At 43.7% G+C, this 131863-nt stretch overlaps 2 protein-coding genes across 4 annotated transcripts in view; both read left to right on the plus strand.

Moving 5' to 3' along the window:
- The first annotated feature begins 281 nt into the window (after positions 1 to 281).
- On the plus strand, positions 282 to 78376 carry LRP12 (LDL receptor related protein 12). 2 transcript variants are annotated; one of them, XM_084747939.1, is made up of 7 exons: positions 282 to 675; positions 39821 to 39877; positions 63731 to 63866; positions 68191 to 68393; positions 70103 to 71207; positions 72625 to 72757; positions 76111 to 78376. In XM_084747939.1, the coding sequence occupies exons 1-7, from the start codon at positions 597 to 599 to the stop codon at positions 76972 to 76974; spliced, it is 2577 nt and encodes an 858-aa protein (XP_084604065.1). In that variant the 5' UTR covers positions 282 to 596; the 3' UTR covers positions 76975 to 78376. The 2 variants fall into 2 exon arrangements, with proteins under 2 accessions (XP_084604065.1, XP_084604066.1); XM_084747940.1 differs by lacking the exon at positions 39821 to 39877.
- Positions 78377 to 90077: 11701 nt separating this feature from the next.
- Positions 90078 to 131863, plus strand: part of DPYS (dihydropyrimidinase) — an 81033-nt gene continuing 39247 nt past the window's right edge. For both annotated transcript variants that reach the window (XM_084749171.1, XM_084749172.1), the window contains exons 1-7: positions 90078 to 90464; positions 102677 to 102835; positions 107672 to 107851; positions 109459 to 109648; positions 122357 to 122513; positions 123493 to 123634; positions 126071 to 126213. In XM_084749171.1, coding sequence (XP_084605297.1) covers positions 90198 to 90464; positions 102677 to 102835; positions 107672 to 107851; positions 109459 to 109648; positions 122357 to 122513; positions 123493 to 123634; positions 126071 to 126213 — 1238 coding nt within the window. In that variant the 5' untranslated portion in view covers positions 90078 to 90197. The remainder of the gene's footprint in view (positions 90465 to 102676; positions 102836 to 107671; positions 107852 to 109458; positions 109649 to 122356; positions 122514 to 123492; positions 123635 to 126070; positions 126214 to 131863) is intronic.

Below are 131863 nucleotides of genomic sequence, written 5' to 3' on the forward strand. Positions count from 1 at the left end.
GTCGCGATGATCTCCCGGGTGGGCCCCAACACCAAGGCCCAGGACTGCGGAGGACCCCCCCCCTACTCTCACCCCTACCTCCACCCCCCTAGCTCCCCTGCTCCGGGAACCCCGCGGCCGGCGTTCGTACGCTCGCACATCGATTGGCACTGCCTCGCCACTCGGGCTCCAGGCGCGGCGAAACCCGCGCGAGCCCGGCCGAGTCCAGCGGAGCGCGGGGCGGGAACCTAGGCAGGCGGGCCAGGGGATTGCCGAGTGCACGGATGGGCGCGGGTGCCGGCTCGCGCTCCGTCTGGCGGGTGGCGGCGCCGGCTAGTTGTGCGGCGCGAGGCCCCGGCCCCGCATTCGCCAGCCCTGTCGCCTCCCGCTAGTGTGCGCGCCGCGAGTCCCTGCCCCCGGGAAGGCCGGACGGCTTGGGGCTGGCGCGGCAGAGGCCCGGCCGGCGGGAGGGAGCGCGCGCGGGCGGCCCCGCCCCTCCCCCTCCGCCGCCACCGCCGCCGCGGAGCGCGCAGGGAGCTACCAGGGGCTCGGCGGCAGCGGCGTCTAGCCCCAGCTCCTCCTCCTCCATCTCCGCGCTCCCTCCATCTGCCGTGGGTATGGCCCGTCGCTGGAGCACAAAAGAGTCTCCGCGGCGGGGGTCGGCGTGGCTCTTGCTTTTCCTCGCTGGCGTGTACGGTAAGTGTCCGCCTCCCCGCGCCCCGCTGACCGAACAAAGCTGGGGCGACCTCGGGGGGCCATCAGGCCTCCAGGACCGGCTTTGCTTGGGCGACCCGGGAGACCCCGGCTACCGGCGGGACAAAGACCCACGCGGGCTGTGCGGGGAGGGCTGTCTGCTCGCTGGGATGCTGGGGTCCGCTAGCTGCCCCTGACCCCGCGGGGCGAGGGAGGCGGGCCGGTCCCGACCAGGGGTCCCTGCCGGAGCTACGGCGTGCGGACCGACTACCCTGCCGGCCGGCGCGAGGGCCCCGGCTGCTCGCCCCTCTAGCGCTCGCTGCCGGGTGCATAGTCCTCTCGCACAAAGATGTGACCGTGAGACAACGTAGGGGAGGTCGCCTCCGGGACGGTCCTGCCATCGCCACCCCAGATCCTTCCCGAGGCAGGAAGTTCTCTTCTGGGTGAAATTGCCCTCGCGTCCATCTCTCTTGGTCCTCGTTCCCTGCTAAGGCACCGCGCTTGCTTGCTTGCTTCCCACCCCTCCACCTCGGTGCCCCGGGCTCCGTGGGTCCCAGGCGTGTAGGATCTTGTTCCCCAGTAGCAGCACGCAAGAGAAGGCCAGAAAATAGTTTCCAGCCCCACCTCTGCCTTTCCCTACTGGGGCGTATATGTCTGCCCTGACTCCCAGTTCACTTGTCATTTCATCCCCGCCCTCCGCTAATACAGTGATAACACTGATGCCTTATTCCGGTCTGTGCTCTGCTTAGGAATACTTATTTAAGGTTAGCAGAAGGCTGATGATGTGTCAGGGACTGTCCTTTGTATGAATTAGAGCCAAGGGGAGTTAGGAGGAATGTTCATCACTTAAGATCTGAGCTTGGGCTCTTCTTGACTTCACCGTTCTTAGTTAACTCGTTGAACGGGTATTCATATTTCCATTTTGGAGTATTGATTTGATTTCTCCTGGGGAGGGGAGAAGCAAACCCCCTCCTTTTTTTTTTTTTTTTTTTTTTTTTTTTTTGGTAAATTTTACTTATAAAAAGTCCAAGTCATTTGCCACAAATACTGATTCGATAGTATAATGGTGCCGGTTTCTGTTAACATACAGTTCCCCAGCATATGGTAGCATCTCTTTTTGAAAGCACTTATCAGTGGAATTGACCATGGTGGTAATTTTCAAAGCCTGATAATTCATATTACATGAAAAATATCATGGACTTAAATTGGCATTTCCTGACAGCCAAGAAATAGTAATCTTTTCAGTATAATTCAGGATGTCTTGCCCCTTTAGCTGACTGGTGTATTGTTTTCTGTTTTGGTCTGAGGAGGAGGATGGGTCCATCCACATTTGATGTAGTAACTGCCTACGGTGTGTATGTGTCGGACCTGAAAACCCAGTGCATGGCTTTAGATTGTTCCATCCCTGTTTGGCTGATGACTTGTGGGTTTGGGTCTACACCAGAGATCAATAAGCTATTATGTCGTCTCTTCTAGCCTGGGGGTGAGCAGAGCTCTGCTCTAGGTTTGGTATAATGGCCCAGGAGAAAGGAAGGTGAGAGATAGCTTAATCTAGGGTGATTAGGAGCATCCAGTTGTGTGTGTTCTGCACTGTAATTGGACTTGAGTTTACATGATGTCTGGTCAGACCTAGATAAATAAGTGGAGCCTTAAGTAAAGCCCGTGCCACCAGGGGTCGAACTAAAAATCTTTTGCCTTTAGAAGTAGAGAGGCTGCAAAGCAGTATTGGTCTTGGTGCATTCTTTTCAACTGATACACAGAGTGGCCTTCTGGTAGATTCCTTATTTACAAAGGTTTGTCTCTTGGATGTTTGTCTTCAGTGAGGAATTGAAGTCAAAGGCCAAAACTCCTTTTTCCAACATTGTGGGATCATATTTATTAAGCTGTCAGGAGATTATCCCAAAGGAGGATGTCACCAGGTGCTTGACTTTCAAATGATAAGAAAATAAGAGGCAGTGAGATGGACAAAACATTCAACTCTATGGCAGAGCTAAAAGGAACTGTTCACCTGAAGGTAGGGACATTCTCTGTATAGTGTGTGTGTGTGTGTGTGTGTGTGTGTGTGTGTGTGTGTGTGTGTGTATTTCTCATCCAGATTTTGGTTTATATTAATGGAAAACAAACAAACAAACAACTATGGCAAGAGTTAAACTATGTACCTGCACACTCTCATAGGAGTAGTGCAATTCGGATGCGCTATGTTAAGGTGTGATGTACAGTCGATGTACTCTGAGAGAATTGTGTGAATATTTTAAAAGTATATTTTGGGAGATGTCTTAGTAAAGTGCTTGAAGTCCTGAATTCCATCCCCAGAACTCAAATGAAAAGCTGGGCAGGGTGGCATGCTTGGGAAGGCAGAGGCAGCCAGACTCCTTGGGTCCAGAAAGATGGACGGCACCTGAGGGAGGACACCTAAGGTTGTCCTCTGACCTCTGACCTCCGCATACACCTGCATGTGTGCATGCACATGTGCAGGCACACCACAAGTGTGGCTTCAAAAATAAAGGACAGTTGAGATAGCTCAGTAGGTGAAGGTGTTTTCTACAGAGCCTGGTGACTTGAGGTCTGTCCTTGGAACCCAGATAAGGTGGAAGAAGAGAAGCTGTCCTCCGGCCTTCACACACTGTCCTCCCCCGCACACAGGACCCTCGCACACATACGTATACACGGAAGGGAGTGGATAAATAAAATCAGAAATGTCCGTTAAGGCAAGTGAATATTCTGAATAACATGACATGGGCGATAAGAAAAAGTTTTGAGCCAGTATTTAGGGGGTTCCAACACTTGTTTGTTTGTTTGTTTGGTGGGTTGGTTTTTTTGCAGTTATTCTTGGCTGTTAATCAAAATATGAACCTTTGAAACATTTCATATAGATTTAAAAATTGTCATTGTTTGTACGCTTTACATAGCCTCCTATTTTGGGGGTGAACTGGGACATGTGACCATTCCAGCTGCAGGTCATCTTTCCAGATGCCAGAGTCTCATTTGAACTTTACATTGTGTAAAAGGAGACAACGAATTTAGATTCTCCAGCAGCGTACAGCTCGTGTTTTCTGAGGCAGCTGTGCTGGGACCAGTAACCCACCGTTGAGTTGTCCTTCTGTCTGAATGGCTTGAATTTGCTGGAGAGCAGGAGAAAGCAAAGGTTGGCATCTGCTTTCTTTGGAAGCTCGAAGGACTAAGACCTTTAGTCCTGGGACCCTGAAGCTTAGCTGCATTTTACCCTAGACTTATTGTCAGGGAGATTGTCCTGCGCTGGCTCTCATACCAAGGCGCCTGCCCTGGCACAGTGTGGAAGTTCCCAATATCTGTCTCTTCGGGTCATTAGAACTTAGTCTTTGCTTCTTTCCCAGACCAGTTTGGCAGCAGTAACAGCACCACTGCTCTGTCCTTTCCTGTCTGCCTCCTAGGTTGAGGTTTGCTAACTGTCACCCAAACTGACCCTTAAAATAAATTGCACATTGCTTTCTAGATATATCTAGAAAAGAGAAATAAAGTTCAAAGGCTGCTGCCCTTAGCTTTGTGATACACTCGGATATATTGCCTGTCATTCATTCTCCCTTTTCCCTGCCTTTCCTTCCTTCGTTTGCTGATGGTGGAGTCTTCAGCTTTGGACCCAGTGTTTCATTTGATGAACAGTGCCCTAGACAAAGCCACAGAATGTAATTTAGAACATTTGCCTATGATCCTACAGTTGCCTTGAAGACTTGCAGGTTACTCCTGCTAAAGCATTCAGTAGCAGGAAAAACTCATCCTGACACATACTGGCTGACCTGTGACATCATTGCTCATCCTGACGCATACTGGCTGACCTGTGACGTCATTGCACATCGAACTGTCAGCTGATTGTGGCCAAGAGTTTCATTGTGCACCTCCCGTTGTAGATGTTGTGACCAGGATACTCTTCTTCTTCTTGCTCTTTATTTTATAGTTACCAGATGAATCTTTTTTCTCATGAATTGTATGGAGCACTCAGCAACACTAAACAATTTTCCAGCTTAAGAATAGACTAGAAGTTCCAATTTTAGAAAAGTGGTAGAAATAACTGGAACAGAAGGGAAAAACTTTAAGCTGGTACCAATTACTTCTGAGAAAGTCAAGCTTGATTACATAAAATATGTTGAATAAAACTGAATTAATTGCTTAATATGAACCCTTCTTTGAGTTCAGAATCTAAATTATATCTATATCCTAGGGAGTCTGTGGAGCTAGAGAGCATATTCCTCACAATTCGAGGTGGTTGTGTTGAGTGACAACTTTTAGAAGGGCAGCTGTCTACATTGCAGGAGGGATGTGTCGTAAATGATTTAGAGGGTTCCTAGAAAGTATAGTCTCCACTGCAGAGAACCTAAGTGAGCTGCAGTGAGAAGGAAATGTTTAAAATTAAACCTTTTAAAGCCAGGGTCTTGCTCTGTAGCCCAGATTGGCCTCAAACTCATAGCAATCCTCCTGCTCCAGACTCCCCAGGGCTGAGAGTATGAATGTGAGATGTTGGGCCTGGGCCAAGACTCTTTTTGGAGAACCAAAAAAAAAAAAAAAAAAAAAAAAAAAAACTGAAAAAAGTAAGGGAATTTCTGTGTCTGATCTCAGGCATTTTGTTGTTACTTAATTGGTGCCTTAAAAAAAACTATCACCAATATTAACTAAAGAATGAAAGTTAAACAGGAGATGGATACAGATTAGGTTTATGCACATGTAAGCAAATAGATAACGCTTTGACTTTGAAATTGTAAAATGAGCATTAATCTGTTCTTGCTGGTTTAAGAATTGAAATAGAATTGATCTCTAATTTCTAAGGTTCTTTCTCCTTTGTCCTCTCCTCAGTCCTACTTCCTCCATCCTTTTTTGAGGTGGTGGATGTACACTACTTGCTACTATCATATACTTACACATATATATGTATGTATGTGTATATATAGTATAATATATATAGTTTTATATAATTTCTATGTTAAATTAGCTTAGTGAGTGAGGTCTTATCCTCTAACCTTTAGAAGAGAGAAGGAAACTGACACTTACGATATTAAGCTTCCAGTATTTACTGTTACGGGTTCTGTTCTTAGACATTATTCATTGGCAGTTTCCGCCGGTTCCACCTAGCAGTCGACTAGGACATTGTTTTTTAATAAAAGAAAAAAATTGAAGTTCTGCGAATTGCCTTGAGATTGAGTCACTAGGAAGCAGTCAGAGTTACAGCCCAAGCCTACGTTCCCCTCCGTGCATCTCGCAAATGTCTGGTACTGTGAGGTGCTACCTGGGAGACGTGGTCTCTGGCCTCTTGGTGCTTAGACTCTACTCAGTGAATTTATGCAAGCACCGTGGCAGAAATTAACAAGCAGAGAGATAATAAATAATGGAGCGGTTACGGCTGGGGTGTCGGTCACGGGGGACATCTACAAGACCTAAGTGATAGGTAACATGAGAGTTACAGCCAGAGAACCTCGTATGTGGGAGCGATAAATGGCAGGCGTAGAGGCAGCAGAGCCTGGCGTGGAAGAGCTGGAGTGCTGCAGCGATGTTGACACATGTGCTGGAGTAAGAGCATGGTGGGCTACAAGGAGGCGGAGCAGGGTGAGTGGAGGGGCCAGGAACCTTGAAGACCGTGGTGAAGCGTGAGTTTTATTTTACGAGCTAACTATTGGAGAGGTGTAAATGACACGATATGCTTTTTCTCTTGACGTGATCAATGTTGCTGCACAGTGCGGAACATTTGAAGTAGGCAGGGTAGTCAGGGAGCTTCCGCTCTAAGTCTGGTGAGCGGCACTAGTGGTGGGGGCAGGCTGGTGGAGCTGAGGTAGATGGGTATTGTCCTGTGGACAGATAAACAAGGGTACTTCCTCTTTCTTCCCTGGGGGAGGGAGGAGAGGAGGGAAGTACCAGTGTGTTGTACTTGGAGGTGGGGCTTGGGGTGGGAAGATGTAATTGCATCTGATGGTTACTATCTAGTCTCTTCAAGTCATGTGACATGAACGCTGAGGGTGATTTCTGGTCCTTCCGTTCAGTCTAGCAGTTTGGGCCCTTGGGGGAATTCCTGTTATTCCATCTAGAAAAGAGAACAGTGAGGACACCCGTGTGAGAAGTGATGCTGTCCGTGCTGCGTTGTAGGTGGACGCTGTGATGGTCCACGGAGACAGCAGATGACAAGAACGTCCAGGAAGATGGTTTGTGGGAGAAGCTCAAGGTGTCATGGGAAACTCAGCTCCCAGCCTCGCCCTCATGAAGTCTTAGGAGTTGAACAGGCAAGGATCCCAGGGTAGGGAAGCTAGATTTCAAGCACATTTTTGCCCAAATTCAGTGCTTTGAAGTAAGTGATCAATAAAATGCCTTATGTCATTGGAGTAGTCAGGAATATCTATTAGTAGGTTGGTGAATTTCAGAAGAAATTTGGAAGAATAAAGCGACCTGTCACCTTTTTCCCGGATCCTGTGTCTTATTTGTAGAAAATACAGTTTTAGCAGCTTCCAGGACATCAGCATAGAAGGATCTGACAGAACAATTCTTTACTTCTTTTCTTAAATATTTGATAACTCAGTGCCCTGCCCAGGATCAGTATGATGAACTTGTTTTAAACTGATGCTCTCGCTGTTGAAAGAGCCCAGCTTCATGCCTCCCTGAATTCACTTAAATGTTTCAGTTTTTCGAGAAATAAAAATGGTATCAGCCCTTCGGTGTTAGAGTGAAGCGACCACAGTAGAATGCTCAGCGGCTGGGCCTTAACCCTTCAGATACAAGGAAGAAAAAAACGCAAAACAAATGCATATACCTAGTGCGTTCTGAAGTGTGACATTCAATTTTTTGTTGTTGTTGTTGCTGTTCTCATAACCGAAACCTAGTAGAATACAAAACAACTTTACCAAAAAAAAAAAAAAAATAGCCATGATTGTTACAGTGTGAAGTGGCCCCCTTAGGAAAGACGACCTGGGACTAGTGATTTTGCTCTGGTGCTTCTTGTACTGCTCTGCTTTCTATGTGCAGAAGCCGATTGCTTTATTAATAACATTAGTAATTTTCACATTGCTATAGCAGCTTCTAACTAATCCAGGATTGATTCAGCCATGCCGTGCATACAAGTCGGGAATAAATGCGGGTTTATTTATGTAACTTTCTTGCATAAAGTCTAGCAGTAGGGCCAGGGAGCGGTTCAGCTGGTAAACACATTTGCCCTCTAACCTGACCACCTGACTTCCATCTCCAAGACCCACCTGATGGAAGAGAAGACTCAGTTCCCACAAGTTACCTTCTGACTTCTACGCATCCATACGTGCTACATATAAGGAGTGAAAGGGGGTTGGCGGGGACCCAGCAGCGTCTCACATCCCTGCTCTTCCTTCACTGTGTCCCTGCTGTGTGGCGTGTTTCTCTCCTCTCCTGGCCTTTGCATACGCTGTCTCTGCTGCTGGCTTGTCTTCTTGCCTCCTTCACTGTCTGCACGAGGCAGGCTACCTCTTGCTTGTCTTTAGCAACTGCCACCTTTAGAGAGTCTTGAGTTCTCAAAAGCTCATAAACATCTCAAATAGATAAGCCTACGATCTGAAACATACATGTGTACACACACTCACACCGTACACACATGTACACACACATTCTCATACCTTCACACACTCCCCAGTGGCCATGCTAAAAAAAAAAAAAATCAACAAAACCCAATGTTAATATATAGCCCAGTGTGCCTAAAGCATTACTGTTCATGCATAAAATCAGTAGCAAAAATTATTAATGAGATGCTCTGAATTATGTTTTCATGCAAAGTCTTTGAATACAATGTAAGCTTTGTACTTCGGCCTGATTTCAGTTCAGCTAACCATGCTTGAAACACTTCACTTGCCACTTTTGAAAAGTCAGTGTCTATTAAAATCAAATATGATGTACCCTGTGGCCCAGCAGCATTACTCTTAGGTACGAAACTCAACACAGTCCCTAATGTGTGCGAAAGGCACCTACACGTTGGTGGCATCTTTATTTGTTGCAGTCTCAGACCGGAAACATCCCTCACTTACCTCACCAGTGGACAGGCCAGTAACGTGCTGGAGAGGGCTGTGGAGTGCGTTGCAGCAAGTTCTCAGCGTTCAGGTCTCACGGGGCGTCAGGCGTTTGGGAATCCAAAGAATATTTTTAAATTGGAGCTACATATTTTCTTAAACCACTGTAGAAGTTAAAATGTTGTTAATACTAATCTATTTAAATGGCAGTAAGAAATATATTACCTGTTATTACCATACATACATTGATAAATCTAAATATGTTAAATGACACATATTTTCTATAGCAACAATAAAAAAGTCCTATGAGAAGAGTGGAATTGTTTTATGCTTGTGCAGATTATTGCAGAGCTGTAATTGTGTGTGAAACATGCTTGGTATAATAGCAGACAGCACTTGTTAAATAAAAGACTCCATTTGTCCATAACTGACGGAAGTTATATTCGTGGTATTCCTAGTGTTGGAGTATTTCCACATTCGTAAGAGTGTCATAACAGGTTGATAATAATATCATTTTATGCTGAAATACATTTATTAATATTTATTAAACTTTGTACTTGTAAGATCAGTCTATAGCCACTCTCTGTTTTCTTCCTTCCTTCGTTCCTCCTCGCTCTTGTAAACCTGCCCTGCCCCCTCTCCTGCCTGAGTCTCATAGCTGATCATCCATCCTTTTTGTTGTTGGTTTTAGTGGATGGAGCAGTATGGAAGTTTTCAGCATCTGAGTTGTGGTTGTTTTGCCTTAAAGATTGGGAATGTGAGTTGTGTTTCTGAGCAGTGTAGGCCCTGTGGTAAGAGCAGAAATGGGTGGTTTTGCCTTAGTAAGAACGTCTGGAGAGCACATTGTTCCCGCTGTGATTAAACTTTGTTTCACTGAACAGGATAATGGAGATGGTGCTGTAGAAGTAGTAGCCTTCTGTTCTGACCAGATCCGAGTGGCCTCGGGGGAACTGCAGCTCTCCTGAAAGGCAGGGGCAGGGCAGCGGGAACTTCCAAAACAAGGTGACTTGAGCCCAAGCCGGGGTTGAAAGTCTCCTAACTCAGCTCCATATACAATGCACCTGTGTTGTGCACTTACCCATAGCAATTTAAAGTACACACCAGCCCATTTTCTTCCTAGTGCTGCTATTGAACTTCCTCTGAGTACCAGCTAAACGTTGGCTGTGGTTACAGGGCACATAAAAACATAATACAATTGCCTAATTGACTTAACCCCAGATCACTATTACGGTAAGGGACTGAGTGCCTTTTCTTAATTATATTGACACACACTGTACATATTTATGGTAGTAGCATCATAATCATATATATATATAGGAATGATCGAATTAGAATATATATATATATATTCAATATGTCATGATCTCATTAGAGTAGTTAGCATTCCATCTCAATTTTTTTTTTGCTAGGAAACTTTAAACTCTTCTAATTTGTTATAAATATATATAATAAATTGTAAACTGTAGCTGGCTTGGTGTGCTTATGTGTGGATATGCCAGAGAGATTTAGAATTTGAATACAGGATATGTCCCTGGTTTTACCTTGTTATTTATTTTTCATCTTTAATCTAGCCAAGTGTGGGGCACACACCTGTAACACTAGCATGTAAGGGGCAGGAAGACCCAGGAGTCCAGGAGTTCAAGGCCAACCCAACATCCTGTCAAAAACCACACATGCGCAGATACACACACACACACACACACACACACACACACACACACTTCTGTTTTGAGTAGGAAGTTAGCTTTGATAAAAATACACTACACTTCTAAATGTTTATTAGCACTTAGGGATGTAGTATGCCTTTGGAGGGGTAACTCCTTGGATTTTGTTTGTTTGATTTTTTTTCCCAATTTCTTTAGATGTCAAATTTGTTAATTTGTATTTTCCTAGAATATAGTATTCCACCTATGTTTTCATTTTGCTTCAAAGCTAAAACTGATTTTCCTCTTCAGTCCTTTTGTACATTTGTGGTTATCACTCTTGTCATTCTTAACGCCCATCTGTGTCTTTGCTTTGTCATTGTGTCTTTGAACAGACTTACCATGCAGGCGTCTCCGTAGTGTGATTGTCCTCTTCAGCTCTTGGTAGGCTTGATGGTACACTGCTTTCCTTGTGCTCCGGCTTCTGAGATGATGACTCTTTAATCTTATCTTCAAAATTATGGCACACATTGACCTTGTGTTCTCTGTTTTATGGTTTTGTGAATGTTAGCATATGTGCAGATTTGTGCAGTTGGTACCCTAATGCTGGACAGAGCAGTCACATCACTTTGGACTTGCTCCTGCTATGCCGGGAAGGTTGCCCCTGCTGCCTACATGTACTGACTCTTGATAAGCCGTGATGTGTTAATCATCTTAGTTATGTGCTTTGGAGAATGTCATATAATTGATATTGTGCATAACCATTTGAGACTATTCCTTTAATTAGTATAACTTTGAGAGTCGTTGTATTATCATCACAGTTTTCAAAAGTTTGTTCCTTTTTATTGGTAAGCCACTGTGTGGATGTACCTCAGCTTTAATCAGTTTGCTCGCTTTCCAGTTTCCACTGTCGTACTGTTAAACGTTCATGGATAAGCTTTGTGTACACGTGAGCTTTAACTTTTTCTAGAGTGGGCGCTCCTGTGTCTTAAGGTTCCTTAGGGGGAAGCACCCCACTGTCTTCCACTGCAATGAACAGTTTGCATTCTGGGCAGTGAGTGTGCCTGCTGCATTTGCTGTGGGGCCTCCCCAAGTCTTGGTAGTCTCCACATCTGTTTTTGTTAAAGTGTTCGTAGCTGTAACTCGTGGCTTCATTTGGCATTTTTGAGTGCCTACTGCTGTTGAGCATCTTCTCACGTGTGTTTTTCACCATCTTGGATGATGGTCAGGTTCATTATTCATTTTCAATGGTTTTGTGTTTTATTGTTGAAAACTTAGGGGTCTTAGGTGTGCTTTCCTCTTGTGTCTATTGCATGTCTTCTACAAAGTGTCATGAACATCTCATCAAGTTGAGCCTATAAATATTTTGCTCAACTACAGATTGGGAAGGGTTTTCTCTTTTTTCTAAACCTTATTGTTGCACATTGTAACCTAAGATCCATTTTGAATTATCACTTTATAATAATAAAGTTTGTAAAGAAGTTTTGTTTTTGCAGATGGTCTCAGCACCGTTTGTTGGAAATATTACCCTTTCCAATTTGAGCCGCTCTTCTGTGAGAGGGTAAGGGACCGCGTTGCTGGGTCGGTTCTAGGGCTGCTCTTCCGTGAGAGGGTAAGGGACCACGTTGCTGGGTCGGTTCAGACGCTGCTCTTCCGTGAGAGGGTAAGGACCACATTTCTGGGTCAGCTCTAGGGCTGCTCTTCCGTGAGAGGGTAAGGACCACATTTCTGGGTCAGCTCTAGGGCTGCTCTTCAGTGAGAGGGTAAGGGACCGCGTTGCTGGGTCGGTTCTAGGGCTGCTCTTCAGTGAGAGGGTAAGGGACCACGTTGCTGGGTCAGTTCTAGGGCTGCTCTTCAGAGAGAGGGTAAGGGACCACGTTGCTGGGTCAGCTCTAGGGCTGCTCTTCCATGAGAGGGTAAGAGACTGCGTTGCTGGGTCGGTTCTGGGGCTGCTCTTCTGTGAGAGGGTAGGGGACCATGTTGCTGGTTCAGCTCTAGGGCTGCTCTTCTGTGACAGGTAAGGGACCGCGTTGCTGGGTCGGTTCCGGGGCTGCTCTTCCGTGAGAGGGTAAGAGACCACTTTGCTGGGTCGGTTCTAGGGCTGCTCTTCCCTGAGAGGGTAAGGGACCGCGTTGCTGGGTCGGTTCTAGGGCTGCTCTTCCGTGAGAGGGTAGGGGACCGTGTTGCTGGGTCGGTTTTAGGCTCCCCATTTGCTTTCGCTGCCCTGTGTGAATTGCCTCACCTTTCATCGTAAGTGGGATGGTCTAATACTTGACCGTCTCCATCAGAATTTCCTGATTGTTCTGATTCCTATTTCCCTACACCAGATGCTATCAAATTAGCTCCTCTTTGTCTGGAAAATATCTGGATGAGATTTTTGTTTTGTTTTGTTTTATCATCCAGTGTTAAACTTCTAGACTGCTCTGGAAAAAAATTGTCATCTTAACTGTCATAATTTCTACTCCATGAATATGGACTCTTTCCATTTATTTAAGTTATTAATTTCTTTGATTGGTATTAGATTTTAGTATGGGTATAGTGTTTGATAGATGTTTTACTGTTTCATTTGAGAAGAGCTATTGAAAATCATAATGCTAGTCTGGAAGATGGCTCAGCAAGTATGAACACTTGCAACAAAGCATGAGGACCTGAGTTCAAATCCCCAGCACTCATGTAAAAAGTTAGGAATGACTATGCATGAGCCTGTAAGCAAAGCACTATTGGGAAGCAGACAGGAGGATTGCTCGGGGTTGCAGGCCACCAGCCTGATCCTAGGTTCAGTGAAAGACCCTGTCTCAAGGGAATAAGACACTAATAGAGAGGGACACTCAGTATCTTCCTCTGCATCCAAGCATGCTCTCTGCACACACTCACGTGCTTACCCCCTCCCACTTACACACATGGACAGACACATGCAGAAATAAGTTAAGATTATGATAATATTTCTAAATTTGACCTATAAATATTAATTCTTTTCATATATGAAATGTTCATTGTAAGTAAGCTCACTAGTTTCAGGAGTATTTATGTATATTTTTCTGGAATTTCTTTTTTATTTTAATTTTATTTGTGAATAAACACAGTGTTATATTTATCTTTCCAGACTAGCTGGAACAGGTTCTCGTGTCCTTGAATTTATGACTCACCTTTCTAGTGAGTTTCCAAACTAAAAAGTCAATTCTCCAGGTGTTCATCTTTTTCAAGGTTGTTTTTGAGATAATCACAAATAGGAGGCTTAGGATTTGAACCTAGATAATTGAGCTGCAGAATCTGTGTCCCCTCCCATTTTATGTAATTTTTTAACGTAACAATTTGAAAAAGTAAATGAAGCTTCTTAAAATATGTGCATACACATTTATAAAAGAAGTGTAAATGGGGTTAGGCTGTAAGAGAGGCAGTGCCTTCCCCCGCCATGTACCTTAGGCTGTCAAGCCCAGGCTAGGTATGGGCTATTTCTTTGCAGGTTGTTGGTCAGTGGAGCCCCATCCACATCCCCAGAACAAGAGAGGCAATTATTGCTTTTGGTGATCTTCTAGAATTAAGTAAGAGTAAGACCCTACTGCCAAAGACACCACATACTTGCGTCATAGAACATGGAGAAATCAAGCTGGTGCCAACCTGGAAACCTCGTGCTGATGCTGGAAGGTTCTTTGTACACCACTGGCGAGGAAAAGTCCCCAGCAGCCTCACCAGCTGTGACCCCTGACAGCTACAACAACAAAACGTGTGGCAAGATGTCCCCACTGGGGCAGTGCTAGGACCCGTTGTCTCACACACTGTCTGCTGCTTTGCACTGTACCTGGAGAGCACCCTCAACTCAGTACCTCTTTGTAAACAAGCTCATTTAATTCTTCTTGCATTTATCCTTCTTAATTTATTACGAGAACTTATCTGCTTGTGGGCCTACTGATAGATGAGCCAGGGATGCTAGATTATTAATGTTTTCTGAATTTATTCCAGCTTGCTCTTAATTGAAATTTCTAAGTGGCAAGATGCTTGGTTATTGGATTTGTATACTACCTTCCCCTCAGGGTGGGTTGTAAGGCTATTAACTGACTTACACAAATACTTTCTACATCAAATCTTAATTTTCTTTTTTCTTTAGAAGATAGACAAATTACAACATAGAAGAACAGTAATTGGATAGTTAATAAAGTTAGAAAGATTAACTTCAGAAGCATTTAAAAACACCACCAACCAATTTAGCAAATAAGTAAAAATCAAACTGTTCCATCAAATGTTCAGAATCATTAATAAAGACGAAACAAGACTGGTTAAGGCTCAATGAAATGAGCATTCATGCTTAGCCAACATGCTAATCTTTGGTTCCTGTGTTTTGAATATTATTTGATATAACTTGGACATATCATTTCTCCATAAACTATTTTCTTGATGCTGATCATTAGATTATTTATAATTTTGCTCACATTCACAATTAATGCTATAATTTATGAGCTTCTTGTTAACTTTTCTTTGCTTATTTGTATTTCTGAAAATCATAAAAATACAGTTACTGGGTCAAATGCTGGAATACTTCTAAAGTTATCAATAAAAATACTACCCAATTTGTATTAAATGCATCTCTTTTACTAATTATTACTTTAAACACTTTATATATAATTTATTCGATCTTTTTCCCAAACTCAAAATAGACCATATTTTAGCTCTATAAGAGCCACTGAGAAATTTTTTATGCAATTGAAACCAAGATTTATTTTCTAGAAGAATTTGAGTACATTAAGCCTTTGCTCATAGACGTTAAGATTATATGTCTTTTAATGCCTTCCCAGTGAACTATTACAATAATAGCACCAGAGCAATGAGCACAGCCTGAGCCATAATTATGGTCACTAAATACCATTTGTCACAGAAAGGATTCAGGGGTCATGGGATGGGCGATTGGTTCCAGTGTGGTATAGCAAGCACAGCAGACAACTGTGGGTTATTCCGCATCACAGAGCAGGGAAGCTGCCAGAGACTAGTGGTTCATATCAAAAGGACACAGGCATCCATTGATATAATGGGTCTGTTGGCTGAAGGTGAAAAAAATAAAAAAAACTTCAGCATCAAACCAGCAATGAAGACAGGTGACTGAAATGCACAGGATGTATAAACATTTACTCTTCTGTCCGTTTACAATAGTATTGTAACACTATTGTAACAAACAAATGCACTGATACCAGTAAAGACAAATGGCTAGCTCACTGTGCACTGTTTTGTTTTGTTTTGTTTTTTGAGATGGGATTTCTCTGTGTATCCCTGGCTGTCCTGGACTCACTGTGTAGACCAGGCTGCCCTCGAACTCACAGGGATCCACCTGCCTCTGCCTCCTGAGTGCTGGGATTAAAGGCGTGCACCACCACCGCCCAGCTCACTGTTCACTCTGAAAATAAGCAGCTGTGAGTAAAGAATTAAACATTTCTGTGGTTTCTTTCTATGAAACAGTGTATCAGGGTAAGCAGATACCTTAGAGGGAAAGTTTTTTGGTTTTGTTTGTTTCCTTTAAAGTTATTTATTTATTATTAATTTTTTGAAAATTTGGTCAGAACAAGCAACAGGTCCTTTCTATGCTTTCTACATTTTAATTTTGCTTTCATTCGTTTGTGTTATTGGAGCATAAGCGCTGCTTTGCTGCCTGTTGTCTGTGGCTTTCATGTTGCAGTGACAGAGCTGAACACTCCCAGCAGACTTTATCACAAAGCCTAAAATATTGAAGATCTCTTTTTACAGTGTTTGCTGATCCCGGAACCAGGTAGACAAATTTAAATGAGCTCAAAAGGAAATGATGCCTCAGAATGTGGCCGTGGGGCAGCTGGTCTCCTTTTTGTAACAAGTCATTCATCTTGTGGACATGAGAGGGACGAGTCCAGGTTCAGAGTGACTGAAACAGTAAGCAGACTGAGACTCTGCAGAGGGCTTGGCATGGACGCAGTGAGAAGATACATATGAGCTCATCAGGCAAATCAGATTACAGCCTAGTCACGGTAAATGATACCGAGAACTCTCTAAGACCTTTGTTAATAGCATTGTGGCTAAGTAGGGCTTTGAGACACACAGGGAAGGATGCTTAGCATTTACGTTTATAGCTTACAGAAGCCAATGGAGAGGGTAGCAGCAGAACAGTAGTCAGGTACAAAACTCTTGAGCCAGCAAGGCTTACACTCTTCCCTAGACGTGGCTGGCTTTCGGGTAGCTTGCATTTTTGAAAATGCCTTCATCCCTCAGATGTCAGTGTGAGCACAGTAGGTGTCTCTTGCTCCACGGTCCACATGTCTTTTGCAGAGAGGCGGTCTAGGACGAATCCACACAACTGGTTTTGGTGGCTCAAGAGCCTATTTCAGTAAATAAGAGATGAGTATTGTCAGTTTAACTGCTGCACTTGAGCCTCTCGGACCTTAGATGGGCCTGTATCAGTTATTCCCAAGATTGCTGTGAAATGAAAGACACACAATGGGAAAGTGTTGAGCAAATGATGAAACGATTAGCTACAATAAGACACATTTATATCTTGAAGATATCGTGAGAGAATTAAGTGCATGATTTTTGTAATAAGATAGATCCAAGCTTGGATATTATGTTCTCTGGCTGTGTTACTGTGAACAAGTTGCTATTATCGTTAACATTTAATTTCTTTGTTTGTAGATACTGAAGAAAATACCTGTTTCAGATCCTTGCCACAGTAATTAAGTAAATAGAAATCAGTGAAAGATGTTTGTGGGGCTGAGATGGTGGCTCAGTTGATAAAGTATCTATCTCGTACCTGAGTTTGATCCTCAGAACCCATGTATCAAAAAAGTCAAGTGTGGCAGTATACACACTTATGATCCAAACTCCAGGGAAGTACATACACACACACACACATACACACCTGTACAGATACACATACATAAGATATTTTCTCTTTCAGAGAAGCACGCATGCATAGCAGAGGTAGGTATATTTACGCAGAATCATTTTTAAAGTTGCACAACAGAGGATGAGTCCACGTGTGCTATGTCTATAGGATTTTATTGTGTATGTGTGCTCACATGCTTGTGCGGGAGTGCAGGCAGATCCAGTGCCACAGCACTCCGACGGCCATCAGAGGGTGGCTTGCGGGAGTTGGCACTCTTCTGCCACCCTGTGGAATCCTGGGACCATATACAGGTTGTTGTCAGTCCCGCCACAAGCACCCTATCCAGTGGGCCATCTTGCCATAGATGATAGGTGTTTTAGTTTATGGAGTAGGTTAAGTTGTGAGATAAGCTTCTTTAGAGGTAAGTGCGAAGCCAGCTGTTCACTGAGGGAAAGGGAACTGGTCGTAAGTATTAAGATTATAATAAGCTAAGAGCCCAGGAGTCAGGCAATTAAAAACGGTGGCAGCATGCTTTTTCCTTGGTGTCTCCTCCTCCTTCCATCCCAGCAGGCTGTTAACAGTAGCAGAGAGAGAGAGAGAGAGAGAGAGAGAGAGAGAGAGAGAGAGAGAGAGAGAGAGGGGGAGAGAGCGCTTCTCAGTAGCTTTAAAAGCCCTTTATCAAGTAGTTTACATTCCAAGGGAAGGCCACTGCTAAGCAGCTAAGTAGTCTAATCAGGAGGACAGCTCATCTGAATTTTCTTTCTTTCTTTTTGTGGCTTTCAAAATACATCCACCCATGAGGAATACCTCTCTTCTTTCCTTTCTAGGCCTTTCTATTCCTTTTCTTATCTTTTGTTTTCCCTCTTAATAATTATAACACAAAACCAAATTTTTCACTACATGAGGGTATTGTATGCCTCGTTTCAAAACAGTTAAATCAGTAAGCATTTAGAAATCTTACTGTCGGAAACTGGGTACTTTGGGTGGGTGACAGCAGGGCCAGCAGAAAAATGCCTAAGGTACTCAGACTTTGGTTGAATTGAATTAGCTGAATTAATTACACAAATTATGGTGGCTGCATTTTTTCCCCCAGAGATAGTTTGGGCTATGGTATATGTTCAGAAGTCAGTAGTAATTTGATCTACTGTAGAAACAGAAAGACCCTCCCCATCCTAAACATAGACATATGTTTACTCAGCTGGGTGAAAGGGTTTAACAGATGGACTGATGGTAGTCCAGTAGGCTGCTACAGGCAGAGGGCACATCATATTGAAAACACCAGAGTTTCAGAAACTGAATCTAGAACGTGCATGCATACAGTAGAAACAGCAACAGGGAATCTCATGATAAAGGGTAAAAGCTAGGGATGAGCCCAAGATGGGCCTTTAAGCTGTTATGCATAAAGAAGTTGAAACGTTTTTTAAAGATTAACACGAGCTGTGCCTTTTAAAATGTCTCGTCTCAGTGCAGAGAATGAGAGGATAGAGCAGTGCCAAGGATCAGAGAGCTGCGCGATCAAAAGCCGGAAGCCAGCTTACGGGCTAATTCACTTATCCCCACACTTAGCAAGTATTCGTCTATGCTCTAATATGAGCCACGCACTATTCTGTGTTTTTATTCCTGTGAAGCTTATATTCCGTGCAGAAAGATGGGGAAATGTATTAGGGGCACGAAGTGAAGAGATATCAGGACATTAGGAAGAAGGGAGTGAAGAATCAAGAGAACGTAGCATATACTGCGTGAGGAGAAGGGAGAGACGGTAAAGGAATGGTGAGTGACTTGGGTTTCTGTTGGGACAAGTGGGAAATAGTAGTGTCAGTCACCGAGAGGTGTAAGAGGAAGGCTCCAGGCTGTGGAGATAAAGCTAAGGCGGCACAGTGGTACAGTAATAAAGTAAGCTAATAACAGGATGGTGCTGGCACCACTCTAAACACAGAGACTCAGTGAAGCAAAATAGACAACTGAGAATCAGGCACAGTAACAACAGTCATCTGGTTCTTGACAGAAGCATACATGGAGATTCCATTTCACCACAGTCAGGGTGGCTGTCATGGGGCTCCAGCGAGGAGTTGTGGCAGGGGTGCCAGGGAAAAGGACTCCTTAGACACTTGGTGAGGATGTGAGTTCGTCCAGTCACCAGGGACATCGGTGTGGAAGTTACTTGTAAAATTTAAAGCAAACTCCCAACATGATACAGTTCCACTACTCTGCGTGTACCCAGAAGGATCTAAGGCAGTGTCCTTAGATCCCTGTTTAGCGTTGCACTGTCCACAGTAGGATGTTGCAGCATCAGCTTAGATGTCCAAGCTATAAAGAACAAAATTATGTTCTTCACAGGAAGATGGAATTAGAAGTCATCATGTTAAATGAGAGCCAGTTTCAGACAAGTATTGCTTATGTTCTCCAAGGCAAGGAATTTGAGGGGACAGAGAAGTGCAAAGGGACGACAGGGGTGTGGGAGGGGGAGGTGGGAAAGGAAGGAATAATAAAGGGTAGTGGGCAGATGCGACCTGGTGTATTAATGTATGTGTGCAAATGTCTTGATGAAGCCCATTACTTTGATCAGTTAGTAAGTGTTCACAACAAACAAACAAAAGCCTTATAAATAATCACCACAGCCCCTCATGGGGCAGCTGTGAAGAACTCTGAGCTTTTCTGAGTGTCAGTTTCTCTGCATTTATAGAGCCGAGGACAGTATCTACTTCACAAGAATGCTGTAAGAATTACAGCAGCGAGCACAAGCACCAGTTGCACTGGTTTGTGCAATATAAGCACTCAGTGAGTGCTGGGAGTCAAGTAAAATTTGCATCTCAGGAAAGGACTATATTAATATGAAAACGGACAAACTCTTAACATGGAAAGTTTGAACCTTTAAACATAGAATTCTATGGCAGAATAGGAACAGCTTTAAGACTGGAATGATTTGCTTTGACTTGCGGGTCAGATGGCAGTAGCTGTATTTATGGCAGGGGGAGTGAGAGCGCACTAATGTTCACATCATAGTAGACCAGGAATTAGAAACAGCCAGGCTGGAGACAAGGGTGGCTATACCCTTCAAAATCTCGCCCTTAGTTATCTGCCCTACTTCTACCAGCCAGGCCCCATCTGCAAATGAATCTAAAACCTTTAAGTACTGTCAGAAGATGGGACCAAGTGTTTAAACAGGAGCCTCAGAGAGAATATTTGAGATTCTGACCTAGCATCCTGTCTGAGGGTCCCAAAGGCTTATGGCTATCTCCTAATAAACAGTATATTTAGTGCAGCATCAAATTCCCCATAATCTCAAGAGTTTCAACACTGTTTAAAAACCTGAAATATCTTTGAGACTGGAAGCAAACTTTTAGCCGTGAAACCCTGTAAAATCAAAAGAAAGTTATATACAATACAGTATAATGTAATGTGCAATATAATATACAATGCAACATACAATGGCATGGAGGCAAACTGCCCATTCCAAGAGGAGAAAGTGGGGGCATAGCAAGAAAAAACTAGACCAAAGCAAGTTGGAAACCCATTAGGACAAATGTTAAATCCTACAGCCCATGTCCATCATCAAGGATGCATAAGGGCATCATCTGAGCATCAGTGGGCCCTGCTACCTGTAGCAGACATGGCTTCTTTCTTAGGTTGACCTCAGCCAGTAGAAGAGTTCTTACTACTGTAATCTCCGTCCTGAGGTCTTCATTGCAACTTAACGTTCACCCCCAAAGCTTCCCACATAGCTTCCTAGGGATCTTCTAAGAGATTTGGACCCTACTACATACCTGTCTAGTCATTCTCTAGAACCTTGGTGTAAACATCAGTGCAAAGCTGGCCTCGTGTGAACAAGGCCAAGCTCTGCCACCAGCCTCAGACATGGCAAGACCTGCTGTTTACCTTCAGTCTTTAGTCTCCGAATGTCCAGGCAGTTGATCTTGCTTGGGTGAACTTCACTCTGTGGCCCTTTCCCAGGAAGATGTTCTCACAGCTCTCTTTTCAGATATTCTCCGTCAGGTGACTGTGTGTGTCACACCTGGAGCCGTTGATGGGAAGGTTCTTGATCAGGGAACCTTTCCATTTGTCTCAGTGCAAAGCTGAGGCCCTGTGATGGCTTTATCTTTTTGTCAACCATTACTTTCTCCAAACTTGCTTTGTCAACAACTTTAAAAGTTATTTACACTCCTTTCCTGCCTGTTTTAGAGTTTTATTGCTGTGAAGAGACATCATGACCACAGCAACTTTTTTTTTAATTTTCTTTTATTTTAATTTTTATTTTATTAATTTATTCATATTATGTCTCAATGGTTATCCCATCCCTTGTATCCTCCCATTCCTCCCTCCCTCCTATTTCCCCCCTACTCCCCTCCTCTATGACTGTGACTGAGGGGGACCTCCTCCCCCTGTACATGCCAATAGGGTATCAAGTGTCTTCTGGGTAGCCTGCTATCCTTCCTTTGAGTGCCACCAGGCCTTTCCATTCAGGGGACATGGTCAAATATGGGGCACCAGAGTTCATGTGAAAGTCAGACCCCACTCTCCACTCAACTGTGGAGAATGTCCTGTCCATTGGCTAGATCTGGGTAGGGGTTCGAAGTTTTCTGCACATATTGTCCTTGGCTGGTGCCATAGTTTGAGCAGGACCCCTGGGCCCAGATCCGCCCATCAGTGTTCTTCTTGTAGGTTTCACAGCAACTCTGGTAAAGGAAAAGCATTTAATTGGGGCTGGCTTATAGTTTCAGAGGTTTAGTCCGTTATCTTCATGGTGGGTAGTATGGCAGTGTGCAGGCAGACATGGTGCTGGAGAAGGAGCTGAGAGTTCTACATCTTGATCCGCAAGCAGGAAAAGGAGACTGTGTGCCACACTGGGTGTAGCTTGAACATAGGAGACCTCAAAGCTGCCCCCACAGTGACGCACTTCCTCCACCTCTCTATGGAGGCATTGACACAGGTGTCTGTGGGGGCCATCCCTATTCAAACCACCACACTGCCCAAACAGCACATTTCCTGCTCTGTTTCTTGGTGTGTGATTCCCACTAAAACTGGCGAAAAGCATCAAGCAATGACTACTCCAAAGCTTGAATGTTACCCTGCCTTGAAATTTCCTCTGCTGTATAGATTAGTCCATTAACTTCAGTTTGAAGATCTGCTTCACACAGTGACAAACATCTACAAAATGTAGCCAGATTCTTTGCCAGAATGTAGCACAAATCGGCTCTCGTTCCTTTTTTTTTTTATTCCTTCCTGTTTCCTTCCTGTTATGAAACCCCATGAGCACAGTATTTGCCGGTTTTGTGCTTGGTACCTTTTTCCTGTGTTGATTGCTTCTCATCACTGACAAATAACCTAATACAAGTGACCTAATGGGGAAAATACCTGTTTTGACTGTGGCTTCACAAGGCTTGAGTCCGTCACAATAGAGAAGGCTTGACAGAGTGTCTCCGTTTGTGGCAGCAGGAGTGTGAGGCAGGGGCTGTTCATACCATCAGGAAGCAGCTAAGTGGGACCTATATGACATATGTTCCGAGGCTCACTCCCAGTGACCTCCCACAGCCAAGTCCCACCTCCCAAAGTCTCAACATCATTAAAATGACACCTTAAGCTGGGGACCAAGTGCTCACAATGTGGGGGATGTTTTACGTTCAAACCATAGCAACAGATATATCAAAAAAATTTCTAGAAAAGGAAAGACCAGTAGAGCATACGTAAAGACCCCTGACTATTTGGCAAGAATATTAATTACTAAGAGTTTTGGTTAAGAAAGTTGGTCAAAGCCTTGAAGAAAACAATAAAGGGCTGGTGTGGTTGACAGGAAACAGGAAGCAGGAGATAGGGTTGAGTGTGGCGTCATTAAGAGGTTAGACAGCAGCATTGAACATCCAGAAAGAGAGCGTGAGCTGCTGGGGTACTCTTCCCCAGCTGCAGAAACCGGATTAAAACTGCATAGTTTTGAGGACTAGGGGATGGTTTTGAGGTGTTGTATGCATATGTTACTGGTATTCTAGTCTGTTTAACCCTGTGTGGACTTCCTTGTTAGGGGTAAGGAGGTACTAGAAGCAAACCTAGGCTTTTGAGCATGCCAGGAAAAAAAATAAATATACAAATGTTATCAATTATTTTAATAATTGTGTAGTTTCTTTTACTTCAAAGTAGTGATTTTTAAAAATAATTCTGTTTTTTAACGGTAGGTGTTCTGCACCCTAATATATTATAAATAATATATCTTTACTATAAAGCCAGTATTTTTTCTGGTTGCTTTCATCAGTTTGGTATAAATGCAAAATGTTATTAGTGATGTCAGAAAACATGGAAAGGCTGTAGCCAACTGCTACTCTAACTATTGCTGACTCTCATGTTTGAGAAGGTTTTTTTTTTTTAAGTGACGCATTTCTATACAGGAGGGTATCACTGGATATCTTAAAGAAAAACTTAGAACTGTATAGCTACAGAACTTTATCTTTAGAAAGGTAGCATATATTCAACAAACCAATTAGGAAAGTAATACATGTTTTAACAAGCCAAACATAGACACGGATTATGAAAAACACCCAAACATGTCTACTCCTACCTTGATAGTAGGTATGAAGGGATGGTTAAACTGTAAAACCACATCTCTTCGTGTTTAATTATAATGGGGTGGCAGGTGAACAACACACAGGAACCACATGTTAAAACACTGATGGAAACTAGGAAGGGTCCATGTCAGAATAGCAAGACATTGGAGTTTGGCACCTAAACATTTGCTTTTAGAGCAGGTCAGCCACACATGCTTGACGGGTATATATACAGAAATACAGGTAGACAAACATAAGTTCTTTAGCAAAGGAAAATTGCTTATCTTAAGAAAAAATATTTTTAGCCAGGCCTGGTGTTACATGCCTGTAATCCCAGTACTCAGGGGGGCAGAGGCAGGAAGATCTCTGTGAGCTTGAGGCCAGCCTGGTCTATAAAGCAAGTCCAGGACAGCCAAGGCTACACAAAGAAACCCTGTCTCAGAAAAAGAGTAAAACAAAAAAACCAACTATTTTTAATGCTGCACTTAAGTATACTAGAGGTTCACCTGGCCCTACCACTTACTATCTGAAAGATCTTGCATGAGTTGCTTGCCCTGGGCTGTTTTCCTCATCTGTAATATGGGTGTAATAATAATCTTACAAGTTCAGGAGGCAGATCTAATAGTATATCGTAAGTTCAGTGCAGTGCATAATGCTTAAATGTTGATGGTCAGTGGCTGCTGAGCTTCAGGGCTGTGCAGTGGGAGCTGGCTGCAGAGGGCAACCAGAGAGCCTTTGATGGTCGTGGACATGTTTTGTCCTGGTTGTAGCGCTGGCTGTAGCTCTGTGTATGCCTGTCAGAACATGGTGATAGTCTTCTTGAAACCCATGACATTAAAAAAATAATAATAAATTATATGTTAACACAACTGATTACTAAAACATGACTTACCTTTTTCTCTGCACTTCAGTTTCATTAGTGATTGGTAAGTAGTTTGTAAGGTTCCTTCCCAGAGGCATGGGTGCGGGTGAGCATACTCTGGAAGCAGGAGAGCTGGCCCTGCCTCCTGCAATGGCAGCATTGGGTGTCCTAGCTGCAACTAGTGCTGGAGAGCTCACACAAAGGTGGTTGGTCACAAGACCTAGCAAGGATGCAAACACACCATCCGTCACGTCACGTCACGTCACATTTGACTAGTGGGAGGTCAAGTGCTGTAGCCATTTCGAAAGCAGTTTGGCTGTTCCTCAGAACAGTAAAGACTGGGTTACCACCTACCCACCAGTTGTGCTCTCTGTGTGTACGCTGGAGAGTTGTGGACACGCCCTCACAAAAGCTAGAGCCCACCCCATCTTTCAGTTGATGAACAGGTAAGCAAAGTGTGGATGTCCAGTAATAGAATATGCAGAGACATAAAAGGGAACAAAGCCGAGAGTGAACATGGTTTGACTAGACTAGGCAACCCACAGTCAGGAAGCAGGGGACATGTTGTTAGGGACTCGGTGTAGACAGGAAATGCGCGCTCTCTTTGGGGAATGATGTGAATGATGAAAATATTCAGACCTTAGAAAGTGTTTGGCTGCATAACTTATTGAATATACAAAAAATCCCACAAAACACTGACTATACACTTTTTATGATATATGAAATGTGTTCTAATAAAGCTGTGTAATAAAGTAATGTAAATGTATGATTTATGAGATTTTCTTGGAATTCCGGCTCCCCTAAAACCTTAATGTCAGCAAATCATAGGAGTGACAGGTACGAGTTGTTGAACTTGGATCATCTTAAATTCCTTTCTTTGTTTATTACAAGTTCTTATAGCAGTGGTTCAAGCTAATTTTAGAAAGAAGTTCTTTCCATCTGCATGAACACTCAGCAAGATGCTTAGCAGCAGAAGTTATATTATGAAGCCGTTGTGTTCTCTCTGGGGTGTGATTCATTCTGTGGATACTGGGAGCTGGTGTTGCTTAGTCTTTGTACTTGGTTTAGTTTATTGTCATCATAAAGATCTCCTTTATTTTTAGTTGTATGTGTGCACGAGCGTGCGCACACTCACGCACATGCATATTGGTGCAGGTGTCCATGGTGACTTAGAGGCAGTTGTGAGCCACCAGCATGGGAACTGAACTCAAGTCCTCTGAGAACAGCGTCTGGCATTTATTGCTGAGCTCTCTCTCCAGCCTCCACATCCTTCTTCTAAAGAGATTCAAACAAAATCTTACTAAGATAGTACATAGGATACATAAAATATCTTTTCCTTAAAAGTAATGTGTAAGTAATCATTACTATTATTTTAGGTAGCAGATAGGTTCTGGGCAGGCCATCAAAAGCTGTTGTAGATGACTTAAATTAGAAGGTTGCAGAAATAAGATAATTGTAGAGTACTAGTAAATAGATGAAATGAGAAAAATCTAATCCTAACCCTTTTTTTCGGGGGGATGGGATGCAACATTTTAAAAAAGATACTTGGAAGCCTTTCCCCATAGTATTGCACTGAATTCTTTACACATTTTCAAAGACTTCATAAACAGGTCAAGTTGTACCTGCAGAAAGTGTGTGTGTGTGTGTGTGTGTGTGTGTGTGTGTGTGTGTGTGTGTGTGTGTGTGTGTGTGTGTTTGAACCACCACATGAAAATCCCACTGACTATACTCACCAACAGATGTTATTGCCCTGCAGCTGTGAATGCTGGAAGTTCAAGGTTTGCACGGTTTCAGATGGGCGTTTCTGCTGAAGCCTCCCTTCCTGTGTCCTCCAGGCCTCTTCTCTGTGCACATGTAAAGAGCGAACTCTCTGCTACTTCTTCCTCTTAGAAGGATACCCAGATTAGGGCTCACACCATGGAACGTCCTTTAGCAGAAAGCCAGGGTTAGCATGGTTCTGAAATGCTGTGGCCACGCTTCAGATATCTTAGTCCTGCCCTGTGTAAAAGACCACAGACAGAAAGAGCGTCTGACCATCAAACTGGTCTAGCAGACTGCATAAAAGTTCAGGTGTAAAGGACTCATTGGTAGTGCAAAGATAAGTATGTATTTGCCTTTTCTTTCTCTTTGTTTTGTTTTTAAAACTTGCCTTCCTCGCAAATAAAAGGTAATGAAGGGGTCAGAATTGAGGATTCTAGGACCAGGTTTGAGCACTTCTTTCTTGAGTTTGGGTGTCTTCTCACAGAGTTTAATACAATTATCTATGGAGCTTTATACATAAAAGTCACAAGGACTCACACCCATCTATCTACCTGAAAATACCTATAATACATGTTGGTGTATAAGCATACAGATAGTTTCCCTTCTAGGCTGACCATTTCCTCCAAGAGCCAAGGACTCCTAAAACATTCTAGACTATTGCTGTTGCCCTTAGTGTCCCCCAGAGGTGGAAGGTAAGTCCCTACTGCTGAAGACACCATGCACTTCCGACACACAGACCAGGCACCCTGAGCTGGAACTGACCTGGAAGTTTCCTTTGCTGAGAACTAGCTTTTATGGGACCAGAAGGTGCCATGTATACTCCCAACAGAGGGAAACAACCAACAGTCCTACCCTGGTACCATGCCCGTGAACCACAAGGATGACGGTCATGGCATGGTAACCTGCGGGTGCAGTAGTGGCACACACACACATGCCCTGGTGGTAGATTGGACTTAGGCACTCTCCACGAGAGGAAGTCATACCTGGTACTAGAAACCTAGCCAACTAACCAGGCTTGACAAAGTCATGGATCTTGGAAGAGAACCAACATTCACCACTTTATTAAGCCAGCATAATCCCTAACTAGAGTCTGATCATTTGTCCTTGTATCCACAACTAAGTTGTTTGAAGATCGCCATAGGACCCTTTGGCGAACAACTCAATTAGATGTAACCCATTCCTGGTACTGGAAGCGTCATTTGGTGACAAGAGATGACCAGCTGGGACTCTGTCTCCCTATTATTTTGCAATTTCCTTTAATCACCTTCATATATGTATGCATTTTAGGAAGTCTCTACTGTACTAGGTTTCTATACTATCCCTCCAATGCCCCTTAATTCTAGCTATCTCCCGCTATAAGCCCTCCCTCACCCTTCCCTTCCCTCCCCCTCCCCACTTGATTCTCCTTGTCCAGTCCCCCACCCATCCATCCATAACTATTCTATTTCCCTTTTCTAGGGAGATCTGTCTGTTCCCCTACTCCCTTACTCTATACCTAATCTCTCTTGGTCTATGGATTCTAGCTTGGCTACCGTTGACTTAACAACTAATATCCACGTAAAAACAAATGCATACCGTTATTTGTCTTTCTAAGTATGGGATACCTCATTCAGGATGATCATTTTCTAGTTCTATCCATTTACCTGAGAATTTCTTGATTTCATTTTTTTAAATGTCTGAGTAATGTTCTATTGTGTAAATGTACCACACTTTATTCATTCTTATGTTGAGAGACAATCAAGTTTATATTTCTGGCTATTATGAATACAGCAGCAGTGAACATAGTTGAGCAAGTGTCTCTGTAGTAGGATGAAGCATCCTGTATGCCCAAGAGAAGTGTTTTAGTTAGAATTTCCATTGCTGTGAAGAGACACCATGCCCATAGCAGCTCTCATAAAACAAAACATTTCATTGGGGCTGCTTTACAGTTTTAGAGGTTTAGTCCATTATCATCACAATGGGAAGCATGCCATCCTAAAGGCAGACCTGGTGCTAGAAAAGCCCAGAGTTCTACACCTTAATCAAAAGGTAGACGGGATTTGTACTTCACACTGGGCTTAACTTGAGCATTTAAGACCTCAAAGCCCCACCTCCACAGTGACACACTTCCTCCAATAAGATCATACCTCTAATAGTGCCACTCCCCATGGACCAAGCACTGAAACACATGAGCCTATGAGGGCCAACCCTATTCACGCCACCACAAGTGGTACAGCTTGATCTTTAGGTAGGTCAAGTCCCGTTGTCCTGAGGAACCATGACACTGATTTCATTAGTGGCCATACAAGTTTGCAGTCCCACCAGCAATGTATGAGTGTTCTCACCAACATAATCTGTCACTTGTTTCATTGATCTTAGCCATTCTAATTGGTGTAAGATTAAAAACCCCAAGGTAGTTTTGATTTGCATTTCCCTGATGGCTAAGCATGTGAAACATTTCCTTAAGTGCTTCTCAGCCATTTGAGTTTCCTCTTGAGAACTCTCTGTTTAGGTCTGTACCTCACTTCTCAATTGTTATTTCTTTTTTTAATATCTAGGTTTTTTTTTTTAGTTCTTTTTATATTTTAGATGTTAGCCCTTTATCAGAAGTGTAGTTTGTAAAAATTTTTCCGATCCTGTAGGCTGCCACTATGTCCAAATGATATTGTCCTTTGTCATTTAGAAGACTTCCAGTTTCATGAGGTCCCATTTATCAGTTGTTGATCATTATTAATGCCTGTGCTATTAGTGTTCTGTTCAGAAAGTTATCTCCTGTGCCAGTGAGTTCAAGGCTCCTCCCAGCGTTCTCTTCTGTTAGGTTCAGTGTATCTTGTTTTCTGTTGAAGTCTTTGGTCCGTACGGTCTTGAGTTTTATGCAGAGTGCTAAGTATGGATCTACGTGCGTTCTTCTACATGCAGCCAATCTGTTTGACCAGCACCAGTTCTTGAAGTTTTTTTTTTTCTTTTCTTTTTTTAAGTGAAAAAATTAGGTGTCCAAAGGTGTGTGGAGTTATGTCTGGGTTTTCAATTCAATTCCATTGATCAACGTGTCTGTTTTTGTGGCAATACCAGGCTGTTTTAAATTACTATAGTTCCATAGTAAAATTTGTGACCTAAGATGGTGAGGCCTCCAATGGGTCTGTTCTTATTCAGGATTATTCTAGCTATCCTATTGGTTTGTTTGGTTGTTTGTTTGTGTGTGTGTGTGTCCATATGAAACTGAAGTCTTTTCAAAATTTATGAGGAATTGTGTTGCAATTTTGATGGGAATTGCATTGAATCTGTCCATTGCTTTTGGTAAAATGGTCATTTTTACTATGTTAATCCTACCGATCCGTGAGCATGGGAGACCTTTCCATCTTCTGATATCCTCTTTATTTTCTTTCCTCAGAGACTCGAAGTTCTTGTTATTCAGGTCTTTCACTTGCTTGGTTAGAGTTACACCAAAATATTTTATATTCTTTTGGGCTGTTGTAAAGAGTGTTGTTTCCCTGATTTTTTTCTCAGTCTGTCATTTGTATATACGAATGCTTTGAGTTTTGTGAGTGAATTGTGTATCCAGCAACATTGCTGAAAGTGCTGTCAGCTGTGGGAGTTTCCCAGTGGAATTTTTAGGGTCACTTATGTATAATATCATATCATCTGCAAATAAAGGTTTTGACTTCTTTCCAATTTGTATCCCCTTGATCTTCTTCACTTGTATTATTGTTCTAGCAAAGACTTTAAAATACTATCTTGAATAGGTATGGAGAATGGACAACCTTGTCTTTTTGTGATTTTAGTAAAATTGCTTTGAGTTTTTCCCCATTTAAGTTGATGTCGGCTATAGGCTTGCTGTAAATTGCCTTTAATATGTTGAAGTATGTCCATTATATTCCTAGGCTTTCTAGGACTTTTATCGTGAAGGGGTGTTGGAATTTTGTCAAAGGCTTTTTCTGCATCTACTGAGATGGTCATGTGGTTTTTGTCTTTCAGTTAGTTTACATGGTGGATTACATTTATCAGATTATGTAAGTTGAACCATCCCTGCAACTTTGGGAAGAAGCCTACTTGATCATTATAGATGATCTTTTTAATGTGTTCTTGGATTCAGTTTGAAATATTTTATTGGGAATTTTTGCATCTATGTTCATAAGGGAAATTGGTCTGTAACTTTCTTTGGTCTTTATGTGATTTGGGTATCAGGGTAACTGTGGCCTTGTGAAAACTGAATTGATAATTGTTTCTTCCATTTATGGACTAATTTAAGGAGTATTGACATTAACTTTTCTTTGAATGTCTGGTAGAATTCTGTGCAAAAACCATCTGAGTGAGCTTTTTTTTTTTCCGTTGGGAGACTTTTACTGACTGCTTCTATTTCACTAGAAATTATATGTCTGTTTCAATTGTGTATCTGATCTTGATTTAACTTTGATAACTGGTATATTATCTATTTCTTTTAGACTTTCCTATTTGGTGGAGTATATGTCTTTAAAGTATGTCCTTAGTATTCTCTGGATTTCCTTGATGTCTGTTACACACACACACACACACACACACACACACACACACACACACACCATTGTTGCTAGTTTTGCTCTTCTGTCACCATCTTTTAATTAACTTGAGTACAGGTTTACTTATTTTTTTCCCTCAAAGAACCAAGTTTTTGTTTTACTGAAACTTTGTATTTCAATCTTATCGATTTTAGCCCTGAGTTTCATTTCTTTCATCTACTTCTTTTGGATGAGTGTAACAGCATGGTCTGGTGCTCTGTAATTGATTGCTAATTATTTTACCGCCTGAGGTCGGCTTGCTGTCTTTTTCAAGACGCGGACTCCAAAATGGCATTTGTAATCCTTGCCTCCAAGCGATCCCTGATTGGCTGAATAAATGCCTACACAGCTGGGCAGGGCAGAGTGAAGTAGGTGTGGCCAAAGTTCCAGGTCTTGGAGGACCGACGCTCATGGGAGAGCAGAGACAGGTAGAGGAGAAAAACGGAAGCAGAGTCGCCATAGGATAGATAAAGAACCCCATGGAGGGGAACAGCAAGGAGAGAAGAGGCCCAGGTGGAAAGCATGGCCAAGTATTGATGGGCACAGTGGGCAGGAATAACTAATAACTGGTCAGTAGGAATGACCACAGCAAGTGGCATGGGATGTGGGGCTGAGAGGTAACAAGGCAGGTGAGGGGTAATATCTGCCCAACCCCAGGTGAAACAAGGCTTATTTAAATACAATAGGTGCCTGTGCCTTTTATTGATATGGTCGTGGGTTAATAACAGCTGCTGTGATCATTATAGACTATTAATAATAAACATCATTAGCCATACTTTTATTCCTACCACAGTTGAGGTTTTTCCTTCTCTCTCTTTCTGTTTTGGAGCTTTCAGCTGTGCTGTTATTTTACTACTGTGAGAACTACAATGTTCTTACATAGGCACTTCTCTTAGAAACGCTTTTGTTGGGTCTCATAAGTTTGGATATGTTGTGTACTCAATTGCATTCGATTGTAGGAAGCCCTTGATTTCCTTCTTAATTTCTTGACCCATTTTTCACTCCGTAGTGAGGAGCTCAGTTTCTGTAAGTTAGTAAGCTTTCCGTTGTTGGTGTCCAGCTTCAGCCCGTGGTGGCCAGGTAGGAGTCAGGAGTTAATTCCGTTTTCTTGTGTCTGTGGAGACTAGCTTTTTGTCAGGTGTGGTCAGTTTTGGAGAAAGTTCCATGAGGTGCCGAGAAGATGGCATATTTGCGTTTGGGTGAAATGTGTAAATGTCTTTTAGGTCTATTTGGTTAGTGACATCAGTTAGTTCCAGTATTTCTCTTCAGTGTTTGTCTGGATGGCCGGTCCATTGGTGAGTATTAGTGTTTGGTGCCTGATGTTAGGAGTTCCCGTGTTCTCCTGGTGGACGGTGTCTTTTGATGAGTGTGTAACAACACCCTTCCTACCTTCTGGTCAGTAATGGGATGAAGTCTATTTTGTCAGATATAAAATGGCTGCACCAGCTTGCTGCTAAGCTCCATTTGCGTGGGACATCCTTTTTCCATCCTTTTACCCTGAAGTGATGTCAGTCCCTGATTTTAATATTTTAAAATTCACCTCTAAAGGACAAAGTGCTTTCATTCTTGATGACTATAAATGATCTTAGTTTAATAAAACCCCCTCAATTTTATTAAAGAATCCAGCTAGGTCCAGATTTACATTCATTGAAGCTTTCTTCAGTTTATAAGTTCAGTCACAGCCCTTTGAATGTTATTTTTGTAAACCACAGAATATTTTTAAAAGAAACTACAATTTTCGTTCTGGAGTTTGCCAAGTGTATCTCAGTAATGTAATTAAAGTTGTTCCCTGTCCTCTGCCTTTCCTGTAAATTGGTAATCAGTTTGAGAACCAAGTCTACATAGCCACTAGCCACAGGAGCTATTTTAAATTAAACTGGAATTAATTGCAATTAAATCAAATTAATTGATTTGTTAAGGTACAGTGCCCTTATTTCAAATGACTGATGATAGCCACGTGTGCCAAATGATTGCCAAAGTTAGATAATGTCTCTGTGGTGTGTGTTCATCTTTCTAGAAAGTTCTGTGTCACAATTCTATTAAGTAAAGGCTTGCTCAAATTCACTTTCCTTTTTGGGGTGTGTTCAACTATTGGGAGGCGGGCAGTGGCTCCTTGCCTCACCTCTTTTTCTCACTTTCATGGCTAACGCCCAAGTCTGATACGTCATCAGAGGATGCAGAATGCTGACCAGAGGAACTCACCTCTCACCAGCCGGATCCCCAGAGTTCATCTACTGGGTAAAGGACTAGAGGAGTTTACAATGGGAAACGTGGCAGTTTGTAGCTTGCCCTCTGCCAGCCTCCCAGTTACCGCTTTTCTCTTCTTAATCATGCCCTGGTGTGCTTTAGAAGAATCAACACCTCACCCTCAGCCTGTGACCTTCATTCCTTCCCTTCTGTTGTGAAAAACTGGCCAAGTGACTTCAACAGCCCTGCCTTCTCCCTTCCTGTGGGTGTGGCATCTGAGCGGTTGAGGCTGCTTTGGCAGGCTGATTAAGACAGCCCTGTGGCCAGCAGGGTTAGAACAAGGTGCTAGGTCTCCCAGTCAGATCCAGTCTGCAGCCCAGCCTGCCTCTTTAATATCGACTTTATTGAGATAAAATTTGCATGCAATGAAATGAACTCATTTTGCAGATACATGTGATGACGTTTGCCTACATAATGCACATGTAACGGTCCCCAGAGTGCAGGAAAGCCTCACCACTTCACGCTGCTCGTTGCTGTTGGAGTCCCTTGCCCTCAGTACCACTCACTGTGGCCTGTTTTCTGTCATTCTTGTGAACTGTTTCTGTAATTGGGTTTTTAATGGCTGAGATCCCACTTCCAGCAGCCCCAACAGGCGAGGCTGGGCCACCCATGCCAGTACCTCATCTGAAGAAAAGAGTATCGGTGAATCGTCGAAGGAAATGCAATTGATGGATTGGTCCAGTGACCCCAAGACATCTTTGGGGGTACTGACATGAGCTTTAGTTTCAAGTAAAGAAAGAATTAGAGCAAGGACAAGAAGGCCCAGGCCACATCTTGGCTGAACATGGCTAGCAGTCTAGTCTGAATGACCTTCAGCTCTCTGTTGTATGTGGTACCCTAAGGAGAGCAGGCTGGTTCCCTGAGGTAAGAGAAGGCTTAGGACAAAGGAGTCCCCGGTGCCTTTAGCCTGTAGGGGCTGATAACAGGTCAGGCTGACAGACACTCCTGTTCACACTAAGCAGACAACACCCAACAAAGGCAGAGCCCTTGGACAAAGGAGAGGACACCTTGCTGGGTGCTGTTTCCTTAAAAAAAATAAAATGTTCCTTCTAGAACTTTACATAATGAAGTTTTTGGCTTTTTTGGATTTGCTTACTTGTTTGATGTTTTCATTCACCCTTATATAACTGTGTCATGAAAAGAAACTTCTAAAATGGTTGTACAAGTGTAAGCTCCCACCAGCAATTTTTTATTTGTAAATGTTAAACCAGACACAATGGCACACACCTATAATCCCAGCACTCAGGGAGGCAGAGGCAGACGGATCCCTGTGAGTTCAAGGCCAGCCTGGTGTACAAAGCGAGTCTAGGACAATCAAGGCTACACAGAAAAACTCTCTCTTGAAAACAAAACAAAATCAAAAGAATATTTTATTATAATTATATACAGTAGTGAACTTATCTGTTTGATGTGTGGGGGTGTGCATGCGCACACACACATACCATGAACACATATCACGTACGTAGAGTTCAGAAGACAGCTTGCAGTAGCTCTGTCTTTCCATCATGTGGGGTGAGGTCATGGGGGTTAGTGGCACGGTGCCTGCCTTGCTCACCTAACACTGGGCCATTGGGAAGTTCCAATGGAAGTTTCGTGAGGGGACTGTGAGTGGTGACTTCAGCCAAGTGGATAACCCTATGCCACTGTGGATGTTGTGATTGCTGGTGAAACGCGTTTCACCGGGGAGCCTTTCCACAGTTCAACTAGGTGAGTGGCGAGCGCTTAACTTCTGCCCTGTGGCAGCTTGGTGTGTCCCTTGGGAAGACTCGGACCCTGATGTACATTTTGGAGGTCACTTTTTTTTTTTGCAAGGTTTCACTCTTACCATGCTCTAACCCAGTTTCTGTTCCCCACTCTGCTGGGGTGTTTGTGGTCCAGCGAGCTTTAGGCAGAAAGCCTATGCAGTGATAATGCTCACCTTATTTGTCCCTCTTGTCTGGGCGGCCTCCTCCTTACATCTCAGACCAAGTCCTTGAGTTTAATTCACCTTTACCCCAGCTTTTTAAATTGTCCAGCATGGACTTACTCCAGTTCCTGTCAGGACCAGTAGGAGGAGTCCTCTATGGGAGCTTCGTTCTTTTTCTTTTTCCCTTGGTTTTTCAAGACAGGGTTTCTCTGTGTAGCAGATCTGGCTGTCCTAGACTCACTTTGTAGACCAGGCTGGCCCCAAACTGCCTCTGCCTCCCTGAGTAAAGGTCACAGCCACCAAGCCCGGCTGTGAGTTTCTTATTTTCATTGATTTTCTGTGTGTGTATGTTCTCACTTCACACTCTGATCCTTCACCAGTTATTTGTTTACTGTTTTCTGTTTTTCAAGTGAATGCACAATTACATCACGTAGAGCTACAGCTGGGCGTGTCTTTGCGGTTCTCAGTGTCTGTGGTTTCCCGACTCAGTTGGCTGAGACGGTTAACTGATGGGGCCACCATCCCCCAGTCTTACCTTTGGTAGAAAGTTCCCCCCTTCGGTAGGACACTTGCCTTGTTTGCTTTTATTTCATAAACTGTTGGGTAATTTTCTCCAGAGAGTGGCAGGCCTTTGGGAGGCAGGACTTTGAGGGCCTCTTACTTACATGTCAAGGGCTCTTTATTTGAGCAGATGAGACTGAATATCACTATCTGTGTCCTGCTCTGCTCTAGTGCCCAGCGCTGCAAAACAGCAGAACCAGCCGTGTGGCATTACTGCCCACAACTTCTCCCCCCAAACCTACCCTCCCACTGGGGTGTGGGGAAGGAGAGGGAAGGGGGATGGGAGAGAGAGAGAGAGGGAGGGAGGGAGGGAGGGAGAGAGAGAGAGAGAGAGAGAGAGAGAGAGAGAGAGAGAGAGAGAGAGAGAGAGAGAGGAGACAAGGAGAAAGTGTCTGATAACTGCTGTACATACAGTGGAAAATAAATTGTAGGATGCCAAGTATGCTACTGTTACTAGCTGTCAGTCATGAAGGCTGGGTTTTTGTTTTTGTTTTTTGTTTTTGTTTTTCCCATACAGACTAGGTTTTACTCTGAGGTCTAAGCACCATTTCTTTTATAAACAGGAAATTCATCCAAGTCTGAGTCTTTTGTTTTTAAGTAAGAAATACAGAGTTCTTTGTGCCGTGGGAATTGGTATAGAGCCTGGATTCTTTTATAAAGTAAACAGCAGTACAAGCCAATGACTGGTGTTCAGACTTATACTCATCCAGTTACTTGCTCTGAAAATAAAATTACTAAACCATAGAAGCTTTGGTTCCTTCATATGACTTGAAAAATGACTGTTAGAAGTGTAAAGGATTCGCTGAATGGATGCTTGCAAGGCATCTAGGACTTAGCTGGCACATACCTGCCAAACCTTCAATGTGGTTACCAGTCAAGACCTTTAGCACTGAATGAAAAGAGAACAGAAAGAAAAAAGCCACCAGATGGGAACACCATAAATATAAGCATTATTTATGATACCACTACTGTATACAAGTGAGGAGCCCAGTCTTTAGAGAAGTCTTTAGACTCCCAAGAGCAGTGTCTAAATGCAGCAGAGCTTGGGTCAGATCCCAGGGAGGGAGTCGGAACTCATGTGTTGTTAGCTGTGGCCCAGCCTCACACAGCTTCTCTCCTGGTTGATTGTCAGAATTGCAGAAGAGTGAACCCTGGGACTGTTAACCCCTCTTAGTGTTTAGTTAGTGAGGTGAGGACCATTAACCCTTCTTTGTATTTATTTAGTAAAATGAGCACCATTAACCTCTTGTAGTATTTGATTAGTGATACGGGAAATACTGGAATAAAATATGTCAAAAGAAATAATTTCCTGATTTAGGTGCCAGTGAAACTTCATTGAAAACCTTTTAGGTGCTACCCAGTCCATTGTCAGGCTTTTTAACTAGCCAGCTGCTAATGTGAACTGACAGAAGTAATGTTAGTACACTTTCCCCCACTACCTGCTGCCAGGAAGGGTAGCATCGAGTGAGATCCCTGTAGGACTACATGTTGTTACAGGAAAGAAGGTAGAGGCTGTCCATTCGTAGTTTGTGGTATGAACTTCTCCAAGCTGGAAGGGAAAAAGCTGTTTTCTTTGGGTTGTTCCTAAAACACAGAAGTAATTAGTAATACTGTGTAGGTGATGTGCTTGTTAAAATGTTTGTGAAGGCAGTACACCTGAATTAAGTTATCCAGTCTGAATGGTGTGTGCTCAGAAACATCCGAGGTAATAAGAACAAAATATTCCATTTTAACAGAGATTATCTTTTTTTTTTTTAACTTCCAAAAAGGACTATGTTCGACTAAGAATAAGTATATGGAAAACCAGCAGTGTCATCAGTTTCTAAAAGCTTTTCTAACACTGTAGTATTTTCCACCACTGAGCAGTGTCACATTTCTATTTGCCTAGAATGATAAGGCATGAGCAGTGTTTGTTCACTCGCTTTTCTGTTTTATATATATATACACACTATGAATAACATTTTTAAAGAAACCTGGGCCGATAAATAACATTCAGTCCTTGTGTAAGTGTACAGAATACATTTGTCTAACCCCTGTTCCTGGAGTTCATAGTTTTACATACCCCTAGACTTAGAGTTTATATAGATGTACACATGCATCTATGTAACATGCATATATATGTATGAATGCTATAAGCTATATATACGTGAATTTTTAGCCAAAATTAGATATTCTAATGTTGTTCTGAGACTTTTTTCAAAATTTGCTATACCTACCTATTTCAGTTTATTAAACATTTTCGTATAGGGCTCTACCAGTTTATATATTTGTTTGTTAACAAAGATTTAGACAATTTTTCCATTGTAAGAATTCCATTAAGCCTATGATGTATTTTCTCTGTTTTAGGGAGGAATTGAGGTCCAAAAAGGTTAGGCAGCTTCTCCTCACCTGCACAGCAGGGGGCAGAGCTGGTGTTAGAAGCGTGGACACCTAGCCCAGGATCTTTTCTTCCTTCAGCCTGTGCTTATTACTGCTCTGGAAAAAGATTTAACATGACATATGTCCAACATTAAAGCCCACAGTTGTATGTCAGGATGTCACAAGTGTGGCTATAGTATGTAGATGCGCATTGTATAGGAAGCCTAAGCCCGAACCTCGCATTGCTGCTCCAGCTGTCACATGCTTTCGCTTACTCTGTGCTTGGGGTGCAAACGGTTGGACAGTAGACACTGCCCTTTGGCCAACTGTGGTAGTTGCTTTATTGAATGTGTTTCTTATTTTGTTTCTTCTGTCTTTAAAATAAGTAAACTGTGTGTAGTAAAGAAGTAGACAGTAACTTCCTAGCGTTTCCAGTTCTCCATATGTAGGCCTTACATAGCGGGGAAAAGAAATGGTGCTTATGTGGTATTAACACACAGTGCGGAAAATAAGCACATGCGGGGTTGCTTGTCCCGCACACCTGCGTTTCTAAGTGAGGGGAATAGAGCAGTTCTTTTCCTTTGAGCAATATAACTGTAGTTGTCTGAGTGTGTTTTTTCTTTAGAATTGTTTGGTTCTGCACTTTCCCCAGTTGGAGGAAAATGAATGGCTGCTCAGTATCATGTGCCATGCCGTGGTTTCATCTTAAGAACCATGGCACTTCCCAGTTAGCCATCTTTCAATGCTTTGAGCATCTACTCTTCTGTTCTAGGATCTGCTAAGAAAAAGAAAAAAGGGCTGGCGAGATGGCTTGGTGGTTAAGAGCACTGTCTGCTCTTCCAGAGGTCCTGAGTTCAATTCCCAGCAACCACATGGTGGCTCAAAATCATCTATAATGTGATCTGATGCCCTCTTCTGGCCTGCGGGTGTATATGTAGGCAGAGCACTGCATACATAATAATAAATAAATGTTTAAAAAAAATGATTGCCAAAGAAGCACAGACTATTCTAACTCCTCCCCGTGAGGTGGGGATGCTGGGCAATGATCCCTAATCGTAGAAATGTCATGCAGCGCGAAAAGAGAAAGGTTGTTAGTTACAACATTGCAAGGTTCTCCATAGTCAGCCCCAGCAACTCTGCCAGCACTAGCTCACCCTGCTCCACCCCTACCGTACAGATAATCCGTCCTTGCCCTTCCTCACTGTTGCAGTGTCAGGTCTAGACAGAAGGTGGAGAAAGACAAAACTTTAGAAGTAACACGCAGTTTGTATCAGAAAGAACTGGGCATGGAGCGTAGTGCTAGAGGGTTCGCCCTGCCTCTTCAAGACCCTGCATTCGCTTCTGCACAAGCAATGCAATCGGGGAGGGTGATATTTGATGGGAAATAATTTCTAACAAAACAAAAATATGTTTTACGAAAAGAATATCTGAAGGGATCCCATTTGCATTAATTTGGAGGAGCAGAAACATTGGCTTCTCGGAAGTCACACTTTTATTAGGTGGCGGTGGCACTTGGTGGTTCCTTGCATGAGTCTATGGAAGGGGATGTAGAAATCAGTGGCTTCCAGAGTGAGAGAATCGCTCCTTCTCTGAAAACTATTAAAAGCGAGAGAAAAGGTGGAAAGATGCACAGAGCAATGAAAGACCTCTGCTGAGGAAGCGTGGGTGGAGCTCCCACAGTCTGAGGGACCGACTCTGAGTGGACGCCTGACGGCCGTGCTAGCTGGCCGCTCTTTCTGCTGTTAATCAGTCTTCTGTGTTTGTGAGATCTTTATATTGTACTGTGTTGTAATTTCCAAAATGTTTTGTCTTAGTCTTTTTGGGGGGATATTTAAAAAAAATAGTTTCTGATAATTGAAGGTCATTCTATATAGTCTTCTTTTAAGGAGAATGTGAAATTTTTATATGAGTTTTACCTTGGAAATTAGTTTATTCATTATGTTTAATTTTAGGAAATGGTGCTCTTGCAGAACTTTCAGAAAATGTGCATATTTCAGGAGTGTCAACTGGTAAGTCATCTTTTGTAATGTTTAAATTTCATGCATGACTTATATGGTAAATATTGAAAACCACCTGCTATCTTATGAAGTGATATTGGCTATAAAAATTATTGCTGCTTTTCATAGCATGTAATAAGGAAGGAAGGAACTGAAACATGGAGAAATTCTCATAAGATAAAGTGATATTGCATGCCAGAGGGTTTGATTATACTTTTCTAAACAGACCACATAATTATTTTCATGTGGAAGTTAAGCCGAGAGAAAAATCAGCTCAATAGAACTAGTATTTTCTCTCCATGTAAACTTGCATAAAAATGAAATTAATTTTGAATGTTATCTCTAGAATTTACAGTCTTAGAAATGAGGTGGTTAGTAGATGTTTTAGATTAGAGAGATACTCCACAAAAAGCTATTTACTCGAGAGCAGTTTGTTCCCAGCAGCAGTCCATCAGCGCTGTGCAACTCAGAAGTTAGGGAGAGAACCCGCCTCTGCATCCACCCCAGCCACCTGAGTTACCAAAGGCCACGGCCACACAGCGGGTGTGTGTGAGTGACTTCCAGGTTGGCACGGTATCTGCTCTGTTAACTGCATATTATTTTTTATTTAAATAATTTATTCAGATTACTAATCAGTTGTTATGCCATCACTTGTGTTGTCCCTCCCTCCCTCACGCTTTCACTCTATTCCCCTTCCCTAGGTCTAAGACCAAGGGGGACCTCCTCCCCCACTATATGGTCATAGGCTATCAAGTCTCATCTTGGTAGCCTGCTTATTCTTTCTTTGAGTGCCACCAGGGCTCCCCACTAAGGGGAGGTGGTCAAATATGGAGCACCCAAGTTCATGTCAGAGTTAGTCTCCACTCTCCACATAATTGTGGAGAATGTCTTGTCCATTGGGTAGATCAGAGTAGGGGTTCGATGTTTACTACTTGTATTGTCCTTGGTTAGTGCAATAGTTTGAGCATATTAAATGTTAAAAATAATTTATTGAAATAGTTTCTGATTACTATTAATTGTTAATAAGTCTCCATTTTACTGTTTTATTGATAAGATTTAGGTAGTTAAAAGTTGCACAGCACATTCCTGGCATACTCAGGCAGTCAAGTTTATTCCTTCACAAGTCTCTGATGGAGTTGAAGACCAAGTAGCTTAGTTTTACAATGAAGCTTAGTTGTTTAGGGGGTTAAGATATTTTTAGGTCTAGATAGGTGTTTTAAGTTGATAATGACAATATGAGATGGAGATTGATTTACATTCAGAAATTTAGATGCACCAAGATAGGAAAGATGTCTCCTTCAAGGCTGTCAAATACAAATAGCCAAAACACTAAGAATGTAACATTTATATAATTCCTGATTGTGTTGTGGTTCTTCTTCCTATAGGTAATCTATTGTATATATGTGTAATAATATAAATGTATATGTAAAAAAATAATAAAAAAGAAAGAAAAAATACGACTAAAAATGTTGCACAGCAATAGTTATTAGTCTACTGAGTTTGTCTTATAAATTTTTCAATTTTTTTATTTGTTTTTTTCTCCCACAAAGCAACTTTAGAAGTTAGCTGTTTATTTTGTGTCTCTGACTTTGCATTCAAGAATCACCTGCTCTGGGTCAGTCTGTATGCTCATTACAGTCTGTACACTCACAGACATGCCTGATCTAAAAAAAAAAGCCTCATTTGTTCATTTATTTCACTTTTTCATAGGCTTTTTCAATTCAATTTTTATGCCTCAACTACAAACAAAGATTTAAAATTTGTTATCTTATCTTCCACAAGTATGGAAGCCAGGTGGTCACTTGAGTGGCAAGTGCTTTCACCCACTGAGCTGTCTCACTGGCTTGTGGAAGCTGAGTTGTAAAGATGATTGTGTGTGTGTGTGTGTGTGTGTGTGTGTGTGTGTGTGTGTGTGTGTGCGCGCGCGCGCTCCTCATCTTTAATGACTAATGAGAATTATGATTACATTCCCAACTCACAAAAGCAAATAGTATTGTTTACAAATACTTTAATTTCTATAACCAAAGGCTTGTTGTATAATTCATAAGTTTTAAAAACTAATATCTTAAAAATTAATTAATTAATTAATTAATTAATAAAATAAAACTTACTATCTCAGGACTCCTTTCAAATGTTGCTACTTTCAGCCTGCCATAGCAGTGTAAGCTAAGCAGGTGGTTTAAATAACAGCGGTCTCCTCAGAGTTCTAGAAGGTAGTCTGGAAGTCCAAAGTTAGATGCTAGCAGGGTTGATTCCTGCTATGGCTGTGGGCTCACTGACTCTTCTCTTGAGAATGCTTAGAGGAAAAGGCAAACTCTTCCTTTCATAAGGACACTATGTAGTGTTGTAGTGGCCTCTCAGCTAATCTGTTCAGATGGAAGTCATGAACATGCAAACTAAACCTCCTTTGGCACCAGTAACTCCAAGCCTTGGTTATCGGCCCCTCAGCTCTTAGTGTTAGAAGTCCTTGGTAGTGTGTGTGTGTAACAGACTTCCCGTGGAGATGAAAACACACACAGTCTACTCACCCCAGGTAGGGAGCCCACGACACACTAAGGGAGTACAGATACCACCAAAGCCCAACGTGGTGAGCCCTTGAGTGTTTGGGGTGACTTAGAAGGATATGGGTGAAGGGTCACTTACAGGAGCAGCAATGACTCAAAGGCAGCTGCATCATCAGTGCCCACCCTAGCATGGGTGACAGCTCCTCCCAGAGCTGGGAGCCTGGAGCACACTGCACAGCCTGCAGGCAACTCAACAGGTTGGAGTGTGTCCTTTCCAGATGGTTCAGTTGGTCTCAACCTCTTCCAGGCAGCTGGGCTGGTTTCTGTCTCTTTGAGGCAACTGGTCTGTTCTCTGTGTCCTTGCAGATTGACTCATCTGAGGTGTTTTGTTTTGTTTTGTTTTAATTTGTCTAAGGCTTGTCTGAGAGTGGCCCTCAGCCATTTTTATTTTTTCCTCTTGGGAGGGAAGAGCCTAGTAAATCTGGTCAGTTGTAGGAACTTTCTGAAGCTACTTTGTGTTGTCCACCTTCTTTCTTAAAGAACTAATCTACAGGGTGGAATGTTACAGTTAGGGAGGAAACTGCTAGACAACAAATAGTTCCCGTAGTAACTGTACTGGTTGCTTCCTGGAGTTCCTCATAACTGCGTCTGGCCACTGCTCTACGGTCTTCCTCTCTCTTCTGCTCCTGGTAGTTTCCTGTGCTCTTAGGCTGCTGCTTCTGCTTGTGCCAGAGGCTGGCAGTCACTGGAGTTGTTTCTTCGTAAAAACCACCTCACCCTGCTCTCCCTTGATAAAGATCACAGATAACAAAACTTTGAATGAGTCTGTGTTGGGGTGAAGGCTGCAGCACAAGAGGCTCCAGTGCACAGGTCAGAGGCTCTCTGGGGAGAGTGAGATGGTGCTGCTCACAATACAGACGTGCACAACTGCTGTGGGTGGGGGTGGTGCTCCGAGTACACCTGCGAGGAGGTCAGAGTGTGTGTAGGGACACTGAAGCAGCTCTGGGGGTGGGGGTCATCCAAGGGTCCACGCTGGAGCTGGCACAGCCAAGTCTCCGTAAGCAAAGCAGCGGCCTTGACAATGGCAGGGATCCCTGAGGCCTTAAGCAGTCTCCTCGGGCATTAGTGCTTGCTCTGCCTTCACCTACCTTTCTGTGAACTGTGGGGAGGTCATCAAAAGAGCGTAAAGAATTGTGGAGGAAGCACCAGGGCTCAGTTGAAAATGGCAGGACTGCTGACGCTTGCCATCCTGGGAAACCTTTGGGAGCAAAGGCAGCATCACCCGTGAGCTCCTGGACGCAGGAACCATGGAGACAGCTGTGCTTGTTCTCATGAGGACTTGGCCATGTCTAGCGTGGCGCAGTCACCCAGTTTGAACTTTTTCAAAGCTTAACCCCTAGTGGGAGTTGGTTCCCTATGGTCTGTCTCATTACTGCTGGGTTGGAAGCTGCCCCATTTAACCTCAGTTACCTCCTAGTGGGTAATGTTCTTACCACCGAGTCCACGGGGTGGAGAGAGGGAACCAGCTCCTGCGTGTGCCCTTGCTCTGAGCTCCATATGTGCTCCTTAGCTCAGGTTCCCCTCCCCATACATAAAATGAATTAATGTGGAAAAATATTTTAAAATGATTTTGTTCTCAAATACTGGGAGCAGGTCTTCAGCATGAGTTTTAAGGGGGAAATGAACAAAAGATTTGAGGAATTGGAGTCTTGTTTTGATAGCAGTTCTGGAGTTTAAACCCAGGCCTTGAGCATGCCAGGCATGTGATCGTTTTACTAGTAAACTGCAGCTCTAGCTCTGTTGGTGGTGGTGGTGGTGGTGATGGTGGTCATGGTGGAGGAGGAGGAGGAGGAGGAGGAGGAGGAGGAGGAGGATGGGGCACCCAAGGCAGGATTTCAAAGCAGCTGAGGCTAGGTTACTAAACCTCCTGCCACCTCCTCTAAAAGGCCGAGATTGCATGATTATTAATGTGTGTTGCTTTTGAGACAGATCTTACTGTGTAGCCCAAGCTGTCCTAAAACTCCAGTCCTGAGGCATTAGTGGAGCTGTCATTGGAATTACTGATGCACAGATCCATGTCCAATAAGAGTTTATATATTTGATCACTGCCAGTATTTATTGTATTAGAAATTAAAGATGAAAAATTGCCTTAAAATTTGTAAATTCAATTTAAAATAATGAGAATGAGTTTATTGCAAGCTTGTATCTATAGCATAGTTTTATTAAAATATATTTTTCAAGACAAAAGTATCAACAGTATCATTTTTTATAATATTGTAAAACCTTTAGTGATGGATTTAAAGTAGTTGGTTTCTCATCATCTGCTTCTGAATTCACTTTTTTGCAACATAATGCTTTGACACAGGAAGATAATGTAATTAATATGTAGCTAAGAAAGTATAACGTTTTAACAATATTTTCCAGACAATTGTGAATGCCCATTGTTACAAAATCCAGTAAGTGGAATCTGAATTTCTCTGTGAGCTTCATGTGCTGTGACACTGCAGGATAGTTGGCTTTGGCATCTGGGTGCATTTTCATTACTGAGTATGATTTTATAGTATGCCAGTTACTTAGTACTGTTTCCTAAATTGTGCAGATTAATACAGAGTATGAAAAGCTACAGAAATGTGGGCAAACCAAGCATCAAGTTGTAAATTTACCATCCACTCATGAGGATTAAATTATACTTGTGACTTTTGTCTGTTTGCCTGAGACTAGGCTGCTGGGCCCCTTTCCAATGTTGCCTTTGCTCGTAGTAAATTCCTGTTAGAACATCTGCAGAGGCTACCAAGATGAGACTTGATAGCCTATGGCCATATAGTGGGGGAGGAGGTCCTCCTCAGTCATAGACCTAGGGGAGGGGAATAGAGTGAAAGCAGGAGGAAGGGAGGAATGGGAGGAATCAAGTGATAGGATAACAGTTGAGTTGTAATCTGAATAAATTAATAAAATCAAAATAAAAAATTAAAAAAAGAGCATCTGCAGAAAGTAACACTTAAAGGGAGTAAATGTGTTCTCTGTACTAGCCTTTCCCTACTCAGGAATTCAGACAAGTTTAGATGTACTTACTGTTTGCTCTGTCTGCCATGTCAGAGCACCACAGACTAAACAGTGTAATGTGTTTCCTGAGCCTGGAGGCCACCACCCCAAAGTCAGGATTCGGCATGGGAATTTCTTGTGTGCTCTCCCTGTGGCTCGTAGATGCCGGCTACTGTGTCCTGCCCTGGATCTGGTCTGTCTTCTGAAGTTACATCACAGTATCCTACCCATGTGACCCCATTTTAACATAGTTACCTCGTCAGAGTCTCCTGACATCCAGTGACACTCTGAAGTACTGGTGTTAGGCCTTTCATCAGTGAATTTTGAGGACAGCACACAGTTCATCCCTTAACAATGTATATTTTAATTATTTGGAATTATAAATCAATAAAATATTCCAGTTCAGAAGACAGCAAAACCTTATTAATGTGGAATATTTTTCTGAAGCTTAGTCTTAGAAAAATCATTATTCTATGAAGAGCAGCATATAAGACCTATCCCAGTTGCATTTTAAGGAGAATAAAGGGACATTGGCCAGTGAGGAACTACGCATGCAGTGTTATCCCTTGCGTGAAGTCTTTCAGATTCGGAGTGTTTGGAGACTGGAGTATTTATGTAGACTTTCTAGATTGGACATCTCTAATCCAAAAATATGAAATCCAAAGTGTTCCAGATCTATTATAGCAACAAAAAAATAAACCTTTCAGATTTTGGAGCATTCTGGGTTTTCGATTTGGAGGGTAGCAAAGTGCAGGCTGATTTAAGGTTTCTGAAATCCTTGCATCCAGTAGAATTGGTTGGTGCTGCTCACAAAGATGTTTGCTCAGTGAGCTGCCTCGCCTGAGCACACTCTAATGTGAGCGTATCTTCCCTTGGAGAAGCAAAGCTCAGGAGGCTGTGGGGCTGAGCTCCACCTGAACCTTCTTGCCCCCTTGGTATTGCAGTCTCAGCTCCAGCCGTCTGTGCTGCGGGAAGTCTACTGGAAATGTCTAATGAGGTCCTAATTTATCCAGTTAGTACAGTCACTTTCAAAATGAAAGTCTGCTCTAAAACAACAAGGACCATCTGAATGCATATTCACCTTGCCTGTAATGAGTTTGTTTTATTCTGCATATATTAAAGTACTGACATTGACCTTGTGCCCAGCAATAGTGGGAGTATGGGCCTTAGTTACTCTATTTATAAAATACCCTGATAAAAGGACATTAAGAGAGTGTTTATGTAGCTCACAGGTCAAGGTCTATCATGGAAGGGAGGTCTAGGCAGCAGGAGCTTGAGACTGTGTCGGAGGAGGAATGCCGACTCAGCCTGCTTTCCATGCCCCTCCTACAACTAAGATGTCTCTTCTCGTATCAGTTAGTGTAACCTAGGTTACCCCTATGGGCATGCCCAGAGTCCCATCTCCAGGGATTATAAGCTTCGTCAAATTACAGTTAACCAAGCCCTCGCTGTAGGTGATGGATCTCACGGAACCTACTTAATAGAAGTGAGCATGTGCAGATATGCCTTACCATAGTGCACCCTGTGGTAAGTCACAGCCTTTTAGGCTAGCTAAGAAATTTACAAAAGACCCAGCTGTGACGCTGAATGGGTAGTCAATGACTTGACCTTCATGGTTAGTTTTGTTCACTCTGCCACTCCAAGGGATTTGTTAATTTATGATTGGTGATACACTTTTGGTCCCTGTGCTTGCAATGTATGCTTTTAATAGTCTATTTATTTCTGTCATTTTATTCCTTAAAAAATTTTCCAAGAGATGTGTTTGTCCTTTTGCTTATTTTATGACTACAGATTGGCATAAGAAGTATTAAATTATAAAGTCTGGTGATAATGAATATGAAAAACCAAACATCTTATTTTTTATATTTTCCCTTTTAATTTAGAACTTTTGTGAGCTATGCTTTAAATTTTCAGCTTCTATATAAACAGAAAGGAGAAAAGGCAAGTGTTTTGTGAATCTAATAATATAATCATTATAAAATTATACCAAACACTACCGAGTGTTGTATATGAACAGAAAGGCTATCTCAATGTTGTTTTTAATATAAAATCTACATTTTATCTCTTGTTCATTTAAAAAATTTGACTTAAATATGATAGCCAAAATATAGCTTCTTTATTCCATGGAATGGAACATGTTTTAGGTCAGACTGATTAATAACAAGCCCTTTGTACTTGTTGAACAAATGTATTTGATTTTTAAAGATATGTTTAATTTAAACTAAGTTTTACTCTTAATTATGATATTGACTTGAGTCAAACAACCAATATTTGATTATTCTTTTCTTACTTTTGATTGCTTCTAAATTAGATTGGTTTTCAAAAATTCTGTTTAGTCATTAATTACACAGTTTCATTAAACTTTTTAACAAATGAAAAAGTAAAAAGATGAAGAAAATAGCCTCCTAGTATATTGTACAGACTAAACACATTAGTGATTAACTCAGAGTCACCAACAGTGCATCAGATGTGCTGCATTAAGAAGAGAAGTAAGCCAGGCATGGTGTCACACGCCTGTGATCCCAGTGTTCAAGGGAGACTGAGGCAGGCAGATGGTTGTGAGTTCGAGGCCAGCCTAGTCTACAAAATGAGTCCAGGACAGCCAAGGCTACAGAGAGAAATCTTCTCTAAAACAAACAAACAAAAAGCCAAAAAAAGAGGAAAGAAAGAAGAGCACTTCCCCCTGGGATACCCTGGGATAACCAAGAACAAGTCAGATTTGGATTTTCTGCCCCATCCTCTCTGTCCTCTGTCTGCTGTGTGAGTCTCCATCCGTGCCGGCTTGGAGGCTGTCTTGTGAAGCTGCCCCTAACAAAGGGCCTTCTCTGTGTTTATTGGACAGCACAGCAAGCTGGGGAAGGAGCCCATGTGTCCCATGGGGAAGGAATGAGGACTGCTTTACACAGGGCCTTGGTGGGGTGTTCAAGAGATTAGGCCTCTTACTTCAGCCGACCCAGATAGCAGAGTCACTGTTTGTCAACCTCTGCATCCGACCTGTCTGGGGGGCAGGCACCCATAAGGTCACTGTCAACCTCCGCATTTGCTGCTTTCGGCAAATGACCCACATGAGTTACTCTGGGCCTGGGTATGGAAGAACACATGGTTTAAGACTGCAGCTGTTCTTTAGCTGTGAAAACTGATTCCATGGGAGCCCACGGCAAGCAGGGTTGATGGTTACATCGTCCTCTGAAAAGCAAGTTAAACAAACAGGTCGAATGCACAAGAGTGACCTCAAGATGTATTGCTAACTCCGGCTGTGAGGTCCAGCAAAAGTTTCAGTCTATTGGAATAATAGTAAGGGATAGTTTCATCATCGTGCACTGTCACAGTAGATATAATATTTTATTTTGTTTCGTTTGTGCCTTTTCTTTACATGCCTTAAAATTATATTTTCACTTGAATTATGACTATTCTTATCTCTTGCCCTTTCCATTTAAATTTTTATGTTTCATATTTAAATTCATGTGTGTGTTTATTACTCTAATGCTTGCATAAAATTCCCATCATGTGGGATTTATAATTAGTGTTTCGGAGCACATCACCAGCTGTGTCCAGTGATTTCCCCCTAGGGGGGATTATGTTGCAAAATATTAATTTTAGGTACATATTAGTATATATGTAACATTTTTTATTTCTAAGACTGTATTCATAGTATAAAATTGTAGTATAATAATTGCACCAAAAGGGATTGCACCAATTGACACAGGTATTTGCAGCATATATGAGCATTTACATTAGGTATGATCATCATTTCTTGTTTAATATTTTTCCTTGTGGTATTTCTATCAAATCCTAACCTTCTAGTTTCCCTACTCTTATTTTTTAAAAAAGAAAAGAAACAAGAAATTAATTGCTTCTCCTTTTGACTCATGCATGGCCTAGACATATATATTATAAGCAAAATAATAAGATTGACTTCTCTTTATAATTAGAAAAAAATACTATGCCGCTTTTAAAAAAATTCTCATTGTTAGAACAGACTTGAGGGCTAATCCTTTCTCAGCTGCAAGGTTCTGTTTGTTTTAAGGTCTACTTTAATGTTATGTCTGGCAGCTCTGTGTTCCTACCTTTCAGTATGAACAGTTGAATGCTCCAGGTGAGGTTAGTTTATGAAATCTTTTATCAGGTAGAGTGAACATAAGAAAGCTGAGAAAAAGAATATTGGCTTCAAAGTTCTTGTTAATATTAATTAACTTAGCAAAATGTGGACTTAAATCTTTTCTTTTCTTTTTGTGATTTTTGGAAACAGGATTTCTGTGTATCCTTGGCTGTCTGGCACTTGTTTTGTAGACCAGGCTGGCCTTGAACTCACAGCGATCCGCCTGCCTCGCCTCCCGGGCGCTAGAATTAAGGGCCTGTGCCACCACGCCCAGCCAAATTATTATCATTATTATTATTTTAATTGTCAGAACTGGTTCTGTGAAAATCATCCTCCTTTGTTGCATTTATGTGTTTGCATTTGTAGCTTCCTGTTCTGACATCTAGAGATCCAACACACTGCTGCTCCCCAGACCCTCTTACAGCTGATGCTAGTTACTTTGCTCACACATGAGTTAATAATTTGTGAGGTACACAGCAGTGTGGTGAGATGACTTGTCATTAACCATTGCTCTAATTTTAAATATCATAGTGTAGTATTTTACAGTTTCACTGAAGAACATTTAGTCTGATGAAATAGTAATTCTAGAATTCTTAAGGGCTTGTAAGGAATCTGAAAGAAAATAAAACTTAAATGGCAGTTATTTGATAGTGCTATGTAGTTAATTTTAATATAGAAAGTGGCATGAATGAACAGTGGCCATTTGTACCTTTTCTGTGGGATTTTTAATAATATTTTACAGTTTTTCAATCAAGTACCTTAATCTTTTGCTGAAGCAACCAAAAAGAATGTCACTGTTTTATTTGACCAGTGCTTTTCTCCATGATCCAAAGGAAGAAAGATGTGAGAAATTACTATGTTCTAGTTGATAATGAATCCACAGAGATTTTTAAGATTAGAGAACATAAAATAGAACTTAATGTGAACCTAAGAAACTCCTTCAGCAAAGCAAGTGAGTAGGGACGCAAGGCAATACGGTTTTGAGGAAAGCGACACACATTGGTGCAGGGCTCTGCGTTGCCTACTGCACATGCTCCAGAGGGGCTGTAGTGGGCACGCCTGTGAGCTTCAGCAAGGAAAGGGAGGTCTCGTGATTTGTAAGCTTATAACGTGTTTTCATGTCACAGCATCATTTGAACAGTGACTAAACTCAGCACTGGAACAGGTGGGGTGAGTACCTCGACTGCAGTCTAAGCCTGTTGTACTGTGACCGTATGTGATGCTTCGATGATGGAAGTGAAGTCCGGCCAGATGAGCAGGCCCACTGCACTGAAGGGGCAAGACCCCTTGAGTATGTAAAGCATGTTCACATATGTAATATTTTCTCTGACACTTTGAGAATATTTTTTCAAAGTGTGATTGCATATTATCTGTAGTTTTGCTAAATCTCCTGTTTACTGTACAAAGCCAGTCACTTAGTAGGTCCTTTAGTTTGGACATTTCCAAAAGGTCCGCACATTAAAGGTGGAGGCCCCCAAACAACTCTCTTAGGAGGTGGTGGAGCATTGAGGGGGTGAAGGCAGTGAGAGGTCCTAGGAGCAGCAGCACAGCTTGCCCCCCCCCCCCCGTGATAGTTTTAGGACCCTGACGGTCCTTTCTTCTCTCTGGCCCATTGTGAGGCATCACAGGCTCGTACTGTGCTGAGTTATCTCACCAAAGACCAAGAGTAGTGAGGCCAGTCATGTGACCAACCTTCTGACACCATGAGCCAAAAGAACCTGTCTCTCCTTAGAAGCAGATTATCTGGTACTCTTACGCTAGCGGGCAGTGAGCAGCAGGTGGGTGAGCTGCGTCTTCATTTCAGCTTGCTAATATCGCCCAATATTAATAAGGGAGATTTTTTACATTCAGTTGCACAAATAGAAATATGGTATCCAGAACAAAGTGCATGATAGTTTTATCACTCCTCACTCAGCACAAAAAGGATATAATGACTCAGATATGAATTATATCATAGCTGATAGAGATGCTTTGGAAAGTCATGAACTCTAAGACCAGTTTGTTTGCCAAGTACCGCTTCCTGCCTCGTCTCTTTATGCTTCCTGCAAGAGTCACCATAAGCTTCAGAATTAATAGTTTTCCCCATTCAGGAAATAGAAATAATCACTTGCTCAGCATTTAAATCTCTAGTGCATAAATTTTAAAACATTGGTACTATTACAATAGTTTTTATGCCCTCACAGTGGGGGTAGGGGGAATGCCCTCATGGCTTTAAAAAATGTGTAAAAGGTTCACTCTTCCCTATTTATCTTATCTTGTGCTTTGCCAGCAATTTCGGAACTACTCCTAGAACTCAGAAACCTCCTAGGAAATGGCTAGTCTCTTATAGTGTAATTATATTCAGCTTCATTGCCTTCCTCATATCATATTTTACTACATTCCTAGAGTTCCTCTTCAGTATTTTGGGCCTCTTCTGACTTTATTGGGTGTTTTATTTTACCACCATGTAACATTTTCTTATTATTGTTATGAACATTAATGATGCTCAAGAAACCATGGACTCACCTGCTGTGAATAGAGCTAATGTCCAAGCAAAATAATTTGGTTCTTAAGGAATGCCTCTTAGAGTAATGAGAGTAATTTTGTTGACATATCCATCCTCACATATCTGTGCTAATGCAGGAGAATATTCATGTAAGTTATAAACAGCTAGATGCAGGCTTTCTAATAGTTGGTGTTAGTAATGAGAGTCTTGTAGAGTGATGGATTACTGTATTTTTCCACTTGCACTCATTCTTACCTTTAAAATTACAGTATAAGGTTTTTTCATTTTAGTAGGAAATAGTGTCGTTAGAATGCTAGTAATCATTTCTCCACTGAAGGAAATGTTTGGTTTTCTGAGAAGGAGGGGTGTTACAGTTCAGATTTGTTTTCTAAATCTCTATGAGTTTGGAGTAATTGGAGCTAAGATAAACAATTTAAGCAGGGCAGCGGTAGCCCATGTCTTTAATCCTAGCAAACACAGGCAGATCCCTATAAATTAGTTCCTTTCTAAATCCTACAGTTACAACAAATAGGGTGGCGCTGGTTCACACCTGTAATCCCAGCATTGGGATGCATCTGCCTTTAATCCCAACACTCACAGAGACAGAAGCATGCAGATCTCTGAGTTCAAGGCCAGAGGGATACAGATCAAGTTCCAAGTAAGGAAAAGCTTAGATCCAGGCATGGTGATACATGCCTTTAATCCCAAACAAAGGCAGTTTGTAGAAGGAAGCATCCCTGTTTGAAAGTAACGAATCAGAGATTTGACAGACTAAGATACACCCAACTCTGAGGAGAAGTTAGTGAGAAGGGAAGCCACTTAGGCAGTTTTTCAGAGAGAGGAAGCAGTTTTACTAGGACGGTAATAAAGAGAGGGTTGCAGAGAGAGAACTCAGGTAAAGACAGAAGGAGCCAGAAAATGACAAGAAGCCGGAAGAGTAGAGCAGATTTCTGAGTTAGTTTGAGGCCAAGCAGAGCAGTTCACAGGCTGACTCCCAGCCAGATTAAACAAATCAGCTGGGAGAGGAGTTTAAGCCAGAACAGCTGAGTTGAACCACCCGGCCCAGAGCTCAGAAAGAACAAGTAAGGGTGAGCTTATTAAGCAATGCGTCTCAGAGGCTGAAAACATTCTAGGCCTAGGTTAGATTGTATGGGTCTAGTAGCTTCCAGGACTAGGCCTAGATCAGCAGAAGGAGGTAATAAGCCTACCAGACAACAACTGAGCCTGGAGAATAAAATTACTTTTACAGAGGGGCCTTGAACTCCCGGGCTTCCTGCACTCTTTACAATGGCTCTACCACTGAGAAATACCCCCCAGGGATTCTGACTTTAAAAAAAAAGGATTTATTTTATATTAGGTGCACATGTGTGGAGTTACATGCGCATGAGTGCAGGTTCCCATGAGGCTAGAGGTGTTTGGAGCTGGAATTACAGGCAACTTAAGTCAACTGGCATAGATGCTGGCAACCAAACTTGGGTTCTCTACAAGAACAGGAAGTGCTTTCTACTGCGGCACCATCTCTCTAGCCCAAGCTGACCTCTGGCTTCTTATTAAAGAATAAAATAATGACTTTGGAGTACTTCCTAGGTATAGCTCATACTCAGTCTCTTTCCCTCCAACCCTGTCCATCCTCGGTGTTGGCAGTTCTCCTTGGAAAGAGTTCCGCTCAGGTGCCACATGGTCAGAAACTCACGTTGGGAGTCTGGACAGTTGAGGTTCAAGTGAAGAACTAGCTGTGTATGACAAGGTGAGAGGTAAAAGAAGTGGACTTGAGACCTGTTGAAGGCCAGCTTTGACAACCAGGGGTAAACTGAGGTGAGGTATAGAGTCCATGCTGATCACCCAGCAGATTTCTTTCCTAAGGAATTAAGCTTGATTTACTGGAGCTCATTTTCCCTGTAGCTGGCAGAATATTCTTTTAGTCTTTAATATTTCTTTACTCTTTTACTTTACTGGAGCCAATGAAATAGAAAAAGAAAAGGGAGAAAGAAACACGCACATGCACATGCACACACACTGGATAGATGAAGCAAGACAAGCTCCAACAATTTCCTTCATGTACATACATGCATGCATGCATATATACATAAACACATACACACACTGGGTGGATGGAGCAAACTCCAATGAGCAAGCTCCAACCAGGTTTATATTTCCCCTTAGCCTTTTTAGTGCCATCTATGACAAAATTCTCTATGTAAGAAAAAGATTACCTTATAGCCACAAGTTATATATCCTCTTAAAAAATCACCACAAAACCATATTCTTCAAAGTGTTAAAAATCATTACAGAAAAGGAAATTACAACAGGACTATTAATATATTTTTCTTTTAAGACTCATACCTAACTAAACATTTCCCTTCTATCTTTCTCTCTACAAGTTCATCATAACCCCAAAACAATAATTTTTTAATCATTGATTAACAAAGTTTAAGCAAGCTAAATTTATCATAGCAAGTTTTCCCCTATGCTTAGCTGATGACAATTCCTATTTACCAAGAAACAGATCATCTGTTTTTTTTTTTACTTATTTTTGGAGTCTTGTTCAGCTAAACTGGTTAATTATCTACTATCTATTCTTACACCCATAATAGAATAATTTACTATTTGTTCAAAACCCCCCTCTTTATGGTGACCACATCCCTAGGTCTCAAGACCCCTAGGGACTCAGACCCAGCCTGGAGTGGATGCTTTCTCTGGTCAGAACTTGTCCCAAGCCTATTTCTCTCTTCCTAGTACAATTACGTGCTTGTGACGCAGAAAAGCTCACTGTTCTCTTTTCTAACCTGTGCAGCCCTCACTGCTCTACAAGGCAGGGAGCACATTCTACTCTTAGTTCTAACTTTATTATAACTTTTTGGCAAGATAATTTAAACCATCTCCTTAAACTTTCTATCAACTACCCTAAGTTCCTAAAACTATTCAAATCAAGTCAGGAATTCTGTAAAATCATTAATTCATCTAAACAACATTATATGGAAATCTATCTTCACAATGATCTGCAGGACAATTACCCAACAGAGTGAGCTACCTCCCAGGAAGCCGTCACGCCACTCAGTAGGCAGTGAGGGTCTCCCCACGCCCACTCACACTGTGCTGGGTGTACGAGGAGGGCAGCAGTGACAGACACGAGAAGGCACAGCGGCAGAGAGAAGTAATCTGGAGACCAAGGCCCTGAGGCTGCGCCTCTCCAAGGTACATCCATCACAGCTCTGCGAACAGTGGACCTTCTCCAGGAAGCTCGCCTGCCCACTGCAGCCAGCTCCTCCTGCAGGTCTCCACCACAGACCCATGCTCTGCTAACCAGAAAGTGTGCTTCCAGTTCCAGGTGCAGGCCGCCCTTCTTTCTTTCCTGATCTCAGAGGGACATCCCTCCTTACGTGACATCTCACAGAAGGCCATTCCAATGCAGAGTCCTTACGCATTTGCTCGCTTGCCCTGTGTTCTCAGTGGCTCCGTTTCAATTCTGTTCATATATGTATATGTTTTAGGGAGTGTCTAACGTGGTAGGTTGCCATCTGGCTTTTCAGAAGGTCTTTAGTGTTAAGTTTTCACCTTGTTACTGTTCTAAATGGGCAATGGGTCAGCAGGTATCCGATTAAACGGCATAGTTTGTTTTTCCACATTCAGGGTCTTTGACTTGCGTGGCTGCGGTATTTCCTACGTGTTTAATGATTCACACACTTGCACATGTATGCTCCTGTGTCTGGAAGGCAGAGGTCACCTTGGGTAGGCTATCCTCAGGAGTCACCCACCTTTTTTTTTTTTTTTTTAATATTTCTCTCTTTTTGAAAAGTGTGTGCGCACACACATAATGTATTCTAAGCTTATCCACTCTCTGTCGTGTGCTTCGTTTTTCCTCAGAACCCACTGCTTTCCCCTCACAGCTTCATGCCCTCTTTGTTGTTGTTGTTTGATTTTGTTTAGTTTTTTGATTTCCCATGGAGTCAAGTTAATGTAGCCCATGTGACACGGGCACAGGTCCATGGGCTGGAGCTTAGGCGGCCTGCTGGCAGGTACAGACGTCCGCTTCTCCCAGCAGCCACCAGCAGTTAGGGATGAAGTCTCAGAGCCTCTCCCTAGGGATGCTGAACTGGCTGAAAGGCCAGAGAGGGAATTCCAGGGGCTCCTGTGTCTTTGCCTCCACAGCAATGGGATGCAGTGTGCGCACACCTCCATGCCTGGTATTTGCACATGGCTGCTACAGATCGGCTTGGTTCTTGTGCTCAAGAAAAGCACTCTGACAACTGAACTGTTCGCCGGTCATGGCTTCCCCCCACCCCAAAACATCTCTTTTATTGGAATCAACCCCTTCTTAACAGCGTTTTCCTACATGTTTTCTTTTTAACTGATCTCATGGCCTCAGCAGTTTTTCTTCCCACATGTGGAGTTAAGTACATGGCGTTATTGAGCAGGGGGAGAACTTTACAAAAGCCTCCTGGATTACATAAGTATAAAAACGGGAAGGTTACAGCTGATTAAGAACAAAGGAGTTCTTTCTGTAACATGCACTAGGCATAGGTATAAGAAAAGCACATTCTGAACCAGCTTGAAGAAGCCAAGAGAAAGAAAGTCACAGGTTGGAAGGAGTGTGCCTCAAATTACCTTGCAATGATTATTTTGAAGTGCTGTATGCCGTATGCTTATTTGCCTTTCCTTAAGAATAACAAATTGTAAGTTATTTTAAACACGTAAGTGACATCATGTATTCTGGTATTTATGACTTACGTCTCATGGTGACTTGTGTTCCTTAGATTCAGCTAGCAGTTGTGCATTCCTTCCACAGCTCTTATTTCCATGGAAATATCACTTCTTTTTTTTTCCCTTCCCTTCGTGCCCATCATATTTGTCATGTGAAATTCGGTAGTCAGTGAGTATCATTTTTACTAACTTGTAATTGAGTTTTGTGGTTTATAAAACCCAGAACTGCAGACATTTCATGGCCCTCTTCATCTCAGCTACCTGTTGCCATGAAATGTCAGCCCTTGTCAGTTCTGAAAAGGAAACTGTTTTTTTTTTCATCCTTTAAGCAGGAAACTGTACACTTTCTTTTACAAGTACTTGAGGCCAAATCGTAAATTTCATCTCGCTTAGCTTCTTTTTCAAAGCTTCAAAAACCATGAAGTCTGAACTTGAAGGATTTATTTGACGTGATTTTGACATGATCTCTTCTCTCCCGTCCTCCTCTTAATAGAGGTCATCTGACTGCAGTAAAACGTGGCTGGTAGAGAAAATAGGCCTGATGTGGTAATCTGCTTTTATAACCGCAGTTCTATGCCTTTACTGTAAGATTATTGAAATATCAATAGAAACTTAAAAGTCTTGTATTTTTATCAGTTTTGATTGATTTTAAGGCATACTAATGATATCTTTATTTTAAGCTAGGAATCTAAAATTAAATGCTTACTAAGAAAAACATCAAAGAGCCACTCAACCTATTTGTTCTTCAGTAAAATTTCTCCTGAGAAACAGGGTACATGTTAAATAGAAACCATATTTAGTTAGGTCCTCTCTGTACCTTCGCCACTTCAGGGTTGTACCTAAGTCACTGTTTTCTGTAAGCGACTGCAGACGCCCTGTATTTTAGATCCCCTATAAATGACAAGTAGGCTTTGAGGGGCTTTTAGCCTGATGCCTGTGTGAGCCTGCAAAGACGATGCTGCCTACATTGGAAGCTGCCATTTTACTCTTCTTGTTTTTTCTTTTTTTTAAATTGAGTTTGGGTTGGTTTTCTGAGCTGGGTCTTGCTATGTAGCCCTAGTAGGCTTCAGTGTCCCGGTCTTCCTGCCTTCCTCTCCCAAGTGCAGATGCTGCCAACCCAAGCAACATGCTGTCCTTTTAATGAACAATTACAAGTCATTTGATATGTGGGTACAGTTCTCTTCCGAGAGTTAATGGAGAATGTGTAAACACTGTAGGTGTGTGTCACCATTCCTGCATGCATTCTTGTTTGTGTCTATGTCAATTAAGTCGATTTGGTCGGGGTGTGGTTTTGGAGGGGGAAGGGGTGATGTTTATGTTCAAAGAACAAGCAATTAATGTTCCTAGTCAAGAGATCTAGGGCCAGGCATGGTGGCGCATGCCTTTAATTCCAGCACTTGGGAGGCAGAGGCAGAGGCAGACAGATCACTGTGAGTTTGAGGCCAGCCTGGTTTACAAAATGAGTCCAGGACAGCCAAGGCTATACAGAGAAAACTCTGCCTCAAAAAACAAAAACAAAATCTACCAAGCAAAATGAACAACAGACTACATATGCTGTCTTTTCTATGCCATGTGCGTGCATGCACATGTGTTTGCTTGGAAACCTCATGCTTTATAAATCACACACACATGCTGAAATAGCAAGGCTTTTGAGGAAAGTGGTGCTGGTACTGATCTCTTACAACAACTTATTTTCGTAAGTGGAGGAAGAACAAATGAAATACCATTCAGAGTACCAATGTGGTCAGACACCCACATGGACTTTTATGCCTAGAATTGGTTTGTGTTGTGCAGCCACATAGGTCTGGGCTCGTGCATGTTTCTTCCAGATGTTTGTTTCAAACAGAGACCAATATAATCAAAACAACAACAAAGTAAAGATTCAGACCAGTCCTTCTCTGGGAAGGCGCACACCTGTGTGGCAGCTTCACAGCCAGAGGAAAGCCGGCAGCTCTCCAGCCTGTAAAGTGGCCACTCCTTGTAGTGGAGAAGGTGCTTTGAGGGATTTTTTTTTCCTTAACTAAAAACTCCTTCTTCAGATCATTAGCATGCTGGGAAACTTTTTCATACAATTTTACATTATACTAACACAATTCCTCCCTTTGCCAATTACATATAAATGAACTTCTGTTGAATTAACTAGACCATAGCTAAAATAATTATGTATAAGCAATAGAGGAGGCATGGCTTGGATGAATGTAGGTCAAAGAAGGTCAAGATTGAAATTGGAAGTTCTGTCAAAGCCTAGAAAGATGACATTTAAAGGCTGAACATACAAGCTTTTTGTTTTAAGACAAAAAACTTATAAATGTGGGAGCTGGAAAAAATGGCTCAGTAGCTAGGAGCATTGGCTGCTCTTCCAGAGGACCTGGGTTCAATTCCCAGCACCCACATGGCAGCTCACAACTGTCTGTAACTCCTGTTCCAGGGGATCTGACACTGTCACACAGACATACAGGAAGGCAAAACACCAATGCACGTGAAATTTTAAAAATATGTTTTTTTTAATTAAATTTAATTTAATTTTTATTTTAAAATGTCTTTTAAAAGGTGTAAATATATAAGTTGTGAGTGTGTGTCCTACCCATCCTCACCTGGGCTTTCATCCAGCACCTGACTCTCTGTCATCCTTTTCTTCCTGGATCATGTGGAACTTTCCTCTGTCTTCCTCCCTGAAGCCATCACGCCTATACTGATCACTAGTCTAATTTGGCACACGTGATAGTATTTACTAACCATAGTTTAGTCATCAAAGCCGAGTAATTCCTTTATTGAAGTAATTGTATTTACACCTTCAGCGCCTTTGCTTAGTACTCGTGGTTTGAATACCCACTTAGAAGAAAAAAAAATACTGCATTAAGCACAATAAGCCACTTCAGATTACAGCTGAGGTCCAGCAGCAGAGCTGAAGAGTTAGGACAAGATGGGGGGGCCATGCAGAACTACTAATATAATGCGAGATCTAAGGTTGAAAGACACCAGTTCAAAGGCCACGCTTTGACAGCAGGTAGTGAAAGCAAACTTGGTTTCCAACTGGAACCTCCAGTCCTGCTCATTACTAAATCTCGTTTTGTGAATTTCTGAGCAACCTGTGATATTCTTGAACTACATTTCCTTCTTACTCACCTGCCTTTTCTCTTGACAATGACGCTGGCGCCAGTGTAGATGTAGACTATGGAATAGAAAGAGGGATTTCGGAAACACATAGTCTGACCACGTTGAATTTGAAGTTGCAATGTCCGGTGAGCATTTGACCGTGCAGACTCCCTGGCTAGAGAGTTTAAGGCACGTGACCTATAGAGGCTCCAGGACACACCATGGACACTGCCTGATCAGAGTGCCTGGGGAAGAGCACCAAGCCAAGAGCACCTACAGGGCAGTCAGAGGAGAGCCAGGTGTGCTGCCAGCCCAGTCAAGGTAGTAGACCTTAACAAGAAACACAGAGGCTAAAGCCAGGCTCTTGGGCACTGGGGGCCCCTCTAGATTTGGCAGTGAATGGTGTGTGTGTGTGTGTGTTCAGTTTCTGTGGCTGAGGTTAGAATTGAAAGTCTGATTTCAGTGGGCCAAAGGAACACAAACCAAGAAAAGGCACAAATGTCTTGGCTCCCTTGGTGAGCCTTTGGAAATGCACCACAGATGGAAGTGGCCAGGGGCAAGAGGGCCGATGTGGGTGTTGGAGGCACTCATGGTCACTCCTTGTTTAACGTGAGGAAATGTAAACCGAGTCAGTTCAAGTAGTTTATAGTGTAGTCATGGCAGTAAAGCCAGTCCTGGCAGATGGAAGAGAGAGCCTCTGGACACACCCCCCCCCATTCCAGTTTTCCAGTGTAGTGCAGGCGAGCCCTTACCCAGAGCACAGGAAGAAGACTTTAACAGTCTGATGTAGCTAATTCTTTCTTAGGCCTAGGAGATTATGTCGTGATCATGCTAGAGTTTATCTATAAACCCAGTACATTGTACTTGGGTGTGTTGACCGTAGACATGGTCCACCATAAGGAATGGTAACTTTGAAGAGCTTATTATCCCCAATTTAAAGTTTACTCAAGGCATGTGTATTCACGTGGAATCATGCTAACACACAGTTTTAACAAGTTCATATATCAGTTGAAGATTCTTTTAAAGCCACTGGAACAAAATGCCAATGTCTGCCATGTTATGAACAAAGTCGGACTATCTAAGTGAACCCAGGGGAAGTCTTTGGTGCTAGTTCAGTTTTGTGGGGTTTTTTTGTTTGTTTGTTTGTTTGTTTTGGTTTTTTGGTTTTTTGGTTTGTTTTTGTTTTTCGAGACAGAGTTTCTCTGTGTAGCCTTGGCTAGGCTGAACTCACTTTGTAGACCAAGCTGGCCTCGAACTCACAGTGATCCACCCACCTCTGCATCCCAAGTGCTGGGATTAAAGGCTTGCGCCCCCACCGCCCAGCTAGTTTTCTGTTTTCTAAGGGGAAATAACGATGGGATTGTAAGTGTAGTAGGTCTTAAAATAACCCTGTGTGTGGCAGCGTGTCTCAGCCTTGTGCAGTTGTGCACTAATGTTGATATATGCTCATGTGTACTCACTCATGTTTGCTCGTGTGTGTATCTGCGCATTCACATGCGTCCTGTGCATCACACAAGTTTTATTCTTTGGTATGTGAGCACCACCTACTGGTTTCTCATATACTTGGATTTTTTTTTCCTTAAAACCTAAATTTTTAAAAACACTGATAATATAATAGTATCTTTCCAGTTTTCCCCTGGTCTGGTGTTTGTTTAAAAGCTGGAGGTTTTCTGCTGTGTCACAGTCCACTCCATCCAGAGTTCTGGCTGCTGTGGTAAAGAACTAGGTCTTTCAACTCTCTTCTCCTGAGACTGCTGTCGGCGAGGGGAAGCAAAGCTGTGCTTCATTTCCAGGAACTTCTTATAAATGGAATTACCCTTGGAGAAATGAGTCTTTTCTGACCCATCCATCATTAAAATCAATCTTTTTTCTTCTTGTAAAGGAGGGGGTTTACTCTTTGGTGTAGTCAGAGATGACCTCAGACCTCTGATGTCCCTGCCTCTGCCTCCCAAGCGCTGGGACTGGAGTGTCCACCATGCCAGATCAAGACTGAAGCTTAAGGACAGAAATACAGAAATAATCAATCAGTGAATGAGTAGCAGCAGCCTTGCCTGTGACTGACTGGGCAGTGAGACGGAGGCGGAGCCCTTGGTGTGTGTGTCCCTGAGTGCGGGGCCGTGAATCTCCATCTTCGGACAGTGTTTTGCATCTGGCCCCTTTGCCTGTGTGTTCTAATTCCCTCTTACGCTTGAATTTGTGCTCTGAGTAGGGTGTACTGTAAGACATCATTTTCTACAGACAATGAGGTGCTCTGTAGACTCAAGAACTGACTGTAAGCAGTTTGGCTTGCTTTATTTTGAACACCATTAGTAACATTTCTTAACCTGTGCAGTATTTGCTGCCATCCCAGGTCTAAATTGAGTGGCTTCAACCTCTGTTTAAATGGAAGGGTTTTTCCCGTTCTAACTGCAGTGAGGGAATTTGGCTGTCTACAAGTCTGGTCACCTGATTTTTTTTTTTTAACTATGTCAGAGTTCAGGCCATGTGTGGTACCAAGTGCATTGCTTACACACTGACTCATTTTCTCCTTTAGCAATGCTTTTGTAAGTACAGATGCTAATTAGTTAATTAATTGGGACATTGTGCTCATCAGTTTTTTTTACTTTGATGCATATTTTTTATCATTTTTTGAGACTTGTCCCAAGATTTCTAATAATTCTTTCTGTATCCTTGGCAAGTATTCTCCCCACCACTAATTTGCAGCTTCTTCTGAACAGATGTTGCTTTAAAAGTCATCAAATATAATTCATTAAAATTGTGTGAAATGATAGCTTACAAGCTTTTATGTTCTACTAAACCCTTTTGCTTTCTTTCTTTCTTTTTTTTTTTTCCATTTTTCTTTGCTTCCTTGCATGCTTCCTTTCTTTCTCTTTTGCCTTCCTGTCTAGCCAAGCATTCTTATCTGTATTGGGGAAGATTACATTGTCAGATTATCAGCAGGATCCTAGATACGTAAAAGCATATGTAAGCATGAATGTTTTCTTTTGTGGCACTCACATTTAATCACATTGTGATATTTTAATTATTGCTTCAGAAGTTTAGTTATCAATACTACAAGAATCTTTCAAGGCCCTTGTCCTAGGCATTTTTCTGTGATAAAACGCCATGGCCCAGGCCACTTAGAAGACAGAAGGTTTGAGGGGTGCTTACAGCTCCAGGAGGATGAGACTCTATGGCCAGGAAACAGTTGCGTGGTGCCTGGGGCAGCAAACTGGAGCTGCGGGCTCACCTCTCCATAAACAGGAAGCCAAGAGTGGACTGGGAATGGCACATGGCTTCTGAAACCTCGAAGCCCCACTCTCAGTGATAGACCTCTTACGGCAAGGCCACGCCCCCTAAACCTTCCCAGATAATGCCACAAACTCAGAAGCAGGTATTGCAACATGTGAGCCTATGGCGCGCTGTCATTCGGCCCTCAGCCCCGGGGTTATGTGAGATGACTACAGGAGTACACGCAGGAGAGCTTTGAGCGTGTTAATGTCTTACCGGCTTTACCCTGTCACCTCCTTTGTATCAAAAACCACAGTTCGTATCTCATAGTTATTTAAAGCTCACTGAAAAGAACTTGCTGATCCTAAAGAGCTAAGTGCATTTCTTGAATATTGAACAAATATTGAACTTAGGGAGCTCACAATGATATAAATTTAAGATAAATTTGAGAAAAGATGGAGAGGGCAATTGACTGCTCTCTATACATAAACCTAAGAGCTCGGGCACCTTTGTGACCTAACAGGAAAAGTCCCTTGCCTGCCAGGACACGGTTCTTTTTCTAGAAGGGAAGAAAAAAAATGCCACATGCACTAGAGAGGCGTTCTGAGTTCGCTGAGCCACATCTTACTGCTTATGATTTCATGTCTGCAGTGTTTTGGTTTTTAAAGAAATGTTGTTTTTGACTTAAGAGGTAGTGACTAGCTAAGGTTGCTGTGGCTGTCTTCCAGCTTGTGGAGAGTCCCCAGAGCAGATCCGAGCACCGAGTGGAATCATCACAAGTCCAGGCTGGCCTTCGGACTACCCTGCCCGCAGCAACTGCAGCTGGCTCATACGGGCGAGCCCAGGGGAGATCATTACTATAAGGTAACTCTTGAGACCTTTCCTACTGTTAATCTTTTCTTTAGAAATATAAATGTAATTTCTATAGGCACAACAGTATAAAATACTTTGTAGAACAAAATAAGTTGACTATCAGTGTTACCTAAAAAGTAAGTAATGACCTAATCTGTGTGTTTGCAGCATTTTCTTCACTGATAGAACGTTGTACCGAGCTGCAAGGCCTCTTGCCTCAGCCTCCAGAGTGCTGGCCATCAGGAGTGCATCACTACACGCAGATGCTGCGGCTGCTTTTTAACAAAAGTGCAATTTACTAACTAGCTTATTAGGATCAACAGTAATCTTTAGCAGTGTGTAGGCAAACAAAACTCACTAATCCACTCAGAGATGTATGCCATAACCTTAGCTTTATTAGTTAACTCCTCTGCTTTAAAGAAGTTAAAATATGACTGTAGGTGTCTGCTTATAAAAATTTAAATATGCTCTTACACATATCTTGAAACTTCTTGTCTTTCTTTGGTGTGTGATTGCATGTGCTATAGGGGTGTTCGCCTAGGTTTGCACATGTGGAAGCCAGAGGCTAATGTTGGTGTGTCTTCCTCAATTACTTTGAACCTTTTCTTGTGAGAAGAGTCTCTTCTCTGAACCTGGAGCTGTCTTTTCGCTAGACTGTTGGCCAGCGAGCTTTGGGCATGAGTCTGTACCCGTGACCACTGTAAGTAAGCCCCAGGCTTACAAACATGTGACACCGTGTACCACATGGGCATCCAAACGCAAGTCCTCATGTGTGCACAGCAAGCACTTTGCTCACAGAGCCTTCTCCTCTGCCTCCTTTTTATAACTTAGAAGCAATTAACATTGTTTAAGAATGAAGTGAGGGCTGCAGAGACTGTTCAGTCAGAAAAGTGTGTGTGTCGCAGGCATGAAGAACAAACAGCAGCTGAAGTTGTAGACATGCACCCCAGGAACATGAGCGTACACAGATGTGCGCACGCACGCGCGCGCGCGCACACACGCACACACACACACACACCTAGAAAGTGATTGGGAAACTATTACTTGTATAGTAAACACTAATTTAAAATGAAGACGACTGTAAAGTGAGGGCTACAGGTGCAGTTCAGGGAGAGGGGTTTATAAGCTAACGTTGTGGGCTTGATCCTAGCAGACAAACAAGTATGAAAGGCACATTTTTATGAGTTTGAGTGTTTTGCCTACATCTATGTCTGTGTCCCGTGTGTGTGCCTGGTGCCCTGGGAGGTCAGGAAAAGTCACTGATTCTTTGGAACTGCAGTCCCAGATGCTAGTGAGGTGCCACGCGGGTGGTAAGAACTGAACCCAGGTCCTCTACAGGAGCGATAAGTGCCCTTAACTCCTGAACCACCCATACAGCCCCCAGTGTCTATGAAAATTGGCATTTCTGTGCAAAATCGCCACCAGCTTCATATTCTAATATAGGTATTATATAAAAAGGTTGATTAACTTTTAAAATATTTAACTATTCATAGAGAAAAATGGTGAGAATAAGATTAGAAAGTGGTTATTTACTAAGCGGCTGGTGCTTTCTTACAGTCATTATGCCAAGATTGTTAGGGGAAATAGCTTTGCTAAAAGGAGCAAACTGATGTATCTAAGAAGAACTGAGGTGGACGGGCGGCAGCACAGACCCCTTAGGGGTGGAGCTTAGGATAGCAGGGCTGAGCTCTAAGTGAGAGGCGCAAGTCCTGTCCTTTACATTTCAAAGTAAAGTATGTAAACTCAGTCTATATTTTGTGCATTCTCTCCTGTGGAAGCTATAAACCACCAGCCATGAGGTACCTTTTCCCTTTAGTCTCCTCCTTGCCAGAACAACACGTATGTCCTACTGAGGTCTGCAGAAACACCACCAGAGCTGGAATCTGCCTGTTTTACCTGGTCTCAGTAATTTGTAATATGACCAATCATGAATATGCCAACAAAATAATATTTTTACTAGATTTAAGAGGATTTGTATCTGTGAACCTAAAAGTTAAATCTGTAGCTCAGTGGTTAAGAGAGCGCTTGCTGATCTTGTAGAAGGCAGCACCCACCAACGTGGAGACTCACAGCTGTCTGTAAGGCCAGGTCTAAGGGTTCTGACACCCTCCTGGCCTCAAGGGCATTGCACTCATGTGGTGTACTTAAATACATTCAAACAACACACACACACACACACACACACACACACACATTAAAATTTTTTTTTAAACTTTTTTAAAATTGTAGTTTTCCAGCCCACTTGAGTAAAACTTGAAGATCGTGCCAGCCAGAATGGTATGGAATGCAGCCATGAGAATTTCATTGTGTGTTGCATCTTGGAGACTTCACAAAGCAAAATACACTAAAAATAAAGGGTGCCGTTAAAATGCAGAACAAAATTGGAAGTAAACACCGTAGCTACAGAGGTGGTTCCAGATTTGGGCAGGAGTTAATGAATTTAGGTTTTCACAGATAAAAGGTGACTTTAGTAATAAAGTTTTTATTATGATAATAGCTATTTTTTTAGACCAAATAACAGGTGGACACCAGAATAGGCGTTTCATGCGAGACTATTGAAATACAACCCTGTTATTCAAAGACATGGTCACATGTAACCCATTCAGATGTGCAAATGAACTCATGATAGCAAAGTCTAAATTTATTTACTTTTTAATAAGTAAAATAAAAGTATACTGCTTCCAGGTAGATGTTTTAAAATATCTAACTATGTAAGGATAAAGTGAGCATTCAACTTTAAATTTAAGATAAAATTCAAATTCTTATTAATAACATGAAATATATAGGGATATGGAGGTGTGCTGGGTTTTGTTTGTTTACTATATTAAAGGCCTGAGCTGAATATGAAGCCAAGGATCCTGAATTCATATCTTTCTGCCTCAGCTTTGAAGCAGTCTGAACTGAGGTGGGGTAGAAGACCTAGGAGTACATGAGTGAGAGCCGCCTGCATAGACGTCAGAGCTGGAGGCTTAAACCTCTTCTCCCTCAGCCAGGACACATAGACTGCGGAGTCACAGACAAGGACTAGGAATGCCTCCCAGCAAATAGGAAGACTTTGCAACCTGCTGACTCCACAGCAGATTTGCAGTGTGTGAACCCCCATGTAACACTAGTTACAAATAAAAACCTGCGTAGGGAATGCAGAGGAGAGAAGGAGGTCCACACGAAGAGCCTTCCACAAAGTGAGGCTGCAACCCAGGCTCTAGACGACACGAAAACAAACGCTGCGAGAGAGCCAGTAAACCAACCTGCAGTGCAAGTTTGCACAGGCGTTGTAATATTTATGAATTCAGGGGCTTCTTTCTTAACCTTTGTGTCCTCTCAGCACTTGACAGTCTGGTAAAACTTACAAAGTAATTCCCAGAATGTTTCTTAATTTATGAAACAAAAAGCCTTACGAAGTATAATAGCATTAAAATATATCTACTAGATATATTTGAATGTTTATAATGTAGTAACATATGCTTATTGGCATGTTGACTAAAACAAATCACAGTTTGAATAACTTTTCAATGTAAATAGTCATTTTAGGCTATTAAAAACTAAATGTAATATGAAAATCTGACTCCTTGTGTGTACGAGGCAGAAATGTGTGCGCAGGGGTCTCTGAAAGTGTTGCACATTATACTGGAAGGCCAGAGACAAATATCGGCCTGAGCTGGAGCTATGCAGAGTATTTAAAGAGAAAATAGCTTGACATAATCCTTGTAGCTCACTTCCTTATCACTTGATTTAAAGCAGAGGCAGAGAGATAAAGTCAGATCTTCATTTGTTAGTGAGCCATGTTCGGATGTTGGAAGCAAAATTGGATTTCTCATTTCTGCTAAGCGATGGCTGCTTTCATGTTCCCATTTGACTTTTTTGTCATTTACTAGTGCTCATATTTTAGGAATTGCATGATAATGCTTAGCTCTAAAGCGACTTATATGAAAGAGTGTTCTCAAACTCAGGGACTTGTCACACAAATGTTACTCTTGTGTGCCCCCTCTCCCCTCCCCCATCTCTGCTGTCCAGAAAATGCTGGCCGGCGTTGCTTTAAGGGAGTGGGTGGCACAGTGCTCTCTCTGGCACACTCGTTCATGCTGGCCTGTCTGGCCCAAGCATGAAGAAGTGTAGGAGGATCTGGATCGGAAGTGGATTTTCCTAAATGTGTAAACAAAAGAACGTGTGCTGTCACCTGGGGCTCAGCATGGGCTTGGAATGTGATGGCTGATGACGTGGCTGTGTGCTGGGGCAGGAGCCTCGGGGACTGGGACGTCTCTTCAGTTACATAACATTTTTATGACTGTTCTTGTCAAAAATATTTACAGTCTCTCCCGACTTTCTCTTGTTATAGTTTTCAGGATTTTGATATCCAGGGGTCCAGAAGATGCACTTTGGACTGGCTGACGATAGAAACGTACAAGCATATCGAAAGCTACAGAGCGTGTGGGTCCACAATCCCACCTCCATATATCTCTTCCCAAGATCACGTTTGGATCAGGTTCCATTCGGATGACAGTGTGTCCAGGAAAGGCTTCAGACTGGCATATTTTTCAGGTATGTCTTTAAAAAGAAATAACACTGCACCACATTCTGTGGTAGTAAGTGTTCAATCACTCTGCAGTTAATTCTCTGAACAGCGTCCGTTTAATCATGAGTGGGCCCTCAAGGCAGCTGAGATTGAAGATTAGAAGTCAGGTTTCTTCACATTGAGTGTCCAGGTCAATGTTTCATATAACCATAATAAAATGATTAATTCCATAAACTAAGGTCTGTTTTTTAAAACATCTTAAATATATTTATCTTGAAAGTAGGCTTTTTCTCCAAGCTTTTGCCCAAATCTCAAGCATTTCATCAGAGCAATTTTTTGGTGTGTGAATTACTGTTTTCTTTTCTTTTTTTTTTTTTATTAATTCATTCATTTTACATCTCAATAGTTATCCCATCCCTTGTATCCTCCCATTCCTCCCTCCCTCCCGCTTCCCCCACTCCCCTCCCCTATGACTGTGACTGAGGGGGCCTCCTCCCCTGTGTGTGCTCACAGGGTACCAAGTCTCTTCTGTTTTCATTGCCCCCTTAGACAAAGGCTGTACCCCATCCCACTAACAGAGATTATACTCTCAGACTCCTGAACTTTTCTCAAACTTTTTCCAAGCATGACCAAGTCACTCACATGTGGAAAATTCAGAGCTCTGTACCGTGCCCTCAGCCTTGAAGTGTTTGTGCCAACTGCTTCTCCATAAGTAGCTGTTAGGGGAGAGACAACAACGCCCAGTGTGGGGCTGGAGGAATCTGCCAGGCTCTGGCTCATTCTTCTCTCTTGCTCTTGTTGAATATTTAACATGGCATACTGAAGTAATTAGAACTCCCTAAGCATTTGTTTTCTATCTTTTATGAACAATTCCTCGAACTACCCATACTTTCAGAAGTAATTGCACCGGGTAATAGATACTGGTGATCATCATAAAGTCATTTCGTGAACTATTTGCAATTGTATTAAAAGCAAAAACTGTAAAATAGGAAGTATTTCATCATGATTACATGAAATATGGGAAATTTTGTTTTTGTTTTAGGTTTTGGGTTTTGTTTTGTTTTTTTCAGGGGCGGGGTGGTTTTTGTCTTTTTGAGACAGGGTTTCCTTGTATAGCCCTGGCTGTCCTGGACTCACTTTGTAGACCAGGCTGGCCTCGAACTCACAGTGATCCGCCTGCCTCTGCCTCCCAAGTACTGAGATTAAAGGCGTACACCGCCATACCTGGCTAGCACGAGCAATTTGAAGTTAAGATGACCGTCTATCAAAAGCAGTCTACCCTGTAAAACGCACCACACTGTACACATTCTCTCTAGAGGAGAATGTGAAAAATGCTTGAAAAGTGCTTGCTTGGATGATTTTCTTCTTTAAACATGCCTCGTGTTTTAATCATGTGTACAAAGTGTTAAATTCTTAGGCGGTGGTCCTTTGGCTCCTGTGTCATTTCACTTAATATTCTTCAGTGAAGTAGCTTTCTACAAAATAGAGCTGGTCCCTTCTGTCTTAGGCAGAAGTGCACGCAGCTTAGCGGTAAAGGAGCGGGTTCTTAGTGGAATTGCTGACTGTAATGCCAGAGCTAAGTTCTCACAGGGATTTTACGGACTTGTTAAAAGCCTTATCACTTGAGCTCAGTCATCACCATTATAAAAATATGTGTTCCCTGCCTTTTGAAGTGTGGGTGTGTTTCATTTCTGTGGTTCCTTCCTCTCCATCTTTCCCTCCTCCCTCCTCCCAGGGAGATCCGAGGAGCCGACCTGTGCCTGTGATCAGTTCCGTTGTGGGAATGGAAAGTGTATTCCGGAAGCCTGGAAGTGTAACAGCATGGACGAGTGCGGAGACAGCTCTGACGAGGAGGGCTGTACCAAAGACGCCAGCCCCGCAACCGCTGCTGCTTTCCAGCCCTGCGCCTACAACCAGTTCCAGTGTCTGTCCCGCTTCACCAAAGTCTACACCTGCCTCCCCGAGTCCTTGAAGTGCGACGGCAACATCGACTGCCTGGACCTCGGAGACGAGGTAGACTGCGACGTGCCGACATGTGGGCAGGGGCTAAAATACTTTTACGGTACTTTCAATTCCCCAAACTACCCAGACTTCTATCCTCCTGGAAGTAATTGCACCTGGCTGATAGACACTGGGGACCATCGGAAAGTCATCTTACGCTTCACTGACTTTAAACTGGATGGCACTGGCTATGGGGATTATGTCAAAATATACGACGGCCTGGAGGAGAACCCGCGCAAGCTTTTGCGTGTGTTGACGGCCTTTGACTCCCACGCCCCCCTTACAGTCGTCTCTTCCTCTGGACAGATCAGAGTGCATTTTTGTGCTGACAAAGTGAACGCTGCGAGAGGCTTTAATGCTACTTACCAAGTAGACGGCTTCTGTTTGCCGTGGGAAATACCCTGCGGAGGTAACTGGGGCTGCTACACAGAGCAGCAGCGCTGTGATGGGTATTGGCACTGCCCAAACGGAAGGGACGAAATCAACTGTACCATGTGCCAAAAGGAAGAATTTCCATGTTCTCGGAACGGTGTCTGTTACCCTCGTTCTGACCGCTGCAACTACCAAAACCACTGCCCAAATGGCTCCGACGAGAAGAATTGCTTCTTTTGCCAGCCAGGGAATTTTCACTGTAAAAACAACCGCTGTGTGTTTGAAAGCTGGGTGTGTGATTCCCAGGACGACTGCGGGGACGGCAGCGATGAGGAGAACTGTCCCGTCATCGTGCCTACCAGAGTCATAACAGCAGCCGTCATAGGGAGCCTCATCTGCGGCCTGCTGCTCGTCATAGCACTGGGGTGCACGTGCAAGCTCTATTCCCTGAGAATGTTTGAACGGAGGTCAGTGTCAAGGCAAGCCGTAGTTTATGACGTCTGCAGTAAACGCGTGGACCCAGGGCTGGGGTCGGGGTGGCTCAGTTGGTAAGCAGCTTGCCGCACAGGCATGAGGAGCTGAACGTGATGCCCACGTGCACAGAGTTAAACATGCTAGTGAACACACGTGTAGCCCAGTGCTAGCAGATTCCCTGAGATTCCCTGGCCAGCTGGCCCAGCCTCATTGGCAGACTCCAGCTCTCAGTAAGTAAGGTGGATGGTTACTGAAGATTGGCTTCACATGCACACACAAAGCCAGAAAAGATTTTAAAAAGTGTGGCCCAAATGTTTGCCATTAGTGTTACTTTTTCTAGGTTACTGTCTTAGGGGAATTTTGCTAGCTCTTATTCTCAGTTACAGTTTTATCTTGTTTTTATAAATAGTCAATAATTCTACCTACCTGAGAGTCCAGTGTCTGCAGCACTTTACAGGTGAGAAGAAAATGAATGAGCCATATTTTGACAAGCAAGCTCACAAGGAGGTGGAACTGGGTGGGTAAGATGAGGATCTGTAGTCTCTAAAATAAAGTGGCTGAGCGCCTGTGGTGGAGGCACGTGGAGGGTTTCCCATGCAGAGGTGCCATTTGAAATATGTGACGTGTAAAGAGTTACTGTATAATTTTTTCTCTGGGAAAATAATGTAGAAGAATGCCCAGCAGTACTCTAAGAATAAGTAATAATTCACTTGCTCTGGAGCCGTGGAAACACGTGGAGGATAGTCCCACACGAGGTGCAACTCCAGTGAACTCTGAATAGCCACTGAATAGCCACAAGGCAGCCAGGAGGAGAAGGAACGACAGGGGGCACAGCTTCCAGTCTGGTGTAAGATAAACTAAGAGACATTAATGGCAGGGGTGTCTCCCAAGAGGCTCTTGTGGGGACAGCTGCCTTCAGTCCTGACAGCTACAAATGATCAATTAACAATGGCCATGCTAGACTACAGATGGTGCACAGATGCATGGGGCCAGAAGAGCCACTGCTGCATCTTTTCTTTGAGTTAATATAAAAGGTGGGGAAACTTCACCATACTGCACCAAAAGCACCCAGTGGGGAGTCGGGTGCCCTGTTCCATCACGTCACCCTTACCTGCATTGGACTTGGTGGAGGAAGTGTCTTCTGAGACCTCTCAGTGAGTGCTCCCAAAGGCTGGGGGCTTGAGCTTGGAAAACCTATCATTTTATCATGTACAGATACTTCCTTTCAGGGAGATTTCCAGGCTGTTGCTAGCATAAGGCTCACTTGGACAGACTCACTTCAGCCCTGCGTTCCCAGAGTGGACATGGTTGGTTTGAGTTTGCTGGTTGAAATATTCAGGTGTCTTCCACGCTGGTGGTGGAGCGTTGCTGCTTGTCTTCTGCTGAGCTTTTCTTCCCATTTCCTCTAAGATCATTCGAGACCCAGTTGTCACGAGTGGAAGCAGAATTGCTCCGAAGAGAGGCTCCTCCCTCATACGGACAGTTGATTGCTCAGGGCTTAATCCCACCAGTGGAAGATTTTCCTGTCTGTTCACCTAATCAGGTATAATGCGAATTCTAATCTCTGTCTCATCATCTTTTTAAAGTTTATATGTAGAAAAGCAGAGACCCTTAACTTTAGAAATTTTCAGTCAAGCAAATAATAAATATATGGAGAATTAAGCTTACAAATTTTATTGCATTTTAACAGAATCTATAAAATGTTAATTTTTATATTTATAAGATTGTCATTCTTAGACATTTTACTTTTTAGAATAAGGGAGTGCACTGAAATTTTAAAACTTTGGCCACTTCTTTGATTGAACTGAATGAACACTTAGGAATTTAAGAGCGAATGTTAACGTTAGTGTGCTGACATGTTACTTACGACAGACTAATCAGCTCTCTGTGGAAGTAACCGAGGGGGAGGTTACTATCTGCCCCGCAGTGAGGGAGCTTCCTGCTGGGTTTCACAGTGTCTGAGAATTTGGTCCACGGTCTCCAGGCTGTAGCTCATGCTGCTCTGCCTTCCAATTTCTCAGGAAGGTTTTTTAAACTGTTCAAGCTATAGAAATGTACTTCGGTTCATTTAAATCATAAGGATGTGTATGCATTTAAATTTTAAATATATTCACACACATTTATAAAAGTGATTCTCAGAACTAAGAAAATTTAATGTTTTTCCAGTGACTTAAGTCTTTAAAAATAGAACAGCATTTTAGTGTTTAGCAAATCCTTGGTGAGAATGTGTAGGTTTTAAACATTTTTCAGATGTAATTTCTAATTCAGAATTTATACTGGTCAAATTTGGGGGTATAAAATAGAAAACACTAAGTCATAGCTTCTTTATGTTGCTGGCCCTACCACAGTCAGTTTCTTTGAAGGTAGGTGACAGACCGTGGTTGACTCAGCCCGTTGGCTGCCATCTCCCTCCTCCCCACTGTGTTCTGTCATGCTAGTAGGAGCACGGACCAGGTGCCTGCACACTTCCCCAGCGCTGTCACTGTGAGAGGATACAGATTAAAATCCACTGAGAGAAGAGGTGCGCAGGGCAAGTTCAGACAGCCCGATGGCAGAGCATGGCTCTGTTTACACCTGTGCAACAATTTTCTCTAGCTGTTACCAACCAAAGACACTCACTCACCTGGGCCCCGTCCAGATTCAGTCTTGATTAATTTATATGGCTAATCGAAGTCTGTAGCCCTACGGAAACTGCCACCTCTTACCATGAGTCAGCAGAGCCCTAAGTAAGTCACAGTGTTGTCGCTGCCTGCCAGTCTCCAAGCAGAGACACCGTTTTCTTCAAGTGTATAGAGATTCTGTCCCAGAAGCCAAGGTCTGAGGCTTCAGATAAGATTGAGTTCTTTATTCCAGATTGCCCTGTTCTCTAGAGCTATAAATTACCTTTGGGAGAGAGTTCTGTTTAAACAACATTTTGAATAAAATGTTCTTAAAGTAGACTTTGTTTAATGAGACCAAATTCTTAAGTTTGAGATTTCTGGTAATGAATTACCAACTGTCCACAGCCTTTAAAGGAAAATGATTTTGTAATCTGCCATCAAATATAAAACAGAAATAGTTTCTGGGCAGTTTTGTTGCTTCACAAGTTAAACCATAGACATTTATCCACTGAATATCCATGACCTTCCCCTTACAGAATCTGTTAAACGGGCAACCTTTGAATTAACAGGCTTGTAACTAATTAAAGACTGTCCTGATGGTGACAGGCCATAGTGACAAAGTTGGGATAAAGTGTGCTGAGGGTCCAACAGCCTTTTCTCACTGCTGTGTGTTAGGACCATGTGTTCACCTGACCGTGACTCCAGCACTGCACTCAGGACTAGGTCTGTGGAGAGTCCATTCTAAACTTGAGCAGCTATTTGTTTTTAATTTTGTAATTAGATACTCCCAAATTGGTAAAAAAAAAAAAAAATCTTAACAAATTTGTACTGAAAGTCCATGTGTGCTGACAGCCAGAGTTCTTCCTGGTGGTATGGATTTTACCACAGCTGGCTAGGAGATGCTCCTGAGTGTAGCCTCTTAGCATTCCTGAACAGTTTTCAGACTATTCAGGCATAACAATATGGCCATGAGAGACACAGGTGGGGAGCATAAGCCAGCGTTGGTCCCTGTTCACTTCCCTTTTGTTTCAGTGAGAGGCTGGGCTTTGGCAGGGAGACACTGCGTTTTAAATGCTCAGTGCCAGGTTCATTCAGGCTATGTTTGCTCCAATTCTACAGCCACTAGGTGGAGCTGAAAGACCGTTTAAATGATGCACATTTGTTAAAAATACATAATAATAAAAATAATAATCGAACACTTTCATCTAGAAAAGAATTTATCTTTTAATTACATTTATTTATTATTGTATTCTGAAGAGGGTGTGTGCTATGGTGCCATCCTCTGGGGCTCAGAGGGCAACTTGTATGAATCTGTTCTCCCTTTCACCCTGTGGGCACCAGATACCAAACTCAAGTCAGGCTTGGATGCAAGCGCCCCCACCTGGTGAGCCCTCTCGCTGGCCCCAAGGTTTTCTTTTACTTGAGCAAGACACTTTCATTATATGCTTATTAATTTGTGAAGCATTCCTTATTTTTTAAGTCTGTAAATTTTTTTGGCTTTTGTTGTTTTTTTGTTTTGTTTTTATTGTTTCAGACAGGGTTTCTCTGTGTAGCCCTGGCTGTCCTGGACTTGCTTTGTAGACCAGCCAGATCCACTTGCCTCTGCCTCCCAAGTGCTAGGATTAAAGGCATGCACCACCATGCCCAGCCTCTGTAAATTTTTTCAATTATCAGTTTTTAAAGACTAAAATGATTTATATTTAATCCTAAAATGAAAAAAAAACTTAATTCTTAAAAATTGAGAAGGACTCCAAATGTATATTTTGGATTTCTATTCTATATCACAAGTGTGTTTGGCGCCTTATTTGCAACAATAAAACTGAGTAGTCAGTCACTCAGTCCTTGAAAACCTGCTCCGGAAATGCAATTCACACACTGACAGGACAATTCAGCCTTGTAAATCAAGTCGAACTGTATTTTTTTAAGAGGATAAAAGACCCTAATCATAAACAAGACCATGTCGCTTTAGTGAAGTATGGTAGAGATTTGTCAATCTCCCCAGTAGATCCCAATATTTGGGATATTTTCCAGGCTTGGTACAGTTTTAGGATGGGGTTATTACTGAGGTTTGGGATAAAATAACTTTATAACTGATACAACTCTCACTGTGAAGTTAAGGTTAAGTTACAGATCAGATTCCCTACAGTGGAGCTATAGAGGTGAGAATTTAGCTCATCCAAGTCCCTAGTAACAGTGAGTCAAAGAATGCTTTTGATCCTCACACCTCTTAAATAATTAAGTAATGCTTAAATAAAGTCCGCCTTTTCTTACTTCTTTGGCTTGCTTCCTTTTACAGGCTTCGGTTTTAGAGAACCTGAGGCTGGCTGTCCGGTCCCAGCTGGGCTTCACTTCCATCAGGCTCCCTATGGCAGGCCGACCCAGCAACATTTGGAATCGCATTTTTAATTTTGCACGGTCACGCCATTCCGGGTCATTGGCTTTGGTCTCGGCAGATGGAGACGAGGTTGTCTCTGGTCAGAGCAGCAGCAGAGAGGCTGAAAGGAGCCATCCTCACAGAAGCCTGTTTTCCGTCGAATCTGACGACACGGACACAGAAAATGAGAGAAGGGACACGGCAGGAGCGTCTGGTGGGGTTGCGGCGCCTCTGCCCCAGAAAGTCCCTCCCGCAACAGCCGTGGAAGCCACGGTGGGAACAGGCAGCAGTTCCTCGGCTCAGAGCTCGCGAGGCGGCCATGCAGATGGAAGGGATGCATCTGGTGTGGAGGCGCCGAGTGTGAGCCCAGCACGTCACCAGCTCTCAAGCGCGTTAAGTCGGATGACTCAGGGCCTGCGCTGGGTACGGTTTACATTAGGGCGATCAAGTTCCACAAATCAGAACCAGAGTCCCTTGAGACAGCTTGATACCGGGGTGAGTGGAAGAGAAGAAGATGATGATGTGGAAATGCTAATTCCGGTTTCGGACGGGGCTTCAGACATTGATGCCAGTGACTGCTCCAGACCTCTTCTCGATCTTGCCTCAGAGCAAGTACAGGGGTTTAGACAGCCATACAGTGCAGCAAACGCTGGCGTCAGAACAAGTAACCGGGATGGCCCCTGTGAGCGCTGTGGCATTGTGCACACCGCCCAGATCCCAGACACTTGCTTAGAAGCAACAATGAAAAACGAAACGAGTGATGACGAGGCTTTGCTGCTGTGTTAGGGCCGAAGCACCAGAGATTGTATACAAGCTGGAGCAATATCCACTCCTTGTTTTGTAACTTTACAATTAAACTAGTTTTAGTTTAACATGAAAAGATGCAGGGTGGCTTCTTACTATAGGTTAGCCTGCACGGTTGAATTAACACCATGTAACTCTATGAGCTAGAGTTTTCCTGTCTTAGCAGCTGAAAACGCATCATGTATTCTTCAGCCATGTTCTTCCGTTTGTTTATACCTGTTTTTATTTTTTAAATTCTGGTACTTGAGTTTAACAGTAGAAATATGGCTGTTCTAATTCATTTGACTGTCATTTTTATCTGTCTTATGTTAAAAGGTTTGTACAAAATAGTACCTTCCTTTAATTGAATCCTTTATGCTCTTTACCACCATGTAATTTATTATACTAGACGCTAAGGTTGTTAATGTACAAAAAAGAGAGCAAACCCTTCCAGTCACCTCTTTGTTTGCATAACATCGTCTGCTGCTGGATTTCATCGTCCGGACCTGTCACAGGGAATGAATCTCCTCTGTTACACACAGTGATGTACAACTTAGGCAGAGTTAGGGAAATTGCTGTCGGGAGACAAAACTCTTTTATAGATTTTCTAATGCTGACTTTAATATTCTACTATGGTACAGACCAAATGGTAAAATCCCAAGACATTTCTGTTTTCGTCTCGGTTTAGGGGCAGAATTAAGCGGATGAAGATACTCTACTATGCATTACATTTCGAACTTTATAAACGATGTACAGAAATGGCACATGCTCAGTCTCTCTGGGTGGCGTCTTTCTCTAGTACGGGGGTTTGCTCGAGTTGGACCCTAGGGATTTGCACTAAGTCCTGTCAAGGTCTCAGATGACATTAGTGCACAGGCACTCTCACTTCAGATGCTGTCATTTGCTACCACAGTGACTATATATTTCCATAGCTTTGGGGGCGGGGCACCGTTTTTATTACAACTTGAAATTGCTTTGCTGGTTTCATATTTATTTGTTGTATTTTAAAACTGCATTATTGTAAGAGTGATGTCCCCCCCCCAGGATACGTTGTTCTTGGGGGGAAGGGGGGGTCCACTGCTATAATCTTGAAGAAAAACAAATTAAAACTTTTTCTGGTTGCCCCCTCTTCAAGTAGAGTGAATTACGAACCCCACTTATTTTTTTTATTGTTAATTCTTGTTTATTTATTCTTTAGCTGTCTGTTTTAGTAGCTTAATGATTGGGTATGAAAATGTGTTTGTGTGTGATTATTGCTATTTATTACATTTTGAATACTTTGCTGAATGTCATTTTAAAGCATGTTTGAGGTCTTGTGTATCTGTCCTGTTATGCCGTCAGGAAGACCTGACTAAAATGTTTTAATATGTATCAGAAATTAAAATAATTTTTTGTATTGCCTTGAGGTACTTTTTAAATCAAAGTTGCTCTTTATTTTGGTGGAGGTTCAGTCCATATAGAGATTCAGGTCATGTGACTACAGCGAAGGCCATGGAAGAAGGCAGTCGCTGTAGCTACGGTGGTGAGTCTCAGCTCACAGGGGAGCGCTCCACCAGAACTCCCCAAGGGCTGGAGCGTCAGTTTTCCTTTAGAAAGCTGTGAAAAGCTGTGTCTTAGTTGATAAATCTTGTCCAACCCACTGATGGAAGCATTCAACGTGGCAAATTAACCTCCTCTTAGGTCCTAATAATGCTGCTAGCAGCCGGAACTTTGAGGTTGTTGTGCTGGTTTCTTTCTGCTTCTGGCTTTGTCTTTGGCTGGCTGGCTTTCTTGTTGTGTGGTTCTGGGCATCAAGCCTTGCCCATGCTGCTGCCACATTTCAGTTTCTTTTTAATTGACTTATAGGACATCCTGGTTCAAGGAGTAACAATTTAATCTCTCTCCGACTCTGACCTCCATCATTTAGTTCTATTTAAAGAGATACACACCAGTACCCGTCTCTTGTAGCTCTCCCCGGAGCGGTACATACAGTCCCTATGTATCTATATATATTACTTCCAATGGTCATAGTGCTGACTGCCCCGTGAGGACATCCTGTGCCCTTCCTCAAGAACAAATGCGTCATTCCAGTTGGAATTCATCAAGCTGGATATTTGTTGAGCTATACTAAATTTAGGGCTTCAAAACCGACCCCACCACCACACAGCAACTGCCTACTTTTCCCATAGCTACTAATCCTCCCTCAACTGACCTGAAATGCAACTTTTATGAAAGCATTTCCACGCTCTGGGACATTCTAGACTTCTCTCCAGTTGGTCTACCTGCCTTTCTGTACCAGTGCCAACTAATTATTCTGATAACTGATACTTTAAAACAGTTCAGGTATTTCTCCTCCCTCTCTTCCTCTCCCTCTTTCCCCTTCTTCCTCTTCCTCCATCTAAGATTACCTTTTGTGGCAGAAGCATCAGCCAGTGGTTGACTGGGCTCCCTGGTTCCTTCTACAGTCACTAACCATCTTTTCTCTTTATTTTGTGCGTCACTTTCACAGGATTCTCATTTCTTTCTTTAAAAGCAAATGGGGGTTTTGTTTTGTTGTTTTTTGAGGCAAGGTTTCTCTGTGTAGCCTTGGCTGTCCTAGACTCGCTTTGTAGACCAGGTTGGCCTCGAACTCACAGTGATCCTCCTGCCTCTGCCTCCTGAGTGCTGGAATTAAGGTTTTAAAGTTTGAGAATTTCCTATGTATACTTCAATTGTCTTTGCTTATTTTCACTTGTTTCTTTTTTACTTTTTTTTTCCCTAGACAATTTTAATTTGAATGAACTTAAATTCAACATCATTGTGTTACATTGTCTATCTAAAATAGTGCCTTCTCAGAAAGATGGCAGCCATTTATTTAAGCCCCCTTTAGGTCTTTCTGATGTATTTTGTGTTTTACTTTCCAGTCTTAACAAATTGTATCACTTTGTTACCATTATCACTGGCATGCTTTCCATCTTTAACCTATTCATACACATACTGGGGCAGTCTTCCACCAGCCACCAATCTGCATTTGCTCACAGTTCACATTAGTGGTTCAGGTGTGTGTGTGTGTGTGTGTGTGTGCGCACACGCACGCACATTGATAAGCAATTTTTGTCCCAGTTTACACAGCTCTGTGCTTTAACTGAATGGTCTAATGCCTCTGAAACAACACTAGATGAGAGGGCTTCTCCTGAGAACTTGATCCTATTAAAGTGTCCACCGAGCCTGTCCTTAAGCCATTTTTAAAGAACGAGTGCTGGACTTTATCACGTGCCCTTCCAACATCCATGGGGGAAGTGCATCCGATTCCTCTCCTTTAATCCCAATGTAAATATTTTAGCGCGCTCTGTAACTTTTAAACCATTTTTGCGTTCCTGAATAAATTATTTCATCGAGGTTGCTGCACATCCCTGTAATCAGAGCTACTCAGGACTCTGGAATCACTGGGGCTCCCAAGTTTGAGTCATAAAATCCTGCAACATAAAATCCTGCCTTCTTAAGAAAAGAGGGAGGGAGGCTAAACATGAGAAAGCTGACCTATTTTGTTTTGTATGCTATGTTTTGTTTGTCTGTTCTCTGACATGGTTTGGTTTTTAATTAGTTATTCCCACCTCAATATGTTTGCTACTTTTCCCTAATTCCCTTTTATTATTTTATTTGTTTACTTTATATTTTAATTTTAAAAATATATTTCAATTAAAATATTCCACCTCCTTTCTCTTTCCTCCCTTCTGCCCCTCCCATGGCCCTCAACTCTAAAGTTGAAGCCTCCTTTCTTTGGTTAATATTGTACATACATATGTGCAAGTATGTAAGGTCAAGCCTGGACTTAGCGCCAAGCTCCTCTCAGACTTAGTCACCGCTGGAGATACACAAGAGGCGCTGGCTACTGTTGAGGTTGCTGCCCCTTTTGGTTTTATTTATGGCAAACGCTGTACCCAGTCTTCTTACTGAGCCCTTAATCCCTCTCCTCGGTTCCTCTTTAGCCTGAAAGTGCTTCTCAAGATTTCTCGGTGCTCACTTTGTTTTTTCAGAGGTAGTAGGTACTTTGATAGAATTGTAGGGTTTTTTGTTTTTTTGTTTTGTTTTGTGTCATGAATTTTCATCTTTTAAGACATCAGAAACAGTCTTTGGGGGAGCGTATCTCTCTCTCTCTACATTCTCTAAATGTTCCAAGGGTGTTTTTTAAGTATTCTTTTTACATAACACGAATTTGAAAGGATAGTACATGTGTTGTTTGGATGTGTGTACAACACTTGGCCTTACCAGTTTATCATCGGAGCACCAGTATTGGGAAAGAACAGGAACAAAATGGGCGTGTGGGAAGGAAGGGTTCTGTGGCCCACACCTGCCCTGGCTCCCCGGGCGGAGCGTACCGGAGGGTGTGAGGGTCCCAGCGGATGTTGCGGTTTGAGTTCCTTCTGTCACTTCCCACCATCACTCACCTAAGCCGGAAATAAAAAGGAATAAACGAGGAATGAGTGTGTTCAGTTTGCTAGCTGCTTACTGGGTGCCTGCCGCAGTCACAAGTGTTCGCATTGTGCTGCCCTCCAACCCATCTTTCCCCTTGTTCCTGGTACCGTTACCCGGGGGTTCCAAAGGAAAGATAGCATCTCTGTTCACCTGCTTTGCTCAGTGCGTGTTTAAAGCGCAGTGGGAGACAGTGGAGAGGGGGCCAGTGAAGAGAAGCCCAAATTAAATGTGAGCATTGGTTTGGATTCAGAGTTGATCTTCCCTTCAAGGTGGTAAAAGGGGAAGGAAATTTTTACTGGGTTTTAGAGCTGAGTGGAATCTTTATAAACACAAGAAGGAATTTTATTGACCTCAAATCTGATGTCCTCATGCTGTCTCACACACACTTGAAACCCTAAACCTCGTGTGCGCATGGTGCTTTGTCACTGTTCTATTATGATATGCTGTGTTTTGTCCTTTAAAACATTAGGGCCAGGGCTGGAGAGATGGCTTAGTGGTTAAGAGCACTGGGCTGCTCTTCCAGAGGTTCTGAGTTCAATTCCCAGAAACCAGGTGGTGGCTCACAATCATCTATAATAAGATCTGATGCCCTCTTCTGGCCTGCAGGTGTACATGCAGATAGAGCACTCATAAATAAATCTTAAAAAAAAAAAAAAGAAAAAGAAAAAGAAAATTCTAGAACCTTTTGACATGTACCAGCCCCTAAGTGTAATGTGAATCCCATGTTCACACCATCAAAGAGCATTTCTGAGAGGTTTTTTTTTTTTTTTTTTGGTTTGGGCTGGGGTTTTTGCTGCTTTTTCCTTATGGAATAGAATTTTCAAAGCAAATTAACCTATTTTTAAAGTGCTTCTCATTGGCCAAGTCCTAGCTGCTTTTTCCTTATGGGATAGAATTTTGGAAGCAAATTAACCTATTTTTAAAGTGCCTCTCATTGGCCAATCCTATCAACTTCACAATTCTATGGCACATAAACGACTTGATTATAGCAGTAATGGCAAAATGAAGATTTAATCTAGTAGTGTTTTACTCAACAGCTGACAGAGGAATCACAAGTGAAGTTGGGCCCATCAGCTGAGGGAGCACTGGTCCCACAGATCTTCATGAGGAAGGCTCACGGAGCCTGGCTCATCCTAACACGGAACCTGCACGGCTTTGTGAGCTCAGGAGGAGGAACAGACACTTGCAGAAGCTTCAGCCTGTCTGCTGCTCTCCCACTGCTCCAAACCTTCTGTTTACAGTGCCTGCCATCTTGCAAATCAGAAACATGTGGCTGGGGAATTCCTTGCTGCCTGCTGCCTGCTGCCTGCTGCCTGCTGCCTGTGCCTGTGCCTGCTGCCTATGCCTGCTTGTGCCTGCTGCCTGTGCTTGCTGCCTGCTGCCTGTGCCTGCTGCCTGTGCCTGTGCCTGCTGCCTATGCCTGCTTGTGCCTGCTGCCTGTGCTTGCTGCCTGCTGCCTGTGCCTGCTGCCTGCTGCGTGCTGCCTGTGCTTGCTGCCTGCTGCCTGTGCCTGCTGCCTGTGCCTGCCTGTGCCTGTGCCTGTGCCTGTTGCCTGCTACCTGTGCCTGCCTGTGCCTGTTGCCTGCTGCCTGTGCCTGCTGCCTGCTGCCTGCTGCCTGCTGCCTGTGCCTGCTGCCTGCTGCCTAGAAGCTCCAGAGTCTCAGGTCCTGCAGGGGAGCCTAGCCCATGGTCTTTGTGCTTCTTACAGCATGGAAGCTAAACTCCAGAAATAGTCAATGAACCTCTGCAGAAGCTGCAGGCTTCTTAGAACTCAGTTACTGACCTTCCAGAATATTCTTCCACAATCACTTTCTTAAATCACTAAGGCCAGCCTAGATCCAATAGGGAAAGAAATCAGCTCCACAGTCAGTAATAGAAACAGCCAAGGATTTGTGTCAGCCATCCACTATGGACTCATACATAAAGAACACTGAAGTGCTATAATGTTGGAGTAGAAAGACAGTTTTATTGTTTCAAAAAATAGCTTATGCTAAAATAATACTAAATCAGGTCCACTCTCTTCTACCAAGCATATTGATCGTATCCTGCATTTATTACTTAGGTAAAAAAAAATCCCAGCATTGGATAGGTACGATGTAGTGTCATAATTCTTGCCTAGCATGTTTAAGGTCCTGGGTTCGATTCCCTAGCATGCACACGCACCAAACAGTATTTACACGACTTGAGGGAAACACTTTGGCATGTTGCGAATACTTATGATGCAAGGTTATTTTTTCAACTACATCTAAAATAAGTCCTGTTTAGAACTTCCTATATTGCTGGAGGCAGCAATATAGTAGCTAAATGTCTGGAGTCAAATTATCCGGATTGTAAACTTTTTCCTTCCCTACAACCTAGGGAGACACTTCACCACTGAGAACACGTGTTGGATGTTGCCTAAGGCTTTTCCTGCATCTGTTGCTATTACCGGGTGGTTTGTTGTATAAGCCCATTTACATGATTTGTCAGACTTATCAGAATTATTCATCCAAACATCAGCAAGTGAGTTTGTCCTTGGAGTCAGATGGAGGATAACTTTATAACCCAAGTTAATTCTTCCTATGGTATGTTTTCACTTACAGACCAGTAGCTTCATTTTCTATTTAGATTTGAAAAGCCACATGATACAAGTTTCTGCTGTACGAAAAAGATGAGAAAGCAAACACTGAAAGAGGAGGAGCAGTGTTGACGAGGGTATGGAATCGGCCGCTTTGCACATTCCTGGTGAGGATGGAAAAGTATGCCACTGCTTTGTAAATACAGTCTAGAAATGCCTCAAAATGAACATAGCCACCACATGAGCCAGAAATGCTATTCCTAGATACAGCCGAAAACATGTCCATGTACATGTGTCTGCAAATGTTCATACCAACATTATTTCTAGCATCCAAATGTGGTAAATCTAAAGTCCCACCAACTTCATAAATGAATGAATGTGATCAAAAAAAGCAATGCAAATATGTGTGGTCCCATTGATAGGAGGCATTGTGAAGGAGAGGTTCATGGAGATGGAATGAATCTCAGTGGCTCCTGGGGGCTCAGGATGGGGAAACGAGAAGTAGGTGTCAGTACCTACAGGAGACCGTTACAGAGACAAGCAAGGCAGACTGAGGCCACAGATGATGGGTAACACATATCATCAGATGTAAAGTCAGAGGGAGCTAGTGCAGTGTACTGGAGGGCATAAGGGCATCTAGCCAACAGTGTCAGCTCACCTGGATCTGCTCGCTGTGGTACTGAGGCTAGGTTCTTTTCCTCCCGCAGAGATGAGGGGATTGGAAAACTCTGTTCCTTTAATGAATACATTTAAAGGGGCAGCTCCGAGGTCCTGCAGGAGGCAGTCTTCAGGGTAGTTGCCATGAGGCTGTAAAAAGATGCATCTACATTTAACTGGACAAAGATTTTTTACAGTTGTGGTGCTCTAAAGCAGAGGGGGTTGCACTGACTGGCCATTACAGGAAAAGACTTAAGTTTTCTTGGCCAATGAGTATAGGTTTCTCTGGGAGATGACACTGCCCTAAAATTCAACTAAGAGAAGACTGCGGACCTCTGTAAATACACTCAACACCATTGAATTGCAAACAAGTCAACTTCATGGTACATCAAGTAAATCACAAACTTTTAAATTATCCATATTTGTGAGGATATATCACATATATATTAGATATAGATATAATGTTCTCTTTTTAAAAGCCATTCTATAAATGACTTTGCATATTCTGCAGGAAAAAAAAGTAGTTTTATCACTTTAAAGCAACAAATACTGCAAATCATTATTTGGTGGGTTTAATGTAGTGTTTCCTACCTCATTCACTTCTGTTTTTTTTCTCCTCTTCTTTTGTCCCCCATGTGTGTATGTACATGCATGTGTGGGTGCAGATGTGCACGGTGGCTGTGTATGCGTCTGTCTGACGCTGATGTCAGCTGTTGTCTTTACTTGGTCTCCTCTATTTTCATGGAGAACAGTCTCTGAACTGAACCCAGAGCTCATGGATAGGCTGATCTAGCTAGCCCAGTTGTCCTGGGGGGTGGGGATGTGGGGAGTGGGCATTCTGGAATGCCCACTCAAGCATCTATATAAATGCTAGGGATCAAATACTGGCCTTCACACTTGCATCTCAGGCACTGAAACATCCCCAGCCACTGCCGTGCTATAGAGCCCCTGTAGGCATGAAAGAACATCTGAAGAGGCTTAGACCCATGCCTCTAGTCTTCAGTTTCATCTAATAGTTCATAGATATTTATGGAGAGCTTACTTTAAGACAGATGTTGTTCTAACTGGTCCTACCCTTGTCTGACACTTGGATCAGCCTTCCTTCAATATCTACCCCAGGCTTCCCTAAAGGACAAGGAACACACAGGGGAAGGGAGCCAGACCACCTCCCTCAATTGTAGACCAAATTTTTTGGTACCTAAAATCCCAGACCCTTCTGTCAAAATGGCTGACAAGTAGTACAGACTGGCTAGCCTCTCCTCTTGGTCTATGTTTCCTGGAGCTGGATAAAGTGTGCACAGACCTATGCATCTACACACAAAAAAGCACAGAGGTTCTCCCAGGACAGGACTGGGCTGGGCAGGAAGAGAAGGGCCCGACCGTCCGTATGCCTTCCCTAGTCTGGTTCTCTCACTGGAAATGGATGAGTATACAAGACGCACATGAATCTTGTGAAAAGCATGAGATCATGGCCACTGGTCAGAAGAAGTGTTACAGTCCGGTTGCCTTTTTTTTCCTTATGAACTCCTAAGTGCGTAGCTATCAATGGGAGACTTCTCTGTCCTCTCAAGAAGGCTGCTTGCATTTTTTTAAATGACAATAAATGAAGACTCAATGTCTTGAGAAATTGTGTACTTATACTTCCCTTATCATGAATAAGCTTTTGTTCCCTTGCAAGGAATATCCAAGTTATGACAATTAAAAATGTGTTTTCCCCAAAAAGCCGTTCGTGCAGGTTTTTCATGTGTCATAGGCCATGATACATTCCCAGAGAAAAAGTGTAAATGCTGATAGATGGCGTACATTTGGTGGTGGCATCAGCATCTTGACCTCCCACAAATGTTCAAATACGCATCAACTACATCTGATATAAACATTATAGCTAATGCGAAAGCTAAATCCTAAATAACATTATGAAAAGCAAATGTACGTGAACTACATAATGTTGGAAGTGCAAGGCTCTCATTATATAGGAGTTACGTTGTTAATCTCATTTAGGTGAATAACAACTTTTAGTATGCATTTTCTTTGTCATAATATGGAAAGGTTTTCTCAATAAAACAAAGTATTGTACAAATCTAGAATATCAGTATTTTATTATATAAAAACCGAACTTACAAATGTCCATAAACAGATGTATCAGTCATATTTGAGGAAAGACTAACAAATTATGTGTCAGCATGGATACTCAATTCCAAGAAGTGACATTGTGGTGGTAACCGCAAATGGAACGCAACAGGTGGTTTCATGATGCAGTCTATGGCTGCGTCCTTGGTCAGTCAGTACCAGCACATTTGCCTAACATTCCTAGACGCCTACAAAGGGATGGAGCCATCTAGTGGTGCATGTCAGAATTGCAGTTTCTTTACAAGGCTTTCAGTACAGTAACTTTTCAAACTTTGAAGCCAAAAGTAAGAATTGAAACCGAAAAGATACTAAAGCTGAGTCTTGAACTTTACAGAGTTTAAAAAACACTCTTAATTATAATTATAATTAAGCATCATTAATATATACTAAACGCCCCACAGAGTCCAAAGGAAAAATGAAACGTTAGTGAGTTCACCTTACACAACGCTCTGCAATAGACCCTTGCATCCCCAAGGACCTAGGACAGGACTTCTGCTTGCCCACGTTGTCACAGCTTAGTGACTTTAAATAGACTGCAACTTAAGATACAGCATGGGGGGGGGGCGGAGTGTCACATGATGGATGAATTGAAAGTCCTTGAAAACCTTGTCTTTTTTGTGACCTAAAATCGAGAAGCGTTTGAGCTCAAAAGGCTTATCTGTTAAAGGGCAAAAAAAAAAAAAAGTACTTATCTCAAGGAATTGCCAGAAGGTGTACATAAAATTATGCAGGTGCCAAATCTAGGCCACTAATCCTTACCTTCTGCTGGTACCTTCCTCGAGGCAACTGTCCTGAGGGCTGCTTTGTGGCTGGTGCCTCCCGGGATTGTATTGGACCAATCTCAACTGCTCTTCAGAACCCTGTTACCATTTCTTGTCTGTCTTGCCCTTTATCACTAAGCAGTGATTAAAAGAAAGAAAGAAAGAAAGAAAGAAAGAAAGAAAGAAAGAAAAGGGGGGGAAGTCCCAGCTGCAGTGCGAGGACTTTAAAAACAGTCCTGATTTCTCAGTCCATTTGCCGCTAAAATGAAACACATGAGACTGGGTCATTCATAAGTGACAAATGTCATTTCTTACAGTGCTAGAGACTGGGAAATAGAAACTTCAGTTGCTGGCTGTTCTAGTGAGGGCTGCTCCCAAGATGGCATTTCGTTGCTCCAACCCCAGAGGGGACAAATATCGGAAGGGATAAGGGGACAGTTCTTGTATTCGTTGCATGGATTGTGTCAACATGAATTAGAAGGGGATGAATGGTAATTACCCTTCTTGTGTGCCGTGGAGAAAGCATGGCAGCGGGAGCGCAGGGCAGCAGGTCACACTGTATCTGCAGTCACGAAGCAGAGAGAAGCAGGAAGTGGGGCCGCCGCTACCAAACCTCGAGGCACATCCCCAGTGCCTCACTTCCTCTGAGGTGGGGGAGGGCTGCATCCACTCCAGATTCCACAGCCTTCTGAAACCACCATGAGCTGGAGACCAAACGTCCAAGCGCAGAAGCCTGTGAGGGAGAGTCCACATTCAGAACGCACGCCACGAATATTCAGCCCACGCCTCTTGTCAGACAGGTGCCTGGTACCACCGCAGCCCTCTACACACAGATCTTTTCTAAGCTGAGCCTCCTCATCCCGGAGGTAGAGGTAGAGACAAATGGTCCTGAGTCTGGAAAAACAAGCACTACTTCTGCTCCAGCTCATGGCTCCAGACTTAAGGTGAGTTTAATTCTAAGAAACACACCAGCAGCCTCTCTTTGAAGAGTATTAAAGTGTAAGAAAGAAAGAAAGAAAGAAAGAAAGAAAGAAAGAAAGAAAGAAAGGATGGCCTTACAAGCTTCTGTCAGCCCTATCACTACTCCCGCGTGGATCGAGAGGCCCTGGGCTGTCCTGCCCAAGCTCCATGGAGCTTAGAGCAGAGCCAGAGGTCCAATTCCTCATTCATTTCCCTTTCAACCCTCAGTTCTGCCTGTGTCACCAAATCCCATGCAGGTAGAAGCTCATTATCAGACCCGAAAGTTCTCTCCCACCGGGGGGGGGGGGGGGGGGGGAGGGGCCCAGAGTGTCTGCAGACACAGAGGCCACAGCACGCAGAGGCGGAGGCCGAGCTCCCACACTGAGCGTGTTTGTCCCGGCCCCACCTCCTGTCGTGACCCCACAGAGTAGCAGTGGTGGCTCCAGACCCAGGTTTGCCTTCCTATTCTAGCAGCCAGCATCTTTCTTCGCTGCTGTATTATTGTCTGCAAATCTCAGTGAGCCATTTCCTCCCTCCTCTGACAAGCCCCTCTTTTGTTAAAATTTGGAGCTAATTAAATGTGGGAAAGTTGGTGTTGTGCTGTGTCATGATATAATGTGTCCAAAATAAAGAAACCTTTGAAATCGTTCACTTGGGCAGTTTCCAGGAGAAGCAACGTCACTGCTGCAGAGACATCCAGTCTCACTCTCCCGGTGGTGTTGACTTGCACGGCTCGTAGGAGTTTCTTTGTGTATATAATTACCCCCTTTCACGGTCACACAAAGGTCCTTTGACAATAATTATATAACCTTCCTGAAGTTTTGGTTGTTTGCTTATGGGCTTGACAGCCAAATCTATGGGTCTTTATCTTATCTATGCTTTTTACATTTTTAATCATTTTGAGGTGTGGATTCTCCCAGTGCTTCAGGAAATTTGACAGGGTACCCAAAGGTCCATCTCCCCAGGGATGCTAAATCACGTTGTTGAGAATCAAGATTAGCCACCTTGCCTGCCTTCGTCAGCTCCCTCAGGCCTTTGCTCTGTCAGATCCCTGTCAGTCCGTGTGCCACCCTTCCTACACACACACACACACATACACACGCACGCACGCACGCACGCGCACGCACACACACTCGCAGGCCCCACCCCAACTCCGCGCCTGCGCTCTCTCAGCCCATCCTCTCCTTTGCTTTTCCATCTAGAGAGCCGACTCACACGGCTGCACAGCCTGCCAATCACCGAGACTGCGGTGAATTGCTCTTGATTCGTGAAGGAGCCAAGTCAAAAGGGTTTGTTTTGAGGTGTTGTTGTCTCCGGTTCTGCGGAACTATGTGGGTTCCATCTGTCTTTTGGTGTAGACAGTGTTCACCAGGGAACCAAGTTAATTTCTTTCTTTCACTAAAGTACTTTTCCTAGGAAGGCAAGCCCCTGCTTGCAGTCTTCAAATCCCAAGACCACTTTCCTCTATTGACCCATAAACTCAGGGGACGCCTAAGTTCAGTGCAACAGGACTTCTGGGGCTATGCTTATGGCTTTGTCCTGGCCTGTGGCAGGCCAGCCCTCCCCTGGGGTGGAGCCACACCTGTGCCTTGCACTTAAACCTTTGCAGTTGAGCCTCTGCCAGGGATCTGCCAGCCTTCAGCCCAGCGGGAGAGGGCATTTGGGGCACAGTTCGTGGAGACCTCAAAGGAGAGCCTGCTCTGTTTGCAGATTTCCCGGCGCCCCTGGCCATGGCATCGCGGGGACGACTTCTCATCCGCGGGGGGCGTGTGGTCAACGATGACTTCTCACAGGTGGCCGATGTGCTCGTGGAGGACGGCGTGGTGCGGGCTGTGGGACGGGACCTGCTCCCTCCTGGCGATGATGCAGCCCGAGGGCTGCGGATCCTGGACGCAGCGGGCAAGCTTGTCTTTCCCGGCGGCATCGACACACACACGCACATGCAATTCCCATTCATGGGCTCGCAGTCAGTCGACGACTTCCACCAGGGCACCAAGGTACCCAACCTACTGGCCTATGATCTGGGGTCTCTAGCGGCTTCACCTCACTCATTCCTTTTGCAGCGTTAGGGACTCGGGTGGAGGGAGACACTTGGGCTTTCTTTGAGCTTAAAAAGACTCCCATCGGGGGTGAAAATGTTGTATGCTGTGGTCTGTGGCGCTAGCTCAGCACATGGTCTCTCTCCTCCTCTTTTTGGGTAATTCGGCAGGCACTCTTTCCTTTCCCTCTCTTCTCTAGACTCCATCTCCTGGTATCTGGAATTCCCCCTTTGCCATGATAGTTCACGGAGGTTTCCAAATCTCCTACACTGCTTATATCCAATTGGCCGGTCTATTTTTCAAAAAGGCCTTTTCAGCCTTTTCTTCCAGTTCTCCACTCCAGCCATGGACAAGTGAAGACTCCATTTACCTAGAACGTCCGGGGCCTGAGTAGAGCCCTGGGTGAGGGGAAACCCGTAGCGTCCCACATTGGACCCAGCCCAACCCTGCAGAAGTAAGATTTTGAAGCGTTCTAGGGGTGTTCCCTTTCAACCCCTTCTTCCACCTGCTTGCTCCAGGCTTAAGTACCTGTCCCCGCCCCCCCCCCCTTACTTAGCGTCTGGGGTGCAGGAAACAGGCAAATCTGGATGAAAGCCCGAACCTTAGACCAATTAAAGGGCCATGCAAAGGTTTCCTCAGGGCTTCTGAAACCACCGTGGGATTAGCTCGGCTGCTCTATAGAAAAGCAAAATTGCATTCTCAGCACCTAGGCTGAAGATGTCAAACTGGCACCATTTTTAAGTCTTGCCTCCAAGATGCCTTGAGGGAGGTGGCTTCTTCTAAAAGGAAGATTACACTGACTTCCTCAAAGCCGAGGTTCTTCGCAGTGGACAGGACTGTGTCATACTGGGTCCAGCCACAGAGGCCTGGTACAGACCAGTGCTCTCAGAACAATCCACAAGTTGTTTATTTCACTTATTAACCTGACTTCCAATCCCTTTACCCTCCTCTCGCCTGCCCTCATCCAACCCGCCCCCTACCCCCCACCCCCAGCCCTCCATGATTTCACAGAGGAGCTAACAGAAAGAAGAAAGGCAGGCAGATCTGACCCAGAGAAGAAGAGTCCAGGGCAGGCTGCCTAATGCAACATTTGGAATGCTTCTCCCTAGTTACTTATTACCAACGCCTACAATTGTGTTAATAAATATCTTCTTTTATGGGGCAAACCGATGTCTCCTTTCAAAATCAGACTATTGTGTTATGAATGTATCTTTTCCCCTTTTTACAAAATGCCATGAACTCATTTGGAACGAATCTGTCATCTATTGGAACAATTCCCAGTTCTAGATAAGTAAAATAATAATAGATTAAGTAGAAAGAAGAAAAATATCACCAAGGACCTTCTCAATACCCTGGATGTTTTGGTATATTTCCTCACGCTTCTTAATTTTGTACTCTGTGGATTCTTGACATCGTTTTGGGTTTGTGTGTGTGTATGACCGTGGGCACGTGAGCCTGTACATGAAGCTTTGTGACCAGCTGTCGTCATTTATTTCTGTCACTGTAGACCCTAAACCGCTGGTGTCAGGGTCTTGAGAGCCCCCATTTCCAGAATGGGTCGCAGCTGTCCTGTCTACCACTGGCCACACTCCCGCCAGCATCCTCTTGAAGGCTGAGCAGTAACTTTCCTTCCCTTCTCTCTGATCAGGGCTCCAGACTAAGCAGCTACACAGAGGACTTGGCGAATGCTGAAGATAAGGGACATGTCTTCCCTTTCTCAGCATCCGCTGGGTGTGTCCTGAGGTCCAGGCAGCTGGTTCTTTCTCTTCTACCTATTCCTCGGACATGCTGAGTTTTTTTTTTTTTTAACAGTAGAGAGAGATTTGTAGTTGCTGACTGAGAAGCTATCTCTTTGCAGCATGCGGCAGAAAGCTGTCAACGCAGGAAGAGACTTAACCCACCAGCTGACTCTTTAGGTATTTCTATTTTTAAAGACTGTCAAACTGTGAAACAATATATATTTTTAATTCTTAAGCTGCGTATGTTAAGCAAGAAATGATACTGAGCAGAGAAAGTTCAAGGGGTTTGTAAACACACACTGCCTGCTACATACATACTAAAGAGTACTCACAAAGGGGCTGAATTGCTGATGTTCATCTTAAAAGCGGATTCCAAGGAAACAGTTCTGAAAGGCCCAGAAGACAAGACTCCATAAGGGACCAGGATGAGGAAAGACCCAGGTACACACACACACACACACACACACACACACACACACACACACTGGCCAGCGTTCTGCAAGGAGACACTGCAGGGTCCTTCTGTCTTCCTTCCTAATCTTCTCAGCAGTTCTCAAGGCAGTGTTGATGAGTCCTTGGTTTGTGACATTAGGGCCAAAGAGACCTTTTGTAGAGAATGAACGTATTACATATTTCAGTGTCTGGAGAAGCACCCTTTTAGTGCTGTTCACTGATATTTATCCCACGGAGAACATGTTGTATACCAGCTGGCCTAACTATGCATTATCCTTTACAATTGTGGGTGCTATCATCTATATTTTTAGGATCCAAAAAAAATAATACTAATAATTTAAACAAGTTACTTGCCTAAGTTGGGACACATAGGACATGTCCAAGTTAACAGCTTTTCAAAATTCAGCGTAGCTTGACTCCATCGCAAGAGCTCTTAGCCATTAGGCTCTGTGTTTTTGGGGAAACATCCAACGTTCTGGCCTTTCGGAGTGGCCAAGGATGGATGAGACAGCTGTGTAACTTATGTGCTAATAATGTGAGATGGAATTCTCAGAATACAGTTGCTCTGCTGGTCACCTTCCCAATGCTGGTGGTGACTAAAGTTACCAAAATGAATAATATCACAGGCATTATATTCATAGGGCATCCAAATATGCATTTATAGCCACATCATCTTCAAGGACACAGAAAGGAGAGCCGTATGCACAGGAAGTCACAATGTAAATATGATATATTATGCTTTCAGGAGATGGACCCAAAAGGTTAGAGCAAAGCTACTTGCTTTCTGCAGCCACGGGGGTGATCAATTTTAATATCTGATGAATAGAAGGGGTGCTGTTTGTGGTGTTCTTTTTACCGATCACTTGACTGTGATGGGGCCCAATTGAAAAAAATGAAATATAGGTCAACTAAAGGTTATGTATTTTGTGACTCTAATTCATGTCAGGCATTGGTTTAAAGCTTGTAATGGATTTGCTAAATTACAGGTAAAAGCTTTCTGTCCGATGTAAGTAATGGAAGCGGTGTTCTGCTTTGAGGAACTCTTATTTCATTTTGTCCTTCTGCACTAGACGTAGAGTGATTCTTCCAAGAATTCAGTAGCCACAGAGAACTATGTGATTTTTTTTTAATTCGTAGATTTGTGAATTCAATAAACCCAAAGGGATTATATCTTGGCTCTTAACTACATCCTATGATAAAAAGCATGAATTATAACAGTTCTGCAAGTGTTCAGGTATATGTATTTATATTGAGACAAAGGCCCAGGTTGGGTGGGTGGACATGCATTTAGAGGGTGATCTGCTAAGCAGCTGTCAGAGGACCCATCTTCTTAAACATTGGGGAAAACAGCCCAGCATGCCTTCTTTCTTTTTCTTCCTTTCTGTTTTCTTCTTTCTCTTTTCTTTCTTCCATCTCCTTTTTTGGAAGGACAGAAAGTTCTCAAGATTATAGAGAAAGGAAATTAAGCCTTGCTTTGGAATGTCTTGGTGAAATGCCACAAGGACAATTACTTCCAAGGTGTATGATTAAGAATCTTTACAGTTGTATTTATAGAGTTTTCTCACCTTGTGGAAGAAACCTTGAAATCACCATTTTCTATTGCTTGCCAGAACTAGACTTAGCTAAAGACCTGGGTGGCTGACCCAGTGACCTCCAGCACATCACTTCCTGCCTTGGGGTTGTCAACATTCATTGGATAAGCAATTCATTAACAAAAACTGTTAAAAAGTCCTTTGAAAATCAATATATACTTATTGTGCAGCTCTTAGAAAAGTGTTAGAGCTTTTATGGGCACTCGTGTATTAATATAATAAACTGTATTTTAAAAATATAAAAATATGCATTAGAATAAAGAAAATAGTGTTTTAGGTGACCTACAGTCTAAGATTTTTCTACCTATCCAGACTTTTCTTTGCAGGGAGACGTAGAAGCGGGTGCTTATTCTCCAACCTCTACAAAGTTAGCCGTGTTTGCTAAGTGCTTGCCTATGTCATGTCATTAAATGTTGCAGGTGCACACAACTTTGTGACCCATCATTGCTGTTCAGACTGTCTCAATCTTTTTATCTTCTCTATCTCTTGAGTTGCAAGGTGTATTACTACTGATAATCTGATATCACGACTGGATGTCCCATAACACCTCAAAGTCAAGTCACTGCAAACCAAATGTTCTCACCTTCTAAGCTTTTCTGTTTCCCCAGCTGTTGACAGTCGCACTCTCTTCTTCTCTATGGTGGGTACCAGGGTGGGCTCTAGTGTGTTTGCTGTTGTTGTTTTGTTTGCTGGTGTGTAGCAGCTAGACAGACAGGTCAGTCATTGTTCATATGCTTGCTAGTTGCCTGGGAAGTCATTTCTAGAATGCCATGCCAGGACAAATAAATGTTAGCCATCTTACGTTGATACATTCAGACTGCTCATCGCATAGGCTATTTTATAGCCCACATCTCATAACATCCTGGTTACTGGCACATACTGACCTTAATCAAAAAGCTTTGTCAATTTAATAGGAAAAAAAAAAGCAAAAATGTCCTACTTTTTAAATTTTCCTCACTTCTTTAATTACTAGACAGGCTAAGCCTTGAATGTTCATATTGTGTTGTTTGGTTGTCCCAGCTCTGAACATTCATAATTATGTACTTTTTATTTTAAAAAAACCTATTTAATGATCATAAAGCTAACTTTTGGACTTGAGAAGGAAGAGAAAAACATCTCAAAGATGAATTTGGAACTCTGATGTTATGTAAGGCTTTGGCCTCTTGGGGGCTGTATATGTTGGGAACCCTCTAAGCCCAGGACTTACCTTCCTTTTGCTGTTCGAACTCAAGCACTCCATATCTTTAACTCCAGACTTTCTTCCCCATTTGTCTGGCCGAAGTATGCTCAATGCTCAACAAAGGCGGTCTAAACCAAGGTTTCCTTGGTACAGTCAGGGAGGAGACCTCCTGTACTTTCTTGGCTTGTAATCAGGAACGTGAAAATTAAAATGCTAAAAGTTAGTTTTGCCAGAGAGGACAGATGTTTGGTTTTAAGAAAATCCATGCCTGTAGGTGACGATTCGTGGAGAACTGTGCTTCCAACAACCATTTAGAAGTTGTGTGCCCTCTGCAGGGAAGGAGAAGGGAAAGAGGCACTGACACGAATACAAATGACTTCAGGTAAAGGCAGCTGGGGAGGAGAGATACACGCATGGGAAACAAAGGAGTGCTAGGAGAGATGAGCAGACCACAGGGACAGAGATGAGGACAGCTTTGCCGCGACGCCTGTGTAGGCTTCTAGACCACAGTGCTGAGCCATCCACCCCTGGATGCAAAACTCTTGGGGTAGGTACTTATAATAATTGGGTTCTTTGGGGTGGCTCTGCTTGATGGCAAAAGTGAGCGAACAGAAAACACCTATCCTTAAATGTATTTAGCTCAAAATAATTCTCATGCTACAGCGGTATATTTTGGATACCCAACTGCAGGGCAAAGTCGAGGAAAGACTGGAAGCCCCACATCTCAGGGGATGGTGTATGGCAGTTGGACGCCTACTTCCGTGCCCATTGTCCCTTGAAGACTCCCAGGGGAAAAAATTCAAACTGTTCACAGCCCATGTATTGCTCTTCTCTTTCCTCTTTACTTTCTCCTCCTCCTCCTCCTCTTCCTCCTCCTCCTCCTATTCTTATTCTTATTCTTCCTGCACTAGTTTATCTAGTTAGGCTAATATAAAAATATGTGACACAGAGCACGGAAGGCGACAATTCAGAAGGTGGAGGGACTCGTGGAATAGATCAGAGGTGGCCTTAAGCAATTTTGTGTAGGGAAGGGGCAGAAGAATTTAGGCAAGATAAATGGAAGCTCTCAAGAGAGACACTTCAGAGTCTAGTGCACTTTTGGCTAAACAGTGTTCTCGATATTTCAAGCTCGTGGAGTTGGGAAGGCAAGCACGTGCAGAACACCTCCCAAACCACAAATATACTTTCGGGATTGGGACTTAGGCGGAGGTTGTAAAACCTTTCTCACACATCTTAGTGACTACAAGGAAGCTACCAGTTCAGTCCAGAGCTTTTCTCTCCAAGGCCCAAGTGTACTGTGAGGTTTTCATTTCATTTGGCTCCCGTGGTAGATGTCAGTGAACCAGTCCCCCTTTTCAGGATGATCTTAGATATGGAAAATAACAGAACAATGTGTTTTGGGGACTTTGCAGTAGGGCAATACACTCTTCAGTAAGAACTCATGTTATGTGACATCATGACCCACGGGGGGTGGGGTGGGGGGGGGGAGGGCAGGGTTTATCTCTGGCTTAAGCTCAACTGTGTTCACACTGGAGACATGGTGGCCTCATTTGTGCCCCCAAACAGGGGTTTAGATAAATTGGAAGGCTTTCAAGGGAAACCAGCCAAAGACATAAGGAGCTGGGAGAATTGACTTGTGAGCCAAGATTAGAAAGGGTTAAAGGCTAACTGGCAAGCGAAGGGACAGACAATCAGGAGTAAAGACAAGCAATAGGCAGGAGCCACAGCAGAGCCTCACTAGTATCTGCTACAAGATGGCCGCTGCCCCATCCTCTTCCTCCTGTGTATGGCTCATCAGCATCGGGACTGCAAATACCACTGAGTGGACAGATGCCCAAGCACCTCACATTCAGGGTGCTCCAGCCCGATGCTGCCCCTCCTCTGCCCTGACAGTGGTCACGATCTGAGTGACCCCAACTGAGTCCCATCTGGCTTCCTTTTGCCCTACAAATAACCACTGCCCTGTCTTCCTCCTCTGGGCACTGCCATTCTCTGTGGTCCTGGATGGTCTTGCTTCTGTCCTTTACCGCATCCTGCTGAGTTCCCGACTCGAGGTGCCTTCTCCCTCAGAGCCTCCCTTCTCACCTCATTTTCCCCAGGAACACAGGTTCTGGAGCACCGTGGCTCTGCCCCACTAGCCTGTTTCTGCCAAGTTGTCTGCTTGGTCTCCTCGACTCTGTATTGAGGCTAGTAATACTGAAGAGCAATAGAGATGATATGAAAGGTGCAAAACTGCACACTAGTTAGTTCTTAATTACTGACAGCTTCCACATGTATGTCCTACTTTCATTTTAAGTCTAAACTTCCTCAAGTCTCTCTTTCTCGTTCTCTCTCTCTCTCTCCCTCTCTCTCTCTCTCTCTCTCTCTCTGATTTTTCAGTGGCCTTTTCTGTATCTTTTCCAGGCAGTTTAGTAAAAAATTCCCATTTTCTATAGTACTGTTAAAGGTAGAAGTGGATTTGTTTTTTGGTTTTTTTTTTTCTCTTGGTTTTTCGAGACAGGGTCTTCCTGTGTAGCCTTGGCTGTCCTGGACTCGCTTTGTAGAGCCAGCTGGCCTCAAACTGACAGAGATCTGCCTGCCTCTGCCTCCGAACTGCTGGGATTAAAGGTGTGTGCTTCCATGCTGAGCTGGATTTGCTATTTTTTATTCCAGTATATTTTATTACAATTACTTACTTGTATTTCTGCCTTGCCCTCTAGACATGTGGGTCACAACCCCTTTGGAAAACTTCTGTCTCCAAAAATGTTCATATTACTATTCATAATTGTAGCAAAATTACGGCTATGAAGTAACAATGAAAATATTTGATGATAGGGTCACCACAGCATGAGAAACTGTACTAAAGTGCTGCGGCGTTAGAAACGTTGAGAGGCATTGCTGTAGTCTATCCACACCCTGAGGGAAGAAGAAAGAATTCAGGATTATTTGTGTGGCCCTTCCAGGCTTCCCCTAATCCATGTAATGGCTATGTGTGATGATGTCTTTTTGATAACATTTTTATTAGGAAATAATTCACATGCAATACAACTCAGCCATTTAACCGTGCAGTTCCATGGTTTCTGGAATATTGACAGAGTCGTGGAGACATCACCACAGTTAGTTTTAGAACATTCCTGTCACTCCTGCCCCTCCACCTGCCAAATTGTTTCTTAGCTACCGGTCTCCTCTCAGACCATCTCCCTTAGCCCTAGTTAGCCTCCTTTCTGCCTTCTGTCCTTGTGGACTTTTCTCTCTGGAACATTTTCCATAAGTTGTGCAATGTGAGCTCTTTTGTGACTGGCTCCTCTCATTTGGCATCGTGTTTTCTATGGTTCGTCTGTGCTGTGGCAGAGTCACTACTACATTCCTTTTTAAGGCTGAATGTTGCCCCGTTGTTTTTCTATTCACCAGCCGATAGGCATTGGGGGAGTTTCTGCTTGTTGACTCAGGTAGCAAATACTGACTTGAATGCGTGTACAAGTCTTAGACTAGACATTTTTCACTGGTCTTGCATGTGTACTGACGAGTAGACATGCTGGATTATGCTCGCTATGTTTAACTTTCTAAGAAACGCCAACTGATTCCCAAAGTGTCTGCACCATTATACCTTCTCACCGGTAGCACACAGCCCATTCTCGGTGACCTAGATTACACATCCTGACAATGACTTTTTAATGGATTTCTGGTGAACAAGTGCTGACAGTATTTTTTTTTGTCATATGTTCCTAGATAATACAGAATGACAATTATTTACAAAACATTTGCACTGTACGAGATAATGCAAGCAATCTAAGAGTATGCATAGGAATTTGTGTCTCTAGTGTGTGAAATTACTATGTCATTGTATATAAAAGAATTAGGCACACACAGATTTATTTTTTATCCACTAGGAGTGATGGCACCAATCTCCCATGTTCTAAGGGGCTACTGTATTTATTTCTCTACATCCCACATGCGATGGGTTTTTCTATATCTGTAGACTTATAAAGTTTTTTGTCACACTTTAATTAACAGTTCTCCAATAGAAAGATCCCCCCAATCCTCCCCCCCCAAGGGATACCTTATTATACTGGAAAAGCACTTGGAAAAGGAAAAAGGTGACAAGATTAATCTCTATTCAAATAAAAATACAAAACCTGAATTTTTTTCCCCAAGTCTTGTCATTGTACCGATAGTAGTGTCTTAGGAAATGCAAATATGTATTTTCTGCATGAATAAGGACAATGTTATTTAAAGGTGGTAATAAAGTGTGGCGGCTTATGTAAAAAAGTAAGACAGTTAAAAGTAGAAAGAATTGGAGATGCACCAAGTGACTTAAGGAAGAATAAAAATATATCATAAAGCGAGAGAGGGAAGGGAGAACAGACATTCCAGGCCATGGGAGTGTTGGCTGCACTTGGGGTGCAGTGTGGGAAAGGGGCAGGAGTGAGGTTGGAAAGCCACTGTGCCTCTTGGGTTACCACAAAGCCACCTCTCAGGAAATGAGCTGTGATGGATGTAAGAAAAGCAGAACACTCAGAGGCAGGATTGCAGGCTACCAAGAAGATACCCTATGAGCATATACAGGGGAGGAGGTACCCCTCAATCACAGACATAGGGGAGGGGAGTAGGGGGAAAGCGGGAGGGAGGGAGGAATGGGAGGATACAAGGGATGGACTAACAATTGAGATGTAATATGAATACATTAATAAAATATTAAAAATGTTAAAAACCAGCTAATACTATTTTACAAAAAAAAAAAGTTGAAGATCACTAAAAAACAAAAAAAGAAAAGAAAAGCAGAACAATTCCTAATTACAAACAAGGTGCAATTCTCCAGAGCCAAACTGTGCTCAAGAAAGACTTTATACACCTTGTCCTAGTCGAACCCTCCTCACTGGCTGTGGTCCAGATGCAGGCACTGCCCTCACTCACTGGTCCAGAGGCAGGCACTGCCCTCACTCACTGGTCCAGAGGCAGGCACTGTCCTCACTCACTGGCCCAGATGCAGGCACTGCCCTCACTCACTGGTCCAGATGCAGGCACTGCCCTCACTCACTGGTCCAGATGCAGGCACTGTCCTCATTCTCTGGTCCAGATGCAGGCACTGCCCTCACTCATTGGTCCAGAGGCAGGCACTGCCCTCACTCTCTGGTCCAGATGCAGGCACTGTCCTCATTCTCTGGTCCAGAGGCAGGCACTGTCCTCACTCACTGGTCCAGATGCAGGCACTGTCCTCATTCTCTGTTCCAGAGGCAGGCACTGCCCTCACTCACTGGTCCAGAGGCAGGCATTGCCCTCACTCACTGGTCCAGATGCAGGCATTGCCCTCACTCACTGGTCCAGATGCAGGCATTGCCCTCACTCACTGGTCCAGATGCAGGCATTGCCCTCACTCACTGGTCCAGATGCAGGCACTGTCCTCATTCTCTGGTCCAGAGGCAGGCACTGCCCTCACTCACTGGTCCAGATGCAGGCACTGCCGTCACTCACTGGCCCAGATGCAGGCACTGCCCTCATTCTCTGGTCCAGATGCAGGCATTGCCCTCACTCACTAGTCCAGATGCAGGCACTGCCCTCACTCACTGGTCCAGATGCAGGCATTCCCTCACTCGCTGGTCCAGATGCGGGCACTGCACTCACTCACAGGTCCAGATGCAGGCACTGCACTCACTCACTGGTCCAGATGCAGGCACTGCCCTCACTCACTGGTCTAGATGGGGGCACTGCCCTCACTCTCTGGTCCAGATGCAGGCACTGCCCTCACTCACTGGTCCAGATGAGGCATTGTCCTCACTTACTGGATAAGGAATCAAAGGCTACAGAAGTTAAGCAACTACTCAGGAGACCCGGCAAGGTATAGAATCTGAACATCGTGCTACCAAGCCAGTGAGCACCACCCGCCTGGAGTCCCACGAGCCTCCAGTCCTGCTGCAAACTGCTGGGCCACCACTAGACCATGATTATGTTTGTTTTCTTCACCTACGTTGTTTGAATACAGCAATTAAAAATACATTAACCACCTTGTGATTTTCATTTAAATGAAATCAATTTAAATAATGAGCCAAAGGCGTTTGTTTTTGTAATAGTTTTTAAATTACTTGTAATGTAGCGTGATATGCCACCAGGTCTATCGAGGGTTCAGGCAGGAAGCAGGGACTCGGAAGCCACGTTTTTGAAGATCAGACTTCATCCCAGAGGCAACAAGAAGCATTAACTTTCTAAAACTCTCAGTTGGCACATAATAACCGTGGACGTGCGGGGTGCAGTGTGTTACCTGTGTAAATATTGTGCAGTCATCAAAACGGAGCAATTAGCATATTCATTGCCTCGGACATACAGCGTTTCTTTGTGGTGAGGACATACAAATCTTCTTTTCTAGTTAACCACCCACAGTACACAGTACACAGTACACAACACACACAGTACAATTGCTGATGATGCTCGCTCTGCTGTGCTATCGGAAACCCCAGGGTATCCCCTCCCCCCTTGAATAACTGCAGCTTTGCTCCTCCCCCATCCTTAACCTTTTGAGCCAAGTGGCTCATCTGTGGCTTGGAAACGCCCTCTGCCCTGAGGGTCTGTGGGTGGATGCTTACGGAGGAACTAGGAATCTGTTGCGACAGTCACAATTAGATGACAGAAAGGTTCTGAGATAAAACCAGAGCAGTGGGCATGAGTGGTGACCACAGATGTCAATCAAAGAAAGACGAACGTGTCACCAGGGTTCAGAAGCCGTAGCGTGGTGAGCCCTTCCGGGTTCTCAGGGTAGGTCACAGGGCTGCTGGGGATGTGAGTCCCTAAAATGGATCCCAAGGAAATAGGGTTTTACGACAGCAGATACAGTTTATTATTTTAAATGGTTTATATCTTTTCTATTATTTTCGTCTGAGGGTTCTGTTTGGTTAGCTTGCTGCTGTTGTTGTTGTTGTTGTTTTGTTTTTGAGAAAGGGTCTCTGTAGCCCAGGCTGGACATCCTCTCACAGCAATCCTTGTGTTTCAGCCACCCAAGTATTAGGGCAGGAGGCGGGAGCCACCCATCTCTGAGTTTCTTTCCAGCCATCCTTTCTCTTTCAGAAGCAGCTGAAGGCATTTTTAAGACTTGGTACTTCAGTGTCTGGGGAGTCTATTCATGAAGCATCTTCGGTGCTTCCTAGACTCATCCCATTGGCCCTGGGGCTTGCAGACGCGCGCAGCTTTTGCAGCATGACAGACGACCTAATTGGCCACAACCTCTTGTGATTGCAGGCTGCGTTAGCGGGAGGCACCACCATGATCATAGATTTTGCCATTCCTCAGAAAGGCAGCTCCCTCATCGAGGCCTTTGAGACCTGGCGCAAGTGGGCAGACCCCAAAGTCTGCTGTGACTATAGCCTACACGTGGCAGTGACGTGGTGGAGCGACAAGGTAAGGCAGCTGGCTTCCAGTTTGTCCCATTTCATCCCCTCATCCTCTGTTCTGTATGAGAGCAAGACACTGACGATGTCAAAGGCAAACATTGGTGATGTCCCCGCCTCAGGGGTGACCAGGGGGCAGGAAGGATGGGTTTTCATTGCACATTTTTCTGAATCTGTTGGACTCTGCAGACTTTGAAAGGTTACAATCAAACGCTTCAAATATAAAACGTCATATAAAGCACACAATGGAAATCTGTCATGCTTGCTCACAGTGACATCCTCCTGTGTTTAGTCCAGGAATTGTTGATGTTACGTCTACTTTGGACAATTCTTATTCTCAACTTCAACATACCTAGAAGTTTTAAAACTGCATTAGGAATTTTTAACTTGTGAGAAATACACCAAAGAAATTCCAACCTTAGAGTCTCTTCATATTGGAGGCCTCCACTCCCGACAGCAGGAGAGGGCTAGGATCTGTTCCGAGGCCCTCTCCCAGCCGTGTGCCTTGAACTCTCCCGACACTACTGTGTGGCTATTGTCACCTGAGACTCATGTACAGCTGACCTCAAAACACCCTTCCATGCCTGATAATTATGTAGGACATGAGGAAACTGGTAAGATTCAGATAGAAAAGATGATTTTGAGAGCCATTAAAATATATTGAGAGGTTACTGAAATCTACTGAAAGTGTGTGTGTGTGTGTGTGTGTGTGTGTGTGTGTACGCATGCGTGTGTCTTGTAAGAATGTTTTCTTGAGATTTAAATCCTAACTCATTTCTTCATACTGGCTTCATTCAGACATGTTAAGGGGGCAGAGATGATACCATTTTGAGTAGCTCGTACACCAACGTCCCTTGCAGAACTTGCTTCAGACACCTGGTGCCTATAAAGCATGCGATGTTCTGGACCAAGTAACCCAGCCGCCATCCTCGCAAGGGTTACGGTGGCTTCTCTCCCCACATGATAGCTAAGTGATGAGTTTTGTCTATTTTCCAGGCTTAAAGGCAAGTCTTCCTTTCTTTCATCTCTTCCTATCTTTTCTCTTCCTTCCCTTTTCCTTCCTTTCTTCCTTCCCTTCCCCTCCCTCCTCCTCCTTTCCTTCTCCTACTCTTTCCCTCGCTGTCTGAGTTTATGAGAGCAAAGGCAGCAATGCTGGCTTTTTACCAGTCCTTCCCACACTTAACAGCTACATAGATCCCCACATACAGGTTCTGTTGTGTCACTGTAACCAAGTGCTTCCTGTAGACTCAAGCAATAGACACAGACTGCATCCCAGCCTCCTCTTTTCCAAGGTCCCGGTCATCTGGCTCTAGAACGCACACCATTAGAATGTACATCATTAAAATGTGCACCATTAGAATGTACATTAGTAGAGCCACTCACATCTGCTGTCAGCCTACGTGTAAATAAGGGCTCAGGACTTTAACATAAGGGTTAGAAGACGCGCAAGTCAATTTGTTAAAACATTTTTCCCCTTTATGAGGATTCTTTGTAGTTTTTCTTTCTCTTTTATTGAAAATAGATTTCTCTCCTTCCATAAAATATCCTGATTACAGTTTACCCACCCTCTGCTCCTCCCGACCCACCCTCTCCTCCTCCCCACCCACCACCCACCCTCTACTCCTCCCCACCCCCACCCACCCCCTACTCCTCCCCACCCCCACCCACCCCCTACTCCTCCCCACCCCCACCCACCCCCTACTCCTCCCCACCCCCACCCACCCTCTGCTCCTCCCCACCCCCACCCACCCTCTGCTCCTCCCCACCCCCACCCACCCTCTGCTCCTCCCCACCCCCACCCACCCCCTACTCCTCCCCACCCCCACCCACCCCCTACTCCTCCCCACCCCCACCCACCCTCTGCTCCTCCCCACCCCCACCCACCCTCTGCTCCTCCCCACCCCCACCCACCCTCTGCTCCTCCCCACTCCCACCCACCCTCTACTCCTCCCCACCCCCACCCACCCTCTGCTCCTCCCCACCCCCACCCACCCTCTGCTCCTCCCCACCCCCACCCACCCTCTGCTCCTCCCCACCCCCACCCACCCTCTGCTCCTCCCCACCCCCACCCACCCTCTGCTCCTCCCCACCCCCACCCACCCTCTGCTCCTCCCCACCCCCACCCACCCTCTGCTCCTCCCCACCCCCACCCACCCTCTGCTCCTCCCCACCCCCACCCACCCTCTGCTCCTCCCCACCCCCACCCACCCTCTGCTCCTCCCCACACCCCCCACCCTCTGCTCCTCCCCACCCCCACCCACCCTCTGCTCCTCCCCACCCCCCACCCACCCTCTACTCCTCCCCACCCCCCACCCACCCTCTACTCCTCCCCACCCCCACCCACCCTCTACTCCTCCCCACCCCCACCCACCCTATGCTCCTCCCCACCCCCCACCCACCCTCTACTCCTCCCCACCCCCACCCACCCTCTACTCCTCCCCACCCCCACCCACCCCCTACTCCTCCCCACCCCCACCCACCCTCTACTCCTCCCCAGCCCCACCCACCCTCTACTCCTCCCCCCCCACCCACCCTCTACTCCTCCCCACCCCACCCACCCTCTACTCCTCCCCCCCACCCACCCTCTACTCCTCCCCAGCCCCACCCACCCTCTACTCCTCCCCCCCCACCCACCCTCTACTCCTCCCCAGCCCCACCCACCCCCTACTCCTCCCCACCCCCACCCACCCTCTACTCCTCCCCAGCCCCACCCACCCCCTACTCCTCCCCACCCCCACCCACCCTCTACTCCTCCCCAGCCCCACCCACCCTCTACTCCTCCCCCCCCACCCACCCTCTACTCCTCCCCACCCCCACCCACCCTCTACTCCTCCCCAGCCCCACCCACCCTCTACTCCTCCCCCCCCACCCACCCTCTACTCCTCCCCAGCCCCACCCACCCTCTACTCCTCCCCCCCCACCCACCCTCTGCTCCTCCCCCCCACCCAGATCCACTTCCTTTATGTCTCTCATTAGAAGAGAACAGGATTCTAAGAGATGATAATAAAATATGACAAAATAAAATATAGTAAGATAAAACACAAATGATGACATTGAAATTGAACAAGACAAACCACCCTTAGGAAAAGAGCCCAAGAGAAGGCACATAAATCAGAGACCCCACCCATCTGCACACTTTGGAACTTCATTAAAGCACTAAACTAGAAGTCGTATGGTGCACACCACCACAGGCCCTGTGCTTGCTGCTCGAGTCTCTGTGCGCTCATATGTTGATTTGGAGGACCCTGTTTCCCTGCTGTCCTCCATCCCCTCTGGCTCTTACACTCTCCTCCTCCTCTTCTCCTGGGTTCCACAAGCCCTGAGAGGAGAGATTTGATGGAGACAGCCCATTTAGGGCTGCGTGCTCCAAGGTCCCTCACTCTCTGTATAACGTCTGGCTGTAGGTTCCATCTGTTGCAGGGAGAAGCCTCTCTGATAATGGCTGAACAAGGCACTGATCGTATCTATCTATCTGAGTCTAGGATATACCACAAGTCAATTTGTAATAGTGGACAAAATTACCTGCATTACTATGTTTAACACAGAGAGGGCCTGGCCAGGTAGTCCCATGCTGGCCTTGAACTTGTCCTCCTTCCTGTACCTTTGAGAGGTGACTTTTCAGAGTGTGCGAACATGCCTCGCTTGGTGCTTTTGTTGTTGTTTCTTTGAGTCAGGGTCTCTCTACATAGCCCTGACTATCCCAGAACTCATTATATAGATGAGGCTGGCCTGGAACTCATGTAGATTTACCTGCCTCTGCCTCTGCCTCCCAAGTGCTGGGATTACAGTGGGCACTGCCACACCCAGTGGCTTTGTGATTTTTTTATATTATTTACTCATATTACATCTCAATGGTTATCCCATTCCTTGTATCCTCCCATTCCTCCCTCTCTCCCATTTTCCCCTTACTCCTCTCCCCTATGATTGTGACCGAGGGGGACTTCCTCCCCCTGTATATGCTCATAGGGTATCAAGTCTCTTCTTGGTAGCCTGCTATCCTTCCTCTGAGTGCCACTAGGTCTTCCCCTCCAGGGGACGTGGTCAATTATGGGGCACCAGAGTTCGTGTGAAAGTCAGACCCCACTCTCCACTCAACTGTGGAGAATGTCCTGTCCATTGGCTAGATCTGGGTAGGGTTTGAAGTTTACTGCACGTATTGTCCTTGGCTGGTGCCATAGTTTGAGCAGGACCCCTGAGCCCAGATCCACCCATCATAATGTTCTTCTTGTAGGTTTCTAGGACCCTCTGGATCCTTCTACTTTGCCATTTGCTTTGTGCTTTTTAATGAGTATAAAGTTAACCTTTTTTGTTGTATTTGCTCCATGAATTGTTGGTGGTTTCTCTTTTTCTGTTACATTATGAGTGTTTACAGTTGTTTGGATAGCTTAAAGATCAATTTTTAAAAAGATGAACCAATTAGCAAATATCGTCCCTAAGAAAAGCTCTTTAACTTTTAGCAAAAATGTCCACTCTTACCACACGTAAACTTTGACCCATTCTAGAGCCATGGCTGCTGCTATTGCTGCCCTGCGGCTTCATCTTCTTTTTCTACAACAATCTCCTCAAATTGGAAGACAGATGCAGAGAATTTTATGTTCAAGAATAGAAATTAAGTACCTCAGGGAAAGCTATTAACTTTTCCATAATTTAAGGATCTCACGGCAGCAGCCATTTATCAGGTGAAATGGGATGACGTGGGAGAAAGTTTGCAGATTTGATTGCATGTTCCTGAGGTAAATTGTTACCTTTACATTGCTTATATCTTTTCTGAACATAGTCTTTGAGGAGTGACGAAATTACCGCTTAATTTAATGAGGGATGTGCTGTTGTACCTGCCGCCCCCTAGGTAAAAGAAGAAATGAAAATCCTTGCCCAAGATAAAGGAGTTAACTCTTTTAAGATGTTCATGGCCTACAAAGACCTGTACATGGTACAGGATGAACAGATGTATGCAGCCTTCTCTCAGTGCAAGGAGATCGGAGCAATTGCCCAGGTGCATGCAGAAAATGGAGACTTGATTTCAGAGGTGAGCCTTCCCGTCCCAGCCCTCCCACGGGACAGGGGAATGTTTAGAAGATTGTGATTTAAAGCCAAGGCATTTGGCCCTAAGAAGGTAGACCCAGTGCATGCATGGGCAGAAATTAAGTCACTCGACACCTGTGCTGCATAAATATCTGAGTTGGTTTTCTTGTCAGAACCTTTGACTTTTTTCAGTGGGTCTACATGGTTAGATGAAGAATCTTCTTCTACATTTATTTATGAATTTATTTATTTATTTATTTATCTATTTATTATGAGTACACTTGTGCCTGCATGAGCTTACGGATACCCGTATGTACAGATTCCCATAGAGGACAGAAGAAGTTGGATCCTTGGACCTTGAGAGACAGCTGTGAGCGGCCATGTGGGTGCTGGGAACTGAACCCAGGTGCTCTGGAAGAGCAACCAGTGCTCTTAACTGCTGAGCCATCTCTCCAGACCCTGTAAATCATCTCTTTTGTGTTCCTGAGCACCGGCTTGTTTGCTGGGCTTTCAGAGGCTTGGGCTGCTGGTGTCGAGTGCTAATGTGTGGGCATCAGACGAAGTGAGCAGTGTGTCTGCCGGTGCTTTAAAGCCTTGTGCTTTCCACTGCCTGGGAACTGAGATGTGCCCTGGGGGAATCGAGAAAATATTTATTTCTCTTGTTAGTTCCATTACTAGTGCCCAAAGGGTATGCCATCTGCAAGATTCAGAGAGCTGTCTTTATATTAGCTGGGTTTCTTTTCTTTTCTTTTCTTTCCCCGGGCTTATTTCCCATTAAGGTAAATAAGATTGCAACTCGGTAACTGGGAGGCAGTGGGGAGAATGAAAAGGGAGTGTGAGCTATAAACGCAAACAGAGCAGAGTTTAACCTTGACTTCCTCACTGTGTGACCTGGGCAAGTCATGTCATTTCTCTGAGTCTTGGCTTGCAGCCCTTTTTTTGTGAGAAAGAAAGAAAGAAAAATCTGAAGACATAAGATGGATCAAGCTGAGCTACTTTGTGTTAATTAATATATTATCAAGCCTGTACAATGCTTCCTACCGAGTGTGAGTGAACAAACCTGATTTTTTTTTCAGGGCTGGGTCAGACAGACAGACAGACAGACAGACGGACAGACAGACGGACAGACAGATGGCAGAGACCAGAAAACAAATTCAAATGCCATTCTTCAGGAGCCAGTCGGCTTTATTTTAGAGACAGGGCTTCTCACTGGCTGGGAACTCACCCAATTAGGCCAGACTGGTGACCAGTGGGCTTCCGGGATCCACCTGTCTCCGCCTCCCCAACATTACAAATCCGTCTTGTTTGACTTTTTCACGTGGCTTCTGTGGGTTGAACTTGGGGTGTCATGGTGGCACAGTAAGGGCTTTACCAGCTGAGCAGGCTGCCCGGCCTCTCCCTCCCCCCACCTTTTCAATCAAGAGAAGCTGGTGGTAAAACGATGCCCTCGGGGGATACGATTAATATATACTAACATCGTATGTTCCTCCTGCTCCCTTACTAATAGCTGACAGATTTAGAAGTCTATCAGAACCTTTAATTTCCAATAAAATAATATTTGTCATTAGCCATCCTTCCTGCTACCTTTTTCCATTTTTGCTGCCTTTTTAGGGAGCAAAGAAGATGCTGGCACTGGGGATAACAGGCCCCGAAGGGCATGAGCTGTGCCGTCCCGAAGCGGTGGAGGCAGAGGCCACTCTGAGAGCCATCACCATCGCCAGTGCGGTGAACTGCCCCCTATACGTTGTGCACGTGATGAGCAAATCTGCAGCGAAGGTGATAGCTGACGCGAGGAGAGAAGGTGACCCTCTCTGGTACCCTACCACCTCGAGTTAACAAGCTAGCGGGCACACAGCCTGCCTCTGCTCAGTGAATGGGGAAGATGTGGTTGGTGTTCGCCGCCTTCGTCCTTACACACGCCAATTTCCTTCGTTCTTTCTCTTTGTCGTCATTCACTTCCTTTTGGACTCTTCTTTCCTATACTTAGGACCTCAAACTATTTCCAACTCATAATCTGTCTCTCAAAAGTTAATAAGCAGCAACTTTTTAAAAAACATGATAGTGAATTTTAATTTTAAAGCCAATTTTACAGCGACTCCCACATCTCCTGACCGCCCAGCTAACCCTGCTAGCACCCGATGGAGCCAGGGCAGAGTTCATGCTCAAAAAAACTGGTTTTGGAATTGAATCGATTTGTCGGACAGCACCTTGGATGTTGGGTCAATTGAAGCGGTAACTCCCACAGCATTTTAATGATTGTTGTTTTGAAGGTTATTTTTTAACTTCAAATCGACTCTTGCCTCAACTCTCTAGGTCAATCTGAGTATAGTCATGCAAAAGAAAGAAAATCTGTTCCTGGGCAAAGGAAAAGGACATTAGTTTGATAGGACTGGACAAATTGGGTGAAAGCCACATATGTGCATTTTGTGACCTTAGGTCTCACTGGGTGATTCCTGCAGTGAGAGGAGTCATCCTGTTGACTTCCCTCCTGAAAGTGGCAACAGGTGGATAATGTGCCTTGTTCAAAGTCATGATATGGATTTGGCATGCTTTTAATTGACCTAATTTATCTAATTGACAAATGATGTCGAAAACTACTTGTTGCAAGAAGGTTTAGTGAGCCATATTCACTTTTGATATGTAAGTGTTAGGGGTAAGGCTAATTTCAAATATGCTCACAACGTCTTTACTTACAAACTACTGCAGACTCCTTCCCTCCCACACCCCAAGTGTAACAGGAAACAGCTCCCGCCCCTCACCAAAACAAAAGCATCTGAAAATCCCAAGCTGCAGTGCTAGCTTTCTCCCACCAGATGGCGATGTTGACAGCGTTTCGGAATTGGTAAGGTTTCCCGTTTGTGTAGCACCTTCAGGACACAATGTTAGACTAGAGAGGACAGTAAAAGCTGCAGGGGTGTCCATCTTAACCTTCCGTCAAGCTATGACTTTGAAAGATCGGACTGGGAGCTGTTTCTTGACAGTGGGCATTTATTCTGTACGTGGACAAAATTCAATCAGAGGCTGGTTATAAAGATCTAGGGACCACAGAAAACTAACTTCTAATCCTAAGTACGGTGATTTTTTTATTTTAAATTAGTTTTAAATACAATTTTACTTCTTGATGTGTGAATTGTTCACAATTTTACATTAGTCCAAGTTCAAAACTATATACAAAAAAGTGTTCAAAGAATTAGCTACTTGTCATATAAGATATACGTATAAGATAAGAAATATCTGTGTCTCCTGTTTTTCTCTTCTTTCCTTCATAAAACAGAAAGCAAAAGAAAACAACAACTACAAAAACAAACAAACAAAACCACCTCGCTGGTATTCTGCCCCTTCCTGCCTTTTCTTTTAGAAATATATCCCTGAGGTCAGCCCCAGAGGGTGGACTTTTTAACATTTGTAGGTCTGGAATATGCTGCTGTGTGTAATTCAAATAACTCTCCACTGGTGGGCACCTGGTCTGTTGCAGGCCTCAGCTCTTACAATGACCACCACTGTGGTCACCTCCTTCCGCAGAGACTGTTTGATATTTCTATAAGGTGGCGGCTTTTCTATTACCCCTACAAGAAATTGCTACAAGTTTAGTGACTGATAAGGTAAACTTGTTATCTGGTGGGTCTAGGCAACAAAGTATCCAGGTGTCTGGAGTGCCCCGCCTCTTCCTTACTTCTCCCAGAGGCAGAGGCTACTCAGGTTCCTCAGCTCATGGCCCGAGCCCTGCCGCCAGCCTCTTGCCTCTCTCCTTCACTTTAAGGATCCTTGCATAACACTGAGCCCACTCGTTAATTCACGATGACTTCCCCATCTTAAGGCTCTAACATACAACTCTAAGTTCTCTTTTGCTACGTCAGGTAACAAATAAACAAATTATGGGTTGGCATGTGAACGTCTTTATGGTTCCATTATGTGCCCAACATAAAAGGGTGCCTTTCAGAAGTAGGCTTGCTGGCTCAAATAGTAAAATGAGCATGCAACGTGTTAGATACTGTTAGGTTCATTTCCAAAGCAGCTGTAAGCATGGGACAGTTTCAATGCCACCCAAGCATGCTAGCTAAATTGGATTTACAGTAATGATGCTTGTGAAAGGTACCTGAGTGCCCAATTGTCAAAGAAACAGCGGAGTCCAGAGTGATTCAGCAGGAGATAGCCCACTCTGTGAATGCAATTCCTCCTGAACAAGTAGCGCATGCGACCAAGGAGGAACCCGAAGGGAGTGGAGACAGCCTAACAGAGCCAAACTGTTCCCATGGCGACTACATCAGTAAACCCAAGGACAGACCTTGGAATGGTGATGGCGAGGAGCCCATGAGCCACACTGACCTTCTGGGAAGGACTCAGGTGCCTTAGCTGTAACCCATTATCCCCCAACGTCATTTCCAATCATGAACGTACACTAAAGACCTGCTATCTATAACCTTATTTAAATAAGAAGTAATTTAGTCTTATGAATTTATAATATAAAAAAATCTATAAATAGTTTGTCACCCACTTCCTTCTTCCAGGGCCCTGATACTAACAGTGGGGCCCTAGAATGAAGCACTGATGTTGCCTCGGTGCAATGCGCAGAGCCTTGGCCCCATCCCAGACCCGCTGGACCCCATGTGCACATGTGCACATCTAACTGAAAACTCAAGTGGTTCATAGGATTATTAAAGTCAGAATCTAGGCACAAAGGTTAGATTGTCAAATCACCAACAGCTTCAACTGTCTCTTAGGGACACGGTACTGTTAAATTTGACTTTATACCTCAGTTGACAACTGTGTACCCAGAGGTGGGCTGAAATCATAACAGCTAACACTATATGTCCCTCACAGAGTAGGACTTTAGGACCATTTATAACTTCAGGCTTTACTCCTAATTTTATTTTAGTATATTGTTGCCTTAAATTGTCATCAGAATGCTTCAAGTTCAACTTTAGGATTGTTTTGTGACTGATGACATTGGGGCATGGGCAAAGCTCAGGGTGGCTTCAATGGCAAGTTCAATGTGGGGGGGGGCAGAAGCCCAAGTCTACCAACCCTAAGCCAAACCTTCTCAGTGGTTCTCCTACTAAAGTGCGAGGTCTAGAGCTGGGGTTGTGGATACCTTGTTTTACAATTCATTGGTTTGATGTTTAAAACTTAGATATTTGGGGAGGGGGGTGGGTTAATTATGTTTGAAAATGGTATTGAAGACATTGTCATTATCTTAGCATTTTGGCATTATTGAAATGGCAAGAATGGGTTTGCTAAAGCATTCACTGGAAAGATAGCCCTCATTTCTCTCAGCCATTCTTTGGGGCTAGTGATTTTGGTCACATAGTTTTTAAGTGGCTCCCCTCAAGCTTCTCCACTGTGAGTATGTAACAGTGACTTACACTCTAGAGTAGTGTCCAACCATGAAAAAAAAATGAGCAACTTAGCTCACGTAAATCCTGCCTGCCAGCTGAGTTGTGTTAATTACAATTGTCTCTTCAAGTGACGTGAGCATTTGTGTGCATGGGTAGCACTTTCGGTGAGACCCCAGCAGTGTCTTTGCCAGCCTTTTCTCTTCCCCCCAGCTGCAGAAGGGACTCGGGCTACCCTGGCCACTGCTTGGCAGGACAGTGCTCCTCTGAGCACTCACTTCCTTCCCATGGTTCTGTCCCTTCCCTGCTTTGTCTATAGGCTAAGCCCAACGTCCAGATACCGGGTAAGCATGTGAAACATTCTGCCCTGGTGAGACAACCAGTCAGGGGAGAAATGTATCCGCTCAGTCAAGTGCAAGCTGAAACTATTCACATTAGCGAACGGAGAAGGGGTTTCAAGTGCCAGGGTCAAGTGCATTTCCTTCACGCCGATAAGGCTCCAAAACACACCTAAGTTTAGTTGGCTACATATTTAGGCTGTTGTTGTCTTATAACGTTTCTTGGTTTTCCTGGAATCTCTCCAGTTTGCTCTTTTAAAATAGGTTTAGAAAATAACAGCAGGGGCCGCTTCCAGCCTTTCCCTTCAGCTTCCCCTTAGGTACAAGCAGCTCCTTTTTCAAAGAAAGTTTTCTGGGAGAGGGGTAAGCTTCCTCTCTCCCTCTGTCTCCCTCCCTCCCTCCCTCCCTCCCTCCCTCCCTCCCTTCCCCTCCCTCCCTGCCTGCCTCAGTGTCTCTCTTTTCCCCTGCTTCCCTTCTTTTGACTGCAGATGGAACCAGGGCCCTGTGAACAGCGCACAGGCACTCACCCCTGAGCTGTGGTGATATACCCACAGCCCCTCCCACACTTTGATAGACTCCAAATCTGCTGTATGGACCACACCCTTTGATATTCTAGGCTTATTATATGAGTTCTTGTTCTCACATTTCCATTAAAGGCAGAAAAAGCAAACAAAATCATTGTAAAATATTGAGCAAAAACTTGAGGTTTTTTTTTTAAGGTAAAAAGAAGAAAAAATGGAAGGAAAGGAATGCTGGTGAGGTTGATTCTGGAGAGAGTAAATAAGCAGAGAAAATAAATATGGAGGAAATTACAGAAGAAAATTTCAGAATAAAAAAAATCAACCTTCAGATTAAAATATACCATAAACATGAAGGGGAGTTATTTAAATCTTCTGACCCAATGTGGGAGTAATGAAATTTCAATCTTTATGATAAGGGAAAAACCAGAATATATCAGATAGTAAAACCAGTTAGAGAGAGAGAGAGAAAAAAAAAAGAAAACAATTGTACTGTATTGGTAACAGTGACAGAAGGAAACTGCATTGTTGTTTTCCTGAAGGTGTGTGTGTCTGTGAATGATGTATGCAGATACACACGTGTGGAGGTCAGAGGGCCACTTTGTGGATTCTGTTCTTACACATTTATGTGAGCTGAAGGGATCAAGCTTAGAGCACCAGGCTTGTTCTGCAAGTGCCTGCAGAGTCTGCCCATCCATCCTGGGTTCTGGCGGCTCTTGGCTGTCACTGTGCCCATGTAACTGGACAGCTCAGGTGCATGTGTGAGGAGCGGGCAGGAATTTCTTCTCTGAGAAGATCTGTTTTCTGTATGAGCTCTGTGAATAGGAAAGCCGTGGCCTTTGGGAGCTTCAGTGTACAGGTGTGAGGTCTTTTGCTTGTTTGCTTGTTTAGGGTTTTTTTGTTTGTTTGGTTCGTTGGTTGGTTGGTTTGGTTTGGTTTTGGGTTTTTGTTTTGTTTTGTCTTGTTCTGTTTTATTTGAGACAGAGTCTCTCTGTGTAGCCTTGGCTAGTCTGGATTCACTTTGTAGACCAGGCTGGCTTCCAATGCACAGAGATCCACCTGCCTCTGTCTCCCGGAGTGCTGGGATTACAGGCTTGCGCTATGGTGCAGGACTAGATGTAAGGCTGGCTTCCCCTGCAGAGCTGAGGAAGCTGACTGAGCCCTTCCCCTCCCCTCTGCTAAGGTGAGTTCCGAACTCACTCCTCTTATTTCCTACCCTACCGGCTTTCGACCTTTCTAGGTGTCTCCAGAGTCTCCCCCCGCATCTGCGGCTCTTCTTCCTTCTAAACTGAGTGACGGAGTCCCTCCCTTTGAGCCTCTTCATTGGATGCTGCCGTGGGCTGGGAAGAAAATCATGCTCAGTTCCTCATCTTTAATCCCAAACTTAGGCTTCGGCTGTGCCAAAACCTTAATGTTTCCTTCTAGCACCTGTCACCTATGATGAAGAAGTGAAGGTCCAGTTACAGGAAAAGGAATAAAACTGTCAGGGTCACCTCATCTGTCTTTTATTGTTGTGAGGAGACACCGTGACCACGGCAGCTCTTACAAGGGAAAGCATTTCATCGGGGCTTACAATTTCAGAGGTTTAGCATGGCAGCATGCAAGCCGACACGGCGCTGGAGGAGCCGAGGGCTCTACATCTGGACCCACAGGCACCAGGAAGTGATAGTGACAGTAGCTAGGCTGGAGCTTCAAAGCCCGCCCCCTAGTGGCACACCTCCTCCAATAAGGCCACACCTGGCAACACTGCCAGTCCCTAGGAGAATATTAGGCCATTTTCATTCAAACTACTACATCCCACTCCTGGCATCCACAGGGTTACAGCTATAATGTAATGAAAAATACACTTAGTCCAACATCAAAAGTCCCTATAGTCTATAAGAGTCTCAACTTTGTTTAAAAGTCCAAAGTTCAAAGTCTCTTCTGAGACTCCTGCAATCTCTTATCTGTAATCCGCTGTGAAATCAAAATGAAAAAGTAGATCATGTACTTCTAACATACAATGGCACACGATATACATTACAGTTCCAAAACGGAGCACACAGCGGGGAATTCTGGACCAAAACAAGACCAGCAACAAACAAAGAAAGAAAGAAAAAACAGCTGGGCCAACTTCAAACTGCACTTCCATGCCTGATGTCAAAGCCCCATCACACCACTCAAAGCTGAGTCACCTTTGCCCATTTCTTAAGTCTTGCTTGGCCTAAGCAGGGTAACTAAAATAGGTGAGCTCCTATTCTCCCTTCCTGGGCAAGAAGGAAGCACCAGAAATCTATCCCAAGAGTAATCTCAGAGGAAACAAGCTGAAAGACAGATTTACCCACTGCTGACGTGACTCACTCAAAAGTTCTGGCCAGCCCAGACCTGATCTCCTCTCTATAGTCCAGTTTTCATTTTGTTTTGGGGGGACAAGTTTTCTCCATGTAGCCCAGGCTAGCCTTGACTTCATGAATCCTAGCCTCTGGAGTTCTGGGATTACAAGTGCAAGCCACCACTTCCAGCCATAGCCTAGTCTTTATCTAAACAGTGCGCGTACTAATGTGAACCACCGACATCAGTGGTTAGCCTAGTCTCACTAGCTTCGGCCATGTGTGAACCTTTTCAGCCACAGTGCTGCTCTTGGGGTTCTCAATAACCTTTAAAATGTATATTGTGCTCTTCTCCCCAGCCTGCCAGTAGAACTTGCGTGTGCACGGTTCTGGTGCTTTGTTGAGAGTGAAGGCACAGTCTCTCAGTAGCTTAACCGCTTGAATCTATCTGTTATTGTTTCTCATCAGTAACTGAAATGTTCGACTATTCTCCACCAATGGTGGTTGAACAGGAATGGCTCCCCATAGACTCATGCAGTTGAATACTTGGCTCGTAGGGAGTGGCATTGTTAGGAGGTGAGGCCTTATTGGAGTGGGTGTGGCCTCATTGGAGTGGGTGTGGCCTCATTGGAGTGGGTGTGGCCTTGCTGGAGTAGGTGTGGCCTTGCTGGAGGAAATGTGTCACTGGGGAGGAGGGGCTTTGAGGCTGGGTCTCAGTAGCTCAAGTCAAGTCTTACCACTGCCTGGTGATTCGGATGTAGAACTCTCAGCTCCTTCTCCAGCACCATGTCTGCCTGCACGCTGCCATACTACCCACCGTGAGGATAACGTACTAAACCTCTGAAACTCTAAGCCATCCCCAATTAAATGCTTTTTCTTATGAGAGTTGCCATGGTCATGGTATCTCTTCATAGCCATAAAACTCTAACTAAAACAGAAATTCACCACCATTAACTAGTTTCAACACATCTTATTGAAATTTAACCTTATTTTATATCCAAGCTCCTGTCTTTAGGCAGCAAGTATGCATACTGTTTGAACATACTGATGAAACAGTTTTCTTTGTGCTTTTCATAAAAACTAAGTTATGGGTTACAGATGTGCTGTCGGCACCATGGTCTGGATTTGATTGGCATTAGACTGAGGTCCTGTCACTTCTTAAGCCACTCACTGTGAGCTGGACCTCGGGGTTGGGTTGCTGTTTCTTTGGTTGCTCGTCCTTTGAACTGGACTTTGTTTTCCTGTAGCACAAAGCTCCCTGTGCTAGCTTACTGATGTAGGACATAAAGTTCTCACACAGAGGGTTGGGGGTTTCCCACTTCTCAGCTCCATCCTCGACACTATCCTCTTGTTTTTAAAAGACCAACGAGAGATGCACAGCAGGCCAAGTTCTCTCAAGTGTCCATCCTTTTTATTGCTGAATAGCAGCAGCAAGGCAAGTCTAGTGCACTGACTCTCCACGGCCATGGTCGGGGAGGATGTTGTGTGGATGAGTCCAGGGGAGTTTGACTCTCCCCTTGTCTCTTTTCTTCTTTGGTCTTGCACATCTGATTATCCCATTGTCTTTAAATTTAGAAAAAAGATCTACTTCAAAGCAGTTGAAAACTGGCCAGGTTAAGAACATTTCAAAAACTGGAATTGTATGGCTCAGAGGGAAACAGCCCCTGTGGAGTGGGTCAATTTCTTTTTCTTCTTTCTTTCTTTTTTCTTTTCTTTTGTTGTTGTTGTTTGTTTGTTTTGGGTTTTTGAGACAGGGTTTCACTGTGTAGCCTTGGCTGTCCTGGACTCGCTTTGTGGACCAGGCTGGCCTGGAACTCAGAGACCTGCCTGCCTCTGCCTCCCAAGTGCTGGGATTAAAGGCGTGTACCACCATGCCCAGCTTTGGGTCGATGTCTTAAGGCTCCTGTCACAAATTACCGTAGCCCATCCATGTAAGCAGTGGGGATCTGTTTTCCAGCATCCTGGAGGTGAGAAATCCTAGAGGAAAGTATCAAGAGCATCAATGTGTTTTCAGCTGTGGAGGAAGCCGTATACCAACCTGTGTCCCAGGCCTCACGCCTTGGCTCCATCGGGAGGTCTTTCTCTTCTGCTTTCCATCTGTCCCTTCTGTTGGTATCTGTCTTCTAATTCCTCTTCTTATAGGACGCCAGCCTTATAGATTAGGCTCTACCCTAATGGCCTCACTTTAATTTCATTACCTCTATAATGGTCCCCATAGGCTCATATGTTTGAATACTCAGGCCGCAGTTGGTGGAACTGTTTGGGAAGGATTAGAAGGTCTGGCCTTTTTGGAGGATGTGCATCACTTGAGGTAGGCTTTGAGGTTTCAGATCACCTATGCTCTTCCCGATATAGTCTCTGCTTCCTGTTTGTGGTCCCCCCCATCATGGACCCCAGCCCTTTGGGACTGTGAGCACAACTAAATACTATGAGTTCCCTTAGTCATGGTGTTTTCTCACAGTAATAGAAAAGTAACTACTACGTGGTGAGACACACAGTTCAATGTATAAACATGAAGAGACTCCAGGCTCCCAAGGATATGCTAGGTGCTTTTGTATACATCATGGCGTTAGGTCTTTTGGCTGGCAGGCCCTGCCCTCTACCTAGGGGCGGGGACTCCCCACTCCCAGAGACTCACTATATAAACCAGACATCTGGGTTCCACTCCCCCTTTTGCCTTTGCCCTTTTCCCACCTCCCTGCCCTCTCTCCTTCCCGTCCTCCTGCCCCTAGTGTGCGCCCTCCCTTCCCCGCTCTGCATCCAATAAGCTTACATTTATATATTATAGCTTCCTCACCATTAGTTCATTCCAGTTTATTCAATCAATCACATGATTGTTGGTTTTGGTTTTTTGTCTGTTTGTATTTGGTGGTTTGTTTGTTTGCCTTTTAACCTTCACAAATTAACCCCACTTCTTAGATAAGAAAACTGAGACAAAGACCATTGACTCATGGTAGGCAGAGCTAAAGCATAGAGCATCAGGATTTGAACTCAAGCCTAAATAAGCTATACTACCATCCTGTATCTGTTTAATTTTCTCCCCAAACATTTTCTTCTTCTTCTTCTTCTTAATAATAATAATAATAATAATAAGAAGAAGAAGAAGAAGAAGAAGAAGAAGAATCAGTGCAGCCGAGCAGAGCTTCCCTATTGTTTAGTAGAAAAGTTATTTTGAAGAGCATAGCTATCTTCAGACTTCATCATCAAAGCGTCTTCCCCAACGTCTGCACAGCTTCTCCTTACCTTTCCACTTCCTTTCATAGATCACAGGACACGAGGCTGCACACAAGTGGGAGCACTTGCTCTGTCCCTTCCCTCTAATAACGCTGTCTGGTGGCTGGGGGAGTAATACTGCTCTGACATGCTCCTTGCTTCAGAAAGCTTTACATTCTCTCGGAGATGTAAGGTGCAGTTAAACAGGAGAGTGCAGTGGGATGGAGGCTTCTTGGTTTGGGTTTTGTGTCAAAGGATGGAGAAGGACCGTGGAGAATATATGTGGGGGAGAGGGGTACAACCTAGCAAGAAAGTAGCTAGGGAGGAAACAGGTGATGAAGATGTCTCTGGATCCCAAGGGTTATTGGAACCACCTGGTTGCGAACACAGTCAGAGCAGTACCAGATGGAAGACAGGTACAAGTGCTGTTCACAGCCACCCACAGCAGGGCAGAGCAAAGGAAACCAGCAAGGGAAAGTGGTCATATCCACAGATAGCTTGTGGTTGACTGAAAATGTTTAAGAGCACGTGCTCTTCTTCACTGGGGAACAAAAAGGATGCTTTTCTTGCTAACAATGTGTAGATGTGGTCCCACATCAGAGGAGGAAGGCTTTAACTCTGCTTATGTCACTGCCCATGAGTGTATCTCTGGCAAGTCAATCAGGTTCACTGAGCATCAATCTCTTCACTTATCAAACCAGCATGAGGTGTTGCTATGAGATCAACTGAGGTCATGTGCAAGCATTTTGAAGGTTATATAGTCTATTCCCAATGGCAGCCATTTCTCTTGCCTTATTTTTAGCTGAAATCTACAAGGACTTGCAATTAGGCTGGATTTGGTAGTTTGAATCTTCAATTTATGGACTAGCTGACTCTGTTCTCCTTCCCTTTTATAGTTTTTTTCCCCCCTTTTATAGTTTTTATGTGTGTTTTGGTCTTTTGAAAATTGTAGAAGGGAGCAGTGAGCCGTCAGGAATTTTTATTTTTAATTGTTTTGTATTCATAAATATGTAATGAAAATAAAGATGAAAATAGACTCCTTAATGAAGAGCTTGTGTACACTAAAAAAGTAGCCTGTCATATCTGAAAGGGGCTAAGCCCTTCTGAGGAAATTGCCTGTCATCTGCATCAGAAGCAGCCCCAGCAGACTCCCGGTTGACGCTGACATTTAATTTTTCCCCGAGAGCTATTAAGATGGTAGAAGTCTGGGGGCTGCACTCCCGCTTCATCTCGATGTGCCAAGTGATCGAACAGACTATGTGACAGGACGTTTCCTTGATGATGAAGCACCACGGAAAATCCTGAGTTGGCACCTCATGAAGCGACTGCAAATCAAGTCCGAATCTCCTTGTCCAAGCAACTGGGAGATAACGCTCTGGGAACAGCAAATTCCCTTCAGAGCTGCGAGTAGAAACTGTGTGTGCGTGTTAGTCTCTCACAGCAGACACCGCTACCTCTTGGCTCCCTACACATGACCGCTGTTTATCCCGCATGCCACAGAGAGATACCGAAGTTGTTGCTCTTTTCTGGAAACAGGGCAGGAAGGACCCGGAATGGTGCGGGGCTGTGTGTATCAGGGAAGCAAGTCAAATTCCGAGGCTTTGGCAGCTCCTGGCTTTGACCCTTTCTCTGTTTCCTAGGGCTAGCTGGAGGACGAAGCTGGTTTGGAGGAAGAGGAGAATTTGTGAAATAATAGGCTGCTAAATTTCCGTTCTGAGGACTCCGGCAGCTGGTGGCCATCCACTGCATATGCTCTCTAAGGAAATCAGTTCATTTCAGTTATATATCTGGATTATAACTAAAATCCAGCATCTGGTCAACCTAAGTGAGCTCATTTGGCATGCCAGCATCTCCACGCCATGCGCTTTTTTTTTTTTTTTTTTTTGATTGCTTGCATGTGATGAGGTTGATGCCAGTGAATCTATTATTCTGACAAATGCTAATCAGATAGGAGCCTGATTTTAAATTCAAATTCCCTGTGCACTATTAAGTTTTCCAACGTTGTGTGCTTTGGATGGCCTCATTTGCATGATTTGTAAAGTGTGCATTTCGGGCTACAGTTTTATTATCGGAGTGTTCTTTCGCTTAATATAAGTCTCCTGAGAAAGTTCTTTTCGAACGTGTGGGAAGGTTATCGGTCAATCGGCGGCAGAGATACACCATGGCTGGCTATATTAATGAGACTCTATCGTCTAGCTAGATGTCATAAAAATTGAGACCATTGACTCAAAATTCCTGGGTTCAAATACTACCTCCTTCACTCCACCTATGTGAAATGTACATAAAGTAGCTGTAGAGAAACTATGTAGCCCCGGAGCTTTATCTTTTAATTGAAATAGTGATAGCATTTACCCAATAGGATTTTAAGATTGCGTTGTAAGTAAGTACACCTGTAGCCCCCAGCATGCTCTGCGTTTTGCTTCAGTCACAGTGGAGCTGAAACAGGAGTGGCTTCCGGCTAGAGAGTCGTTTTCTCTTCCCCTTCATGTCGCTACTTAGAAGCAAAACAAGCCATCTGCATCCCAGTCACAATATAATTGACCCAGTCACAATAGCCTGACGTCAAGTAATCGGAGAATGATTTGTACCTTGCGATGCATATGACCAAACACGATAAATACGCAATAGTCATCAGTCCTTAACTACTGAGTCCTGTTCACGGAAGGAAGGTGTGAGATGGGGTTCTGTCGTGCTCTAGCGTCATCCTCTACTGGGACAGAGACGACTATCTGTTTGCTTGTCACATGGTTTTCTTAAACGTTCACTATGGGACTGAATCCCGCCTTTGAACATCCCAGGAAAGGTGGTCTATGGGGAACCGATTGCGGCAGGCCTCGGCACTGATGGCACCCACTACTGGAGCAAAGAATGGCGCCACGCAGCCCACCACGTCATGGGTCCTCCACTGAGACCGGATCCTTCGACACCTGGCTTTCTCATGAATCTGTTGGCTAAGTAATACTTTTTCAGATGACTGTAAAATATTTGGTGGAAGATAATTCTTTATAAGTCTCATCTTTGGGTAGAGAAGAGTTTATGTGAAATCTGCAGATGCACAGGCATTCTAGTCTTCTGTTTGACCCGTGGTATCTGTGGAGCAGAAAGCGCCGGACTTAGAAGGTTTTCTGCTGATATGGTCTATGGACTGGTCATTCTGGACATTCTAGAACATCCCATTCATGTGCCCCCAGATTTGCATTAGTTGGGAGCGTTTCACAATAGAGTGTACAAGAAGTCTCTTGCTCTTTCCTTTCCCTTTTCCTTCATATTTCCATATCCCAGAAATTATTTATGAGACAAATTGGGGCTTTTATCCCTGGTGACAGAGCTGTTCTCAGCCAGTCTTACATCTGTGTTCATTACAGCATGGGCATCTGTCACTGGGCTGCTCTGGAGGACCTGCCTTCATTGCTAATGGTCACCATGGTGGTGATAACTTGTGTGGGAGGACCTGCCTCCATTGCCATGGGTCACCATGATGACATCTTGTGTGGCGTTCTATCTACAAGAAATTTCCACTTGCACTAGTGTTCCTAGTGTCCCGGCTGTTAGCATCATCAGGTTCACACACCTATCAATTTATAGATGGGACAGGCTCACAGCTGTGGACTCACAAGTCTTGGTACAGAGTCCAGTATGCATCCTCAAACTAGCCATCTTCTTCCAACTAAGCCTAGGAAATTGAAAAACAGTAAAAGATAGGCTTGCCAAGGATTCTGCATCATGATCCTTATGAGCATGTTCTGAAAATGTGCTTTTGAAGATAGAGAGAGTGAGGTGTGTACTTAGAAATCCTACCCACGCCCCCTCCCATTGCTTGGCATCCCGTAGAGGAAGATGGTCAGAGAGCTAAGAGACATCAGGGAGTTTCCTCCTCCTGTGCTGTCCGCCCACCTCCTCAGCACTGCCTTTCTATCTCTTTCATTCCTTACAGTGGTGATCTGACCACAACAGGGAGTGACAACTGCACGTTCAACACCTGCCAGAAAGCTCTGGGCAAAGATGACTTCACTAAGATTCCCAACGGGGTGAATGGTGTTGAGGACCGGATGTCGGTGATATGGGAAAAGGGCGTGGTGAGTATCCCGGAAATGAGCATGCCTCTCAGGATCATGTTGTTTGGGGACCAAAGAGGCACAAACCTTCACAGAAAGCTCTGTCTCTATCTCTCTCTGTCTCTCTCTGTCTCTGTATCTGTCTCTGTCTCTCTGTGTCTCTCTGTGTCTCTCTGTGTCTCTGTCTCTGTCTCTGTCTCTGTCTCTGTCTCTCTCTCTCTCTCTCTCTCTCTCTCTCTCTCTCTCTCTCTCTCTCTCTCTCTCATAAACTATGAATCACCACAATTACTATCAACTCCACCCCACCCCCTCCAAGGCATTATCAGTTAACAAGCACTTGGTTTCTCTGCCTAGTCTACCTTACATGTGTTGTGTCATCTTGCAGAGACATTGGGGGCCAATTTAGACTCCATCGAGATTGGCTTATTCTTCTTGTGTCATTAATGTGAATATTTGAGCTGATGGAAAAATAGATGAAGGATATTAAATTTGCTGTATGAAGTTACATATATAATTAAATCTGCAGGCAAAGTGATTTTTAAAACTAGTAATGAATTAAAAATTTCTTTTTAAGGAAGGAACAAAAATCACACAGAAATCAGGTGTTAAACTACACATGTCACCCATCTATCAAGGTCACATGTGTAGTTATAAAGCTCTACTGGAAGACTAGGTAGACCCAAGGTTCCCAGTGTCAGGCTTTACAAGGACCCAGCTCTTAGATGATACAGTAGTCATATTTCACACTTGAGAATTCCCTTTGATTAGTCTCTTCTACATCTACTGCCATTTTTAATTCTCATTGCCCCACTTAGGGTGTCTATTGCTGTGATCAAACACCTTGACCAAAAGCAAGCTAGGGTGGAAAGGGTTTATTTATCTTATCCTTCCACATCATAGTTCACCATTGATGGAAGTCAGGACAGGAGCTCAAACAAGGCAGGAACCTGGAGGCCCTGAGTGGTGCTGCTTACTGGTGTGTTCAGGTTGGCTTGTTCAGCCTGCTTTCTTATAGAATCCAGGACCATCAGCGCAGGGACAGAACCATCCACCATGGGCTCGGCTCCACAACCATCAGCTAATTAAGAAAATGTTCTGCATCTGGGTCTTGTAGAGAGGCATTTCCTCAACTGAGGCTCCCTCCTTTCACATAACTCTTGCTTGTGTTAAGTGGACATCAAACTAGCCAACACATTCATTAGTCACTGAATCCCATTGATTTTATTTTCAGAATGCTTCCTTGTTTCCACATTTACAGCTGCTATATAACTGGAGGCTCAAGTTTTGCTTGGACCACTCCAATAGTCTCAAAGCTGGTCTCCTTATGGTCTCCTTATTCTCAGTGACCGCTTGCTCCGGTCTCTTCTACCCTGAGTTGCCAATCATAAGAGAAGCTCTGCCTACATTCCTTTCTTCTCAAAAACATGTTCCTGTTGTCCATTGATGAGTGGGTAGTATTTGAGCAATCAATGTAGTACAAGGGTCTTCAAACCATTTGTCTAGTTGTAGCTCCTGTTGCTCTTCCCTACCCCCTTTCTCCACTCTGAACTCTACCCATCCCTGATGATTCTCCCGCCCTTTCTCTTTGCTTAAATAGTCTAAATTGTAGTCCAACTTTCCTCCATAAACTTGCTCTTACAGTAAATATCTGTGTGACGGATTTTAATAATCTATTATAGCTCCCATCATTCATGAAGACATACTTATATACATCTTTAAATATGATCTTTAGAATAATTGAGTCTTTTTTCAATAACATGAATGAAATTGTATAATTTTCTACAATAGTAAGATTATTTACTTCTAGGACTAACAGAAATAATAAATAAATCTTAAGGGCAGCCTTGTCATATCCATATATAAGCCCTATAAGGGTTCTATATTCAAATTTCTTAAAATAGTTTCCAAGATTTTTGCTTCACATAAATTGAAATTATATAAAATTGTACCTCTTGTGTTTATCTTTTATCTTCTAAAGTCATTGTCACCTGCTTTAAAAGCATCATAACCTGTCTCGTTTGGACTATTTAGTATTTTACCTAATATTTATAGGATCACCTCACAAACCTCAAGCCTGTAATAAATAAAGTGGATCATAAGTGTTGTTATGATAGTAGAGAACTTTAAATGGGAATAGAAAATGTCATTATCACCAGTTAGCTGTCATGTGTAGTAATCTTGGATGATTTGGGGACAGATGGGGAAGAAATAGTAGATTTGTCTTTTAATCTGATTGGACTTTTGAAAAGTCATCTTCAGGTTTGTGTACGCCATCTTCTTCATCAATGATAGACTGATTGGTTTATGTTGAGCAAGCACAGACATTGCTCCTTGGTGTAGGACATGAAATACAGTTCTGTTTCAGGTGATAGATGTAAGTCTTTCACTTTTGTCCCCAGAGGAGGTTTTAGTGTTTGATCATGACAACAAAAGTATTTTCTTTGAATTGGTTTACAGCACAGTGGTAAAATGGACGAAAACAGATTTGTGGCCGTTACCAGCACAAATGCAGCCAAAATCTTTAATCTTTATCCCAAAAAAGGAAGAATAGCTGTAGGATCGGATGCTGACATTGTGATCTGGGACCCAGAAGCCACAAGGTAAGCCTGAGATCTTGTATTACCTGGCTTTACCCTTGAAGAAAAGCACTAACTTGCAAAGACATTCGCCTTGGCCTTTACCAGCCTTTGCTTATTGGGTGATTTATTTCGCTGTGCTCAGGAATTCTAAGCCTGTGCAGAAGATAAAGGTTTTAATGTATGAATGTTCCTTTGTTTTTCTTGGCATAGAGGATGCAAAAGTTGGGTAGAACTTGCTGCAAACGGATACATATAGAAAGCCAATATAATTCTGCTATCCCAGTGCCTGGCAGATACCCAAGTTCACAGGGAGGGACCATGCGGAACCCTGAAGAAAATAAAAGGCCTAATTTGAAAAGAACTGAATTGGAAACTCAAAATAATTACAGCCTTTTAAACCCTTTTAGATAGAAAGGTTCCAGCACAAAAGACATCACTTTTCGTTAGCCAAACTTTGCAGATGAGCCCAGCCTTAGCCTGGCATCCCCAGCGGACTTGAGCCTTTTGTTCTCAATTTCCATAATCTATGTTAATATTGTGGGGGCTGGCAAATTCCACCGACAAAAGAGCACTTGATGGAGGTTGAATTTCTGCTAAATTCTTCTTGTAAGATGTTGTCCCCAGCAGCACTTGCTTGCTCATTTGTCCTTGTGGCAAACCTTGGTAAGGGAGGAAATGCCACACATTAACATTTTTGTGTGCTCGTGTGTGAGCACATGGACATTTGATGGCCCTTCGCCTTCACTGCGTGGCATTTATTCAAGGTCTAGTATGTTTGTTTTTATCATCGTTATCCAAAGTGTGTAGTTTCTGGACGGTGATATTGTCACAAAGAAACAGCTTCAACGGAAGTGCCCTTGGCCACCTTCTGGGGAGAAATATGGCCATTTGGAATTTGGAACATGAAGGAAAGAATTATGGCTGAGAGCCTAGAAACAAGGCCCAGATGGTCTTTGTGTGGTTGGCACTATCCTCAGGACACTCCTTGTCCTTACCTGGGATCAGTTTATGGAACTGGCAGGCCATGGTCATAGCAGGTAGCCTTTGGTCAACCCCCCAGCTTTAAATTCGTGTAAAGCAGTAAAAAAGCTGTGTGAGATCCTAAGTGAGGAAATATCCTGGGATAACAGCCAGTCAAAACCCGAGGTCTTTGTTGTTAAGTTAACATGGATTGCGTTTTAAAAATCAATGCCCGATAAAGCTAAGCGTAGGCAGGGTTTCTACTAGTCTAGGAAGGAGAGTGGGAGAACAATTGCTTGGCTTTATGGATTCTGGGTGATCTGCGTAGGCTGTGGTTTGGAGAACTCCTGTTTCTTAAAGTTCCACTCTGCAGGGTCTACTACTGCCCGGCAATGGCCCTCTTGCTGCCAATTCAAGTAATTTAGGCCACAGCTCCAAGGCTGGAACCAGGTGGGTCTTTTGAAATACCTTGTGGCTTATGAGGATCACAAGTTTAGATCCAAAAACCAGGAAATTCTCAGGATTCCTTTCTTATGGAAGGGATGAATATGTGAAAAGTGATGACTTTTGAAGCATCCTTCTTGAGGCATCATAATGATAATTAGTAATTCTTTGTACAAGTGAGTGGGGCCAAAGATACTCTGTATCTAAGACATCATTCATCAGGTAAGACCAAGAAAGATATAGCTAAGGTAATGAGAAAACTGGAAGCCGGAAGAGTGTGCAAGATTTGGTCTGTCAAGGGCTGGAGAGATGGCTCAGCGGCTAAGAGCACTGTCTGTTCTTCCAAAAGTCCTGAGTTCAATTCCCAGCAACCACATGGTGGCTCACAGCCATCTACAATGTGATCTGATGCCCTCTTCTGGCCTGCAGGGGTACAAGCAGGCAGGGCACTGTATACATAATTAAAAAAAAAATAAGATAGATTAAAAAAAAAAAGATTTGATCTGCGAGCTGCAATTCCATAGCTTTGACTTTTAAACCTGTATGTTTTCCAAAAACTTTTGTACCTTATTCTTCATGTTCTATTTTTTATCCAATGGGGAGGAGCACAGTTGAATTCTAGTATGTGTTTTTCTGCATCAAGGTGGAAATTAAGATACTTTGTTTAACTATGAAACACTCCAGTCAAGTTCCTAAGCCCAGGGAGAGCACTGGGAGGCCACTTCTGTGACTCTTCTTTAAAAAGACAAAAAACAAAAACAGTGTGTGTGTGTGTGTGTGTGTGTGTGCGCGCGCGTGCGCGCACGCCATTCACTTTTTATTAAGAATAGATTATTGCCATATTATATATTCTAATTATGGTTTCCTCTCCCCCAGCTCCTCCCAGATCTCCTCCCCCCCCCCATTCTCCACCCATTCAGACCTACATTCTGTTTTTCACTCTTTCATTAGAATACAAGCAGGCATCTAAATAATAACAATAAAATAATATAAAATAAAAACAAACAAGCTAGAATAGGAAGAAGCAAACAAACTAACAGGAGAAAAAGAGCTAAAGAAAAAGCACGAGAAACACAGATAGATGCAGAGACACATACATTTGCACACACAGAAATGCCATTAAAAACACAACAGCACTAGTAGCCAAAGTACATATACAAAAGAGCTATAAGCGGAAATGGAAGGGAGGGAGGAAGGGAGGGAGGAAGGGAGGGAGGGAGAGAGGGGGCAGTCTTCAGACAAAGCATTATGAGACAAAGAACCTCTAAAAATGCCATTGAGTTTGTTTTGAGTGGTGGCAGCTCTTCTTTTTTAACCCTCCACCTGGGTGTCTCCTGAAGGACCCCAGCTGAGAGTCCTTGGCTGTTTTGAGTTCTGCGAATCTCACCAGCTCAGGTACAAAGCGTTGTCGTCTTCAGGCAACTGAACAAAGAGAAATGACCGGAATGAAGGTTGTGAATAATTCACTCGCTTTATTTACCACACTTTTCTGCTTGGAGGGTATTTATAGGCTGTGATTATGTCTCCCTGAGTCATGCCTTAGGCTATACAAATTTAGATCACTTTCTCACAAGCTCCAGTTACTAATCTCTATAGCCCTGTTTTGTCCCTCCTGTCCTAGTCACTTGCATTAGAATAGTGCATGATGATCCAGATGTGTAGTTATTTTCTTAATGATCTATATATTACTTACTTAATTTCCTCCCATCTTAGTCTCAGAATAACTAACTTAAGGTCATGCTCAAATGCTTCTGTATTGCATAGGCATTTATTCATAATCTGTTAAGCATTTGTTCAGTTGTTCATCTCTTTTCCATGTTCTTTACTATCTTTCATATAACAACTGTTCTTTATGTAATAATGGATAAAGAAAGTCAAATATTTAAAGTCTTTTGAGAGCGGCTGGAGAGATGGTTCAGAGGTTAAGAGCACTGGCTGCTTTTCCAAAGGTCCTGAGTTCAATTCCCAGCAACCACACGGTGGCTCGTAACCATCTATAATGAGATCTGGTGCCCTCTTCTGGTGGGCAGGCACACGTGCAGGCAGAATATTGTTTACATAATAAATAAATCTTTTTTTTTTTTTTTTTTTTTTTTTAGAGAAGAAAAGGAAAAAGATTAAAATCCTTTTGGTGACTGTATGTATTCTGCCTTTAACTGTAAGGACTAAGTCTTCATCTGTGTGGCATGTATATGTTAGCACCTGCCAAGCGCCCCTTGCTTCCTTCCCATGCATCCCTGCTTAGCGGGAGCATCCCTGTGCGAGAACAGTGGAAGCCAGCACTGGCCTGAGTGACTACCACTAGGTCCTGACCTGAGCTCCACCAAGGGCCACGTAAAGTCTCTGCAGGGCTCAGTGGCAGAGACCCTGTGGAAATTCTGGGCTCCATCCTTGGTGCCATGCACACAACCTAAAGAATAAGGGAATTTAGGTCACTGTATACCTCTTTTGCAAAGCAAGGTGGCTAACGTTTACTATGTCTGTCACAGGAGTGCCATGAAGCAGTGCACGTGAACATACTCTGTAAGCTAAGACAGCCCCGCTGAGAGAGCGGCTCGCTCTGTGTAAGAAGCGCCAGGTTCCAGCCCCAGCGCTTGCTCACTAGATGTAATATCACCTCCCTGGAATCCCAGAACGTGGGAGGTAGAGGCAGGAGAATCAGAAATTATAGATCATCTTTGGATAAACAGTGAGTTTAAAAAACAGCCGGCTAGGAGACATGGAGGCGGGCAATAACGATACATTGTTACTGCGACCTTACCCTTTGTAGTTTGGCTGCTGTGCCTTGCCCAGTATTTTTTACTTGTGGTCGCCCTCAGTTCATTCGCCTGTGTTGACCCAGTAGGCAGGTGAACGGAGGGATTCTAGTGTGCTGACATCTCACCTCCATCCTCTTAGAAACCTGCACATGTTTCCATTTTCTCTGCTTTGGTTAGCCATGTGAAGGCAGAAAACTATTTTCATGCTTATGAATGGGCCCAGTCCTCTTTGGAACTCTTTTTTTTTTTTTTTTTTTTTTTTACATTTTAAATGCTGTATGATTTTTGCTCTAATACACCATAAGAATGTTTTGCACTGACATGAGAAATGTGTAGACTATGGAGAGAAGAGAGAAGGCATTGTCGAGGGGGAGCGCTCCTGGGATAAGGCTTTGGATGAACAATGGGAACGGTTTCCATAGGTCACATTCAAAGGGAGAAGCCACGCTGAGTATCTAGGTCGATCCCAACACCCGCGCTCTCTATTCTTGGCCTGCTTATTATGAGAAAGGTACTCAGTTGGGCTTTCTGTTCCCAACCAAAATGTATGCAGATGACCTCAGCTGGGACATTTCTAACGCACCACAGTAGTTTTAGCCTCTCGGCACACATCATCCACAGCTCTCCACAGTCCTCAGAGGTGGAGATGTTCACCATTGCCACCCCCTGCCTCTCCCCACCCTGCACACCGTTCCCATAGCCACACCATAGCCTTCCTTTACTTCCTGAACCCTTGTTATATTCTTGAGGTGTAGGTGCATTTTTTTAAAAACGGAGTGGGGAGTAACAAAGATGGCAGAGAGGCTACCCTTGCACCTGCACCCCTCAGCCCCTTCTCACTCTCACTAACTGACAGAATGGCACGATTGTCACAGTTAATGAAATGACGTTGCTATGTTACAATTAGCCAGAGCCTATCCCTCATCCGGGTTTGCTTAGCTCTGACCCAGCATTCGTTTCTGTTCCAGAATCCCTGAAACTATATTACATTCAGTCGACATGTGTCCTGAGGCTGGTCTGAGGTGTGACGGTTTCTCTCCCTTTGCTTTTAATTGCCTTGCCCATTTTAGGGAATGATATTCAAGTATTTTGGAGAATGTCTCTCGTGTGTGTGTGTGTGTGTGTGTGTGTGTGTGTGTGTGTGTGTGTGTTTTCTTTTCTGATGTTTTTTTTCTTTACTAGCTACAGGTTTGGGGGAGGAGCAACACAAAAGTAACCTCTCACTTTCCATTAGCCATGAAGAGTGAACACAATGAATGTGATGCCACACAGATGGTGCTGCGCTGGGTACCTGGCTGGGTACCCAGTCTTCGCCAGGCTTAGCTATAGTCCAGCCCCTACTTTTGTACCTCACCCTTGGGAAGCAAGTTGCTGCACGCACCCCAAACTTAAGGAGTGAGGTGCTCTGCCCTAGACTTATGTTTGAATTGATATGTTGGAACCTAGGCTTGGTCCAGCTCAACACAGAGTTAGAATGCAGCGAATGCTGTTGAACAAAGTGGAAGAGA

Source organism: Acomys minous, assembly GCF_964271855.1.
Source record: "Acomys minous genome assembly, chromosome: 12".
In the NCBI taxonomy this organism is placed as follows: Eukaryota; Metazoa; Chordata; class Mammalia; order Rodentia; family Muridae; genus Acomys; species Acomys minous.

Excerpts from the sequence above, each read along its gene's own strand:
- LRP12 (XM_084747939.1), top strand. The coding sequence starts at position 597 with ATGGCCCGTCGCTGGAGCACAAAAGAGTCTCCGCGGCGGGGGTCGGCG. Across the intron at positions 39,878-63,730 it reads TATTTCAGGAGTGTCAACTG|CTTGTGGAGAGTCCCCAGAG; the intron begins GTAAGTCATCTT and ends GCTGTCTTCCAG. Across the intron at positions 63,867-68,190 it reads GGGGAGATCATTACTATAAG|TTTTCAGGATTTTGATATCC; the intron begins GTAACTCTTGAG and ends CTCTTGTTATAG.